This window comes from Sus scrofa, chromosome 9, assembly GCF_000003025.6.
Source record: "Sus scrofa isolate TJ Tabasco breed Duroc chromosome 9, Sscrofa11.1, whole genome shotgun sequence".
Taxonomy (NCBI): domain Eukaryota; kingdom Metazoa; phylum Chordata; class Mammalia; order Artiodactyla; family Suidae; genus Sus; species Sus scrofa.
The window spans coordinates 41,411,833-41,556,011 of record NC_010451.4 but is presented as its reverse complement, the minus strand read 5'-3'; the positions used below and the strand labels follow the sequence as shown (position 1 = coordinate 41,556,011).

General features: G+C 41.1%; 2 protein-coding genes and 1 long non-coding RNA gene across 24 annotated transcripts in view; 1 reads left to right on the top strand and 2 right to left on the bottom strand.

Annotated features, from left to right (window-relative positions):
- Window positions 1–43,545, bottom strand: part of HTR3B (5-hydroxytryptamine receptor 3B) — a 44,446-nt gene extending 901 nt beyond the window's left edge. The window contains exons 1-10 of the mRNA XM_021062866.1: window positions 43,344–43,545; window positions 38,428–38,588; window positions 17,990–18,034; window positions 17,588–17,697; window positions 16,990–17,159; window positions 16,131–16,288; window positions 4,005–4,215; window positions 3,689–3,871; window positions 2,455–2,728; window positions 1–447 (exon numbers count right to left, since the gene is read on the bottom strand). The exon at window positions 1–447 is cut by the window's left edge and continues 901 nt beyond it. Of these exons, the coding sequence (XP_020918525.1) occupies window positions 2,493–2,728; window positions 3,689–3,871; window positions 4,005–4,215; window positions 16,131–16,288; window positions 16,990–17,159; window positions 17,588–17,697; window positions 17,990–18,034; window positions 38,428–38,588; window positions 43,344–43,383 (1,314 nt within the window). The 5' untranslated portion in view covers window positions 43,384–43,545 and the 3' untranslated portion in view covers window positions 1–447; window positions 2,455–2,492. The remainder of the gene's footprint in view (window positions 448–2,454; window positions 2,729–3,688; window positions 3,872–4,004; window positions 4,216–16,130; window positions 16,289–16,989; window positions 17,160–17,587; window positions 17,698–17,989; window positions 18,035–38,427; window positions 38,589–43,343) is intronic.
- LOC102166826 lies at window positions 68,673–74,871 on the bottom strand. The gene is made up of 3 exons (XR_002335634.1): window positions 74,324–74,871; window positions 73,292–73,485; window positions 68,673–69,460 (listed from the first exon to the last, which is right to left on the bottom strand). It is a non-coding gene; the product is annotated as an uncharacterized LOC102166826 (long non-coding RNA).
- On the top strand, window positions 74,968–138,452 carry USP28 (ubiquitin specific peptidase 28). Of its 22 annotated transcripts, XM_021062844.1 has the most exons (28): window positions 75,147–75,248; window positions 75,836–75,912; window positions 91,436–91,513; window positions 93,000–93,132; window positions 101,153–101,258; window positions 102,192–102,351; window positions 108,296–108,382; window positions 109,097–109,234; window positions 110,209–110,282; window positions 111,170–111,249; window positions 112,634–112,782; window positions 116,245–116,372; window positions 119,361–119,456; window positions 120,175–120,249; window positions 121,172–121,351; window positions 123,459–123,679; window positions 124,913–124,983; window positions 126,323–126,551; window positions 128,648–128,842; window positions 129,700–129,839; window positions 130,000–130,185; window positions 131,203–131,298; window positions 131,966–132,144; window positions 132,246–132,324; window positions 133,579–133,658; window positions 134,133–134,256; window positions 135,872–136,067; window positions 137,207–138,452. In XM_021062844.1, the coding sequence occupies exons 3-28, from the start codon at window positions 91,445–91,447 to the stop codon at window positions 137,380–137,382; spliced, it is 3,447 nt and encodes a 1,148-aa protein (XP_020918503.1). In that variant the 5' UTR covers window positions 75,147–75,248; window positions 75,836–75,912; window positions 91,436–91,444; the 3' UTR covers window positions 137,383–138,452. The 22 variants fall into 22 exon arrangements, with proteins under 22 accessions (XP_020918501.1, XP_020918507.1, XP_020918500.1 ...); XM_021062842.1 differs by lacking the exon at window positions 75,836–75,912 and having other exon boundaries at window positions 74,968–75,248; window positions 111,173–111,249; XM_021062848.1 differs by lacking the exon at window positions 75,836–75,912 and having other exon boundaries at window positions 74,968–75,248; window positions 130,000–130,113.

The window sequence follows — 144,179 nt, the reverse complement described above, 5'->3', positions numbered from 1 at the left end:
GGGAAACACACTAGAAATGTGTCCCCCACCAGCGGTGAGCTAGAATGAGCTTCTCTGCAATAGTTAAGATAGAATCACCACGAGGAAACTCTGTACGGACCAGGGCAGAGATGTGGATGAACTAGGATTTCTGTCCTAAGCGTGTGTGATCTATTTGACAGGTGCTGCACGCATGCAAATGGGCACATGGACACATGGACACACACAGCCACAAAACACTCAAAGGGGTAGGAGATAGTGTTATGTCTGAAGTGAGAGGAGAGGGGGCAGAGTCCCAGGGTGACCAGGTGGAAAAGGTGCTGGAAGAAGGCTGCTTTGAGCAGAGTCCTCAGACAGTGACACACAGATGGGTGACAGAGTAGGGTGACTACAACCAGAGGCTTTGATGGAAGGAAAACTGTTCCTGAGGAGGATGGCAGGCAGGCTGGCTTGGATAGATTGAAGACTCTGCAATTAGAAACAAGGAAAAAATGAAAAAAGTCAACTGTAAGAGGAGGGGAAGTTTGTGGAAGGCTTAATTCTCATTTTAGAATTAAAGTTATGAGGCCACAGGATCTGCCATAAGTGAGGATACTCAGGACAGAATTGGCTACTGAGAAGTATGAACCAGAAGCTGATAATTACCCAAGTGCAAAGTGATCAGGGCTCTTCTGTCTGGACGAGTGGCTGTGGCAGAGATGGGAAGCCAAGGGGCCATCAGGACTCTGATGGATAATTTTATGTGTCAGCTTGGCTGGGCCACGTCCCCAGACATTTACTCAAACATTATTCTTGATGTTTCTGTGGAAGTATTTCTTAGATGAGATGAACGTCTCAATCAGTCACCTTTGAGCAAGACAGACTATCCTCCAGAAGGGGGTTGGGCTTCATCCAATCATCTGAAGGCCTTAGTGAAAAAAGACCAACTTTCCCAAAGAAGAGAAATTTCTGCAGCAGACCACCTTTGGACTTGAATTGCAATTCTTTCCCGGGCCTCTAGCCTGACAGAATATCCTACAGATTGTGGATCTGCCAAAAGCCGCCACAGTCACGTGAGTGTTATGGGCTGAATAATGCCCTCCCCACTCCCCACTACCAATTCATATGTTGAAGTAAAAAAAAGAAAAGAAAAGAAAAGAAAAAAAAGAATATTAAAAAAAGGGAGTTCTCATTGAGGCTCCACAGGTTAAGAAAGTGCCATAGTATCCATGAGGATGTAGGTTCAATCCCTGGCCTCCCTCAAAGGATTAAAGCTCTGCAAGGTGTGGTGTAGGTTGCAGGTGCAGCTTGGATCTGGTGTTGCTGTGGCTGTGGCTACGGTGTAGGCCAGCAGTTGCAGCTCCCATCTGACCCCTAGCCGGGGAACTTCCGTATACTATGGGTGTGACCATAAAAATAAAACAAACAACCAAAAAAAAGAACCTATGTTGAAGTCCTAACCACCAGCACCTCACAATGGGACTGTATTTAGAAAGAGAGGCTTTAAAGTAGTAGTTAGGGTTACATGAGTTCACTGGGGTGGGCCTTCATCCGCTCTGCCTTGTGTCCTTCTAAGAAGAGGAATTTCAGACACACATGCACACACACAGAAGAAAGATCATGTGAGGACATACGGAGAAGGCAGCCACCCACAAGCCAAGGAGAGAGGCTTCAGAAGAAACCAACTCTGCCAACACCTTGATCTTGGACTTCCAACCTCCAGCACTGGGAGGTAATCTCTGTTTAAGCCGCCTCGTCTGTGGTATTTTGTTATGGCAGCCTGAGCAGACGGATACAAGGATAGCAGATTATAAATTCCTGGAACCCAAGGGCCATGCGTTACGCCTATGCTGCAGCTCAGGGCCTCACACATGATGTGTGTTTATGTGACAGACTGGGCCTAGAAGCCTTAACATCAGGGTCCCCTCCAATAGTGATGCACTGCTGATAAGGCACAGAGAGAGACAGACTCATCTGGGATACTGGGAATAAGGGCTTCAAGAAACAGATAGGATGGGATTTCTGTGTTCCGGGTAGAGCAAGGGTCCACCAGATTGAAGTCAAATGAAGAATGACGACTTCTGTATTCTCTGCTGTGCTTAACATAATGACTAGGACTTAAGCGCCACTCAATAAAAGTTTTGTTGAATGACTAAGTGATCAAGACAGATGCAGATATCTTAAACACCTTTCAAAAAACCGTTTAAACATTCCTGTATGCTTGTACGTGCCTAGAAATTTTATGAAAGAGATGGCTAAAGGTGGTGACTTCTGGGGCAGGGACAGGGTAAGAAGGCAGGCTTACTTTCACTGCATAGTTAGTAAGATTTCTGCATTTTCATGGGAACGATTTACCCCTGGGCGTTTCAGTAACTCACTAGATGATGTGCGTCCCTGGGCTGAATGAACAGAGGCAACAGGGGCTGGAGAGCTTTTTAACCCACCGCTCCATGCCCCCAGTATCCCCACAAACATTCTTCAGCTTTCCCTGAGTACCGTGGAGCACACGGACGGCGACCAGCAAACACGGGTCTTCACAGGTGACTCCATGACGCCCAGAGGGAGCACAGGGTGACAGTGTAGAGTCCCAGCACAACGAGATAGCTTTGGAAGAGCAGTCGGTCAAAGCGTCCCAGGAGGGCCAGCCATCCAGCCTCCTGTTGGTGTTCCTGGTCTTGGGTCTGGAGGTAGCTGCTGATGGATTGAAGCTGGGACCACACTTCCTTCAGGGCCCCAGACTGGGCCTGGTGCTCTTGACAGACAGGGGGCTCTGCAGGAGAGGAAGACACTCTAGGTGAATCAGGGGCTGCTGAGGCTCCCATGCCTTTCTTATGCCTTCTAGGAAGGTTGGGGGCAAAATGAGGAGTGGGTTGGGTTAGGATTGAGAACTTTGCCTGCCTGCTGAGGGGAGGCAAGGGTACTGAAGGAACCCCCAGAGAACATGGCAAGTAGGGTGTTGTGTAAGCAGTGTGTTATGCAAGTAGGGTGTTGTGTGAGTAGGGTGTCTAGGTTACATCTATCCTGGAGATTTTCTGAGCTAGAAGCCAGCTCACATTGATTTAAGAGCTTTAGCTGCTGGAATGGTTCTTTTTTTAAAAAGTTAAAATATAATCGACATATAACATTATATTAGTTTCAAGTGTACAACATAATGATTCAATATTTGTATAGATTGTGAAAAGATCACAACAAGCCTCGGTAACAACCATTACCACACACAGCTGGAAATTTTTGTTCTTGTGGTGAGAACTTTTAAAATATACTCTCTTGGAAACTTTTAAGGATACAATAAAAATCTGGAATGCTTCATGAGTTTTGTCCATCATCCTTGCATGGGGGCCGTGATAACCTCTGTATCGTCCCAGTTTTCGTATAAGTGCGGCCAAGGGAGCACGGGCATGGTTGGGACACTTTTTCGCATCAAGCAACTAAAACCCAAGTATATAGAAACGTGTGTGTGTGTGTGCGCGCGCGTGCACACTCTACTATTCTGGAGTCAATGGCTCCAACTGGAAAATAAAACAAGGTAAGGGGGCACAGGGCCTGATCGCTAGGCTAAAACGAGGCTTTCTGGAAAGCCCGCAGAAGATATAATGTAAAATGCAGGGCAGAGGCTTAGGAAGTCCATTTTTTCACACGGCCGACTCACAGCCTGCCACTCCACCCATAAGACCTAGGGCTGAGGGTGATAAAGCAAGACAGGGCAGGGACCTCAAGGCTTCTCACAAACCTGTGACCCCAGCACGCTGGGCCCTGGGATCCATTCCTGGCCCATCAGCATCAGCGTCCCCTCGAAAACACAAGAGGGTCTGCTCCTGCTGGCTGCACCGCTCATCGTGGAGGAACTTGACTGACAGGATGGACTTGGATAAGCTGAGAACCAAGAAGGCCATGCAGACTGTGAAGAAGACCTCTGAGGGCAGAGCCAGAGGAGGCGGAGTTAGGAGAAGTCTCTGGGCCCCCACCTTCCCCCAAAGAAAGGCAGCATCCAATCTTGGGCAGAGGTGAGGTAAGACTGGTGCCTGGGGGGCCCCGGGGCTGCTTACCTATCAGAGGGGTGCTCACTGTGCTCCTTGGCACCTCATCAGACATGTTGACCCTGAAGACGGTGTAGCCCACCAGCACGCTGGACTTGAACACAATCCTGGCGCGGCAGGTAGGCGGGAGGTAGAAACTCCCCAGGTCCACAAGCATTAGGAAGATGCTGGGAATCAACAGGCTCACAACATAGGCCAGTGGGCGCCTGCGAATCACCACCTGGATGCGGACAAGGAATCTGTTGAAAAGAGGGTCTTGACCAAACCCCCAGCCAAGAACACTTTCTGCAGTCCTGACATTTTTACATAATATGAAAAGCCTATGCAATTTATAAATGGGAGATTACTCTATGATTTAGAAAATATAGGAAAAAATCCTTAGAGTTCCCTGGTGGCCTAGCGGTTAAAGGATCTGGCATTGTCACTGCTGTGGCTCTGGTCATTGCTGTGGCATGGATTCAATCCCTGGCCCAGAAATTTCCACATGCCATGGGCGTGGCCAAAAATCCTTTAAGCTTTTGCATAGAATAATATTAATATTATTAATACTTAGAAGAAGCTGGAGTTCCTGTCGTGGCTCAGTGGTTAACGAATCTGACTAGGAAACATGAGGTTGCAGGTTCGATCCCTGGCCTCGCTCAGTGGGTTAAGGATCCAGCATTGCTGTGAGCTGTGGTGTAGGTTGCAGACGCGGCTCAGATCCTGCGTTGCTGTGGTGGTGTAGGACAGTGGCTATAGCTCTGATTAGATACCTAGCCTGGGAACCTCCACATGCCGTGGGAGTGGCCCAAGAAATGGCAAAAAGAAAAAACAAAAAAGAAGAAGAAGAAACTACCATTTATTTAGCACTTGCTGTATGCCAGGCACTGGGCTATTGCATATGCTTTGTCTTATTTAATCCTCACAACTACTCTGACAGCTGGGTATTATCTCCATTTTACAAAGCTAGAAACTCAGGTTCCTAAAGATGTAATTATGGTCCAAATTCACATAGCAGGTGAATGAGAAACTGTTTTAGAACCAGGTCTTACACCAAAACCTTTCTTCTTAAACCACTTAGTACGTAACATATTGTTTGGTTTTGGGTTTAGTCTCTCTTCTTACTTGGCATGCAAACACCTCAGCTCCTGTGTGTCTGCCAGAGTCTGGGCAAGAACAAAGAGCATAATAAAGTTGGGAAAATTGAGGAGGGCTTGAAAAGGTGTGAGCAGGACATAAAGAACCCCCAAGGAGGAGGGCAGTGCCCAGGGGATCGAGACTGGGTGAGCTGTTCCTACGCTTAGGCTTGCAGGGGCCAAAGGCAGGGATATTATTGGAATCTGAGGGGAAAGAAAGCTGGGTGGGCTTGTAGTTCCTCTCAGGAGCACAGCCACCCTGGCAGAGACTCCACACGGAGAGAAATGCAGAGATAAACATCCCATGCTCTCTCCCCGTCCCTCCAATCTCTTGCCACTGCTCCCCCTGCCTGCCACTGGCCCTGTCACTGGGGATTTCACTTTTGTGGGCCCCAGCCTGGGAGCAAAAGTAGATGTGAGTGGGGGCAACAGAAGATATTCTGCAGGGCCTGCAGCATGGCTGGGTAGAGAGCTGCTGAGCAGGTTCTATAGCTAGGAATTTGTCTTATAAAATTACCATGATGGCTGTTGCCTTTTTTGGGGGCTGGGGGTGGCAAACCTGCAGCTTAAGGAAGTTCCCAGGCTAGGGATGGAATCAGAGTTCCAGCTGCCAGCCTATACCCAGCCATAGCAACGTGGGATCCTTAACCCACTGAGCGAGGCCAGGGATTGAACCTGCATCCTCATGGATGCTAGTCAGGTTCATTTCCGCTGAGCCACAACGGGAATTCCCTGGTCCCATTTTTTTAGACCTCGCTGCTCTGGGATGGTGATGGCAAGTGTCTGTAATTAACACAAAATCTATTTTCATCCTTCCTGGAGAGTAATCAGGATACAACAGGGCTGCTTCTCCCTCTGATGGACACTTTGAGGGTGAGAACAGCATTCTTTTGCCCACAGCATGCAGAATTTCCCAGACCAGGGACTGAACATACACCACAGCAATGACAATGCTGGATCCTTAACTGCTGGGCCACAAGGGAGCTCCAGAGGATAGCATTTTTTAAAATCCCTCATGGGGCTAAAAATAATATCTTAGAGTGGATATTGGATAAATATTTACTAAACAAATGCATGTTCTTGGCCCTCTGCTGTTAGATTTGGAAAAAAATAATGTCTGAAAGTTCCCATTTCTCTGACTCACCAAACAACTTAGAAATCAAAGGGATGTTGTTTATTTAATCCTGTGAGTTTGTTAGCAGGTAATAATAGCAACCTCAATTAACAGACTTTTCTTTTTTTCTTTTTTTTTTGGCCACACTCAAGGCATGTGGAAGTTCCCAGGCCTGGGATTGAACCTGTGCCATAGCGGCAGCCCAAGCCACTGCCATGACACCAGATCCTTAACCCTGCTGTGCCACAGGGAACTGCAATAATTTGAAAAAAAAAAAAAAAAAAAAAAAAAAAAACAACTCATCCCCTGAAGTGAGCTGAGTAAGTGGCAGAGCTGGGGTGTGCCCCCTCGTCTTCTGCTTCCAAGCCCTGTGCTCTTTCCCATGTGGCATGCTCATGGTCTGATCAGACCTCTGAGCTGAGTGCAAGTTCCTCTCCCTCACCTCTGTCTCTCTCTCTCTGGAAGAGAATCACATAGAAATGAGGCAAGGCAGAGGCCAGGGCTGGAGCAGCAGGAAGCAGAAGAAAGGCCTAGCTGGGTGAGACCAGATGTCACCTTGCTGGTAATAGTGGGGTGGGGTGGGGGTGGGCTCCCCAGCTTTTGGGTCTGGAAGTAGATCCCAGCTCCGTGGAGATCAGCAGACTACAGTCATTCAGCAGACTGCAGTCTGGCTGTTGTCTTTCACGTTAAACATAACTGGCTACAAATATCTAAACCAGTGTAATACACACTGCTTTGCAATCATGTGGTTAAAATACATTTTTACCAAAGTGCAGTCAACAAGAAAAGCCCTGAGTTGTCATCAACTGGCACTTCTCTACTCCCTTTGTCGTGCTGTGATAGCCATGGCTGTGGGCAGGTGGGGCAGGGAGAAGGGGTCAAGGGGTCTGAGGCCACCGGGCCCTGCGTTGCGGCCCCACCAGGGCTGTTGGTGTTCTGGCCATACGCGGAGGTGAGGGCGACCAAGCCTGCTGTCTTTGGAAGGGAGATGCGCAAAAGACCTACAGAGACCTAAGGGTGAATGTTACATAAAGGAGATGGAAAGTATAAGAACACCACCCTCAAGAAAAGTATAAGGAGGTATGATAGCTAAGCAGAAAGAGCTTAGACTTACAGCCCCTCAATTCTCTATGCTGTTTGAAGTGATCCTGGGCAATAATGGACTTCTTCATGCCTTGATTTCCAACCCACCCTTTTTTTGGCTGCACCCGGAGGCATGCAGAAATTCCCCGGGCCAGGGATCGAATCTGCACCACAGCTGTAACCAGAACCACAGCAGTGCAATACCTGATCCTTAACCTGCTGAGCCACCAGGGAACTCTGATTATTCCCTTTTTTCAAAAGCAGTTTACTTTTGCCTTGCCAAGCATCTTGGGTACAATTGAGATTAGCTGTCGTACTCTTTAAATAAAGTTCCCATGTAAATGGCACATGCTGAGATGATTCCTCTCTTTACCCAGAGGCTGATGCAGAGACTGAATGGAAATCTGGGTCAGAACCAAAGATAAGCAGGGTGGCACATTAGGGTCCCTGGTTTCCAAGGAAGTGCGGTTTCACCAAACCACATGTTCCCCAAGGTGCCAGGGGAGAGGTATAGCAGGGGCTAAGAGGTTGACAGACGGGCTGGCTTCATGCAGTAACAAGGAGCCTTGCACTTAGAAGGGCACCATGCTGCAGGAGACCTAAATAGACATTTCTCCAAAGAAGAAACACAGATGGCCTATAGGCACATGAAAAAACGCTCGACATGGCTAATTATTAGAGAAATGCAAATCAGAACTACAATGAGAAAACAAACTTATGGTTACCAGAGGGGAAGAGTTGGGGGAGGGATGAGCTGGGGGTTTGGGATTGGCATACGCACACTATTGTTCATGGAATGAATAGTCAATGGGTACCTGCTGTAGAGCACTGAGAAATCTACTCAATATTCTGTGATGACCTACATGGGAATGGATACATGTATATGTATAACTGAATCACTTCGCCGTGCAGCAGAAATTAACACAACATTGTAAATCAACTATACTTCAATAACATTTTTTAAAAACTACAGTGAGGTACCACCTCACACTGGTCAGAATGGCATCATTAAAAAGTTTACAAATGCTGGAGTTCCCGTCGTGGCTCAGTGGTTAACGAATCCGACTAGGAACCATGAGGTTGAAGGTTCGATCCCTGGCCTTGCTCAGTGGGTTAAGGATCCGGTGTTGCCGTGAGCTGTGGTGTAGGTTGCAGATGCGGCTCGGATCCCAAGTTGCTGTGGCTCTGGCGTAGGCCGGTGGCTACGGCTCCAATTCGACCCCTAGCCTGGGAACCTCCATATACCGTGGGAGCAACCCAAGAAATGGCAAAAAGACAAAAAAAAAAAAAAAAAAAAAAAAAAAAAAGTTTACAAATGCTGGAGTTCCAGTTGGGGCTCAGCAGTAAAGAACTCAACTAGATCTATGAGGACACGGGTTCAATCCCTGGCCTTACTCACTGGGTTAAGGGATCCAGCATTACTATGACCTGTGGTGTAAATCGCAGATGCGGCTTGGATCCAGCGTGGCTGTGGCTATGGTGTAGGTCAGCAGCTATAGCTCCGATTCAGCCCCCAGCCTGGGAACTTCTATATGCTGCAGGTGTGGTTCTAACAAGACAAAAAAAAAAAAAAAAAAAAAAAGTCTACAAATGCTGGAGTGCTGGAGAGGCTGTGGAGATAAGGTAATCTTCCTACACTGCTGGTAGGAATGTAAGCTGGTGCAGCCACTATGAAGGAGAGTGTGGAGGTTCCGCAGAAAGCTAAAAACAGAACTACCATGTGATCCATCAATGCCGCTCCTGGACATACATCCAGACAAAACTATAGTTCAAAAAGATACATGCACCCCTATGTTCATTGCAGCACTATTCACAATAGCCAAGACATGGAAACAAACTAAATGACCATCAACAGAGAAATGGATTAAGAAGATGTGGTACATATATACAGTGGAATTCTACTCAACCATAAAAAAGAACCAAATAATGCCATTCACAGCAACATGACTCCAACTAGAGATTCTCATACTAAGTGAAATAAGTCAGAAATAGAAAGACAAATACCATATGCTATCACTTGTCTGTCAATCAGTGGGTTAAGCATCCAGCATTGCTGTGAGCTATGGTGTAGGTCACAGATACAGCTAGGATCCCATGATGCAGTGGCACAGGCTGGCAGCTACACCTCCAATTTGACCCCTAGCCTGGGAATCTCCATATGCTGCAGGTGCATCCCTAAAAGACAATAAAAATTAAAAATAAAAAAATAAAAGACTACATATATGTATAACTGAATCACTCTGTTGTACAGCAGAAATTATCACAATATTATAAATTAACTATAATTCTAAATAAATAAATTTAAAAAGAAGGGGCCCATGCTTGGTTTGGTACCATTTTGAAATTCTTAACAATCTTTAAGCAAGGGGCCCTGCACTTTCACTTTGCACTAGGCCCCACAAATTATGTAGCCAATCCTGCTGCAAGGATATTCCTCTCTGGATATCAACAGTAGCTGAAAGTAGAGAAGAAACAGGTAGGTACAAGAGCAGACAATTAGCTCGGGTTGTAACATGAGGTAGAAACTCCCTGTCCAGGTTTGGCTTGTAAAATTGTGAAGCTAGACAGCCCCTCCCAAACCACCTCAGCACCAGGAACTATATCCCATCTCTTGGAATAGAACATGATGGAAGGTGGTATGAAAAAAAGTATATATATATATATATGTATATATATATTGGTGTATATATATATATATCTGACTGGGTTGCTATGCTGTGCATCAGAAATTGACACAACACTGTAAATTAACTATACTCTAATACAAAAAAAAACCCCAAAACCCACCTCATCCATTTCTTTGCCTTTTAGCAAGGATGTTCCAATTCTTAAGACAGACCAAAGAGTACCTACAGTTTTGCTTTTCTTCAAGAAGAAACAACCCACTTTTTTCTTTAAGTTGATTTGGAGGCAACATTACCTACATTCCAGACAAATTTTCTCTACAAGCCCAGTGCAGCCTAAAAACCCCTAATTTTATCCTGTGGTTTTCAGAAACATTTTGTTTTATGATTTCACTTGATCCTTAAAGCTCTTTATTCCCATGTTTAAGAAACATTAATTGAGCATGAACAGTGTGTCAGACACTATCCTAACTACTAGAGTTAGAACTGGTGACAGGACAGAACCCTATTCTTGCCCTCTGACCCCCCCCCCATGTCTTATGGGATTAGGAACCAGATTCTGATGGGTACATATTTCACAGGACTGCAGATAGAAGTCTGCCCTAGAATGGACCATACTCAGGGTCTATACTTGATTTGATGAGGAGGTTTGAGATTTTCTGAGTTTATGTTTAGGTGACATTTGATCTTAGAATCGCTCCTGGAATGGGTTAAGAACTTTGAGGATGTTGGGATAGGATGACTCTATTTTGCACTTGGGACAAATATGAATTTGAGGGAGTCAGAGGGTGGCAGATTGCACTGGATTGAATAATGCCCCCCCCAATTCATGTCCTTCCAGAAGCTCCCAATGTGACCTTGTCTGGAAATGGGGTCGTTGCAGATAAAATCAGTTAAGATGAGGTCTTACTGGAATAAGATGGGTCCTTAAATTAATACGGCTGATGTCCTTATAAGAAAGAGAAAAGAGGATAATGTCACATGAAGATGGAGGCAGGTATTAGAGTGACACATCTCCAAGCCGAAGAAAGCCAAAGATCACCTGCAACCACCGAAAGCTAAGACAGAGGTGGGAACAGATTCTCCCTCAGCGTGTTTGGCCCAACCTCCCAACACCTCCATTTCAGATGTCTGACCTCCAGAACTATAAAAGGATAAATTTCCAGTGTTTTCAAGGAGTATTTTGTGACGGCAACCCTAAGAAACTAATGCAGGTGACCTGTCCCGTAACTCACAGTGGAAAGATGACAGAGAATGGACTGGAATAGACTGCTTATCTTTAGCCGTGTGTCATCATTATGCAGGATCAGACATGGTTTCTGGAGTTAAGTCTAGGCTCCACTGGTCACTTGGTAAGCTTGGTTAAGAAACTTAGCTTCTCTGCACCTCAATTCAACCACTTGCAAAAATGTGGCTACTTGGAGTCCCCGTTTAATGGAGACGTGAGGATCATGTGTACACACTTTTAAAATGTGGTGCTGTGGCGTAAATGCTGGGTTTGGTGGTTACTGTTATCCTGTCTCCCTGGGCAGATTTTGAGGCCCATGTAGGAACCAAGAGTCTTGTGTTATTCACACTTGTATCCTTAGTGCTTATCATTGAACCTGGCACTTGATAAAAGCTCAAAAGATGTTCGTTGGGTTGCATTAGTCTGTGCATTATGCTTGTTTTTGTTCCAAATGATGGGGGAGTGGAGTGAGCCCAAATGGGGGGCTCTCCCATTAAGGTCAGTTTTCTGAGGGCTACCTCTCTGCAGGTTGTGTCAGAGGCAGCAACCCCTCTACACCCGAGGAACAGTTAAGTCACCAGCTCCGTGAGACGCTCTTCTCTGCAGAACTGCCCCTACCTAAAGCCCATCATTTCTAATGGACTAAAGGAGCTGGTGCCTTTAAATTCCACAGAAAAGGAAGAAAAAGCACTTTAGTTTCAGCCCGTGTTCTCCATTAGACACCCTTCAGGTGTTAGCAATATTATGCCACAATTTCATTATCCATTAAAGCCAGGTAATAATAAGTACACAAAGGTATTTGGAGCCTATTGATGTTAATGAAAGAGATCAATCTAATTCAGAATGTGTGTGTGGAGAGCTCCTTGGAGATGGAATAGGCCCCAAGGTTAGCCTCTAATTGCCTCCTTGATGGTAGACCCCACCAGTACTCAATTTTGCATGACCGTCTTTATGACATAGTTGGAATTTTGACGCCCAGACTCACGCTTCATACAGAAGCCCATTTTCCTCCTCTCCGAAGCCCCTCCCAACATTCCCAATTCAGAAAGAATGGGAAAGTTGCTCTCATTTACATAAGATCCTTGCACAAGAGTGAGAATTTCTTAGATCTAGATCATGGGTCAGGGTGATTAGCAGAAAGTCTGTGATTCCAGGGTTGCTTGAGTGACCCTAGAAGGGTCTTTGGGGATCTAGGGTCTCTGTGTCTCTGTCTCTATCTCTGGAGTGACGTGGAGGAGCTTAGAGGGATCTTCTATCAAGTTTATGAGCTGCATTCAATAGCTATCTCAACAAAATTAATCTACCCTTGATCTAGGAAAGAAAACTACATCTGAAAAGGAGGATTCATGAGGCCCCTTTTTTTCTCAAATGCCCCTCTGTGTTCTTCTAGGAGTCTCCTGTGGGCCCCCAGCTCCTACCAGAATGAGCATTTACTTAGTGAGAGTACATCTGTGGTTGGGCTCGCTTTCGTTCCCACCAACTGTCTACCTTTTCTATCCAATGCGAGTTCTCAAGTTTTACTTCTACCTCCTTTCACTTCTACCCTTATTCTTTAAAAAGATAAAAAGAAACAAAACACTGCCATATAGACACAGAAAGCTCACCCCACTGTTTCTGGGGACCAGCATCTCCAAAGATGTCTTAGAGGAAACCTCCCCTCCCACGGCTGTTGGACCAGGTGCCAGGCTGCATACGGACATGCCTGCAGGCAGAAGTGTCTGTGCCCTGGGCCCCCTGTGGCCTGCAGCCTGACTCCAGAGTATCAGCAGCGCCCTCTGATAAACAATATGCATCCCCAAGCCGGCAGATGTGATTGCACATTAGCTGGAAGGAAGTGGCCACTCGGACGGACCATTTGATTCGGTATCAGTGGAAGTGCGCATATCAGGCCCAGAGTGATGATATATTTAGAATAAATCTTTGCTCCTCCTGCCTGCCCCACCTGTCCCCAGCTCCCTGCTGGCAGCCTGGACTGGGACTCAGAGGCTGATTAGATTAAGTGGGAGCTGGTCCTTTGCTGTCAGGACCCTGGCAGCATGGAACTGGGCTCTGAATTTTACATCATTGGCTAAAGATCGTTCAACAGGGTGATTTGATGGCTAAATTGAAAGTAGGATGACTGGTGCAGAGTAAGAAAACATTAGCCAACCGTGCTGCACATGTGGGGAATGGGAGGTAGGGAGGCTGGGAGAGGTCAATGGGGACAAAGAACTGAACTGGAGAGTCACTGGATCTACTGTGTCTTCCAGGGAGTTCCCTGGTGGTCTAGCGATTAGGACTCAGTGCTTTTACAGGTGCAATCTCTGGTCTGGAAACTGAGATCCCATATCAAGCTGCCGCATGCCATGGCCAAAACCAAAAACCCTTTTGTATTCTGAAGTTGCAGAACTGCTCCTGAGTCTGGCTCCCTGTCCTATGAGACAGGATCTGTGAATCTGGATTCTCTCCCCATTCCATTTTGGAGGGCCAGGGTGGAAGGCAGCCCTGCTAAATAGGCCACCTTTAACCCCCAGGGCAAAGGAACTGGGGGAAAAGCTCCAAGAGCAAGAAATCATATCGATGCCCCCTCCAGCCTACCTCGATGTCAACACGGAACGGAGGAGAAGCAGGGCAGTGAAGACGGCAAAGCAACAGGACCGTCGTTCCCAGGGTCCAGGGAAGCCTCTCCTTCCTTTGACCATCTTTCATGCCTCCGTTCATCATATTTAAAATGGAGCTAGGACATAGAAAACCCTTTGCCGCTATTGAGAAGACAATATTTAGGCTAGAGGGTGACATGTAAGTACAAATAATGGCTGCTCTCTGGAGAGCGTGAGTGTGTGGGGGTGGGGGCTCGCGTGCTCTCCTATTTACCTGCCCATCTCTCGTCTTTGTTTGTCTCCTCTGTGCAGCGCAGGTAATGGTGTGTGCAGCTCTCCGGAGTGCTTGGTGGGTGACTGTGTTCCACCTTGCACGTGCTCCTCCCTCACATTCCCTTTAATGCTCTCCATTATTCGGGCTGCATTAATAATGTTTGCGAGCTGATATCTTTAAAATTAATGAGGTGTTTACTCTTAGCCAAGATACTCGTTGAAATTAAAAAAGCTTTCTTTTTCTCCTCTCCCTTTGCCTCTATAAAAAAAAAAAAAGTGGACAAACAAGCCACAATGCAAACTTGGCTAAAAACTGAGCAGAACAGGCAAAAACCCAAGCCCTAAACACAAGGAAGGCATGAGTTGAGATTAGCTGGTTCCCAGTGTTTTACATGAGTCAGGTTCAAATCACAGCTGTTTCTAAGAGGTCTTGGTTTAACAAGCACTTTGCTAGAAAGTGCCTCCTTACCTTTTGACCAAAGGAGGGTTTCTGCCCTAGATAATTGCTTATTTCACCACCACCACTGCCTTTAGCATATAGTTATCCATTGTAACCACAGCACCTTAGTCTAGTCTGAATATTCCTTCTCGCTCTCTTTCTCTCTCTGTTTTTGTTGTTGTTGTTGTTGCACCCATGGCCTGCAGAAGTTCCTGGGTCAGGGATCGAACTCGTGCCACAGCAGCAACCTGAGCCACAGCAGTGACAATATTGGATCCTTAACCTGCTGTGTCACCAGAGAACTCCTGAATTTTCTTTCTTATTCAAAAGGTTTGTTTCCAGGAGAATCTGTGTGCAGTCCTGACCTGTCTGTAGTCTCTATTTTTCAATCCAATGACCTGGTGTGAAGGACCCTCCCAGCCTCCGACTACCACCGCCACCAGCTGGCTTTGTGCTGAAAAGCAGATGCTGAATACTAACAATGAGTCCACTAGCTGCAGGAGCTTTTGGCCAACCACATGTCAGGACCGGCTGCCAGGAGGGAAGGGAGAAAGGTACCCCTGAACTACAAAGCAGCAGGCTTTGCTGTCTTGCTCCTCCCTGCCCCCTAGGCACCTGCTGGACAAATTTCCCAAGAACCATGAAGTCAAGTGCATTCCTGGTGGCACATCTCATCAAGTCCTTTTAGAGCAATTGTTTTCTCTGATCTGGAAACCAATGCAGGTCTCTGCAGACCCTGCAGGGATTTGTTAGCTAATCCCTCAAAATACTCAAGTGAATAATAAAACAATTTTGTGCATTTGCATCTGGAATTAATTAATAATTTACTCAATTGCAAACAAGGCATTAAAGTGACACTCGTGTGTGAATTTCCTTTTTTTTTTTCCTTCTCAATAACAATTAAAAGTGAGGATGTTAGGAGTTCCCACTGTGGTGCAGTGGGTTAAGAATCCAGGTGCAGTGGCTCAGGTCACTGCAGAGGCTTGGGTTTGATGCCCAGCCCAGTGCAGAGGGTTAAAGGATCTGGCATTGCTGCAGCTGCAGCATAGATCAGAGCTGCAGCTACATTTGAATCCCTGGTCCAGGTACTTCCATATGCCATGGATGAAGCCATAAAATTAAACAAAAAAAAAGAGTTCTCACTGTGGCTCAGCCAGTTAAGAACCCGACATAGTGTCCATAAGGATGAGAATTCAATCCCTGGCCTCACTCAGTGTGTTAAGGATCCAGCATTGCCATAAGCAGGTTGAAGATGCAGCTTGGATGCCGAGTTGCAGTGGCTGTGGTGGAAGCCGACAGCTGCAGCTCCGATTCGAACCCTAGCCTGGGAACTTCCATATGCCTCAGGTAGGGCCATAAAATAAAAAAAAAAATAGTGAGGATATTATATATATTGAAAGACTTGAGGATTCCTGCTGCAGTGGCTGGTTCAAGTCTGTGTCTGAAAACCACTCTCTATATTCACATATGGAATAGCTACAGCAGGAGTTTGGGATCTGGGACTGGACCCCCAGTCTCTGAAATGCCAAAATGCAAGTAGATGTCCAGAGTCATCCGAATCAGCTGTTCTTGGGCAATAACGAATGAGAAGATGCAAGACAGCAGAGACTTCTCAATCTAATAGAGAAGGCCGAAGACGGCAGAGATGCGGACAGAGGGACAGGAATGGGGAGGACCTACATTAAACTGAATCTGTGCAAAATCTCCAGCGCTGCTCTGCAGGATGTTGTATGTTGAGGACACAGAAAGAAGTTCCCACTCACTGTCATTCAAAAATGCCTTTTGGTTATGCATAATGTCTTCTCTGCTCCTCAGGAAGGCCAGGTCTACATCTTCCACTGAAAACAACAGAAACAGTTGACACTTCCCCACAGAGAGAGGCACTGATGTCAACCCACTTTTCCAACACCCAACTCAAATCCTTCCTTTTTACTCCTGCCCCAACATGTACAGTCTTACTGAGATGTGGTTCAATATACCACTTTTAATTAGGCATAGGGATGTGGGATAAAAACTTTCTGGTTATGAAAAAAAGTAACTATGAGTTTAAGGTTTGTATTCCATTATCTGTAGAAGGATGGAGCTGGTGCTGTAACTTCTATAACATTTTTTTTCTTTTCTTTTTTATCTTTTTCTTTGTTTTTTTTTTCCCCCTTTTGCTTTTCTGTTCCTTTTTCAGCCTCCCCCTCAACACACGGAAGTTCACAGGCCAGGGATGGAATCCAAGCCAGAGCTGTGACTTACACCACAGCTGCAGCAACGCTGCATCCTTAACCCACAGAATCCCCCTACAACCGTCTTCATGGCAGTGGAGGCCTAATGTATACCCATACTAACAGCAGCAAAGGGCACAACACAGTACTTAGTCTGAATTACAGCAGGAGCCAAATAATTGCAAGAAGGGATTTAAATGTACAAAAAGTTAATTATATGTGAGAATAAAATATGCTGAAGGACAGCATAATACAATTTCACCTAGGTGTGCTCAGTCAGCACAAGTGTATTTGCCCACTAGCAGACTACGCCTCTCATGGTTTACCTGTGTGCAGAATGCTACTGAAGGTTAGGCTGCAATTCTGGATGTCAAATGGAAAAGCGTATGTCTCTAAACTGCATGCAGAGACCATCTGGATGGGCTTAGAGTGCTTAATGGTCCCAGATGAGTTCACATAAACATAAGGAAGGTCGGGGGATCTTTCAATGTCCACACTATATGAAACACAAGAGAACTTGTTGACACAAAGAAGGCTTTAGTCCTTTCAATACAAAACCAGAACTGATTACGAGATGGTAGTGCCACCCAAGACTAACCTAGAAGTGCAAAGACAGAATCACATTTTCCATGAGCTCTTCACCCTGGCAAAGACAGGTTCAGCAATGACAGCCCCGTATGTCAACTTACTTGCTGCTGCTAAAACACAGACATAACCCATGCGCAACATCAAGCATTAGCGATCAAAACCTGTATCTTAAATGATGTTGACTCAGGGTACCTCTAACCTGAATATTCCCACCAATATGTTCCTCTTCAAGTTGAGAAACAAAAAAAAATAGTGACAATGATTGAAAGGAAGCAGAAACTGTCCTGAATATTCTAAGCATCTAAACCCCACGGAAATACATCCCAGCACACTTACAACTCATTAATGATGATGTCAGGGGCCCAGACGGCACTTAGAGGTAGGGAGATCTCTCGAATCTCATCAAACATGCTGGAATTCCAAGATAAAAACTCATCATTCCAAACCTGTAGCCAAACAGGAAACATCACAAATGGGCAACGTCAGCCTCCACAAAGAACAGAAGCAGGATTTGGGTAAATAACTCAAATGATCAGCCTGTTGGTACTATCTATCAGAGCGGAGGTTTTTCCAACCAACTCCCGAAGATGGTTGCTCCAACCATGTATCTCATACAGATTCTAATAAATCAGGTCTGCTGCAGATATAAGGAACAATAAACACAAAGATAATAATTATATCTTGCAACAGATTGAGTTCAGGAGTCCAGCATGCACGGAAGCAAACTTAAACACTTACCTCACAGTACCATACACTTGTCTTTACTTTTTGATTCTGGGCATCCTACGAAACAAAAAGAAAATCCACACCAAATCTTAGTGTGTCAGTAAATCAAAGCCTAATTCAACAGCATGACAATCCAGAGGAGGAAAATCAAATCCAACTAAATAATGCTGGTTTTCTTTTTTCTTTTTTTCTTTTGTCTTTTGGCTTTTTAGGGCTGCACCCGCGGTATATGGAGGTCCCCAGGCTAGGGGTTGAATCAGAGCTACAGCTGCCGGCCTATGCCAGAGCCACAACAATGCCAGATTCGAGCCATCTCTGCAACCTACACCACAGCTCATGGCAATGCCAGATCCTTAACCCACTGAGAGAGGCCAGGGATCAAACCCGCAACCTCATGGTTCCTAGTGGGATTCGTTTCTATTGCGCCACAATGGGAACTCCTGGTTTTCTTTTTTTAATTAATTTATTTTTTTGTTCATTAGGGCCACGCCCATGGCATATGGAAGTTCCCAGGCTATGCCACAGCCACAGCAACCCCAGATCTGAGTGGAGTTTGGGACCTACACGACGGCTCACGGCAACTCTGGATCTTTAACTCACTGAGCAAGGCCAGGGATCAAACCTGAATCCTCATGGATATTAGTTTGGTTTGTTACTGCTGAGCCACAATGAGAACTCCAAAATAATGCTCATTTTAAAAACATTACCTCAATGCTGTAAGAACTGACTATTCTCAGTTCTTATTTACTACGCACACCTGTCACTACGAGCTTTACTATTATTATCTATGACAAAATGACACTTTAACTGCACTTGACATCTTAAATGATTTTGCTAATCTCTTTCCTACCTTAATTAGTTACTCTGCCATTAATCAGACTAAAAGATGATATACAGTCATAGCCAATTCTGGACTAAAAAGATGAGACCAAGCTTTAATTTGTAATCAAGATGTTATTCAGAATCTTTCAATGCGCATTATCTCAACTGCCATTGGCAGCCATTCCTACTGTTACCTTATGTTTGGATTTCTCTCCTTATAGAACAGACAGAAAAAGCTTAATCTGAATGACGTATATTTTTAGTAACAGAAATAGATGTGATTTCCCATGGCTGCAATGAGTCAGTGATAAAAAAAAAATCCTACAAACAAACAAACAAACAAACCCTCTTTATTAATTTTTTATATTGAATCCAGTAAAAAAAAAAATTTTTTTTCTAAAGTTACTACGTTCTTAGGGATTAAAAGGAAAGGAATAGCTCACACCACATACAAACATTAACTCAAAACGGATCATAAAACTAAATATAAGAGCTAAAACTATAAAGCTCTTAGAAGAGAACATGAGTAAATCTTCATGACTTTGAATTAGGCAATAATGTCTTAGATAGGAAACCACAAACACAAGCAACAAAAGAAAAAATAAAAAGGACTTCATCAAAATTTAAAACTTTTGTGTTTTAAAGAACACCATCAGGAAGTCAAACAACTACCCACAGTATGGGAGAAAATATCTGCAAATCACACATCAAGTAAGGGGCTTGTATCTGGAATATAAAAAGAACTCCTACAAATCAACCATTAAAAGATAAATGGCCCAACTTAAAAATAAGGACCAGGAGTTCCTGTCGTGGCGCAGTGGTTAACGAATCCGACTAGGAACCATGAGGTTGTGGGTTCGGTCCCTGCCCTTGCTCAGGGGGTTGACAATCCGGCGTTGCCGTGAGCTGTGGTGTGGGTCACAGACGTGGCTCGGATCCCGCGTTGCTGTGGCTCTGGTGTAGGCCGGAGGCTACAGCTCCGATTGGACCCCTAGCCTGGGAACCTCCATATGCCGCAGGAGCGGCCCAAGAAATAGCAAAAAGACAAAAAAAAAAAAAAAGTACCAAAGGACACAATCAACAGAGTGAGAAGGCAATTCACGGAATGGGAGAAAGTATTTGTAGATTATGTATCTGATATCTAATATATGGGTTAATATCTCAAATATTAGAGAACTTCTACAACTCAAAACAAAACAAAAATCCCTATTAAAAATAGACAAGAGATTTGAATAGACATTTGTCCAAAGCAGATATACAAATGGCCAATAAACCCATGAAAATATGCTCGACACCACTGCTATGGGCCAAATTGTGTTCTTCCAAAATTCATATGTGACTGTATTGGAGATAGGACTTATAGAAGATAATTAAGGTGCAACGATGGGGGCCCTCATCTAATAGGAGTGGTGGCCTTAGAAAAGGAGGAAGAAAGAATGATCTTTCTTTCTCCTCCACATGAAGATATAGTGAGAAAGTAGCCATCTGAATGCTGGGAAGAGAGCTCCTACCAAGAACCAAACTGGCTGGAACTTTGATCTTGAATTTCCCAGCCTCCAGAACTGCGAGAAATAAATTTCTGTTGTTTAAGCTACCCAGTCTATGGTATTTGTTAAGGCAGTTAGAGCTGGATGACACAACCTCTAATCATTAGGGAAATACAAATCAAACCCACAATGAAGTATCATTTCACTCTCATTAGGATGGCTACAGTTTTTTTAAAAAGCAGAAAATAAGTGTCAATGAGGAAAATTGGAATTGGAATTCTTGTGCACTATTTGTAAGAAGATACAATGGCTATGGAAAACAGTGCAGCTACTCCTAAAAACTTAAAAATAGAATTACTATATGGTCCAGCAATTCCACTCCTCAGCATTTACCCAAAAGAATGAAAAGCAGGGGCTTGGACAGATATTTGTACATCTATGTTCATAGTAGCATTATTCACAATAGCCAAGTGACCATCAATGGATGAATGGATGAACAAAATGTGATATATACATAGAGTGCAATATTATTCAGCCTTTAAAAGGAAGAAAATTCTGGAGTTCCCGTCGTGGCTCAGTGGTTAACGAATCCAACTAAGAACCATGAGGGTGTGGGTTTGATCCCTGGCCTTGGTCAGTGGGTTGGGGATCTGGCGTTGCCGTGAGCTGTGGTGTAGGCCGGTGGCTACAGCTCCGATTCAACCCCTAGTCTGGGAACCTCCATGTGCCGAGGGAGCGGCCCAAGAAATGGCAAAAAGACAAAAAAAGGAAAATAAAATAAAATAAATAAATAAAAGGAAGATAATTCTGACACATGCTACACCATGAATGAGCCTAGAAGACACCATGCTAAGTCACAAATAAGCCAGTCATAAAAGGACAAATACGATTTGATTCCACCATATACAGTCTGGGTACCTAGACAAGTCAAATTCATTGAGACAGAAAGTAGAATGATGGTTGTCAGCTGGGAATAGGAAATGTGTTTAATGGGTACAGTTTCAGTTTTGGAAGATGAAGAGTTCTGGAGATGGGCAGTGGTGATGACTGCACAACAATAAGCATATACTTAATGCTACTGAACTGAAAACTTAAAAAGGTTAAGATGGCAGTTGTTATATTATGTGCATTTTACCACAAGAAGAAATGGTAATTTTAAAATGAGCAAAGGACTTGAATAGATATTTCTCCAAAGGAGATATACAAATGTGACCAATTAGCACTTGAAAAGATGCTCAACATCATTTGTTACTAGGGAAATGCAAATTAGAGCCACAATGAGATAGCACTTCACTCCATTAGGACAGATAAAATTAAAAAGACAGAAAATAGCAAGTGTTGAGAGGGATGCAGAAAAACTAGAGCCCTCATACATTGTTAGGAGGATTATAAAATGGTGCAGCCACTTTGCAAAACAGCATGGTAGTTCCTTAAAATTTTATTTTATTTTTTATTTTTTTTGTCTTTTTGTCTTTTGTTGTTGTTGTTGTTGTTGTTGCTATTTCTTGGGCCGCTCCCGAGGCATATGGAGGTTCCCAGGCTAGGGGTTGAATTGGAGCTGTAGCCACCAGCCTATACCAGAGCCACAGCAACGCAGGATCCGAGCCGCGTCTTCGACCTACACCACAGCTCACGGCAACGCCGGATCCTTAACCCACTGAGCAAGGCCAGGGACCGAACCCGCAACCTCATGGTTCCTAGTCGGATTCGTTAACCACTGCGCCACGACGGGAACTCCCCTTAAAATTTTAAATATAAAGTTACCTATATGACCTAGCAATTCCACTTCTAAGTGAATAATCAAGAGACTTGACAAAAAAAAATTAAAAAAAAAAAAAAAAAAAAAAAAAAGGAGTTCCCGTCGAGGCGCAGTGGTTAACGAATCCGACTAGGAACCATGAGGTTGCGGGTTCGGTCCCTGCCCTTGCTCAGTGGGTTAACGATCCGGCGTTGCCGTGAGCTGTGGTGTAGGTTGCAGACGCGGCTCGGATTCTGCGTTGCTGTGGCTCTGGCGTAGGCCGGTGGCTACGGCTCCGATTCGACCCCTAGCCTGGGAACCTCCATATGCCGCAGGAGCGGCCCAAGAAATAGCAACAACAACAACAACAAAAAGACAAAAGACAAAAAAAAATTAAAAAAAAAAAAAAAAAAAAAGAGACTTGAAAACCTAAGTCCACACACACACATACACACACACACACACACACACACACAGACACACACACACACACACACACACACACACATAAACCCTGTACAGAAAACAAACAAACAAACCTGTACAGGAATGTTCCTAGCGGCCCTACTGATGATGTCAAAAGCAGAAATAACCCAAAATCTATCCACTGATGAATCAATAAAATGCGGCATTATATAACCATTCAATAGAATATTTTTTAGCACACAACAGTAATGAAATAAGATATATGCTACAACATGGAACCTTGAAAACATTATGCTAAATGGAAGAATTCAGTCACAAAAGGCCATTTATTGTATGATACTGTTTATATGAAATGTCTAGAGTAGACAAATTTATAGAGATCAAAAGTGTTTGCCTAGGATTGGTGGGGGTGAGATGCAGGAGGTGACTGCTAACGGTATGAGCGCTCTTTCTGAAGTGCGGAAATGTTCTGAAATTAGATAGCAATGTTGGTTGCGCAACTCTGTGAATACACTAAAGCCACTGAGCATATCCTTTTTAAAAACAAATTTTATGGCCACACCTGCGGCCAGGGATTCTTAACCTACTGTGCCATAGCTGTTAACTCCTGAAGTGTATTTTAAATGGATGAATTTTGTGGTTAGTTATATCTCAATAAAGCTGCCATTTAAAAAAATGTATTAATAATGAGGAATTCCTGTTGTGGCTCAGTGGGTTAAGGACACGAAATTGTCTCCATGAGGATGCAAGTTTGATCCATGGCCTTGCTCAGTGGGTTAGGGATCTGGTGTTGCCACAAGCTGCTCCACAGGTTGCAGATGCGGCTTCCTCAGCTGCAGCTCTGATTCGACCCCGGACCAGGAACTTCCATATGCAGCATGTGTGGCCATAAAAAGAGAAAAAAAAAAGACGAAAAAGGTATTAATAAAGGAAAAGGAAACCATTTTCGAAGACATTTCCAGGGAATTTATAAGAAGTGTGATACAAATACTGATAAAACCATTCCTTTCCATGTATAATCCATCATTAAAAAATTACATTATTTGAACAGAATAGGAGGCAAGGAAAATCCAAGACAAAAACATGTTAAATAAAATGGGTAGGAATTCCCTGGTGGCTCAGCAGGTTAATGTTCTGGCATTGTCACCGCTGTGGCTGAGGTTTGATACTTGGCCCAGGAGTTTCCGCATGCAATGGCATAGCCAAAATAAATAAATTTAAATAAAATGTGTAAAACATTTCACCTGCTGATTTTGGTTCAAACCTAAGGGGTCATTTAAATAACCTTTGTATTTCTATAGTATTTAGTATAATACCAATTTCAGTAAAATAACAGAGTTGGGTAATTACGCCATGGATGCAAATAGCAGCTCCATTTTCCTCCCCATAACAAGGTATATTAAATTAATTATCCAGTCAATTTTCCAAACATATCAAAAATATATAATTTTTGTGCACAGGGTCAAGACGATCACTCTCTTCAATCCAGGCTGGGGGTGGGGGTGGGTAGGGAGGCGCCATTGATCATTACTCCTTGTGAGGGGTGCACCTGGAATGCAGCACTCAGACTGTATAGGCGTACTCAGGGTGGCATCATTTGAAAGAGAAACAACAAACTTTTTAAAGTCCCCCCCCCACTTTGCAATCAAGAAAGCAAGTTCTACTGGATAAAGAACTCTAGGTACCTGGAGAAAGAAGGGACTCTGCACAGATACAGTGACCCTGCTTTAGAGGTTCAACAAAAGCTAGTCTGAGTGAACTTGCTTTAGAGATTTTTTTTTCTTTTTTTTTTTTTTGTCTTTTTGCCATTTCCTGGGCCACTCCCATGGCATATAGAGGTTCCCAGGCTAGGGGTCTAATCGGAGCTGTAGCCACCAGCCTACGCCAGAGCCACAGCAACGTGGGATCTGAGCCGCGTCTGCAACCTACACCACAGCTCACGGCAACGCCGGATCCTTAACCCACTGAGCAAGGGCAGGGACCGAACCCACAACCTCATGGTTCCTATCAGATTCGTTAACCACTGCACCACAACAGGAACCCCTCAACAGATTTTTAAGAACTTCAAATCGATCCTTGGGAAAGGCAGGTTTTAAAGTCCCTTAGTCTCCTCGAGCGATTGGTTCCAGAATTCCCTTGGATACCAAAATCCATAGATTCTCAAGTCTCTTATATACAAAATGGAGAAGTATTTGCATATAACCTGTACATATCCTCCCATATACTTTAAATCATCTCTAGATTACTCATAATACCCAAAACAATGCAAATGTAAACAGTTGTTGGTGCATGCTGGGGGGAGGGGGCAGGGAATGGTTGGGGGTTTATAGATGCAAACTGTTACATTTAGAATGGAAAACAATAAAGTCCTACTGTGTAGCACAGAAGGCTATACCTAATCTAGAATGATCATGATGGAGAATAATATTTTAAAAAAATAAAGAACGTATATGTTAAAAAAAAAAGTTGGTGCACGACAAATTCAAGTTTTGCTTTTTGGAACTTTCTGGAATTTTTAAAAAAATATATATTTTTGATGCACAGTTGGTTCAATCTGCAAATGCGGAGGCCAAGGAAATGGAGGACTGACTGTACAAAGCGAAAACACTGAATTCACAAGTATTTGCCCAAGGAACAGCTTGGAGGAGATACAGAGGGGACTCCCAGCCAAGATCGTTCTGCAGGACTCATAGCAGTTAAAAAAAGACCTCTACTGGAGTTCCCTGGTGGTTCAGCAGGTTAAGGATCTGGCATTTTCGCTGCTGTGGCTCAGGTTTGATGCCTGGCCTCGGAACCTTTGCATGCCACAGGCATGGCCAAAACAAAACAAGACAAAAACCACCACTACTGAGAGCTCAGGGTCACGTGACACCATTTTCTTCCAAGTTTACTGGCTGAGAGAGCATGAAATAGATCATGTCTCACCCACAAAAGCAGGAAAAGCTCAGTTCTATGCTTAGTTGCCATCAATGAAGGTTCCCAATAATAGGGGGGAAAAAGTCCAAAATGCAGTTTCTATCACAGGGAAATAGAACTTTTAATTGCTCTTTCACAACAAACATACTTTTATATATATGAATTGTCCCAACCTTTCTTTGTCACTGTCACACCAAGTTGTGAATGTATCATGTGGCTGGGAAGGAAAGTCTGTCTGTCTTAGTGTTTCATTGTCACCGTCATTTTACCTGGTTGGTTCCTTTTCACTGCCGTGTTGATGCCTTAGCTTGTTTTTCTCTTCCTGCCCAGTCCTTTGTCATGTTACATGTAACAATAATGTTAAGAATTTTTTTCCCTAACATCTTATGGGGGTGTCTGAGAGGATTCGTCATTCAGCCCTAAAGAACACAATGTCAAAAAAGAAGTTTGAGGCTAAAACTGAAATCTTTTTTTGTCAAGAGAAACAAGTTTCTCAATGCCAGCTGGTGAACATAATTGGTTCTCTGGTGGCATTATTCACAGCTTTTCCCTCTGTGTATATCTCTCTCTCTTTTTTCTTTAGATACCTTCCATCTTGCTTGTTAAAAGCAAAGGATATTTTAGAGAATTGGAATTCATTAGTCTTCCTAACAGAGGGAGTCTATTTAGATCTAAATTGGTGGTTAGCAAATATACAGATAATTCCCGCACATTCTTATTTATCTTTCCCAGTTCCAAAGACTATAGAAACAGATGCCTCAACGTCTGGCTGGGAGGCTCTAGTCAATGGACTGGAATACAAAGGTATCTGGGATTCGGAATTGACAAAACTCAATAGAAACAAATTGAAACTCTTCACTGTTGAGTAGATTATCTCTATAATCAGATTTCCCTAAGGTACTCATAATACCCAGAAATTCTAAGGCAGGACTGTAGTCTTTCATGTAAACAAAACAGGAGGCAAAACATTATAATGGAAGCGAGGTGATGAAAGCTGGGCTGAAAGCTCTTCACTCCAAACAAAAGTTGCCAGCAGTTCAGCTGCTGGCAGATGCAACCAACAAATTATCTATTCACATTGGGAGTGTCCTTGTCTGAGCTGAATCTGTGAGTGATTTTATCAAGTCCTTCAAATCAGCCCTTACCTCTAGAAGGAACTTTAGGATTAGCCCACTTGAATGTAATAGAGACATTTGCAAAGCATATTAGACTAAGTCATTTATAAAGATGATCCTAGAATTGTACTCATATATCTTAATTGGTTAGAGAAATATCTACCCATATCTTTGAAATAAGATATACTGTTCTGCATATTGAGGGAAATATGAACATGAGTTAAAATAATCCTTCCTTCAAGTAGCTATTAATAAACTAGGGTATGTGATATTTTAACAGATAATTACATGCATTAAGAAGTATACATACTTCATTGGATTTAAAAGAGGAAGACATTGCTCTCAGTTTGGAGAACTGAGAAGAATTTCTTTTAGGGGCTGAGATTTAAGGACTATGTTATTTTACAGATGGAGAATGAAAAGGAAGACATTCAGTGGAGGAAATAATAGAATGAATAGCAATAGAGGCAAGAGCAAGAAGGAATCCAGGTCCATTGTAGCACTGAGTACATGTAGAAGATAAAGTTAAGACTATAGATGAGAATAAAACTAGAGGGATGGAATATAGGATTTTTCCATATTTCTGAAAGCAAATTTTTCATGTCCAATAAAATGTCTAACACATTCTTATAAAAAATTACTATATTCCACAACAATGAACAAAGGCATATTTTAAAAAAATAACAGTATTCTCCTTACCTACCATAACGAGTATGATTTTTTTTTCTTTTACTGGGGTAGGAGAGAAGAGTTACATTAAAAGTTATATATACATATATATACACACACACACATATATATGTATGACTGGGTCAATTTACTGTACAGTAGAAACTGGCACAACACTGTAAATCAACAATACTTGAATACAAAAATTTTCAATTTGATGTAGTCATTCCAAGGGAAAACATTAATATAAAGACTTTACTCCTTTTCCTTATCTCCAAATAAGCCTCTAATGCAAAGTCTAAGCAATTTTACTTTTTTTTATAGTTGATTTACAATGTTCTGTTCATTTCTGCTGTACAGCAAAGTGACCCAGTCATACATATATACATACATTCTTTTCCTCACATTATCTTCTCTCATGTTCCATCACAAGTGACTAAATATAGTTTCCTGTGCTATACAGCAGGATCTCATTGCTTATCCACTCCAAATGCAATAGTTTGCATCTACTAACCCCAAACTCCCAGTCCATCCCACTCACTCCCCCTTTCCCTTGGTAACCACAAGTCTGTTCTCCATGTCCATGAGTTTGTTTCTTTTCTGTAGTTAGGTTCATTTGTGCCATATATTAGAATCCAGATACAACTGATATCATATGGTATTTGTTTCTCTCTTTCTGACTTACTTCACTTAGTATGAGAATCTCTAGTTGCATCCATGTTGCTACAAACAGCATTATTTTGTTCTTTTTACGGTTGAGTAGTAGTCCATTGTGTATATATACCACATCTTCCTAATCCATTCATCTGTGTGGACATTTAGGTTCTTCCCATGTCTTGGCTATTGTGAATAGTGCTGCAATAACATAGGGGTGCATGTATCTTTTTCAATGAAAGTTTTGTCCAGATATATGCCCAGGAGTGACATTGCTGGGTCACATGGTAGTTCCATATTTAGTTTTCTGCAGTATCTCCATACTGTTTTCCATAGTGGTTTTACCAATTTACCTTCCCACCAACAGTGAAGGAGGATACCCTTTTCTTCACACCCTCTCCAGCGTCTGCTATTTAATTTTACTTTATCTTAATGAATATGAAGTCAGATAGCAGAAGGATGGAGACAGACCCAGAAATCTGTCTTCATCTCTTACTCAAGGTGGATTATATCTCTGCCCTGGAGTTTCATAGAACATGGTTCACGTTGCGTCTTTATTCAAATCATGCTTTTCTTATTGCACAATGTCTAATAAACAATATAGACATAATAACCCACCGACCACTAAATAGCAAGGACTAATATCTCCTAAGTAGGTTAAGATACAGCTCCAGAAAATTGCCTCCAAAATTCTAGCTCAATATTCAAATAGAAAAGAGGAGTTTCCACTGTGGCATAACAGGATCAGTGGCATCTTGAGAGGACTGGAATGCAGGTTCAATCCCCAGCCTGGCACAGTGAGTTAAGGACCTGGTATTGACACAGCTGAGGCTTAGGTTGCAACTACGGCTCGGATCTCATCCCAGGCCAAGAAACTCCATGTGCCGTGGGGCATCCAAAAAAAAAAAGGAAAGAAAGAAAAATAAATAAAATTAGAAAAGAGATTTAAAGGAGTTGTCTAATGGAGCTTTGTGTAAGACTAGGTTTTTCGAAGTGTAAGGGTGGGCACATTCTGGCACTGAATTAAACAATATTTTCTAGGACCTTAGATATAGTACTTTTACTAGTGTGAGTGGGAAAACAAAGCTGAGAAACATGAAATTGTTTGCTAAAAGGGGGATTTTTCTGTGTTCCATTTAAATATATCTGCTTATGATGAAATGAGTAGGGGGTTTATCTAAGCTAGAGGAAAAGTATGCTAAAATATCTTGCATGAGAGAAAAAAACAGCAATTAAACCCTGTTATAACAGAAAAATTATACTTTTAGTTTCAAAGTATTTTTCATCAATTTCAATACTTGATTCTCAAAAAATCAGAGCCTATGATTCGTAATGCAGCACTAAGATATTAACATAGAAAAACACCTCCATTAAAATAAACTAAAGAGAAATTATTAAATTATTTTAACAAAGTACATTAAAATAATAGCATTGTACTGTAGGGCATATTACGTATGTAAATGTAAGGGGAACAGGTAAATGGAATTTTACTATTATAAGATCTGTATATTTTATATGAAGTATAACAACATTAATTCTAAGTACACTGTATTTAAGTTAATGATGGGTATGGAAATTCCTAAAATAATATCCAAAAATAATGCATAGAGGGACTGTACAAAAGCCAATTTGATTTTAGAGGAACTAAAATCAAATATTAAAAAATATTTAATTTCCCAATATAAGGCAGGATAAGAAGAGCAGAAAACAGATGAGATAACTAAAAAACAAATAGCAAAATGGTACTGGTAAAAGGACAAAAGACTTCAGTTAAAATGCATAGATTGACAGGTTAAAGTAGCACTATCCTGAAATACTACTTGGCAACAAAAAGGAGTGAACTATTGATACACATAACAACTTGGATGAACATAAAGGGATTTATACTGAAAGAAAGAGGCCATCCTGAAAGGTAACATAGTATATGGTTCCATTTACATAATATTCTTGAAATAACACAATTATAAAGATGGGGAAGAGATTTATTAGTTGCCAGGGGTTAGGGATTATTAAGAAGAAAGGACTATGGTTATAAAGAAAGAACCAGGGAGCCCTAGTGATGATGATTGCATAGGTGATGTAGTAGTAGTGGTGGTTACACAAAGCAGCACATATGATACAATTACAGAGAAGTGCACATACACACACAAAAATGAGCACATGTAAAACAGAAGAAATCTGTGTATTGCACCAATATTAATTTTCTAGTATTGCTATTTATGCAAGATGTTGACACTGGGGGGCATTGGGCAAAGGGTACACAGAACCTCTCTAGAAATTTATTTGCCGCTTCCCGTAAATTTATAATTATTTCAAAATAAAAAGTTGGAATAAAGAAGCACAAGACCAAACTACAGGTTCTTTCTAAGAAATGACTTTGAATACAATGTCACAGAAGTTGAAAATAAAATAAAATTAAATTAAATTAAAATAAAATAAAACAATAAAATTTAAAAAATTTCTAAAAAGGATGGCAAAATATATACCATGTAAAAAGTAAGCGTGAGGAGTTCCCGTCGTGGCGCAGTGGTTAACGAATCCGACTAGGAACCATGAGGTTGCGGGTTCGATCCCTGCCCTTGCTCAGTGGGTCGGGGTTCTGGCATTGCCGTGAGCTGTGGTGTAGGTTGCAGACGCAGCTCGGATCCCGCGTTGCTGTGGCTCTGGCGTAGGCTGGAGACTACAGCTCCGATCCGACCGCTAGCCTGGGAACCTCCATATGCCACAGGAGCGGTGCAAGAAATGGCAAAAAGACAAAAAGACAAAAAAAAAAAAAAAAAAAAAAAGAAAGCGTGAGGAATTTCTGTCATGGCTCAGTGGTTAATGAATCTAACTAGCATCCGTTACGACGCAGGTTCGAATCCCTGGCCTTGCTCAGCAGGTTAAGGATCTGGCATTGCCATGAGCTGTGGTATAGGTCGCAGATGCGGTTGGATCCTGTATTGCTGTGGTTGTGGCGTGGACCGGCAGCTATAGCTCTGATTCAACCCTTAGTCTGGGAACATTCACATGCCACTGGTGCAGCCCTGAAAAGCAAAAAAAAAAAACCCAAACAAACAAACAAACAAAAAAAAAAAAAAAAAAGAAAAAACAAAATTTCAAGGAAAAGAATAGTACCAGAGATAAAGAAGAGTATTTCGTAATGGCAAAGGGTTCTGCTTATCAGGAAAACATACAATCTTTACTGTGTATGCATCTAATAACAGCAGAAAAATAGCCAAACCACAGCTATAGTTGGGGATTTTAATATATCTCTCTCTGAAATTATTAGAACAACTGCAAAAGATTTAGGTCACAGAAGATTTAAACACATTTATTGAATTGATATTTATATAACAGTGCACCCTTCTATTCAACATTGTACAAGTTTGAGCCAGTGAAATAGGCAATAAAAGGAAAGAAAAGACACAAAAAATCTAAGTCTACAAAAAAGACCCCCAAATTAATAAGAGATAGCAGGGTCACAGGATTCAAGGCCAATATGTATAAATCAGTTGTATTTTTGTATGATAGCAACAAACATAAACCCAAACCTAGAACACCATTTATAATAGCATAAAAATGTGAAATACCTAGGGATAAATTTAACCAGATACAGGTAAAACAGCAAAAATACTGAACATTATGAGAAGGAATTAGTGAACTAGACAAATGGAGAGATACACTGTAATCAGGGATTGGAAGCTTACTGTTAAGACCTTGATTCTCAAATTGTTCTATAGATTTAAAGCAACCTCAACAAAAAAATTTGGCAGTTTTTAAAATAGAACTTGATGAATTGATTCTTAAACTTATATGGAAATGCAAAGTACCTAGAAGAGTCAAAACAATTTAATTTAATTAATTTATTTATTTATTTATTTATTGCTTTCTTTTAGGGCCATACTCATGGCATATGGAAGTTCCCAGGCTAGGGGTCAAGTCAGAGCTGTCCAGATCCAAGCCAAGTCTGCAACCTACACCACAGCTCACAACAACGCTGGATCCTTAATCCACTGAGTGAGGCCAGGGATCAAACCAGCGTTCTCATGAATGCTAGTCATATTAGTTTCCAGAGCCACGGAACTCCCCAAAACAATTTTAAAACAAAAGAATAAGGTCGTAAGACTCATATTATCTGATTTCAAGACTTCTATAATGCACAGTAACTGACACCGTGTATTGGTATAAGGAGAAATATATTCATTAGTTGGACATAATAGAATCTAGAAATAGATCAAAACTATACAAAGAATGCTTGCAACCCAATAAGATAATAACAAACCCTATGTTTTAGGAAGTAGAAGATTTGAGCAACTATTTTATTTAAAAAGATGTAGTTGGCAAATAAGCACAAGGAAAGATGTTCAATATCATTAGTCTTCAGGGAAATAAAAGTTTAAAACCACATTGAGATACCACCACAAATTTACTAGAATGGTTAAAATTGAAAGAGATTGACTATCAAGTGCTGGTGATCTCATATATTGCACTTTGTGGAATGTAAAATGATACAGCTACTTTGGAAAACAGTTTATCAGCTTCCTATAAAGTTAAATATAGATTTATAAAACTCAGCAATCCCACACTTAAGTATTTATTCAATAGAAGTGAAAACATATGAAGATTTCTGCAGTGAATTTATTCATAGTTGCCCCAATTTGGAAATAACCCACATCACATGTGTAACAACTGGTAAACAGATGAACAAACTGCAGTACATCTGTACAGTGGAATACTAATACTGATACATGCAACAACATAACACAGATGGATCTCAATGGCATTATTCTAAGTGAAGGAAGCCAAAAACAAACAGTTAAAAAAACAAAAAGTGGGAAAAAAAAAAAAGCCAGAGTTCCCATGTGGCTCAGAGGGTTAAGTATCTGGTGTTGTCACTGAAGAGGCTTGGGTTGTGCTATGGCATGGATTTAATCCCTCACCTGGGAACTTCTGCCAAAAATCCCCAAAACGAAGAGTACAATATAATATGATTCCATTTATATGGCATTTAGAAAAGCAAAACTATAGGGAGAAAAATAAAACTTGTGGTTAGCAGAGACTGGGGCTATGGGGAAGGGTTATATATAATTTATATTTTGAATTTTAAAATGCATCAAAATTTCATAAGATGCAGTTAAATTAGTGCTCAGCGGGAAGTTGATAACTTTAGATGCTTGCATTGGAAAAGAAAAGAGGTTTGAAATCAATGATACAACTTTCCACTTTAAGAAACTAGATAAAGGACAAATCAAATGCACAGTAAGTAGGAGAAAGAAACTAAAGATAAGAGCAGATATCAGTGAAACAGAAAACAATAAAAAAATACAAAGCCAATATTTGGTTCCATAAAGAAATAAATTGATAAACAACGGGCAATATTGGTCAAAGGAAAGCAAGAGAAAACACAAATTACTAATATGAGAAATGAAAGAGGCAGTATCACTGGAGAGCCTTTGGACATTAAAATAATTAAAAGGGACTATTATGAACAAATATATTTGATACTTTAGTGAAACAGACAAATTCCATGAAAAATGCAAAGTACCAAACTAACACAGGAAGAAATAGAAAATTTGAACATTCCTATACATGTTAATGAAATTGAATTTATATTTAAACACCTTTCCAAACAATTTATATTTAAATACCTTTAAATTTTTTTTTTTTTTTCGTCTTTTCAGGGCCACATATGGAGGTTCCCAGGCTAGGGGTCTAATCGGAGCTGTAGCCTCTGGGCTACACCACAGCCACAGAAACTCGGGATCCGAGCCGTGTCTTCGACCTAGACCACAACTCATAGCAATGCCGGCTCCTTAACCCACTGAGCAAGGCCAGGGATGGAACCTGCAACCTCATGGTTCCTAGTCAGATTTGTTTCTGCTGTGCCACAACAGGAACTCCTATTTAAATACCTTTAAAGAAAACTCCAGTCCCAAATAGTTTTACTGGTGAATTCTATCAAACATTAGGGAAGGAAATTATCCATATTACACAGCTCTTTTAGAAAATAGAAGAGGGAACATTGTTCAACTAGTTTTATAAAGCCACCATAGCCCTGATACCAAAATAAGACAAATACATTACAAGAAATGAAACTATAGGAGTTCCTGTCGTGGCGCAGTGGTTAACGAATCCAACTAGGAACAATGGGGTTGCGGGTTCGGTCCCTGGCCTTGCTCAGTGGGTTGACGATCCAGCGTTGCCATCAGCTGTGGTGTAGGTTGCAGATGCGGCTCGGATCCTGAGTCGCTGTGGCTCTGGTGTGGGCCGGAGGCTACAGCTCCGATTGGACCCCTAGCCTGGGAACCTCCATATGCCGCAGGAGCGGCCCTAGAAAAGGCAAAAAGACAAAAAAAAAGAAAAGAAATGAAACTATAGCCCAATACTCCTCATTAGCACAGATGCAATCTATAGTAAGTAGGGATTCAAATACAGAAATATATAAAAAGGATATCAAGATCAAGTGGGGTTTATTCTAGCAATGCAGGGTAGGTTTAGCATTTGAAAATCAATAAAAAATTATTTACCATATTTACTGCATAAAACAGACAAATCATATGATCATTCAAATTGACTGAGGAAAAATATCTGATATAATTCAATATCATTCATGATTTTAAAAATATCTATCAGCATACAAGAAGAGGGGATTTTCTTCAACCTGATAAAGATTATCTATGAAAAATCTATTGCTAGCATCATACTTAATGGTGAAGGAATTTTCCCTGAGAATGGGAACATATGAGGATGTCTGCTCTCACCACGTCCATTAACATTGTAGTAGAGATCTTAGGCAATGCAATAAGACAAGATAAGAAAAATAAAGGGCACATAGATTAGAAAGGAAGAAGTAAAACTATTAGCAGATGACATGACTGTATATGTAGAAAATAATCTACAAAAAAATACTAGAATTAGTAAGTGAATTTTGCAAGGCCACAGGACACAAAGTCAACATATAAAATCCTATTTCTTTATAATGACAATGAATAAACAGAACATTTTAAATATTAAGTAATATTTACAGCAGCATCAAAAATAATTTGGGATAAGTTTAATAGGAATATATATAAAATCTCTACATTGAACATTATAAAACACTGCTGAAGACCCAAATAAGTGAAAAGATACACAATATTCAAATATTGGAAAGTTCAATATTGTTAAAATGCCAATTCTCCCCTAAATTTCTCTGTGGATCCCACTTTCTAAACAAACTGCCAGCAGGTTTTCTTAAAAAAATGAAAATTGAGGAGTTCCCATTGTGGTGCAGCAGAAACGAACCCGACTAGTATCCTACAGTTTGATCCCTGGCATCACTCAGGGATCCAGTATTGCCGAGAGCTGTGGTGTAGGTCAAAAACATGGCTCAGAATCCACGTTTCTGCTGTGAGCCACACGAGATCCTGCTGAGTAGCATCGAGAACTATGTCTAGATACTTATATTGCAACAGAACAAAGGGTGGGGAAAAAAATGTATACATGTAAGAGTAACTTGGTCCCCATGCTATACAGCGGGGAAAAAAAAAAAAAAGATTGCACTATCAGTATCAGTTACTATTGTGTACTAACATAATAAATATCGACTTATCAAATAAAAAAAAAAAAAAGAATCCACGTTTCTGTGGCTGTGCTGTAGGCCGGCAGCTGTAGCTCTGACTTGACCCCTAGCCTGGGAACCTCCATATGCTGTGTGTGGCCCTACAAAGCAAAAAAAGAAAGAAAAAGAAAATTGACAAGCTCATTATATAATTTATGTAGAAGAGGTCCTAAAAAGCCAAGCTATATATTTTTTATTTAATGATTTTTATTTTTTCTATTATAGCTGGTTTACATTAAACTATCTTTAAAATGAAGCATAAAGTTCAAGGATTTACACTATTTGATTTCAAGAAAAATAGTCTGACACTTATCAGTTCACTTAATTTTCAACTAAGATACCAAAACAATTCAAAGGGGAAGGAAAAGTCTTTTCAAAAAATAGTGCAGAAATGGAGTTCCCATTGTGGCTCAAGGGTTAACGAACTTGACTAGCATTCATGAGGACGCAGGTTTGATTCCTGGCCTCGCTCAGTGGGTTAAGGATCTGGCGTTGCTGTGGCTGTGGTGTAGGCCAGCGGCTACAGCTCTGATTCGACCCCTAGCCTGGGAACCTCCATATGCCACCAGTGCAGTCCTAAAAGACAAAAAAAAAAAAAAAAAAAAATTATGGAACAAATCCTTTCTAAATGCAAAAACAAACCAACAAACAAAAAAACCCCACAAAACAACAGCAAAACTCTTGACCTATAACTCACACCATTACAAAAATTAATTCTCAATAAATCATAGTACTAAATCTAAGGAGCTAAACTGTAACTCTTCTGAAAGAAAATACAAGAAAATGCTTTGGAGTTCCCGTCGTGGTGCAGTGGTTAACGAATCCGACTAGGAACCATGAGGTTGCGGGTTCGGTCCCTGCCCTTGCTCAGTGGGTTAAGGATCCAGCGTTGCCGTGAGCTGTGGTGTAGGTTGCAGACACAGCTAGGATCCCTCGTTGCTGTGGCTCTGGTGTAGGCCAGTGGCTACAGCTCCGACTGGACCCCTAGCCTGGGAACTCCATATGCCATGAGAGCAGCCCAAGAAAATGGCAAAAAGACAAAAAAAAAAAAGAGAGAGAGAGAGAGAGAGAGACACATGTTAGTGAGGATGTGGAAACACTGGAACACTTGTACACTGCCAGTGGGAACACAAAATGGTGCATTTGCTATGCAGGAACATAGATAGTATGGAGGTTCCTCAAAAAAAAAAAAAAAATGCTTTGGTGAACCTAGAGTGGTAAAGATTTCTTAGAGGGTAGTAGGAAAACACTAAACATAAATAAAGAATTGTTTTTTAAAAATGGACTTCATTAAAATTTAAAACTTCTGTTCATCATAAGACCCGTTAGGAAAATGAGTAGGCAAGCCACAGACTGAGACCAAACATTCGCAATACATAGGTGACAAAGGATTTGTGACCAGAATATGTAAGCAGTTCCTATAAATCTATAATAAAAGGCAACCAACACAATAAAAAAATAGGAAAAGACTTAAACAGATTCTCCACAAAGGAAGATAATAAGTGGGCAATAAGTACATAAAAAAGAGCCCCTAATTCTTAGCCATAGGAAATATAAAGAAAAACCACAATGAAATACCCCTACACTCTTAGCAGAATGGCTAAAATAAAAAGATGATAACACCTAATACTGGTGAAGATGTGGGTAAATGGGAACTCTCATAGGTGATGGGTGAGAGTGTATAATCACTTTGTAAATCAGTCTGGCAGTTTCTAATTTAATGTTCATCTATCCTATAAGAAGTAGCAGTTATTTCACGTCCAGGTTTTACCTAAGAGAAATAAAAACATGTGTACACTAAAAGACTTCTACAGAAATTTCATAGCAGCTTTATTCATAATATCCTAACACTGGAAACAACCCAAATGCTTATCAACAGAAGAATGGATAAACACATCATGGTACAGACATAACCAAATACTACTTTTCAGTAAAAAAGAAAAACTACTGATAGGCATAACAACACGAACGAACCTCAAAAACTTTATGCTGAGTAAAAAATTCAGACCCAATAGAGCACACACAACAAATTTTCATTCATATGAAGTTCTAGAACAGGCAAAAATAATCTATGATGAAGGGAATCAAACAGGGGTTATCTCTGTGGATGGAGGGGATGGTGGCTGACTGGAAAGGAAATGGGGGGATCTCTCTGGGGTGATGGAAAGGTGAGATGGATTGACAGGGTTATGAATTATATGGGTGCATACAATCATCAAAACTCATTGGACTGTACCTTAAGATCTGTGCATTTCAATATCTGCCTATTATACCTCAATTAGAAAACAATTTTGAGAAGCAAATTGAAAAACAATTGGGGTCACTTTAACAAAATAAGCTCGGTAAAGTCTGCTTTTAAAAGAAATCAAAGTCAATCTGGTATCTATTGATATTGAAGACTTTGAAATTTAAGAAAAAGTAGAAAAAAGAAGCAGAGATAATTATATGGGCCAGCATCTACTAAGGGCTTAGTAGAGTCTTCTGCTAGCTGCTTTACATGCATTTTCTCATTGAATTCCCACAACAATGCTTTTTTCAGACATAGTAGGAAAGACGTGCTTTAATAAACAAATCTTCCTATCATCTTTAGCAAATACCTGAGGTATAAAGTTTCTTTAAAGCCCAGGATGCCAAGGCACATTTTTCTCATTTTAAGTGGCAATAAGTGGCAGATGTTTCATAAACCTACTATTATCACTGAGAAATGTGAACCGTAGAAAATAACACCTATTACCACTTTTGGTTTCAACAATAACTCATAAAATGTGTATTGTCATCTATGACCACAATTCTTAAAACATTTTCTTCTGTGAAATTCATATATTTAGATTATCTAACCCTCACAATGTAAACCGGGGACTAGAAAGCATGATTTGCCTAGCAAATATTTACCCCAGATTCACTGCTAAGATGAGCCTAGAACAACTTCTCTATCAGCACAATGAGGGTCTCAAGACTTCTAGACCCCTGCGTAAATAGCAGGTAGTTTTACAAAAGAAAATGAGAAGACTAAGAGTTACTAAAGGATGATCTGTCCTTACCACATCCAACACAGCGTGGACAAACACATCCAGGTATACAGTGGTGGCCTGCGTCCAGTTGTGAACTGGCCTCACTTCCTTGTGATATTTTTGTAACAGCTGCTTGGTGAGCTGATGTAGAGTAGAACTCCTGGGACGAGGGTAATCTATGGCCAGGATTCCTGGAAAAGAAAACTGTTATCATGAGGATAAAAGGAAGAGAAACGTAGCATCCTTAGGAGACTTCAGACTGCTCAGGACTTGGTGGCTACTAGCAGAATATAGTTTTCAGTGCACCCTGATCTGCTTAAGTTCATAGCCAGTTGGTAGGCTTTTCGGCAGACACTTATTTAAAGTAAGCTGGGAGGAGTTCCCACTGTGGCACAGGGGTTAAAGGATCCAGCATAGGTTGCAGCTATGGCTTGGATTCAATCCCTGGCCTGGGAACTTCCATATGCCATGGGTGTGGCCACAAAAAATAAATAAAATAAAGTAAGCTGGGTGTTCCCTGGTGGCATATCAGGTTAAGGATCCAGAGCTATCACTGCTATGGCTTGGGTCCCTGCTGTTGCGCAGGTTCAGTCCCTGGCCTGGGAGCTTCCTCATGCCCAGGCGAGACCAAAAAGAAAAAAATAATAATAAAGTATAAACTGCTAACATAGAACATAAACATGGTTACTGAACAGGAAAGGGAGGAGGAGGGATAAATTAGGAGTTTGGGATTAACGGATACACACTATTATACATAAAATAGATAAACAACAAGGACCTAACTGTATAGCACAGGGAACTATATTCAATATCTTGTAATAATCTATAATGGAAAAGAATTTGAAAAAGAATATATATGTATAACTGAATCATTTTTGTGTATACCTAAAACACTGTAAATAAACCATACTTCAATTAAAACTGTTTTTTAAAAATAAAGTAAGCTGATGGCCCAAGTGCCCAATGGAGAAATCCCATTGTAAAGAAAAATAAATCAACCCCATCTCAGAGGAAGCAAACTGCACCTACATTTCTATTTTTGCAGCAATCTTACATTTGGAGACAACATCCTTTCTTTATTCCTGTATCACCCCCTCCTGGTACATAGGAGGAAACTTCCAATGTACTTAGCCAAAACTTAACTTTATCTTTGAATTTTTCTTTCGATTTTCCATTTGTAATCCAAAATTACCTAGGAAAACTGGAGCAGAAACATGGTCAAAACTGTGAACCCAAATATCTGTGTGGATTTCTAAATAATGGGATTCCAGTTCATATTTTCTCCTCTAAAATATATCCATTTTGTCCCTCTGTCCGTCTTAAAATGCACTTGTCAGAATTTGTCCCTCTGTCCGTCTTAAAATGCACTTGTCAGAAAATGAGATCTTATTTGGGCAAAATTCTCTGTGGTTCCAGGGAACCATTTCCTACAATTCAGGAATCTTGATTGGTGTTGAGGCTGGGGGAGGCCAGGGGAAAGGAAGCAAGAGAAATGAGCACCAGCAATTGGAAGTGACAAATCTGTGAGGGCTTTCTCGGAATTGCAAAAAGATATTTTGTTCACCAGCTTCGCCGGCCCCTGGGGAATTCAAAGCTTCGCTAAGTCATTGGACTGAAGAAAATTGCACACCTCCTACCACATGGCGTGAGTGAAATCTAACTGGAGCGTCCTGCACGGGAATTCACCTCAGCTCTCAGCGGTTTTGATGGTTATTTTGATGAGCTGCTGACAGTACGAGGGATCCAGCAGGTAACTGTAAATGAGATATCTTCTCCCCATGCGACAATCCTGTTGATACCCATTTCTTTATGAATGATGCTGTGTCACTTGCCGCCATAGGCAGCAATTTCTATGATTTATCAATGTCAGTGTGACCAAAATGCTAACGACGGTGCTGGAGGTGCAATTCCAGACTCATTGTGGGCAGTGGAATATTCACTCATTACCATCCGAGCTGGGAATCTAATGACCCTTTCACCTCCCTAACTATTCAGTCCACAAAACGCTGGAAGTGGCAGCCGCTATTCAGGCGTGCAGGACTAAGGTGGGGGCCTTGCTCACATCAGGCCTCATCTTCAGTTTTTTGTGAACTGTGATTGTCAAAAAAGGTGCTGCGAATCTCTCTCCTGAGGTTGTTTCTTGCTGGCAAACCCCAGAGGAGAGAAATCTGGAGCCCAAAGTAAAGCGGGTGACCTTGGCTTTGGGCAGCTTCATGTTTACGTTGCTTGGACGCTCCCAATCCAAGCCCCAGTCGGGGAAACACTGAAATGTGCGTGTTTCAACACAGGAAACGACCTGAGTCAGAGTTAAGGTATAATTCTGAGACATGAGTGTGTGCTCCCTGCACCCTCTGCTGCCACAAACTCAAACTCCCCTCTGATTCCTTTGCTAGGAAACAACCCATAGGTCCCCTGTGGATGAACACCTATTTTCTAGAGTGTGTCAAAGTCTTTGGGTAAAAAGAGAATGTTCTGGAAGCTGGAAATAGGAACAAAAGAGAAACAGGCAGTGATGGGAGAAAAATAGGGAGCACATGGAAGTGTGCTTAAATCAACTACGGGGGAAAGAGTTCTTTGTGTAAAATGGGAAGAAATAATAAATTACATTTCTACTATGAATGCAAATTTGCCTGAGGAGAAAGATCAATTACAGAAGAGAGATTAAGGATTTAAGTGACCATTAATTAACGGTAAATTATGCCCCTTGAAAGCTAATGTGACATTCACACAAGCACTAAATGACTCACAGTTCAGTAATGTTTCAACAGACACTGATGGAAGCTATCAACAGACCCAGGAAAGATTCCTCACCAGTACTGCCTCCTTGAATGCTAATAATCAGCTTCGAATAATTCACTTGTAAGATTTCTGGAAAGTGAAATGTTTTAGGAACTGAGCTGTGAAGCACTTTTAGGTGAAGAGAGATTTTTAGAAGATAAGAATACAGTAGAACAATTCCTTTCTTTTCCTTGTTTCCATGAAATACACACACCTACCTATCTTAAAGTGTTCTGGGCACTTTGATGAGAAGAACTATTTTTGCTTTCGTGAGCATATCATCTTTAGGATTATAACAGAGTTATACATTTATCTGAGAGGTTACAAGGAAAGAGAGACTTAGGTTGTGGTACTGTTGAATATCTAATCCTGATTAAATAATGTGCTGTATGCTAGGTGCTGGGCCAAGAGCCCTTTACATGAACTATCTCATTTAACTTCTGCAGGAGCTTGATGAGAGAAGCACTCTACAGCCCTCTGTGGAGCCACTTACAGGTGTGGGACTATAGGCTTGGTGAGGTTAGTACTGCGGAAGATCACACAGCTTGCAAGAGAAGAGCCTGGAATTGAAACAAGACTGATCTGGACCCAAAGGCCAAGATTTTACAGTGACTGTTTCTGAGAATATTAGCCCATTGTTATTTTCTGTGTCTGTATATTTTCAGGTTGATGATATCTTACATTTTCCTTGCACATTACAATTTCATAGTGTCATCTTATTTGGTCTTCATGTATATACAAAACAGTTAACTTCCAGGGAAACAGAATCTCTAAGAGGTTAATTGACTTGCCCAGGGTCACAAGGCTGATGAGTCATGTGGGAAGAACTAAATGGTTTTAATCCAGGCCTCCTACCCCAGCAAACTGCCTCCTGGGTGCTTCTGTGAATTAGTGGTGGGTTAAGAGCTCCTAAATTTACAAATTATCTTTGTATGAACCCAGTAAAAATTCCAAAGCATGAATTTTTCTGCAACAAATGTTCTCATTATGATTTATGGTCAAGCACTGATTATGAGACACTATTAAAACACTTTCTCTGCCACACTTAGAACAAAAATCAAGCGTAATACAAAACATTAGAAAGAGAAATCATTAAGAAGGATTTCTTCTGTTTTCTAACCTTCATTTTTCTATTTTATCTTACTTAGTTTAATGTTCACAATTATTTTCTGCTAAGAAACCCATTTGGCATTTAATGAAATTTCCTCTGTTTTCATTTTTATAATTAAGATATGCTTTTATCCTTTAAATTCAACATTCAGGATTTTTATACTTTAATGATAAGTGGCTATTTTTCTTCTCTACCCAATAAAAAAATCATTTCCAGCTGCTTGGCTACCAAATTCCTTCCTCATCTCAATGATTGACTCATTTCACTTCCAGTTATATTTTAAAACATGGAAATTCAGATACAAGTTCTAGGAGAATCCTCCAGAAAATGTAATGTTGGGAAACACCAGCATAAATATAAATTTTTGACTGTACCCTAACTCAAATGGTTTAATTCAGTAAAGTTAATACTGGCACCATGGAAGTTTAGTTCCAGACATTTGGGAAAAAAATACATTTGGGAAAAAAATGAATATATATATATATGTATATATTAGTTTCAAAGTATTTTAAAAGGGAATTGTACACTCAAAACTATAGAGCTCATCTTTAGAGAAACACTTGTCACCCCTACAGACTTTGTATGGCAGGATGTAAAGTCTCCAATACCAAAGTGACATCCAGGTATCTGTAGCCATGATGGATCCAAGAAGTCTCTCTCTGGGCTACTACGAAAAGCCAAGACTATTCTGGATAATAAAAATACACTATTCAGACATAAAACTAAATCTGAAAAAGAATGCCCCAAATTCTCAATGTCAATTTTGGCAAAGAGAGCTTGATTTCTAAAGAAGCAGAGATTTATTCACAATTGTAACATTTCAGAGCGGACTATCAAGCTATGTCTAAGGCCCCACCGTGTGGGCCTATATGTATGTGCATCTATAATTACAGGAGCAAAGTCATAACCAATTGTTGGTCTTCATGTAGCTTCACAGGACTGGCATTTTACATATGGTGAATAAACACAAGCTCTTGGGAGGTGTTATACAGCACAATGTAGAAAAACTGTATCTCTAGCTGTATTCAATGCCTAGGAAAAACATGAAAGGACTCACCTGAGGCGGCTGCCAAGACAAAGGGCCACAGAGGAGACATGGCACTTGCCAGTGTTCCCCGGGAACGTCCGGAAGACGAGAAACACAACTTGCCTCCTGGAGGAAATGCCACTCAGTTTCTCCTCAAAGAAATCCTTTCCACTCCATTCTTGCCTGCCAGTTTCTGCTGTCCTTGCTGGTGCTATTTTGTAAGCACTAAATGGGACCAAAGGCTATACCAGCACCACACAAATGTTTTGGACTTGATGCCATTGCAATACCCCTTAACTTCCCCATTTGGTCTGCCCCAGCATCAGATCATGGCCAACATTTCAATTTCCCTGACAGGAGAGAGCTAAGTGAATAATGTAATCTTAGAGGAGCCCCTAAGGAGGGGAAATTCCACACTAATATGATTTCCTTTACAGCCTTTACCTTAGGCAATGCTCTTGCTGACATTCAGGACACTAATTTCATTAATAATTGAGATCCAAATAGCTGTTCTAAATCAGACTTGTGCAGTAACATCTTCAGCATTTGACAATGATTATTGGGCTCTTGAATTACACAAAGCTAATGGAAACCTGGTATTGTTAAATGAGCAGCAACTGCTTAGAGTAGGAAGAGTGCTTTTTGTTTTTCCTAAGCCTCTTTCATTAAAAGAAACATTGATTTTTGATAAATAGAAATACTTCTTAAATTCTCACTGCCCACAGTTCAGAAAGTAACTACATAAGAGAGGATAGTCTAGGCTTATTGAAGATGAAAATTACTGAAGTTTAACATCGTTCAATAAAAATATTTTTTCATTTTTTGATTAAGCCCCATTCACTCTTCATTATTAAGGAAAAAGATGCATCATTCTACATAACTCTACCTTCCATTGGTAGACACCTAGATGCTCTAGAAACAGAAATTAAATTTCATACCACTTCTAGCATCTGCCAGCTTTTTATTATAAATCAAATGTAGAGGCACAGGTTTGAGAGACGTTTTCACAGAACAAATTGATGGGGGGGACCTGCTCTCCTAATTATTTGGGTCCCTTTGTTTAGAATCTATGAAGCTCTCTTTTTAATTTTCATCTATCCATAAAAGCCTGAATGGTGTCCCACTATTGGTGAAAGGAGTTACCAGTATGGAAAGGGAGAAAACTAGGATGACCCCTGTGGTGTTGAGTTGGTTTAGGAAGTATCATTGTGAACTCTTGGTTTTCAATACATGTAGCTAAATAAATACAAATATAAATGTGTGTGTACATGTGTTCATACGTGCATATATTCCTAGCTCTGTCCACTACAGGGCCTGGGAGCAGGGACGCGCCAACAGCAATGAGTACACCTAACACCCAGATCTTGGTCTCTAAATAGCATACCTACCTATAAGGAAAAAATGGAGAAATGTGTGATGCCTCAGGGCTGCAAAGTAGAAGAAGAGCCTAGATCTCCTTCTTGTATCATAAAGTAGTGCCAAAAGAATGGTGGGGGTGGGATAAAAGGACACAGCTTAAAGGGACTCCCATTGACCAAATCTGTGAGCATCAAAATCAATAATGATGACAAAGAATTATAATCCAGGAAACAGAATAATAATCCACGAGTCCATCCTGATTAAAATAAAGAGATGAATAGGAAGAAGAGAAAGCTTTTTCCCTTAGAGTGCCAACTAATAAATGTAGAATAAATAATGGAATCTTTAGAGTGAGAAATTAATTCACTCAAGAAACATCAATGGGGGATAAAAATGAGTTGGCGAAAGTCTGATGAGGATCAGTATATTTACACAAAATATTAATTACAAAGTTAAAAATCTTTCAGTGGAGAAGTCTGGCAGACAAACCTTAATCAAATGATGAAAATTAGCATCACCAGCCATGGGAGTTGTACATCACGAGATAGGAATTGAGAAGATATGGAAGCCCTCCATAAATTCATAACTTGACTCTATCCAGGTTGAAACCTCATATTGTGGGACATTCTACAAAAAAGCAGGCATATAATTTTTTAAAGTGTCAGGCTATGAAAGTTAAAGAAAGACTGAAAAACTGTATCAAACAAAAGGACATTAAAGAGACCAGACAACTCAATGTAATGTATGATTCTACGGTGGATCCTTTTGTTACCAAAGAACATTTGGATACCATGTAGTATCACCTATATAGGGATCTAAAATATGGCACAAATAAACCCATCTACAGAACAGAAACAGACTCAAAGACATAGAGAAGAGACCTGTGGTTGCCAACAGGGAGGGGGAGGGAGTGGGATGGATGGGGAATTTGGGGTTAGTAGATACAAACTATTACATGCAGAATGGATAAGCAATAAAGTCCTGCTCTAAAGCACAGGGAACTATACTCCATTACCTGGGATACAACATGTTGGAACATAGTATGAGAAAAAGAATGTATATCTACATATATATATATATATGAATGAATATATATATTCATTTTACTGTACAGCAGAAATTGGCACAACACTGTAAATCAACTATACTTTAGTAAAATAAATAAATAAATAAATAAATAAAAGAACATTTGAGGGAGAAGTGGTGAACTCAATGGGGTCTGCAGAAGACACCAGAGTAACAGAGCGATGTTGATTTCTGATTTTGATTGTATGGAGATTATGTAAAACAACGCCCTCTTTATAAGAATAACACCACCTACACAAAGATGAACCGTCATCACATTGGCAACAAACTCTCAAAAGGCTGGTGGGTGGTGGAGAGATCTTTCTTCCAATTTTGCCGCATTTTCAAATATTCAGAAGAAAAAGGAAGAAATGAAACATAACCTGGCAGAGGACATCTGATACAAAGTCATGGAAAGTTGGACAAACACCCTTTAAAGAGGGTGGCCAAAAAAGTGAGGCTTCATCAAGAGGTAAGACCACCAAGGATTGATCCAGCCATCAAAGTCCCATCCCTGCCTCTCTGCACTGCAAACTGTTCCGTCTACCTGTGAGATGAATTAGGACAGGGGAAAGGCAAGCTGCAGGGAGCAGAGCCCCTTTTTACAGGCAGGGAACACAGAAGCTTGCCTTTATGCAAAGGTTTAATTGAGACGATAATTGACATTATCTTCTTGCCACACATTTTAGTAAGCCCTGGCTCTAAGTCTGAGCTCCTGGGACATGCGGCCCACCCTTTCATCTCACTTTCTCACGTGCCCATCTGTTACTGGAAGGCCATTGCTAATGGTGTGGAATACAGGTACATTACGACCTTCCCTGGCTAATTTAACAGCAGTCTGGTGATCCTGCCCATTGCGGCACTTTATTGGCAGATGAATTCCGCCAAGATAGGAAAGGTTTGTGTGACTGACTTGTCTTCAAAGTGGTTTACATACAGATGCTTCCTGATTTTTCCAAGATCGCCCTGCTCTACACCACCAACTGGCTCAGAGCTTTCTTTTCCTGACCTTACTGTCCTGTCTGGTTTGTTTACTTTGTGCCTTCACATTTGGTATTCCTTGTTCAACCTTTAATTCTCCATGAAATACTGACTTCTCACTCCTTAAATTCAGCACTTTTTACACACATTGATTCTTATAATCCATTATCAAAGATTTTACCTCCCTTAGACATCTCTTTAGGAAAGATGAGTGCAGGGTGAACCCCATTCAGGTCCTTCAAACACATCAAGTATTAAAGTAAAAAAAAATCAGAATGGTCAGTGGATAACCATTCATGCTTATTAAATATTATCTGGGTAAAATAAAGACTTATTGGACTCTCACTGGTGGCTCAGTGGGTTAAAGATCTGGCATTGTCACTGCTGCGATGTGGGTTCAACTCCTGGCCCAGGAAACTCCACATGCTACAGGCATGGCCAAAGGAACAAAAAGAGAAAGACCTATTAATCTAAGATTTGAATCCCATTCTCTGGCAGCAGTTCAGGCTAAATCTACCATTAAGAGAAGACATAGACGGTGTCCCATTGTGGCTCAGTGGGTTAAGAAACCACCTAGTATCCATGAGGATGAAGGTTCAATTCCTGGCCTCACTCAGTGGGTTAAGAATATGGCATTGCCATGAGCTGTGATGTAGGTCACAGAGACAGCTTGGATCTGGTGTTGCTGTGGCTGTTGTGTAGGCCAGCAGCTGTAGCTCTGATTCAACCCCTAGTCTGGGAACTTCCATATGCCACAGGTGTGGCCCTAAAAAGCAAAAAAAAAAAAAAAGAGAGAGAAAGAGAAATATATTTATTTCAGAAGTCCACTCTCCACATCCCCATGGGCCCTTGCACTTTGCTTTCCCACTATTTCCAAGTAAGATATGACACCTCTTAGACGGGTCTTTTGGAAGAAGTAGGGGGAGAGAGAGAGGGTTTATTATGCAAACATAATAAGGAAGTGTTTATTATGCAAACAGCAACTGAGTTATGTGTCCTTTAAGACTACTAAATAGTTTTTAATTACTGCAATATCAGTAAATCCCATAAATATGCAAATGCAATTAGTTCACAAAATAGGCCTTAAATATCTTTATTCCTCTCCAACAAAGTTCTTTGAAGTTAAATCGCTAACTCTCTTTGTTCACTCCCTTGGCAGTCGTGCTAAAATTGACAGGGATTTTGACAGATGTACATATTCAAGGGGAACCGAATTCTCTGAGCACATCTGGGCAGGCTGGAGGAGAAAAGCAAAAATGGACACTCTAGCCAAACTCAAATATTTAATGAGTAGAGGCCCACATGAAATTTCTTTTTCTCCATAGCATTGTAAATGCTGAAATTAATATCAAGGTAACCACTTGGGTACCACTTCAAGTCCAAAGCTACCTTCAACATTTGATTTTTTCCTGGCAAAGTTTCATTTTTTAAAAATGATGCACATTTTCTCATCCCTTAAAATTAACAAAGACACAAAGAAATAGTGTCCCACATGACTCTGGCCTTTGGTAGCTATGTGACATGCTTTTCCGTGAGAATACAGGAGTTAAGGTTCCAGACTTTGGAGTCAGACACACCTCATTTTGCCTCCCAGCTCCATCACTAGCCAGATGCTCATGGCCTTGGTCAAACTGCTTTCTGTTTCTAGGCTTTAGTTTTCTCACCTATAAAAAGGGTATAATAGGCTTTGTTTAGTCTTCTATGAAAGCACAACAAATTATCACACACTTAGCAGCATAAAACAAAGCTTATTTTTGACCTCAGAGTTCTGTAAGTCAGAAGCCCAGGCACAACAAGAATCAATTCTTTGCTCAGAGTCTCACAAAGCAGAAACTATGGTTGGGTGCTGAAGCCGGCTCTTAATGCATCAGGAGGGCCAACTGTGCACATCCCTTCCCAGCTCTGTGTTCAGTGACATCAGGTTGGTACCTTGAAATCAGCAAGGGATGATGGGAGTATTTTCCACAAGGGAATCAGCAAACATTATAAATCAAGGCCCCTCCCACCAACTGGTTACTAAACGCCCACAGACATAATGCCCGCTCCCGTTAATTTTCCAGGGCTTCATAGATACCTCCATTATAGCACTTATTCAAGTGTATTATGACTATTTGTTTACCCTCCTATCTCTTCCAGAATTCTGTGAATTCTTTGAAGGCAGAGCACTTCGTATCTTTCTATCTCCAGCAAAGACTTGGCACCTAGTGAGTGCTCATTTAATGTTTGAGAAAGATGGACTGAGGAGAGGGAGGAAGGAATTAATGAATAGGCAGAAAAAATTTTGGTTTATGAAAGAAATATGACATCAAGAAGGACCTAGCTTTTTCACAGCCACATCCAACATGCTACCCTTTCATCACCCATCTCACAAAGGATAGGTGAGAATGATGAGTTGGATTCAGAGCAAGATTACTTCTATTTGGTTTGTTCCTGAACCAGCTGGCAAACCACGCAAAGGATAAACATAGGAAACAGAAGCATGAAGTTCATGCCTTTCTTTGATTTCCTCAGATGGTATCTAAAATTCAGGGGTCTTGTGGTCACCAGGAGTGAGGGGTCCCCCGAAAGCCAGAGGAATATAAAGCTGTGGGCATGCTGTTTCTGTGTATGCCCCAATGACATTAGTCCTAGGAAACTACTGGTCCTACTCAGAACACTGTGCTGTGTAGGTGTCCTGCCCAGGTCATGAGCTTTGAAGTTTTGTTGTGCCAGCTCTGGGGAATCTCCCATGGCCCGAGGCTCATTGCAGAACCCAGAGTTTTTCCATTTAGGTTCATTTGGAAGTCTTACTGAGGAGAGGCCTGGATATGGTCAGTCATAGCAGCCAGTTAGATATTTTGGACTGGATCTAAATTTCTGGATATTTCTATCTTTGCTGTGGACTCAAGACGGGCGAGAGCTTTGATCTTTTAGAGCTTGCTTTGTTCGTTCATTCACTCTGTGGAGAACTGTGGTAGACACTGGGGATATAAAGATAAGAAAGTTGGCTGGACCGCAATCCCACTCTTGGGCATCTATCCAGACAAAACTCTACTTAAAAGAGACACATGCACCCGCATGTTCATTGCAGCCCTATTCACAATAGCCAGGACATGGAAACAACCCAAATGTCCATCGACAGATGATTGGATTCGGAAGATGTGGTATATATACACAATGGAATACTACTCAGCCATAAAAAAGAATGACATAATGCCATTTGCAGCAACATGGATGGAACTAGAGAATCTCATCCTGAGTGAAATAAGCCAGAAAGACAAAGACAAATACCATATGATATCACTTATAACTGGAATCTAATATCCAGCACAAATGAACATCTCCTCAGAAAAGAAAATCATGGACTTGGAGAAGAGACTTGTGGTTGCCTGATGGGAGGGGGAGGGAGTGGGAGGGATCAGGAGCTTGGGCTTATCAGACACAACTTAGAATAGATTTACAAGGAGATCCTGCTGAATAGCATTGAGAACTATGTCTAGATACTCATGTTGCAATAGAACAAAGGGTGGGGGAAAAAATGTAATTGTAATGCATACATGTAAGGATAACCTGACCCCCTTGCTATACAGTGGGAAAAAAAATATTTAAAAAAAATAATAAATAAATAAATAAAAGAAAGTTGGCTGGAGTTCCTGTTGTAGCTCCATGGGTTAAGAACTCAACATAGTGTCCATGAGGATGTGGGTTTGATCCCTAGCCTTACTCAGTGAATTAAGGATCTGGTGTAGCCACACATTGCAGTGTAGGTCGCAGATTCAGCTCAGATTTGGCATTGCTGTGACTGTGGTCTAGGCCAGGAGCTGCAGCTCAAAAACAAGCCCTAGCCAGGGAACTTCCATATGCCTCAAGAGCGGCAAAAAAAAAAAAAAAAAAAAAAAAGATAAGGAAGTTCAGGGAGGAGTTCCCATTGTGGCATAGTGGAAACGAATCTAAGAACCATGAGGTTGAGGGTTCGACTCCTGGCTCTGCTCAGTGGGTTGAGGATCTGGTGTCTTGAGCTGTGGTGTATGCTGGCAGCTGTGGTTCCGATTCGACCCCTAGCCTGGGAACATCCATATGCTGAAGCTGCAGCACTAGAAAAGACCAAAAAAAAAAAAAAAAAAAAAAAAAAACCAAACAAACAAACACCTAGAATATAACATAAATGCCAGCAGATGAGTAAACTGGGGGAGATGGTGAGGAAAAAAAGGAAGCTCAGACTTGAGGTGAGATGAGAGGCTTTTCACAAATGGCATTGGTGCTGGGTAAAGACAGTCAGCTAGGTGAGGAGACAGCTAGGAGAGCAGAGGGAATAGCCCGTGAAAAGGCTGGATGGTGAGATAACATGGTAATTTCTAGGGGGCTGCAAGTCTCACTTTGTAAAATGGGAGGGGGGGCAGATAGTTCCAGATTCACATGAGTCTAGTAGATTAACAAGTTCATGTTACATACAAAGTGTTGAGGGAAGAATAAAATAGGAAAGTGAAATATTGTATAAATCTGTATAACTGCTGTTATTATAAAGCTGTCTCCAAATGGCCCGTAGCAATTATTCTAAAATGCACAACAGCTGTATTTGTCCCCTTTCTGCCATTGCTGAAATTTACACTGTCATTGCTCTAGGAGGAAGGCTTGGCACTAATAATAGGCTGGTTGACTGTGGCTGGAGTGTGACAGACCTCTAGTTAGAGCCCTTAAAGACCGTAAGCAGAGGAGTGGGAAAATGGAAAGCTTGGCGGAAACCTAAGTAAATGTAGTCAGAGCACCGCCTTGTGGCAGCTGTCATACCTACAGCCCCATAAAACTCCAGGCTGTTTTATATTTTATTCCATTTTGCCATTTTTACATGACTTGAAAGTCACGACTCACCTCTATTCATGTCATTACTCTTGTTTCTTTGCTCTGAATATTTTTCTTTAGAGTCCCCAACATTGACTCATGCCAACCTATTTCCATTTCTGCATACAACTGTCAACCAGTTCCTCCTGGCTTACTTACTGTTGTTTCTCCAAATTCTGTTCCTCAGGTTCCCCAGCAGCTCAATGACTTCTCAAGGGGTAATTTCCCTACTGTGTTCCTAAGAGCAGGAATAAATAAAGCCTTGATGCTCTAAGTTATAAACAGTATTATTGTGAAAGCCATATAGAATTTTCATATTAGACAAAAAGGATTAAATTCCTTAAATTTGAATGTCTTAAGACTAGGTTTTCCTGAAGGATACCTGAAATAAGGATGTGTGAACAAGTCTGAATTATGGAAGTACTTACAGCAGAAATAGCTAAGGAAAAACAATGGTTTTGGCCTGATACTTCAGGGAAACAGACAGTGAAAGCTACACTGAGTTTGTTCCTCTAAGGGAGCCTGGCTGGCATACTCGCACCTGTCAGTCACTGGCTTTGGGCCTAGGGAGAAGGGGTGACAGGAAGTGAACTCCCAGGCATTTCCTGCTCGTTTCCTGGGGAAAAAAAGAGCTTTTAGTAGCCCAAGGGAAGTTCAACAAAGGTTCTAGGTATGGGCCTTTGGAAGTAAAAGCATAGGGAAGACAAAGAGAGAGAGCACATAAACAGTAAAAATGGATCTGCGAAGACCTGGGAAGATCACTGAAAGTTTCCACTGTAGGGTCAGTGAAGATTCATGGGAGGCACTCAGTTTCTTATTTCTCTAGACGACTGTTACATTCCAAAGAATCTGATGATTAACTTTTTCAGAGCTTAATCATACGGAAATATAAAAAGCTCTCTTCAAATTAATATTACCCCTCCTGAAGAAAGCTCTTCTCTCCCCAAAATAGTCAATGATAATGATGATTTTAACATACACTTTAGCAGAGGCACATGATTCCTAACTTGATCACATCTTCTAAGAATAAGAGATGAAATCATAAAATCTGAAGTCTAAATTATAATGAGGTGAAATCTGAAGTAGTTTTCAGAGTTCCCGTCGGGGTGCAGCAGAAACGAATCCGACTAGGAACCATGAGGTTGTAGGTTCGATCCCCGGCCTCACTCAGTGGGTTAAGGATCCGGCGTTGCCATGAGCTGTGGCGTAGGTCGCAGAAGTGGCTTGGACCCTGCGTTGCTGTGGCTGTGGCATAGGCCAGCGGCTACAGCTCCATTTAGACCTCCATATGCTGCAGGTGCAGCCCTAAAAAGACAAAACACAAAAACAAAAATAAATAAGTTAATTGAATAAAGTAGTTTTCAACCCTGGCAGTGCATTAAGATCATTAGAGTGTTTAAAAGCTTTTTTTAAATTCCCTGGGCCCCATCTCCACAGATTCTGATGTTATGGCAAAAGGGAAGAAACGGGCACTGGTTTTGAAATTCCACAGGTGACTCTGATGTGCAATCAGGTCTGAAAACCACAAGTTTAAATCAAGACAAACAGATTCCCTTGTCGATAGATGGAATGAATTTTCCGTCATTCAATTATTATCAAATTCTACTTTGATACTTATAAAAAGAAACTGTTGGGATGTGTGCCCTGCCTACATTTCCCTTCTCTGAGAATTGCCTGCTTCTCCAATGCCATGGCCATGTGTATACTCTTATCCCATCCACTCTGACCAAAGCCAGTAGGACAAGGGGTACAGCTGACTCTTTCCCAGAACTTGGGCATAAGTCCCTAGCCCGTTGGCTTGTGCTGCTGGGGCTGGGAAAACGCCATGAACCCAGGGCTGGATGATGTCAATTTCCACCATTTCTGCAGAGAAGCAAAGAACGCTGGACGACAGAGGGTGAGAAGAAAACAGACCTGTATAGAGATCAAGGATGAGAAAACATGTGGAGCAGCCGAGAGGAATGACTTTCCTTTTTTTTTTTTTTTTTTTTTTGTCTTTTTTGTCTTTTTGCTATTTCTTGGGCCACTCCCGCGGCATATGGAGGTTCCCAGGCTAGGGGTTGAATCGGAGCTGTAGCCACCGGCCTACGCCAGAGCCACAGCAACGCGGGATCCGAGCCACGTCTGTGACCCACACCACAGCTCACGGCAACACCTGATCGTTAACCCACTGAGGAAGGGCAGGGACCGAACCTGCAACCTCATGGTTCCTAGTCGGATTCGTTAACCACTGCGCCACGACAGGAACTCCAAGGAATGACTTTCATTCCTAATGACTCTTCAAGAACTGGTTTTGGTGCTGATGTAGCCCAGCTACACTCCCAAGAGGTTGCCCTGAGGCCTCCAAAAAAGCCTTCCCTGTCCCTTTTTACTTAGAGCTGCTCTGTGGTGTTTTTGGTTTGTTGTTGTTGTTGTTGTTTTTCCATGCAAGTAAGAAGCCTGTGTTAAGACAATGGTAGCCTGGCTCAATTTTGCGCCCCCGAATCTCTTTGTTAGGTAAACATGTGAGTTGATAGTGCAGAGGCACTCCTGAGCCTGTGTAGAATCAGTCTTCACCACCATATCTGCCTGCCTCACTAAACTGAAGACCCCTTAAGGGAGAGAGGCTTTAATCATTCAGGCAGCACAGGAAAACCGCATAGCAGATGGATGTTCAACACATGACGGCTGAACCCAACCCTGAGGCTTGTCAGATAGAATACGTATGTATTAGTCTGCTAGGGCTGTCATAATGAAATGCCACAGAATGGATGGCCTAAACAACAGAAATTTATTTCCTCACAGTTCTGGAGGTCAGAAGTCCAAGATCAAGGTATCAGAGGGTTGGTTTCTTCTGAGGCCTCTCCCCTTGACTTGCAGGCAGCCGCCTTCTCACTGTGTCCTCACATGCTTGCCTCTTCGTCTGTGCATTTCTGTGTCCTGATCGTCCCTTCTTAGGAGAAGTCCAGGTGTGCTGGACTAAGGGCCACTCTGATGACCCCATTTTAACTTCATTACCTCTTTAAAGGCCCTGACTCCACATATTCTCCAAATAGTAACATTCTAAGGTACTGGGAGTTAAGGCTTCCACACATAAATTTGGAAGGGACCAAGGATTAGGTTCAGCCCATAGCAATATATATTCATTCATTTATTTATTCAACTCACTTTTATTGATTATAATGATCCTTCAAGCTAAAGACTCTGGGGTGTTCCATCAGTGCTAAATATGCTAACTCCTTCATATTCTTAGTTTGTAATGCTCAAAGAATCTTAAGAGATTGAATTAATTCCAAATTACATGATTAGCCCTCCGAGGAAATCTAAGGCTAAGAAATTCAGAAATATAAGTAAATTCCCAGCATACAATCTTCTAATTAAAACGAGTATGGATACAGGTTTTTAAATTTTTAATTCAGATTTATTTTTTTATTCAGATTTTATTTATTCATTTATTTTGTGTGCTTGCCTACACCACAGCCACAGCAAGGCCAGATTCGAGCTGAATCTGCAATCTATACTGCAGCTCACAATAACACCAGATCCTTAACCCACTGAGCAAGGCCAGGGATCGAATGCACATCCTCATGGACACTAGTCAGGTTTGTTTTCTGTTGAGCCACAAAGGAAACTCCCTTCCTCGTCCATTTATATGCTGGTGGACACTTGGATTGCTTCCACACCTTAGCTATTGTAAATAATGTTATTGGGAAGCATATATCTTTTCAAATTAATGTTTTCTTTTTTTTTTGGATACATACCCAGGAGTGAAATTGCTGGACATTACGGTAGATCTGTTTTTAGTTTTTTGAGGAAGTAGGTGGTCTTTTCATTTCAGTGATGGTATCCTTTCCTGTGCAAAAGTTTTAAGTGTAACTAAGGCCCATTTGCTGAGTAGAGTGCCCTGGGTTGTAGGTTTTTTTTTTTCCCCCTTACAGCACTCTAAATATATCATGCCGCTCCCTTCTGGCCTGCAAGTTTCTGAAAAAAAAAAAAAAAAAAAAATGAGCTGGTAGCCATATAGTGGTTCCCTTGTATGTGGCTCTTTGTTTTCTCTTGCTGAATTTAAAATGTCCTATTATTGGCTTTTGCCCTTTTGATTATGATATGTCTTGGTGTCATTCTGTTTCCATTCATCTTGTCTGGGACTTTCTGTGCTTTCTGTACTGGAAATCTGTTTCCTTCTTCAGCTTCAGGAAGTTTTCAGCAATAATTTCATCAAAAACATTTTCTTCTACTTCTGGGACCCCTTTAATGCAAATGCTAATACACTTGATGTTGTCCCACAAGTCCCTTAAGTGTCTTCATTTTTAAAATTTATCTTTTTGTTGTTCTGATTGGGTGATTTCCATTATTCTATCTTCCAGATGGATTATATATTCTTCTATATCACCTAGCTTGCTGTTAACTCCTTCTGGAGTATTTTTCATTTCAGTTATTGTATTCTTCAGCTGTTACTTTTTATATTTTCTAGTTCCTTGTTAGGGTTCTGTGTTCATATACTCACTTCCAGAGTTCAGTTAGCATTCTTATTACTATTGCTTTGAATTCTTTATCTGGTAAATTATTTATCCCTGTTTCATTAGGGTGAGGGGGATCTTCTTTTAGTTGAAACATAAAGAACCCTTATGTAGTTTGCTTGTGCACAGTAGCTTTGGTGGAAGAGCTGAATCTGAAGCAAGCATGGGCCACATCTTCCTCCAGAGTATGCTGACAAGTAGCATTTGGTGGGAGGTAAGGCTGAAGATGGAGGGGCTAGGGCCACAGGCAGGTATAAGGCAGGGCTTCTTCTCTGCTTAATAGTAGTCACCTTATCAGGGGTGGGAGTGGAGTCCAAGGGGCTGCAGTGGAAGCCCTGAAGGTTGAGTCTGAGCCAGCTCTGTTCCCTTTAAGTATGTACGCTCTTCTTGGCAATAGCACCCCCATCCTAGTGGCACCAGAGCAAGAAGAATTGGAGAGGGAGCGTGTGTGGACTGGGGTGCATGATGGGTGGTCCCAGCAAGCTGGTCAGAGCCCAGGCAGTTTTCAATCTGTTGCCTCCATACTGTTCCTGGCAATAAACAAGTGTGTGCATGCGCTCCTAACAGAGGCTTGGTTTCTTCCAGCCCACTACTAAGTTCCATTAGTTTTCAAACAAGCTAAGGGGACTCATTTTCCTGGTATTGGACTCCAGGGCTGGGTTGCCTGATATGTGGCTTGAATTTCTTACTCCCCAGGAAGGATCACCAAGCCCATGATACCCCCCTCCTCTTCTGTGTCCCCTGCTAGGAGTGTAATTCCTGACTCAATTGCTTCTCCCTCCCAATTTGACTACTGGTGGATCTTTTTTTACAGCCTTGTTATAGAACTTTTCTGCCAGTCTCCACGTTGTTTTCAGCAAGAGACGCTCCCCACATAGATGTATTTTTTATATTTTTATGTGGGGGGTAAGCTCAGTATCCTCTTACTTCCCCATCTTAATCTCTCTCCTTTAGTATTCTGGATTTTGATCATTCTAATTAGCTGTGTACTTCATTGTTGTTTTAATTTGCATTTCCCTGATGACATATGATGTGGAGCAGCTTTTCACATGCTTATTTGCCATCTGTATACTTCTTTGATGAGGTTTCTGTTAAGGCCTTTGGCCCTTATTTAGTCCTGTCATTTTCTCATTGTTGAGTTTTAATAGTTTTTGCATATTTTGGATTAGAGTCCATTATCTAATGTGTCTTTTGCAAATATTTTTTCCATGTCTGTGGCTTATCTTTTAATTCTCTGTTTAAAATTTTTTAATTTATTTTTTCTTCTCATTCTGTTCACAACTGTCTTTCATACAGCAGTTTTTAATTTCAATGAGGTTCAGTTTATCAATTATTTCTTTCATGGATTATGACTTGGGTGTTATATCTAAAAAGTACCCAAGATCATCTGGTTTTTTTCTTATGGTATTGTACAGGAATTTTATAGTTTTACTTTTAGGTCGGCAACAGATTTTTAGTATATTTTCGTGAAGAGAGTAAGGTATGTGTTAGGATTAGGATTCTTTTTTTTTTTTTTTAAGTGGATGTTAAGTTGTTACAGCACTGATTTTTAAAAGAGTACTTTTGCTCCTTTGTCAAAAATCAGTTGACTATACTTATGTGGGTCTATTTCGGCACTCTCTCTTTTATTCCATTGATCTGTTTTTTTTTTTTTTTTTTTTTTGCCAATACTACACTGTCATCATTACTATAGCTCTACATTAAGTCTTAAAGTTGGTTAGTGTCACTCCTCCAACTTTGTTCTTTTTCAACATTATATTAGCTATTTTGGGTCTTTTACCTCTCTGTATAAACTTTACTTATTTTTTTTAGGGATGCACCCACGGCATATGGAGGTTCCCAGGCTAGGGGTTGAATCGGAGCTATAGCCTCTGGCCTGCACCAGCACAGCCACAGCAACTCAGGATCCGAGCCACATCTGCAACCTATACCACAGCTCATGGCAACACCAGATCCTTAACCCACTGAGCAAAAGCCAAGGATTGAACCTATGTCCTCATGGATACTAGTCAGATTCATTTCCAATGAGCCATGATGGAAACTCCCTAAACTTTATAATCAATTTTTTGATATTCACAAAATAACTTGCTGGGATTTTGATTGGGATTTCACTGAATCTTTAGATCAAGTTGGGGAGAACTGACATCTTGACAATATTGAATCTTCCTATCTATGAAACTGGAATACTGCTACATTTATTTAGATCTTCTTTGATTTCATTCACCAGTTTTGTAATTTTCCCTCATGTAAATCTAGTACATATTTTGTTAAATTTATACACAAGTATTTAATTTTGAGGGAGGGTACTAATATAAATGATATTTTTATAATTTCAAATTCTACTTGCTCATTGCTGACATATAGAAGTGACTGACTTCTGCATATTAATCATGTGTCTTGAAAACTTGGTATAATTACATATTAGTTTCAGGATGGTTTTTGGCAATTATTTTGGATTTTCTATGTAGATTTGTTTCTTCCTTCTCAATATATGCAGCTTTTATTTCCTTCTCTTGTCTTACTGCATTAGCTAGATCTTTCAATATGATGCTGAAGGAATGGTAAAGAATATCCTGGCCTTCTATCTGACCTTAGTGGGAAAATTTAGAGTGTCTCACAATTTGGTATGATGTTAACTCTAAGTTTTGGTAGATTTTTTTTTTTTCTTTTTAGGGCCGCACCCCCAGCATATGGAAGTTCCCAGGCTAGGGGTTGAATTGGAGCTACAGCTGCCAGCCTACGCCACAGCCACAGCAATGAGGGCTCCAAGCCTCGTCTGCCACCTACACCACAGCTCATGGCAACACTGGATCCTTAACCCACTGAGCAAGGCCAGGGATGGAACCCGCATCCTCATGGATCTTAGTCGGTTTCATTAACTGCTGAGCCATGAACGGAACTCCCTTGGTAGATATTCTTTATCAAGTTGAGGAAGTTTTCCTCTATTCTTAGTTTACTGATAGTTTTAAATCATAAATGAATGCAGATTTTGTCAACTGCCCTTTCTGCATCTATTGATATGATCACGTGATTTTTGGAAACAACTTTTAAAAAGGCTTTTACTCTAGCTCACTTTTTAATTATTTTCTTCTTTTTTTGTGCCTTGTTGTTACTCTTCAATAGAGATAATAATTTACATATAGCAAAATACATAGATCTTAGACAGGATAATGCATTTTGGAAAATGTATACATTTTATAACCAACGTCCCAATCAAGACATAGTACATTTTCAAAAATTTCCCTCATGCCCTTTGCCTGTCCTACCTAACACTCTTTGCTTTTAGAATTTCATACAATTAGAATTATACACAGTATTTGCTCTTTTGCACCAAGCTTCTTTCTCACAAGTAAATGCTTCTGGAATTCGAATATGTTGTTGTGCATAACAATAATTCTTTGATTTTTATGAGCATCACACAATTTGTTTATCCAACCTCCTGTTGATGAACATCTCAGTCATTTCCAGTTTGGGACTGTTACGAATAAAGATACTATGGACATTCAAAATTCCTGTTGTGGCTCAATGAGTTAAGAACCCAACTAATATCCATGAAGATGTGGGAACTTCCATGTGCCGCAGGTATGGCCCTAAAAAAAACAAACAAACAAAGAACTTGACTAGCACTATGAGGATGTTGGTTGGATCCCTGGCCTCAATCACTGGGTTAAGCAACCAGCGTTGCTGCAAGCTGCAGCGTATGTTGCAGATGTGGCTTGGATCTGGCATTGCTGTGACTGTGGTGTAGGTTGGCAGCTGCAGCTCTGATTTGATCCCTGGCTCAGGAACTTCCATATGCTGCAGGTACAGCCCTAAAAATAAGATACTATGGACATTCTTACACAAGTCTTTTTATGGATGCACACTTTTCATTTCTCCTGGGTAAAAACCTGGGAATGGATTGCTGGGTATTAGGATAGGTGTATGCTTAACATTTAAGAAATCTTCATTTCTCCAAAGCATTTTTTTCATTCTTTTTTTATTACTCAAATGAATTTATCACATCTGTAGTTGTATAATGATCATAACAATCTAATTCCACAGGATTTCCATCCCACAGCCCAGGCACATCCCCCCACCCCCCAAACTGTCTCCTCTGGAGACCATAAATTTTTCAATGTCTGTGAGTCAGCATCTGTTCTGCAGAGAAGTCCAGTCTGTCCTTTTTTCAGATTCCATATGTCAGTGAAAACATTTGATGTTGGTGTCTCATTGTATGGCTGACTTCACTTAGCATGATAGTTTCTAGGTCCATCCATGTTGCAAAAAATGCTGGTATTTCGTTCTTTTTAATGGCTGAGTAATATTCCATTGTGTATATGTACCACATCTTCTGGATCCACTCCTCTGTTGATGGACATTTAGGTTGTTTCCATGTCTTGGCTATTTTAAATAGTGTTGCAATGTACATTGGAGTACATGTGTCTTTGCGAGTCGTGGTTTTCTCTGGATAGATGCCCAGGAGTGGGATTGCTGGATCAATCTTCAAAGCATTTTTTACCACTTCATACTCCCACCAATATCTTATGGGAGTTTGAGTTCCTTCATCTCCTTCCTAACACTTTTTAAAGTCTTTAAAATTTTAGTCATTCTAGTGGGTGTGAAGTAACATCACACTGCAGTGTCTTGAGTTGTTGTTGTTGGTTTTTTTTTTTCCCTGCATCCATAGTATGTGGAAGTTTCCAGGCCAGATCAAACCTGCACCAAAGCAGTGACCCAAGCCATAGCAGTGACAACACTGGATCCCTAACATGCTAGGCCCTCAGGGAACTCCATTACATTGTAGATTTTTGCTGTTTTTTTGGGGGGAAGGTTGGTTTTTTTGGCTTTTTAGGGCCGCACCTGCATCATATGGAGGTTCTCAGGCTAGGGGTTGAATGGGAGCTAAAGCTGCTGGCCTACACCACAGCCACAGCAACACCAGATCCTTAACCCACTGAGTGAGGCAAGGGATCAAACCCTTAACCTGGAGTTCCCGTCGTGGCACAGTGGTTAACGAATCCGACTAGGAACCATGAGGTTGCGGGTTCGGTCCCTGCCCTTGCTCAGTGGGTTAACGATCCGGCGTTGCCGTGAGCTGTGGTGTGGGTCACAGACGTGGCTCGGATCCCGCGTTGCTGTGGCTCTGGCGTAGGCCAGTGGCTACAGCTCCGATTCGACCCCTAGCCTGGGAACCTCCATATGCTGCGGGAGCGACCCAAGAAATAGCTAAAAAAAAGACAAAAAAAAAAAAAAAACAAAAAACCCTTAACCTCATGGTTCCTAGTCAGATTCATTTCCACTGCACCATGACCGGAACTACTACATTGTAGTTTTAATTTCCACTTCTCTGATGACTAATGATGAATTGGACATTCACACATCTTACTTTGTAAAGTATCTGTTTGAGTTTTCTTCCCATTTTTAAATTGAGCTGTCTTTTTCTTAATGATTTGTAGGCACTCTTTATACATCAGGCAATAAATAATTTTGTAAGATATATGCACTGTAAATATGTTCTCCTGGTATCTGTCTTACACCTTTTCATTTTCTTAACAGTCTTTGGAGGAGCAGAAATTTTTCATTTTGATGAAGTCAATTTATAAATTTCTTCTTTTGTGTTTAATGTACTTTATGTTCTGTCAACCAAATATTTGCCTATATCTTGGTAGAAAAGATATTATGTTGTCTTATCTCTACAAACACTACAATTTTAGTTGCATAGTTAGATCTTTGACCCATATGGAATTAGTTGTTATATATAATATAAGACTGAAGTCAAGGTTCATTTTTTAAATACAAATATCCATGGTTTATTATCACCATTTATTGAAAAGACTTTTCTTTCCCCAGTGAATTGCATCAGGAACTTTTCTGAAAATCAGTTGACTCTGAATTTGTTTTTGGACTCTCTCATTCTGTCATAAGATTTCTCAATTTCAGCACTATTGCATCTTGAGCCAAATAATTCTTTGCTGTGGGGAATTTTTTCCTGTGCATTAGGACATTTAGCAGTGTCTCTGGCCTCTATTCATAAGATGTCTGTAGTACCTTCCTAACTGTGACAACCAAAAATGTCTCCACACATTGCCAAATGTTTCCTGGAGGGCTGAGGGGTCAGGGGCAGCCACTGGCATATCCGTTTACCAACACCACATGACTTAAAATTATACAGTATAAAGCCTCCAAATTCTTTTTTTTCAAGACTATAGTTATTAGTTATTTTAGGTCCTCCACATTTTTAAACAGGTATACCTCAGAGATATTGTGGGTTTGGTTCCAGACAACTGCAACAAAGTGATTATAACAATAAAGCAAGTCACATAATTTTTTTGGTTTCCCAGGGCATATGAAAGTTATGCTTATACTATTGTCTATTAAGTGTGCAGTAGCATTAAATATAAAAAAGCAATGTATACAACTTAATTAAAAAAATTTTTTTTTTCTTTTTCAGCCACACGGGAAACATATGGAACTTCCCAGGTCAGGGGTTGAAGCTGAGCCATAGCTGTGGCAATGACATATTCTTAACCCACTGTGACAGGCTAGGGATTGAATCCATGCCACCACAAAGATAATGCTTGATCATTAACCCACTGCACCATGGCAGGAACTCCTAAAATTCTTTGTTTTGGCTGCCCCACAGCGCATGGAGCTCCTGGGCCAGGAATCAGATCTGAGCCACAGCTGTGAACTAAGCTGCAGCTGCAGCAATGCCAGATCCTCAACCCACTGGGCCCAGGATCAAACCAGCATCCCAGAGCTCCCAAGACACTGCCAATCCTGTTGGGGCACAGTGGGAGCTCCTCTTAAAACTCTTAATTGCAACAATTTGCTAACCATCATGTGAACCTTTAGTGAGTTGTAATATTTTTGCAATAGTGACATTAAAGATTATGATCGGAGATCACATAACAAAGATAATAATCATGAAAAAGTTTGCGATATCGTGAGAATTACCAAAATGTGACACAGAGACATGAAGTGATCAAATGCTATTGGAAAGATGGTGCTAGTTGACCTGCTGGATACAAGGTTGCCAACAAACTCAATTTGTATAATAATGCAGTATCTGCAAAGCACATTTAAACAAAGTACATTAAAATGAAGTATGCCTGTATAAATTTTAGAACATGTATAAATTTTAGAATCTGCTTATCAATTTCTACAAAAAAACCTGTTGAGATTTTGATGAAATTACGTTGAATCAGTAGATCAATTTGGAAAGAATTAACAATATAACAATTACTGAATTTTCCCATCTGTCTTAGCTCAGGCTCTTTTTATTATTAATAAAAATATCATGGACTTGGTGTATTAAATAGTAGAAATTTATTTCTCATAATTCTGGAGGCTGGAAAGGCCAAGACCAAAGTGATTGATTCCTGGTGCTCACTTCCTAAATGCAGAGGGCCACCCTCGCTGCCTTTATATGGCTCTTATAGGGCTGCCATAACAAAATACTAGACTGGGTGACTTAAACCACTGAAATTCACGTTCACATATTTCTATAATATGAAAGTCCAAGATCAAGGTATAGGCAAAGTGTGTTTCTCATGAGATCTCTCTCCTTGGCTTCCTTCTTACTCTGTCTTCATAGGACTTTTTCTCTGTACACATATATCACTGATGTTGCTTCCTTTTCGTCTGAGGATACCAGTCCTATAGGATTAGGGCCCCACCCTTATGACCTCACTTAACCTTAATTATCTCCTTCAATGCCTATCTTCAAATATAGTCATAGCAGGGATCAGGGCTTCAATGTGTAAGTTTTGGCAGAACACAATTCAGTCAATAATGTAGGTGGTTATCAATTTTCTAAAGTATGTTTCAATGAGCCACATTTTGTCTTTGTTATTTTCTTTCTTTTTGACTGTTTATTATTTCATTGTCTTATCCTCTTACCTTTATCATTTCCTTCCTTACACTTACTTTGAGTATACTTTGCTCTTCTTTGTTTATCTTCTTACAGTGGAACATTAGGCCATTGATTTAAGACCTTTCTTCTTTTCTTTTTCTTTCTTTTCTTTTCTTTCTTTTTTTTTTTTTTTTTTTTTGCTTTTTAGGCCATACCTGTGGCATATAGAAGTTCTCAGGCTAAGGGTCCCATAGGAGCTGCAGCTGCCAGCCTATACCACAGCCACAGCAATGCCAGGTCTGTGACCTACACCACAGCTCACGGCAACGCTGGATCCTTAAACCCACTGAGCAAGGCCAGGGATCGAACCTGCATCCTCATGAATGCTAGTCAGATTGGTTTCCACGGAGCCATGACGAGAACTCCCACAGTCTACTTTTAGAGATAGGACTGCACCTTCCTATGAAATGTAGTAATCTTGCAATCATTTAGTTCAATTTACTAGCTCCTGCTATTGTCATATGCATTCCATCTAAATGTATTATGTACTCCATAAGAACATGTTACAGTTTTTCCTTTACACAAAAATATGTAACTTGCTTCTTACTGTGGGAACTATATCTAGTCTCTTGAGATAGAAAATGATGGAAGATAATATAACACAAAGAGTGTGTATGTATGAGATTGGGTCACTTTATAGAAACTGGCACAACATCATAAATGAACTACACTTTAAAAAATACAAAAAAAAGAAAAATATGTAGCCTGCTAAAAATCCAATTCAATTCTTTTTTTTTTTTTTTTTTTTTTTTGGCTTCACTCATGGCATGTGGAAGTCCCTTGGCCAGAATTAAACCTGTGTTGCAACTGCAACCTGTGCCACAGCTGCAGCAATGTCAGATCCTTAACCCTCTGTAACACAAGGGAACATCTTCAATTACTTATTTATTTTAAATATTGAATATTTTAAGTTCTAAATTATTCATTTGGTTCTTGCTTGTATTTTCTAGCTACCTGTTGAGGTTTCCTATTTTTCATTTATTATACATACGCTTTCCTTCACTTCATCAAGTGTAGTTATCATAGGTGCTTTAATGTTTTTGTCTGATAAGCCAGCATCTTGATCAGGCCGACTGACTGTCTTTTCTGTTCAGAATGGGTCACATTTTCCTGGTTCCTCATATATTGAATAATCTTTGATTGTATCCTGCACATTATGTTATTTTGTTAAGATTGAATTCTGTCATATCTAAAGGGAAGACAAGATGTGTGCATGTGCGTGTGTATATGTTGATGTTTTGGTTTCAGCAATGAATTAATTTGTTATCCTCAAACTGCAAACTCTTTCTTCTAAGGCTGGTAACAGCTGAAAGCTCAGCTGATTTCTTTTGACGTTTTTGAGGTGCTTTGTGTCTATGGTATAGTCAGCCAAAGCCTTGGGCAGAATCTACACAAGAACCAGGGATCCTCTTTACCTCTGTCCTTTTCACAATTCCCTTTCTCACTTTTGGATGCCTGTATTTAAATATTCCAAGCTCTAGTTTATGGTTCATTCAGTACAGAAACTTGATTGGTTTTCTATTAGTGCTTTAACCACCCTGTCTCATACTGCAACTATGGCCTGTTGTCTGAGTAAACTGAAAAAAATGGGGCACATGACAGACCTTTCTTTCATGTTTTGATTTCTTTTTAAAACCTATGTTCAAGGACGGAAATCCCATAAATAAACCCATGCACCTATGCTCAACTAATCTGTGACAAAAGAGGCAAGAATATACAATGGAGAAGAGAAAATATTTTCAATAAGTGATGCTGGGAAAACTGGACAGGTACATGTAAAAGAATAAATTTAGAACACTCTCTAACACCATGCACAAAAATAAATTCAAAATGGACTACAGACCTAAATACAAGACCAGATACAGTAAAAGTCTTAAAGGAAAATATAGGCAGAACACTCTCTGACATAAACCACAGCAATCTTTTCAGAGCCACCGCATAGAGTAACAAAAATAAAAACAAACAAATGAGACCTAATTAAATTTAAAGTTTTTGCAAAGCAGAGGAAACCATAAACAAACTTAAGAGAACCCAGAGAATGGGAAAATAATATTTGCAAATGAGGTGACAAGGGATTAATCTCCAGCTCATGCAGCTCAGTATCAAAAAAACAACCCAATCAAAAAATGGGCAGAAGATCTAAATAGATATTCCTCCAAAGAAGAAATACAGATGGGGAGTTCCTGTTCTGGTACAGCGGAAACAAATCCGACTAGGAACCACGTGGTTGCCAGTTCGATCCTTGGCCTCCCTCAGTGGGTTGAGGATCTGGCGTTGCTGTGAGCTGTGGTATAGGTAGCAGACAAGGCATGGATCTGGTATTGCTGTGGCTCTGGTGTAGGCCAGCTGCTACAGCTCCGACCCCTAGCCTGGGATCATCCATATGCCATGGGTGTGATGCTAAAAATACAAAAGACCAAAAAAAAAAAAAAAAAAAAAAGAAAGAAAGAAAGAAGAGAGAGAGAGAGAGAAAGAAAGAAAGAAAGAAAAGAAATACAGATGGCTAAAAAACACATGAAAAGATGCTCAACATCCCTAATTACTAGAGAAATGCAAATCAAAACTACTATGAGGTACTACCTTACACAAGCCAGAATGGCCATCATCAAAAAGTCTACAAACAGGAGTTCCGTCAAGGCTCAGTGGTTAACAAACCCAACTAGTATCCATGAGGATGCATGTTCAATCCCTGGCCTTGCTCACTGGGTTAAGGACCTGGCATTGCCGTGAGCTGTGGCGTAGGTCGCAGACGTGGTTCAGATCCCAAGTTGCTGTGGCTGTGGCGTATGCTGGCAGCTGTAGCTCCAATTCAACCCCTAGACTGGGAACCTCCACATGCAGTGTGTATAGCCCTAAAAAAGACAAAAGACAAAAAAAAAAGAATGTTTGTGTGGCAAAATTGCTTCATTTTCCTTAGTGTATTTCACTGGTGGGTTTATTAGTGATTATCTGTCCATTTCATGGTCTGCAGAAAAAAAAAAGAAAGTCTACAAACAATAAATGCTGAAGGGGGTCGGGATGCAGAGAAAAGGGAAGCCTCTTACATTGTTGGTGGGAATGTAAATTGGTATTATCACTCTGGAAAAAAGTACAGAGATTCCTCAAAAAGCTGAAAATAAAACTATTATCCGATCCAACAACCCCATTCCTGGGATCTATCTGGAGAAAACCATAATTTGAAAATATACATGTACCCCAATGTCCACTGCAGCACTATTTGCAATAGCCAAGACATGGAAGCAATCTAAATGTCCATCTACAGAGGAATGGATAAAGAAGACGTGGTACATATTTACAATGACATATTACTCGGCCACACAAAAAAAATGAAATAATGGCATTTGCATCAACACCGATGGACTTAGAGATAATCATACTAAGTGAAGTAAGCCAGACAAAGACAAACATATGATACTACCTATAGGCAGAATCTAAAGAAAGGATACAAGTTAACTCATTTGCAGAACAGAAACAGAGTCAGACTTTGAAAACAAATTTAAGGTTACCAGAGGGGACAGGCTGAGGGGAGGGGATGGACTGGGGATTTGGGTTTGGCATATGCACACTGTGGTATAGGGAATGACTGGGCAAGGGGACCTGCTATAGAGCACAGGGAACTCTATCCAATATTCTGTGATAATGTACATGGGAAAAGAATCTGAAACAGAGAGAATATATACATATATCTATATCTGAATCACTTTGTTGTATAGCAGAAATTATCACAACATTGTAAATCAACTATACCTCAATAAAACTTTAAAAAATAAAATAAAACCCCAGTTCAATTTTCAAACCCTTCAAGTAGTTGTTTTTATTCATCTGTTGGAGAGTCGATTTGTTGAGATTTTACTCCTCCATATAAAAAATTTTACTCTTGTTTGATTCACTTTTTAACTTTATTTTAAACATAAAAGGAACAGACTCACAGACAAGGAGAACAGACTTGTGGTTGCCAAGCCGGAGGGGAGAAGGTGGGATGGACTGGGAGTTTGGGGTTAATAGATGCAAACTATTACATTTAGAATGAACCAGCAATGAGGTCCTGCTACATATATTGTGTGTATAGCACAAGGAAATATATCCAATCACTTGTGATAGAACATGATGGAAGATAATATGAAAAAAAAGAATGTTTATGTATATTTGACTGGGCCACTTTCCTGTACAGAAGAAATGAACAGAACATTGTAAATGAACTATAATTTTTAAATATTTTTAAAAAGTTTTCAAATTCTTTTGTAAGAAAAATAAAACTATTTTCAGTCTGTCATGTGTAAAAGAGAAAATTAGCTCCAGTAGTTTAGGTTTTTGTTTGTTTGTTTATTTTTTGCATTTTAGGGCTGTACTTACAGCCTATGGAAGTTCCAAGGCTAGGGGTTGAATCAGAGCTGCAGCTGCGGGTCTACGCCACAGCCACAGCAATGCTAGGTTTGAGCCACATCTGTGACCTACACCACAGCTCATGGCAACACCGGATCCTTAACCCACTGAGCAGGGCCAGGGATCAAACCCACATCCTCATGGATATTAGTCGGGTTCGTTTTTGCTGAGCCACAACAGGAACTCCTTTTTTATTTTTTTAAGGCTACACCTGCAGCATATAGAAGTTCTTGGGTTAGGGGTCAAATTAGAACTGCACCTGCACAGCCACAGCGACACTGGATCTGAGCCACATCTGTGACCTATGCCAAGGCTTATGACAATGCCGGATGTTTAATCCACTGAGGCCAGGGATCAAACCCACATCCTCACAGACACTATGTTGGGTTCTTAACCCACTAAGCCACAGCGGGAACATCTGGTAGCTTAGTTTAAGATAAAGATGAGATCTTACATCACTGAATGGTTCAGATTTTTTGTTGTTATTAAAGGAAATAAAAATGTCACATTTGTTAAACAAACATTTGCCTCGAGAAATCTCTCTCAAATAATCTCCAGAATCTGTTCTGAATGTGCAAACTTATTTGGTAATGTTCACAGACTGATGGAACGGGGTTTTTTTTACTCCCCTATCCAGCTTGAGCAATGCATATTTAGCATTTGTAAAAATCAAAACTTATTTAAATGTCACTTCATAATGTCACAATATTTTCATGTTCTTCAGATAAGCTCATAACCAGATCAGACACAAGCCATAGTGTTGATTTGCTCTCAGCCATTCACTTGGTCTTGCCAATGAAATAATGAGATGTAGCATAAAATAAGTTACTAGAATCACCGCTCATCTTTTCCTAAAGCTGACCAACAAAAGTTGAGAATCCTCTACCTCAAATAACATGACCAAGAATTTAAAGTCGAGATACTTTCCTAAAGCTTTTTACTCCTTGGTATTAGAGCTCCTTGATTTGCAGAGATCAACTCTCTAAACCTGCTGGTCCAAAGAAAGCAATACTTACCTGTACTCTTTAAGGCAACTGACACACACTCCTATAGGGATGCACTTCCTCACAAAAGTGGCTGAAGATTCCACACAGTCTATTCAGCACCTTGTTCCTTTGGTTTTGAGTTGCTTGCACTGGATCACTCTGGAGAAGCATAAGAGACAATAAATACAATAAACAATTGTTTCAGAGCTTCCGAGTTCTCACCTTTGCCTCCTCAAGTCTGAAATTCTAAATTCTCCTCCCCAGTAAGGCCAGAGAGCTCCATTCAACTTTTGCCCTTAGTTTTTACCCCTTGGGCAGAAATCATCAATTATTCTCCCCCACCCCCAACTCCATGTTGTCTCCTTCTCTTCAGGGATGGCCTTGAGGCAACTAGGCCTTAAATGCCAATAGAAGTTGGCTCACAAAAGTGAAAAATCTACAGTCCCCTAAGGGCATGGGACTCAAGGCAGGGAGTTGGCTCACTCCCGGGGTACCCTCTGTTTCCTGGCTGCGCTCTTTAGAAACAAAACCAATTCTTTTGAATGATGCATGCTTATCAGGCTTGGCTAGGTACTTGCATTTTAGCTATATCTGAAATACTCTGGGAAATACTATGGTAAGATTCTCTAGGACCATTGCCTAAGTTCCATAAGCAGGGTGAACATGTAATTTGTATCCAAACATGGAAGTCTGAGAAAGGTGAAGTTATTAATAATCATGCTGGGAAAATATGGGTAAACCAGAATTGCACCAGGTAAACTGGTATCTGTGGTTACCCCAACTATAACTGGTCTTCTGACTAAGACTCCTATTGTCTTTCAGCCTTCTTTGTCTTTCTCAACTCAAATAGCACCTCCTTAGAGAAGTCTCCAGAGGCTGTTTCTTCTCTAATTGTTCATCTTTCTCAGCAAGGGTCCCTGTAAACCAGAGTCTTCTTATCTTTCACCTCAGGCTACAGACAGCCAGGCTACTTAGCATAGAATTCTGTCTTTATTAGTAGAAAGACTGGGCAAATTAACCTTTCTGTGGTGGTTTCCTCATTTGTGAAGCAGGTATTAATAACAGTACTTGTGAGTTCGTACACACAAAGCACTCAGAACACCACCTAGTCTGTAAGTGCTCAGTAAAGCTGGCTATCACTTTCTGTAAAAATGTTTTTTTTTCCTTCCAGAGTCAAGTATCAGATTGCTAAAAAATTTGCCTTTCTAAAGGCAAAATTGTATGAGTCACTTTTGTCTCATCTATTCTTTCAAATTTTGATATCTTGAGAAGAAAAATTTTTTACTTCAGTGGTGTCCTGAGTGAAAAAATTAAGTCGCCCGGAGTCCCCATTATGTCCCAGTCCTTGCTGCTTTATACTAGTTTCTATTAGCTTTTCCTGGGTGTCTTTCTGGTTTTTACCACTGGCTTCGGCAGTGACCCCCCAATTTTGACACATGTGGACAAAGAATGTCCCACCTCTCATTTCAGTAAACAGAAGATGATGTGGCCACTGGAGCTACATGATGGTGCACCCTGAGGGGAATTCAGAAGAGAGAAAAACAGGATACTCATCCTAGATAGTTAAGATGAATAGCAAAAGAATGATTTCAATAAGCCTGGACTCTTGAATCTTTTCATGCATAGAAAAGCACTAAAATCATCAAATTGGGACCTTTGTTTTTTGGGAGTTGTTTTTTTGTTTTTGTTTTGTTTTGTTGTCTTTTTATGGCTGCATCCACAGCATATGGAGGTTCCCAAGCTAAGGGTCGAATCAGAGCTGTAGCCGCTGGCCTACGCCACAGCCACAGCAACATCAGATCTGAGCTGCATGTTCGACCTACACCTCAGCTCATGGCTCACAGATCCTTAACCCACTGAGTGAGGCCAGGGATCGAACCTGCATCTTTATGGATGCTAGTCAGATTCACTTTCACTGCACCACAACGGGAACTCCATAACTTGTAATTTTAGTAGTTGATGTCAAATTGTTTTCCAAAGTGGTTGTGCTAATGTACACTACAAAACAATGTAAAAGTGTTCTTCCACTGCACCACATTCATAAATGGATTGTGCTTTTGTCTCTGATTTAAGAAAGTTTCCCTATGCTTTAAGGATAGAGATTCCCCAATGAAGTGCTTCAAAAGTTTTAAATTTTGTTTTTTTACATTTAAGCCGTTAATTACATTTGCTTATAATGTAAGAGTCCAAAATTACTTTGTTATATGGATAACTTCGTGAGGACCATTTATTAAAAGTTTATCTTATACCCACTGGGTCACAATGCTGTCAAAAATCAAGTTTGCAAAAATCAGCTTATTTCTAATTATCTATTATTATTATTATTTTGCTTTTTAGGGCCACACCCACAGCAATATGGAGGTTCCCAGGCTAGGGGTCCAGTCGGAGCTACAGCCGCCAGCCTACCCCACAGCCACAGCAACATCAGATCCGAGCCTCATCTGCGACCTACACCACAGCTCATCGCAACACCGGATCCATAACCCACGGAATAAGGCCAGGGATCCCACACCTCATTCAACCCTACTCGGATTCGTTTCCGCAGCGCCACGACGGGAACTCCTAATTATTTATTATTACCTTTTATCTGGAGGCTAAAGTTATTTTCACTTTCTTAGAAGAAAATTGGATCCCAAGAATTTAAGGGATGAATTCAGAATTCATGAAAGCAGATTTTAGAAGCATTTTTTTTTTTAAGTATTTCTCTGTATTTTCTAGAGACACGAAAGAAGGGAACCTGAGGTTACTATTTTGAATACCAAGGCCAAATGTTTCTCAAATTAAAATGAACTCATTAACTTTACTGAAAGTTGTTTCAATTTTGCACAACTACATTTGCCTACAGTACACATTTCAGAAATGTTGGAAACCCATTTATTTTGAACTAGCAAAAAGAGAGCCTTTTCTGAGACATTTTTTAACAGCTGTATTTAAACTTATACATGATCTAACCCTGTAATCCAGGGGTTAAAACAGAAATATACATACTCCTTCCTCCATAGTAAGAGAGGCCATTTTCCTAACTGCTGAGAAGCTGGCTCTTAAGGACATTCCTGACTAGACCATTCCTGGAAAGGAATCCATAACTCAAAGAACAGTCACACTTGTCAATCAGGCTCAGCCATCAGCTTTCAAATGCAGTTGCTCTGAAGCCAGTAGTAAAAACTATTCAGAGTGAAGCAGAGAAGAAACATAAGTATACATTTCTTTCTTTTCCCCTTTCTCTAACATTTTCCCTTCATTCCCATTTATCCCACACAAAGCTCCACACCAGTGTTCAATGACATTGAAGAGGAGTCGTTGTATGATTATGAACTACTTTGGATTTGAGGGTAAAACAGAACAGAAACATAAACTCATTGCCTCATAAAATAATTTAGCATTGAGACAAAAAGTTTTCCAGGAAAGGAAAAATTTTTTCCAATTATTTTAAAAGGTTTTTCATTTTGTTGCTTTTTTTTTTTTTTTTTTTTTTTTTTTTTTTTTTTTTTTTTGCTGCACCCATGGCATGTGGCCAGGGACTGAGCCTGGGCCATAGCAGTGACTCAAGCCACAACAGTGACAACACTGGATCCTTAACCTGCTGAGCCACCAAGGCACTCTATTTTTCCAATTTTTCCTTCGGGCAAATACTCTGGAAACTACTCCCTTTTTAAACAACTGGATGAACAAGGTCCTACGGTATAGCAGAGGGAACTATTTTTAATATCCTGTGGTGAACAGTAATGGAAAAGAACATGAAAAAGAATGTACATATGTATAACTCAGTCACTTTGCTGTACAACAGAAAGTAACACATTGTAAATCAACTATATTTCAATAAAACTTAAAAAACACAATTATTTGCTATGGCTTTATTTCTTTTTTTCCCTGAATATTCTTGGAATGATTATCAATTAATAATGCAATTATTCTGGAGCCCAAAGGCTGGGTTTGAGGAGGAATGAGAAGGGGTTTTCTGCAGTGCCAGCACATGTCCATGATACTTACTTTTGATATTTGATCACCACGAAGATTGCCAAATGATGGTCAAGCAATGATGTGGAGTGTTCGTTAAATACTGATTGGACAGGGTGTCTGTAGCTGATGACTGTGTCCAGGACCAGGTGGTAGTTAAACCCAAATGGGCCAGGAGGATTGATCAGGTCTACCGCCCTCAGATCAAACTGATTAGATCTAGGGCCCTGTTTAGAACCATATAACAGAAAGACACTTTATCAAAACTCTGGGGGCAATATTGCTCAAATGGCTATACACAACTCTTTCAGGAATATGGATAGAGAAACTCTCTGGTGGTCTTTTAAGGAACTTGTCATGAAAGAGTTACAATTTTCCACCTCATTTATACCAGTAAATAAGAAATTTCCTAAAATGAATGAGCAAAGGCAAACAATCACTACAGAGACATGATAAAGACAGACAGAAATAGAGCTTTCTAACAATTTAGAGGTATACAATGCTACAAATCAACTGGACTGAGAAATCAACTTGTTTTGCAATGACCGCCAAGTTGAGACCAGGAACACAGGTTGATTACTCACGAGGAAAAAAAAAAAGGTAAAGCCACAAGCATAAAAAGCTCTACACCCATCAGACAAACACACAGTCTGCTGAAAGTAGAATATTATGATCATGCCACCAGTTTATCTGCCAGGGAAAGGGGACCCCCCCTGAACTTTCAGGTGAAGGAAGTAGCAGCAGTCACGGTCCAGGCTCCTGAGTGTCATCAGGTCTCCCACAGGGGCTGCTGCACTTGCTCTGTACCTGTTCCCTTATGTCTCAAGCTGTGGTCAATGCAGACTAAAAAGGCCTGCAGGTGAAACATCACAATCACATGGCCAACAATGCCAGGAGCACAGGAAAGGACAGCATCCACATAAAATTCACACTGAAGGTGCTGCCCAAGGGCTAGACCAGGGCAGTGATATAAGCAGTTCCCCCTAAACGAGGCCCTTCCACACCCAGCCTCCATGTAGGTTTGGAACAGCTAAAAGTGTGCCAAGAGGATTGTCGTTGTGATACCTGTGAAATATGGTCTCGTAGTTACGATTTCCACCAAACTGCTGAAAATACAACTCGTACTATTAATGCTTAATATGCCATAAGCATCTGGCTCAAACTTAACAAAATACTGTAAAATTTTAGGCTGAATGCCATAAACAGCTAAAATGGGACAATGGTAATTTCTGCTCCCCAGGCCAGCGTTAAAGCAGCATTCTGAGCATCAGTGAATAGATTCCGATCTGTTTGGTTAGCTTTAGACGTCAGACCACTCTATTCAGACTATCGCTTTCTTTTTTTCAGGAACGATAAATCAATTATTCCCGCAGTTGGACTTGGAAATGGCTCCACTGCTGCGAGGGAAACCCCAGACAGGGTCTCAAGATGGGGAATAGCTTTAACTCGTCTGTGGGGAGTCTTGAGCAGATGGTGACTCCTCGAAATAAGTTCTCAGGGACGAAGGAGGTAACGGGGATTTCGGAGGGGTCCGCGCTCCGCAAGGCCACTTCCTGGGAGCCAACCGCCCGGAACACAACCACTCCGCCGCCGACGCTGACCGTTAGGCGCGGGCGGGGCCGGGGTCACGTGGCCTGCGCCGGGTCAGAGCCCGGCGTACGCGGGAGCACGCAGAGCGGCTCGGCCCTCGGCCGCGCGCCTGGCGTGCGCGCTCAGGCCGGGGGCGGAGCGTGTGGGCTGAGCCTCAGGCGCGCGGCGGGCCGGAGGCGGGGCCGGAGCGGGGTGGAGGGCGGGGGCGGGGCCTCCTCCTCCACCTCCGCCACCTCCGCCTCCGCCTCCTCCTCCTCCTCCTCCCGCGAGGCTCGGCTGGGGGTGGCTGTGGCGGCGGCGGCGGCGGCGGGAGGCTAGTGACCCGCGGAGGGGCGCCCCGGCCATGACTGCGGAGCTGCAGCAGGACGACGCGGCCGGAGCAGCGGACCGCCACGGCTCGGTGGGCTTCGCGGCGGCGGCGGGCAGGAGCCGGGGGGCGGGCTCTGGGTCCCGCGGGGTGGGGGGTTCGGGGTCCGGGCCGGAGCGGCGCGGGGCGCTGACGGGCCTGCGGGGTTCGGGCGCGGGGCCGGGCAGGAGGGGGCTGCGGAGGGCGCCCGGGCCCGGCGCGAGCGAGGGCGGCGCGCCGTGCGGGTGAAGACTGGGACTCGGGAGGAGGCTGAAGTCTCTGCAAGGCAGAGATCGAGGACTCTCTTCGGGTCCGGGGGCGGGCTGAAGTTCAAGGGAGATTAGCTGTTTTGAAAAATCAAATACAAAAGGCTGGACGTGGGCTGTCTTCATCAGGGATCTCTAAAGGGAGCTCTCCCGGCCCCCGGCAGGGGTGAGAAACTTCCTAAAGGGGCAGCTTTGGTGGTTTTTGTTTTTGTTTTCTAATCTGTTTTGGGGCAATGCTGTTTTAAAAGTGTCTAAAGCAGTTAGATAACCGAAGTTATCTAACTTAAAGGCAGGATTTATCAACACCTTGTGAAAGATCGGGGGTCGTAGTTACCGCTTTCTGTCTTCCACACCCCCCCTCCTTTTTTTAAGCAGAGAGCAACCTCCCCAATTGCTGCATTCATCACTCTAGATTTTTAAGGAAGGGGGAGGAGCACCGCGATGATTAGAAGGTATGCTGATAATGCTTCCCTATTCCTATTAATCTAAGAAGATTGAAATCAATACAGGGATTTCTGGGCTAAGATGGTGAGAGTGAAAGAACACTGGTTTGAGAGAAAATCAAAAGGCTAATGTCTGTGCGAAAAAAACTCGGGAAGTGGGCAACTTGAGAATGTCTTCTAATGTTACTTTGGAATCTTATAATACTGCCCGGACCCCCCTCAAGTGCTGAGCTTTTTCAAGACAGAATGGGAAACCTGTACCACGTATTCAAATGCAAGTTTGGAAATGAGGAATTTCATGAAATATTTACAGTACAAAGCTGTCAGATACCTCCACGTGAGAAACCTTTTATGCCTTTTTTTTTTTTTTCCCTTTCCTTTTCAGGCACTCAGAGGACCAATAGTGTGTAAAGTGACCGCACTTCCTTTTTTTAAACTCCTGTAGTAAAAGATACCTCCAGGTTCTGGGCTCCAAAATGGAAGTAGGCAGGTGGCATTTCATGGGTTGATTTCTAATAGAAATATTGTTAGGTGTTTACAAATGCCAGTTGGAGTCTGCGTCAGGATTTTCTCTGGTGTCGGAGATCAGTTGCATTTGTTTTTAGGACGGTGACTTAAAAACGGATGGGAAAATCTTAGTTTTGAGACAGTCATGTTGATTTAGAGAAGAGACTATTTTAAGGGAGAGCAGCAAGTCATATTTAAATTTGTTGGTTGAGACCATGTGCCTGTTGGTCAGCAGCAATTACATTTCATTTACCTCTGCCAGAGTTTGAGAGGTGACCATGGTCTTAGCTCTCTGTTTAAGGGTTTAGATGTGAGGTGTTTGATGAACTTTTGTATATAAGTCATAGCTATTTTTGGAAAGCTTGGAACTCTAGTGGCTGTGCCTGGCCGGGGGACCCTGATTCCTGGCAACCTGCGGAGTGAGAACATTTACTGTTCTTCTCGGTGATTCGCCCCCTACAGACGGATGATAAGCTTTGGAATGCTCTATCATGTTTGCCCTTTTTGTTTTTGCTAGTGTGAAATGCTTGAAGTTAGCAGGCTAGCTGAAGGAATCCTATATGGGGAAAGAACCTTTCATATCTCAGAGGAAAGATTTTAATAACATCTTCCTCATCTTCCTAGGTTTCAGGTTGGAATGGACTCTATTTTGAATTTCCTCAAGCATTCAGCATTGCCCTTAAAGGATCTTCCATTGTTCTAATTGCCAGGAGCCCTCCTCTCCTCTCCTGAGCCTGTGAAGCTATTTAAAACCTAGAATGCTTCCCCTCCCTTACTGGTCAGTTGTGCATGGGACAGGCAGAACTCACTACAGCTGCCCAAGAATTTTAGTGAGAGGAAAACATAGAACTCTTGAAATATGTTCTGGAGTCTCAAGGAAGGCACTATTTTAATCAAGTCTTGACTTAGAGGAAAAGAGCAGCAATGTTTACTGTTATTGTAGGATAAACAACTCAAAGTCAGGTTGGCTCTTATAAACCCATCATCCTTGGAAGCAGTACTGGGGCTCATCATACACTCTGCTATGAAAACCTGTCTGTTTTCGGTGAAAATTTAATGCTTCCTTTGATTTATTGGATTTTCATTCTCTTACCTTATCTCATTAATTGTGATTTTTGGAACATCACTAAGTCAGTGCTTGGTTGGCTTTCACTCTCATGCCTCCAGCTACAAACAGTTCCTCCTCACACAGTGAGTATAGTATTTATAAAACACATTGACAAGGTAATGCCTCGCCAGGCAAGATCTTTCCACATGTTTTGTTTCAGCAAAGAAATTCAAAGAAGCAGACAAGTGCAATGTATTTTTCAAGGAAAATAATGATACTGATAATAGAAGTAGAAAACATTAATTGAGCACATACTGTATGCCAGACTCTGTGCTCAGAACATAACATGTGTTATCTCAGTTCCCACGACAACTTCGGGAAGTTTTCTTATTTCTTGTTAAATAATTTGCCCAAAGTTAACCAGCTAGTAAATAGTAGAGCCAGGGTTGCACCCAGACACTCTGACTCTCAAGAGCACAAGATATTTCTGATCCTGCTTTATACTCAGTGAACTCATTGTCTTGGGTCAGAACCTTTACTCTCTAGAACGTTCCTCCTGATGTTTTAAGCTTTCAGTCCTCCCTGTGCTTTTTCTAAGTAGCTAACTTTCCTTTCTACTTGACTGAGCTTGCTGATACCTAAAGAGCTGTCTGTCTCATGTTTGGGTTTTTTTTCCCTTCTTCAGCATCTCTTTTCTCTCAATGCAAGAGGTAGCCTTCCCTTCTCCCTTCACTTCTTAGAGATGAAGCAAAATCCGTGGTGTCTAGAGACCTGTTTGATTGTGACTACAGCCCAGGGTGGGAGAATGCTCCTGTCAACTAATGGGTACAAGCCAGGAGTGCTGCTAAACCTCTTACAGTGTACAGATAGCTCCCCCACCCCCCAAACAAAAAGTTGTCTGGCCCAAAATGTCAATAATTTTGAGCTTAAGAACCCCTGTTTTAGATGATGCCTCTCCTCACTCTCCTGAGTTTTCTTAGATCTTTATCCTGTCCTAAGCCCCGGCACCTGCAGTATGGACCAGCCGCATCCACATTACCTAGGAGTTTGTTGGAAATGTAGTAACATGGGTGTGCTGGAGCCAGCTTGTGTTTGTACCTGTACTGCCTCTCCAGCTGATTGTTTCTTCCTAACTGCGTTCAGTGACCTCTTGTTGGTAGCTTGAAATTGCCACGGTTGGAGTATTTCTAAGAAGGAAATGAGCAAGCCCTACAAACCACTCTTTGGGCCTCCACCTTAGAGCTGTTGAATCAGAACCTGCCTTATGACAAGATCCATGGGTGGTAAATGTTGAGAAGCTCTTTGCCTCTCCACACAATTCTCATTCTCCATCCAGCTACGCCCACTTGTCCTCAATCCTCAAATGAAATAGCAACACCAAGAGTTCCCCTCGTGACTCAGCAGTAATGAACCTGACTAGTATCCATGAGGATGCGGGTTCAAACCCTGGCCTTGCTCAGTGAGTTAAGGATCCAGCGTTGCCACGAGCTGTGGTATAGGTTGCAGACATGGCTCAGATCCCCTGTTGCTGTGGCTGTGGTATAGGCCAGCGGCTGTAGCTCTGATCTGACCCCTAGCCTGGGAACTTCCATATGCTGTGGGTGCGGCCCTCCAAAGTCAAAAAAAAGAAAAAGAAAAAGAAATAGCAACAATAGCAAAATCCTCTTCTGCTCTGTCCAGCTGTTGCCTTGTCCACCTCCTTTTCAGTTTGTTTACATTTTGAACAGAGTTCTAAATCCACCTGTCTCTTTTCTAAAACAGTTTTCCAGTGCAATATAATTCCAACTCATTGTAGAAAATTTGAAAAATATACATCCAGGCAGTATTAACTCTTGGCTGATGGGAGGCCAAGAGCTGGGGTGAGTTGGTTCCCAGATTCTACCACGGAGCTTGAGGTGCAGTGACAGCTTGTGCAAAAGCCCAGTTAAAAGATGACATGGGGATCAGGTTAGGCTCTAGCAAGAAGAGGGCTGATGGCTCAGGGGCCTACAGAAAGGCTGACCAGGCAGCAGTAGGTTAGATAGTAGGGCAGGGAGTGGTTTTATATGATCAGCATCTCCCAAGCCACCCAGTGAGAGCCTTGCCAGCAGTAGGCTTCTCAGTATTTGTTACTGGCGAATAATGCATCTCTTGGAGGTGACCAGTGACTAACCACCTTCTGGTCAGATCAGTGAGCTTTTGGTACTCATTCTCTCATTCTTTTTACATCCTCCCGTAGTTATTAAGTACCCTCTCGAAGGTCCCATTTTCTTTTTTTTCTCAGCTATGTCCAAAGCATGAGGAAATTCCTGGGCTAGAGATCTGAACCCAATCCACAGCAGTGACAAGGCCAGATCCTTAACCACTAGGCCACCAGGGATCCCCATTTTCATGTTTTTATTTATGATGAGTCCTCATTGCCACTTTAGGTTGATTTTTTTTTTAATCACTTGATCTTATTGCTCCTTATTATCAATTGTTCTGCTTTTTTTCAGAGAATTTCCAGTGTGTTTTTAAGCATTTGCTGTAGTCTCATCAAAGACAGAAGGACCATAGTAAGCCCTCATCTCTGAATTGATATCATTTTACAACTTTCTTAGGAATATTAGGCCTGGCAAAGCTGTTTGGTCCACATTTGAATTGTTTCCACCTTTTGGCTTTTTGAATAGTCTTGCTGTGAACATTCCTGTACAAATATTTGAGTACCTGTTCTGATTCTTTTGGGTATATACCTAAAAGTAGAATTGCTGGGTCACAGAGTAATTCTGTTTAACGTTTTAGGGAACTACCAAACTTTTCCACAGCAGCTATACCATTTTACATTCCTACCGGCAACGAGGCTGGGTTCCAGTTTCTCCAGGTCCTTCCCAAACACTTATTTCCCATTTTTGTTTATAATAGTCATTGTTGTCCATGAAGTGGTATCTCCTTTAGTTTTCATTTGCATTTTCCTAATGCCTGCTGTTGTTAAGCATCTTTTCTTATGCTTATTGGCCATTTGTGTGTCTTCTTGGGAGAAATGTCCTTTCAAGTCCTTTGCTCATTTTTGAATTAGGTTTGTTTATCTTTGGTTATTTGAATTGTAAGAATCTTAATATAATCTGGATACTAGACCCTTATCATATTTATGATTTGAAAATATTTTCTCCCATGGAGTAACTTGTCATTTCACTTTCTTGATAGTGTCCTTTGATAAGCAAACATTTTAATTTTGATTAAATCCCACTTACCTTATTTTTCTTCTGTTGCTTGTACTTTTGGTATCGTATAAAAAGAATCCATTGCCAAATTCAAGATCATGAAGATTTACCTCTGATTTTCTCCTAAGAGTGTTATGGTTGTAGCTCTTGTATTTAGGTCGTTGGTCCATTTTGAGTTAGTTTTTGAATATTGTGTGAAGTTGGGGGTCAAACTTCATTCTTTTGCAAATGGATACCTAGTTGTCCTAGCACCATTTTTTTTTTGGTGTGTGTAAATTTAATGTTATAATATGGTTGCTGTTGTAGTGCTATTTGGCACATTACATACTTAGAGTGCAATATTATTATCTGTGTTAAATAAACTGTACATTAAGTCTCTCTGGCTATTTTTATTACAAGTTTGTGCTCTTAAAACCATCAATCTTACCCCTGCACCATCCCAGTACCATTTTTTTTTTTTTTTTTTTTTTTGTCTTTTTGCTATTTCTTGGGCCGCTCCCACGGCATATGGAGATTCCCAGGCTAGGGGTCCAATCGGAGCTGTAGCCACTAGCCTACACCAGAGCCACAGCAACGCAGGATCCGAGCTGCGTCTGCAACCTATACCACAGCTCACGGCAACGCCGGATCGTTAACCCACTGATCAACGGCAGGGACCGAACCCACAACCTCATGGTTCCTGGTCGGATTCGTTAACCACTGCGCCACGACGGGAACTCCCGAGTACCATTTTTTGAAGAGACTTTTTTCCCCATCAAATGGTCTTGTCATCTTTGTCAAAAATCAGTTGACCATAGATGTATGAGATTTTTCTGGACTCATTTAATTCACTCGTCTATATGCCTATCTTTAGGCTGGTATTACACTGTCATGATTACTGTAGTTTTGTAATAAGTTTTGAAATTTAAAGTGGGAGTCCTCTAACTTTTTTCTTTTTCAATTATCATTTTGGCTATTCAGGGTCCACTGAAATTCCATATGAACTTGAGGATCCGTTTTTCCATTTCTGCAAAAAAAGAAAAAAAAAAGCCATTGGAATTGTGATAGGAATTGCATTGAATTTGTAGATCACTTTGGGTAGTATTGACATTTTTGGATATTAAGTCTTTGTGATGGTTAATTTTATGTGTCAGCTTGACTAGGCCACATGGTGCTACGACTTTTAGTCAAACATTATTCTGAGTATGTCTGTGAGGGTGCTTCTGGATGAGATTAACATTTGAATTGGTAGACTAAGTAAAGCTGATTGCCCTCCCTAATGTCTATGGGCCTCATCCCACTCTTTGAAAACCTCAACAGAACAAAAGGCTGAATAAACTTCACCTACCTGACTGCTGAGCTGGGTGCAGGTCTTCTGCCCTAAGACTGAAACTTAGATCATCAGCTCTCCTGGTTCTCAGGCTTTCCAACTCAAACTGGAATGATACCATTAGCTGGGTCTCCAGCTTGCCAGCTGCAGATCTTGGGACTTCCAGCTTCCATAATCCCAAGAGCCAATTCCTAATAATAAATTTCTTAATTCTCACACAGAGGAAACTAGGAATACAAGGTTTCTTTGCATGCACAAATGCACTTGCACACCCTATTGGTTCTGTTTCTCTGGAGAGCCCTGAATAATACAGTCTTCCAATCCATGAACTTGGATGTTTTTCCTTTTATTAAGGTTTCCTGGAGTTCCCATCATGGCTCAGTGGTTAATGAATTTGACTAGGAACCATGAGGTTTTGGGTTCAATCCCTTGCCTCGCTTAGTGGGTTAAGGATCCGGTGTTGCCGTGAGCTGTGGTGTAGGCCAGCGGCTACAGCTCTGATTAGACCCCTGGCCTGGGAACCTCCATATGCTGCAGGAGCGGCCCTAGAAATGACAAAAAGCCAAAAAAAATTTTTTCCTTTTCAGATTGTTCATTTCTGCTGTATGGAAACACAACTAATTTTTGCCTATTGATCTCGTACTCTGCAAATTTACTGGATTTATTATCAGCTCTAGTAACTTTTTGTGGATTCCTTAGGATTTTATGTATCATGTCATCTGTGAATAGAAATAGTATTACTTTTTCCTTTCCCATATGGATGCCCTTTATTTATTTTTCTTGCCTAATTGCTCTAGCTAAAACTTCTAGTATAATGTTGAAGAGCATTCATGAAAATGGCCATTTTTGTAGTATTCCTGATTTTAGGGGGAACTCTTTTAGTCTTTTACTATTGGGTATGACCTTGATTGTGAGTTTTTAAATTAAAGGCCCTTTATCATGTTGAGAAAATGCCCTTCTGTTCTTAATTCCCTGATTGTTTTTATCAGAGGGTGTTGGATTTTGTCAAGTACTTTTTCTACATCAAGATGATTGTGTTTTTTTCCCTTTCCTTCAGTTAGTATGCTGTATTATATTAGTTGAGTTTTTTGGTGGTGGTGATGTTTTTGTTTGTTTTTTCTGTTTTTTTTTTTTTTTTTTACTGGTTTCCTTTTGTGTCTTTGGCAATCGCATTCTCTTAAGCATCCATGTTCAAGTATTTGACTAAGCTTCATCTCTTCATTCTTTGAGATATGCAGTCTACCTTTTCATTTCTCCTACTAGCTTTCTACTTCTCATCACATTTGGTTTATTTAGAAGCCCTGTAACTCATGGTTAAGCTTTCTTTCCCTAGTCTCATCCCACATTGAACTAGTTGTTAACATATGCTAGACTAATCCCCTTAAAGTACCTTTTTAGTCCTATTTCCTGCTGAGGAAGCTGTAATGATTTTCCATGGTTCATCAGATCAAGTCTAAACTCATCCTAGCATTTAGAACCCTTCATAATCCAATCCCACATCACCTCTCTGGTCCCTGTTATTTAACAAACATGAAAACTAAGAGCTTCCATTATGGCACAGTGGGTTAAGAATCAGACTGAGGTGGCTTGGGTTACTGCAGAGGTGCAGGTTTGATCCCTGGCCTGGCACAGTGGGTTAAGGATACAGTGTTGCTGCAGCTGTAGAGTCAGTCGCTGACCGGAGAACTTCCATATGCCATAGGTGCGGTCAAAAAAAGCTGCCAAAAACCGAAAACCGTACCCTAAGGTCCCCCTAATAATAATTTAGAATTTCCTGTTAGATTTCTAAAATTATAATAAGCATGTAAGCTTGATTTCTTATATCTTTTACCATGTTTTCTTAGTTTCTCAATAAACCCCAGCAGTATGTTACTAAATGGCATTTTCTTTAATTTTTGAAGATACTTTTTTCTTTCTTTTTTTTTTTTTCTTTTTATGGCTATACCTGTGGCATATGGAAGTTCCGGGCTAGAGATTGAATCAGCTGCAGCTGCAGGCTTGCACCACAGCTCCAGCAGTCACAACACAGATCCAAGCCACATCTGTGACCTACACCACAGCTTGTGGCAACACTGGATCCTTAACCCACTGAGCAAGGCCAGGGATTGAACCTTCATCCTCATGGACACTGAATTGGATTCTTAACCCTCTGAGACAGCATGGGAACTCCTGAAGATGCATTTCATAAGGCCTTATTGTAACAGCTTGCTGGTCTCGTTTCTTGTGTTTGGTTGGGGCTCATATGTATTTAAAGAAATGAAAGAATATTGTTTTAATGTATTCCTGTTTTTAAAATTTGGGGGGAATTTTAATTGAAGTGTAGTTGACTAATGGTGTTGTGTTTTAGGTGTACAGCAGTGATTCAGTTGTATAGAGAGAGAGTATGTATATATATTTTTAGATTCTTTTCCCATATAGGTATTTACAGAATATTGAGTGTAGTTCCCTGTGCTATACAATAGGTCCTTGTTGGTTATCTATTTTATACATGGTAGTGTGTATATATTAACCCCAGATTCCTAATTAATCCCTCCTCCCTGCATTTCCCCTTTCTGACTATAAGTTTCTATGTGTATGAGTCTCTGTAAATAAGTTTATTTGTATGTCTTAAATGTGTTCTAATTTTAATTTATTTTTAGTTAAAATACAGTCAATTTACAATGTTGTGCCAATTTCTGCTATACAATGAAGTGACCCAGTCATACACACACACATGCACATACATATGTATATATACACACACATTATTTTAAATGTATTCTTTTTTTTTTTTTTTTTTTGTCCTTTCTAGGGCCACTCCCGCAGCATATGGAGGTTCCCAGACTAGGGGTCAAATTGGAGCTGAAGCCATCGGCCTACACCAGAGCCACAGCAACATGGGATCCAACCCTCGTCTGAAACCCACACCACAGCTCATGGCAAAACGCCAGATCCTTAATCCACTGAGCAAGGCCAGGGATTGAACCCACAACCTCATGGTATGTAGTCAGATTTGTTAACCACTGAGCCACTATGGAAACTCCCTAAATGTATTCTAAAGCAAGAGAAAAACCGGGTGTGGGACATGATGTGTAGTATGAAAGAATATATTTGTGTGCATAGACCATTTCTGGGAAGATATGTCAGAAGCTATTAATAGTGGTTGCCCCTGGGAAATAGGACTGGGTGGAAGACCAGGTTTTCCCTTTCATTTGATATGCTTTTGTACTGTTAGAATTTCCTACTCTGTGAATGTGAAAAAGAGAGATGAAAACTTTCTTTTTTTGTCTTTTCTAGGGCTGCACCCACGGCATATAGAGCTTCCCAGGCTAGGGGTCTAATTGGAGCTGTAGCCGCCGGCCTACACCACAGCCACAGCAACTCAGGATCCCAGCTGCGTCTGCGACCTACACCACCGTTCATGGCAACACCGGATCCTTAACCCACTGAGCGAGGCCAGGGATTGAACCCGCAATCTCATGGTTCCTAGTTGGATTTGTTAACCACTGAGCCACGATGGGAACTCCAGAGATGAAAACTTTTGAGTAAATAATTATTAGTTCCTTTTTTCTTGTTTTAATTTTTAGTTTAAAGCCCTCTCTGATATTTAGAATTGGCTAAATTTTAAAAGCTTCTAATGCCTTTAAAAACTTTAAGCCAGTTGATGGACTGAAATAGTGATTTTCATCTTGTAGCTAATTTTGCACCATTAAAATAAATTAATAAGTAGCCTGTTTCAGAGGATTTAGTTTTATCCACAAAAAAGCTATTTGTCATTTGTAGAGTCATAAGGTGCTTTAGATTTCTGCTTTATGAGTAAATTGGACCAACACGGAGATGTCACTGGGAAGAAAAACTGAAAACATACCAGCGCTTTCGTCCCTCGTTTTGTGGAGGTTGGAAAGGTTAGCAGCAGTCAGAGTCTGTGTTCAGATCCTGTTTTATAGACTGCATTTCTGAAGTTGCTGCTGTATGTTCTCTTTGACTCCTATTCCTTTGCTTTCCTTGGTACTTAAGTTTGATTTTAAACTTAGAAAACGAAATCTTTAACTCTGGGGGGCATTTTATCAAGTACACCTTGGTAGTTCTTTGGTGTAAAGTAACCTTTATCAATTACTTAGTTTTAAATTTAGAAATGTCTTCGTAAAAATAGATGATTGAGATCAGGAAACATGTCCATCAGAATGTTGAAAATAGCACCCCCGTTTGAAGGGATGGAGTAATCTAGAAAGCACCTCGTCACCAAGCTGAACTGGGTATTTTGAAGATGGTGAGATTAGTAATCTCGCTAATTTGCTTCATGTGATCAAAGAGAGTTTTAGTTGCAGTAGGATTAGGCCAGTTGTTTATTACAAAAACTTGATAGCTTAATATTTTTATTATGAGTAATCCTGTTTATTGTTTATTATGAGGTGAGTTATTGTCTTTGCTTTACGAAGACCTCAGTTCTGACAAGAGCGCTGGGTTGTGCCCAAAGCACTAAGTAGCTGAGGCCAGAAAGCTTGAGTTCCTTCTTCCTAGAGATTTGTGTGTGTCTTTTTCACTGCCTCTGGGCAAGAAAAGAGTGCTTTTTGTTTTGTCAAAATAAAGTGTCTTTAGCTAAGGAAATACAGGCGTGTTGGCTCTTGCCAGTTATTTGACTTCATTATGACTGGAGCACAGGCTTTGTCTTGTCTCATGTTGGGTGTGTACTTTATATCATAGTTAGGGTGAAGTTAATATTTAAATCAGCTTCCTGTCAAGTTCCAAGAGAAACTGTGAGTGAGTAGTACAGTAGGTAGGATCCTAATGAATTTACCTCATCTCATTGTGAAGTTTACATGTAATATACAGTACCGATTAGGATTTGGGTTATGGGTACTACTGAGAATTTAGGTTTAGCTAAATAGAAGACAGAGTCTAGTCATTGCAGTTGTTTCTGTGTGTCAGTAACATAACTTAAGCCGTATGAAATTTGTTATTCAGACTTTTAAAAGTTATCTTTGATTAATCTTTTAATTCAAGACATTTGATGACAAAATAGGTTTTGTAAACCTTAATTTTCTAATGTGCACAATAAAGATAATGAATCTTAACTTTTAGGGTCATTATAGGGATTATATGTACGTACATATGTACTACGTACATGAGGTAACACCGAAGATTCCTGGCAGAAAGTCATTCAATACGTGTTAGTTATTATTAAAAAGCACTGTTCTGTGGATAATTCAAATTAGATGGTAAGCTTTGTGATTCTTTTTTTTTTTTTGTCTTTTGTCTTTTGTCCTTTTAGGGCCACCCCCGCGGTGTGTGGAGGTTCCCAGGCTAGGGGTCTAATCAGAACTACAGCTGCCGGCCTATACCACAGCCACAGCAACACCGGATCCAAGCTACACATGTGACCTACACCACAGCTCTTGGCAACACCGGATCCTCAACCCACTGAGCAAGGCCAGGGATCGAACCCGCAACCTCGTGATTCCTAGTCGGATTTGTTAACCACTGAGCCATGACGGGAACTCCAAGCTTTGTGATTCTTGACTCTGTGGAGGCAAGAATTTTCATGCTTAAAATAGAGAAATACCAGCTAAAGTCAGGAAGTCCCATTCCTTCACAGGCTCAACTTGGGAGGTTAGAAAGGGGAGGGAAGGGTGTGGGATTGGAGTTCTTGAAGGAGGTAAGGTAAATATGAACATTATTTTTGGAGCTGTATAGAATGATTTTTTTTTTCCCCTCCAATAGCGTTTATTTTTTTTGTGTTTTTTTTTTTTTTTTTTTTTTTTTTTCCCCCACTGTACAGCAAGGGGGTCAGGTTATCCTTACATGTATACATTACAATTACATTTTTTCCCCCACCCTTTGTTCTGTTGCAACATGAGTATCTAGACATAGTTCTCAATGCTATTCAGCAGGATCTCCTTGTAAATCTATTCTAAGTTGTGTCTGATAAGCCCAAGCTCCCGATCCCTCCCACTCCCTCCCCCTCCCATCAGGCAGCCACAAGTCTCTTCTCCAAGTCCATGATTTTCTTTTCTGAGGAGATGTTCATTTGTGCTGGATATTAGATTCCAGTTATAAGTGAGATCATATGGTATTTGTCTTTGTCTTTCTGGCTCATTTCACTCAGGATGAGATTCTCTAGTTCCATCCATGTTGCTGCAAATGGCATTATGTCATTCTTTTTTATGGCTGAGTAGTATTCCATTGTGTATATATACCACATCTTCCGAATCCAATCATCTGTCGATGGACATTTGAGTTGTTTCCATGTCCTGGCTATTGTGAATAGTGCTGCAATGAACATGCGGGTGCACGTGTCTCTTTTAAGTAGAGTTTTGTCCGGATAGATGCCCAAGAGTGGGATTGCGGGGTCATATGGAAGTTCTAGGTATAGATTTCTAAGGTATCTCCAAACCGTTCTCCATAGTGGCTGTACCAGTTTACATTCCCACCAGCAGTGCAGGAGGGTTCCCTTTTCTCCACAGCCCCTCCAGCACTTGTTATTTGTGGATTTATTAATGATGGCCATTCTGACGGGTGTGAGGTGGTATCTCATGGTAGTTTTGATTTGCATTTCTCTTATAATCAGCGATGTTGAGCATTTTTTCATGTGTTTGTTGGCCATCCTCCAATAGCTTTTAAAAGAGAGAAACTAAGAGTTTATTTTCCTTTTCTGAGTATATTGTCTATATGCGTCAATGTCCACTGCTCCCTGTTACAAAGGGGAGGCAAGGGAATGAGACTTTCATCCACAGCCAAATGTGATGGTTAGTAAATTATTTATTATTTGAATACTGTATTTTGTTGATTAGCATTATTTGGCATTCTGAGATCTCTGAAATTGAGATACTCCTTACATGTAATGTAGTTATCAGGATCTACACACGTATGGGCTCAGCATAGCTGTTCCTACCATCGCGGCAGTCAAGTTACATGCAATGTTGGTACCACACAGTTAGTTTACTTGCTATTTAAAGCGGCTTTAAAAAGATCATTCTGTGATTCAACGTTGAAATGAAAAAGACTATGAAAAAAAGCATAGAAACAGAACAGGGTACACATCGATTTTCTTTTAAGTAAAATATTTGTCATTGGAGGAATGATGGCAATTTCAAATTTCCTTGTAAAGCTACAACCAAGTGCACACTGGGACCTCAGCAAGGTAGATACAATAGGTGTTTTAAGCTTTCTTGGTTATTGTTGCTGAGAAATAAGCAAAAGAATTGCCTATTGCATGCCAGGCAGTGCACCTGGAAGTGGGGAGAATTACTGTACTTCTCAACATAAATGAGACTTTTTAGAGCTACAGGAAGCTGATGTGACCAGTTCGTGTGTCTCCAGGGACTGTCATGAAGGCATTGTGTCATAGTTTAGGTGGCAGCAGTTTTTCTTTTTGGTGGAACATAAAATAATGCTGCCTTTTTATAACAGATGGCACCTTAGATTTAGTCTAGTATAGTGTTTACCTCTCTACTTCCCAATGATAGTTTATAACTGATTGTACTACTGAGTAATCAAAACTGTGATTTAGGCAGCTAAAATAAAAATACGAAACTTGTTAAGATGCAGCGATCATAAGAACAAAATGTTTGCATTGTTTTGCATTAAATAGGTCTTCTTGCCTGTCTTGTCTTCTCAGATACAGCATGGCCTAGAGGTTAGAGTGCAGTCTGGAGGCAGGCAGCCTGGGGTCAAATCCCAGCTCCACCCCTTACTAGCAATAACTTTGTGTAAGTTACTTAACCTCTCTATGCCTCAGTTTTCTGTCAAATGGCATATGTCTCTCTCCCAGGTTTGTTATGAGAGTTAAATGAGTTCATACATATAGAGTATTTGGAACAGCACCTCACTAAAAATAAGCAGTGCGTGTGGACTTTAACTGGGATTATCTTCTGTGACTCCTGTGTCTGTTGGTACACAGAGTATCTCGAGGGGAAGACATGATCCCATATCTATCCCATTGTCACCTTTTTTGGTGCCAGTTCAGGGCTAATATGCCACCCATTTCCCCTTCCCAATTATTCCACCCTTTTGGGGGTACTCTGTTTTGGATTTTTTTTTTAGAAGATTGGGTATGATTGAGATACGTAGATTCACACACTTTTACATAATACAATCAAAGTAGAATTTGAAGAAAAACTTTTTCATACTTTATATTTTTCTGCAAATCATATGCTGTGCTTTCAGTGTTTTCCAGGGTTAAATCTGGACTCTCTTTAATCTGAGACTCACTCTCCCAGTGCCCAGGCAGTGACTGCCGTTGACAGCTTACAGCCTCCGGGACTGCTGGGATCAGCAGGGTAGGGTTCCATTTCTAGCCTATGACGATGGCCTATGACAAGAACAGAAAGGCCGTTGATGCTTTTCCGAGGACTGCACAGGGGTGTTTCAGTTCGTTATTTCTAGCGGTGTGATAGTGTGTGTTGCATTGGGCCCTCAGCTGTTGAAGAAGGCAGATACTGTTACAGTGGACAGTGAGTGCAGGCTGCCTCTTGGAGACATGGTACTAACTGAAAGATAGTGAATGGCCAAGCATCAGGTATTGAATCGGGCTTTCATTCTAGGATAACCTTAGGGATAGAATAAATTAGATTTCTTCTCATCGAATTAAATTTCAGCTATTCCATTTTCAATATTCACCTGAAAGATCACATGGTCTTTACTTGGGTCAGCCAGTTGTTTAAATTGAGCTTACTTGTGAGTAGGCATTTTGTGTTAACTCTTGTCTTTGTGCAAAATAGGGTAACATGCTCAATGAAGACTTTAAGGCTGATTGGGATGGAAATGCTGTAAAATTGGCTTGTGATAATCATTGTACAACTCTAAACGTAATGAAATTCATTGAGTTAAAAAATAAGACTTTAAGGCTGAAAAGTTTTATAAACTGTTCTTGTAGCTGGAAGTTAATAAGAAAGGTTTTTCCATGATTCAGATTAATGAAGAAAAAACATAATTTACTCCCTCTGGGTTTTTATTTATAACTCAGAAAATTCTAGCTTTATCTATACTTCTTTTTAAGCAGTGAAAAGTTTCAGATATGACATTGGTGGTATCATTTGTTAATTACATGATTGGGGACTTATTGTCGGTGAAAAATGACACACACAAATGGCATGTGCAGTGAAGCTTAAAATAGCACATCGTCACATCCATGCAAATTCCCTGGACTCCTTATAATGACCTACTTACGTACTGCTGACAGAGAAAAACCTGAAGCACTGTAAGTGTCTGTGAAGGCTAGAATATTACATTTAAATCTTTTATGTATCTGTAGTTTTATTATTGACTTGTATTTCTTCCACAAGTGCCAAAAGCATTTTTCGTGATTAAGCTTTTAAAAGAACAATAAATTGGGCATTTCAAAATATGTCTGACAGTCAGTACTTTGTTGCTTGAAGCTTGTTGCTTTTTTAAAGTAAAAAATAGAAGTCTCAAATCTGTTTACCCAAAATGTTTGCCTATTCTTTAAATGTATCCAGGTTTACTTTCTGATTGACACGCGTCTGTGGTTTCTTTGTTTCTCAATTATAGAGCTGCCAAATGCTGTTAAACCAACTGAGAGAAATTACAGGCATTCAGGACCCTTCTTTTCTCCATGAAGCTCTAAAGGTTAGTTTCAAGGCCTCTGCCAGTCCACAGGTTTTAAAACAGTTGTTCACATCACAGTTATGTCGGTTCAAGCTATTTCTATGCTGAAATGAAAATGCTTACGTATAGAGACAGAAGTTCTGCAGATCAGATGACCCAGGGTCTTCAATGTGTAAGTTATAAAAGCAGGAAAAAGATTGGGAAGGGAGAGACTCACAGGGTGGGGACCCTACAGGGTGAGAGAGAGTGAAGACACGTACTAACTGATTACACTGTATGGACCTTTTATGGATCCCCATTCAAACAAACTAAGAAACATTCAAGTCAGAGAAATTTAAACTGGTTATTTGTTATGAGGATAGAATTGTGGCTTTTTGTGTGTATGTGTGTCTTTTTAGGGCCACACTTGTGGCATATGGAACTTCCCAAGCTAGGGGTCAAATCGGAGCTGTAGCTGCTGGCCTACACCACACCTCACAGCAACGCCAGATCCTTAACCCACTGAGTGAGGCCAGGGATTGAACCTGTATCCTCATGGATACTAGTCAGATTCATTTCTGCTGAGCCATGATGGGAACTCCCTTTAAAAAAAAAAAAAAGATGCATTCTGAAATGTTGACTGATGAATTGATAAGATGCTTAGGATTTGCTTCAAAATATCTGGGAGAAGGGAGGCAGAAGAGATAAAATCAGTTTGACCATGGCTTGGTAATTATCAAAGCTGAGTGAAGGGCACATGGGTTTCAATTATACATTCCCTCTCCTGTTGTGTATGTTGGAATTTTTGCCTAAGAAAATGTTTAAAAAGAAACAGGAGTTCTCATTGTAGCTCAGCAGTAATGAACTTGACTAGTATCCATGAGGACACAGGTTTGATCCCTGGCCTTGCTCAGAGGGTTAAGGATCTGATGTTGCCATGAGCTGTGGTGTAGGTCACAGACACTGCTCAAATCTGGTGTTGCTGTGGCTGTGGCATAGGCCATTGGCTGCAGCTCCCATTCATCCCCTAGCCTGGGAACTTCCCTATGCCATGGGTGTGCCCTTAAAAAGACAAAAAAAAAGAAACAGAAGTATGGTCACCGTTACAGAATATGAGAACTGTTTGGCACCTTTTTTGTAGGGGCAGACTTCATTTAGAAGCTCTGTGTTAATTGCCAGCCCCCCTTTTTGATCCATCATGTCCTAGCTATTCTGAAATCAGGAGGCAGACCCAAAGCAATGGAGACTAATCTCTGGCAAGATGTCATTCTTGTTTGCATGTTGTGAGAAATCAGAACATGGCAACTCCCTGTAACTAGGAGTTCGATAGCAACACTTTAAGCATCATAGACTCGCTGTCCTCCCCTGTACCCTATTTCCTGCTTTATAACCTAGAATTAGGCCTAGACTTACTCACTATGTCACCAGGGTAGTACGGAGTATAACCTAAAACTAACTTGCTGCTTATTTTAAATACTATGATGCTTTACTTTTGAAATTTCTGCGTTTTTTCTCCTATCCCCTTTAGGCCAGTAATGGTGACATCACCCAGGCAGTCAGCCTTCTCACTGATGAAAGAGTTAAAGAGCCCAGCCAAGACACTGTTGCGACAGAGCCATCTGAAGTCGAGGGCAGTGCTGCCAACAAAGAGGTGTTAGCAAGTAGGTATATCCCGTCTTGGTCCTGCTCTGAACTAGCAGAAAATGAGGGATGAGTTTATGTGAGTGTCCTATCAATCACATCAACCCTTTGGAAATAATGGTAATAATGGCTTATTATTGGGCCATTACTCTGTGCCAGGCGCAATTCTCACCCTTAAATGGTTCCATTCATTCATCACTTGTTTAATGAGCCCCTCTTATGTGCCAAGCACTCTTTTAGGCACTGGAGATGAACAAAAGAGAGGAGAATCTCTGCCTTGTAAGAGATAAGGCCATCAAGGGAACAGGAGGCAGGTCACTTGGAGCCTTCATAACTGCTTGGCTATTACTCTGACTTAGAGGACTAGCCATTGGAGAGTTTCGTGCAGAGGAATGATGTAAACTGCTTTCCATTCTCTAAAGATCATTCTGACCTCTCTGTTGAGAACAGCCGTGTGCGAGGGAGTAGCAAGCATGGGGAGGCTCTTGCAGATGAAGGCGGTGTGGACCAGATGTCCTGGTGAAAGGATGACAAGTGCTGCCTGTATCGGATTTGCATATAAGGAGATAGGGGTTCTGAAAGAAAGAGAGGGTTCAAGATGACGCCAGGTGTTTTCTCCTTCGCAGCTGAAAGGATGGAGGTGTGCTTAACTGACATGGGACTACTTGCAGATGGAGCAAATTTGGGGTGGAAAATGAAGAGGTTGGTTTTGGCAATGTTAAGTTTGAGATGCCTGTTAGACATCCAGGTAACGTGTCAAAATCCAGTAGAAATCCTAGTGCCCATTAACGAACCCGACTAGGAACCATGAGGTTGCGGGTTCAGTCCCTGCCCTTGCTCAGTGGGTTAACGATCCGGCGTTGCCTGAACTGTGGTGTAGGTTGCAGACGCGGCTTGGATCCAGCGTTGCTGTGGCTCTGGCGTAGGCCGGTGGCTGCAGCTTCGATTAGACCCCTAGCCTGGGAACCTCCATATGCCGAGGGAGTGGCCCAAGAAATAGCAAAAAAAAAAAAAAAAAAAAAAGACAAAAAAAAAAAAAAATCCTAGTGCCCAGCTCAGAGAAGAGAGCTGGGCTGGATAAACTTCGGATGTATAAATGGCATGTAAAGTTATGAGAGGGGGTAAACCAGCTATAATGAAAAAAAAAAGATAGAAATCATTATATAAAAAAAAATTTATGAGAAGGGGTGAAGTCTCCCAGGGATTGGGTCTAGAAAAGAGAAAAGGTTCAGTGACTTGCAGTGGGTACTTCCACTGTTGAGATGTTGGAGCTGTGAAGCGTGTATGGGAAAGAGTGTAGCTGCGGGGGAGCAGGAGGTGGACCTAACTGTATCTCTACCTTATGCAAGTAAGAAGTGGGAAGAAAACCAGGAGAGTGGTACTCTGGAGGCCAGAGAGCCTTCTGGGAGGGCGGAAATATCAGCTGGGTCAGGTGGGGTAATGGATGATCTAGCTGTTTGCAGTTCTGAGCTATTCTGAATAATGCTGCTGTGAATATTCTTGTGTATGTCTTTTGGTGCACATAGTGACTTTTTTCATTTTTCATTTTGAGGCACATTCGTGTTGGTTATACCTATAGGAATTTCTTTTCACTCGTGTAGAATTTTTTGGGTCTGGGTTACAACAGAGTTTACATATTTGTTGATTGACTTTGGGCTTTGAATTTTTTTTCTAATATAAACAAGGCTGCTATGACCTGTTTTGATTCATGTTTCTTGTGCACCTATGCAGGAGTTTCTTTAGTGTCTATATCTAGCAACGTAATTGATAAATATTAAGGTATGTTCATTTAGTGACATTTTCCAATATGATTTTTTACCTACTTATACTCCCACTAATAGGATTTGAGAGTAACTATTGTTCTCAAATTTGTTAGATTATAAACTTGTTGCCTGTGGGCTACACACACGGCATATAAGTTACCAGGCTAGGGGTCGAACTAGAGCTGCAGCTGCTGGCCTCTGCCAGATCTGCGACTTAACACCACAGCTCACAGCAACGCCAGATCCTTAACCCACTGAGCGAGGCCAGGAATCACACCCACATCCTCATGGATACTAGTTGTGTTTGTAACCTGCTGAGCCGCAAAGGGAGCTCCTGAGTTGCCTGTCTTTTTGATATGAAAAATTCTAATTAAAAATCTCTAATTTTTTTTTAATTAAATAATGAGATTGAGGATCTTTTCCCTTTTGGCCATTCATGTTTCTTCATGTGAAATTTCTTTTCGTGTCTTCTGCTGGTTTTTCCTTTTGCCTCTTTCATATTGATTCTTGATATTATCTTATTGATATAATATTAACCCATTTTTCTGGATTTGCGTGTTAACAGATATCTTCTTGATGATAACTTGTGTTTTTAACACTGTGGCGATGAACTGATAAATGGTTTTCATTTATTAACCTGCTGTTGTTTGTGCTTTTTGTTTAAGAACTCCTATACCCAGAAGTCAGAGGAGAGTCTATTAAATTTTCTTCTAAAATTATCGTGTTTTGACTTTCACATTTAAATCTTTTTTTATTTTTTATTTTATTTTATTTTATTTTTTTGTCTTTTGGGCAGCACCCACAGCTTATGGAGGTTCCTAGGGGAAGGGTGCAATCCGAGCTGTAGCCACTGGCCTATGCCACAGCCACAGCCACCTCAAATCTGAGCTGGGTCTGTGACCCACACCACAGCTCATGGCAATGTCAGATCCTTAACCCACTGAGCGAGGCCAGGGATCAAACCTGTGCCCTATGGATGCTAGTCAGATTCGTTTCCACTGAGTCACAATGGGAACTCCTCAAATTTAAATCTTTAATTCATCTAAAGTGGATTTTTTTGGTAAGGCATAAAGTAGAGATACAGTTAGATCCACCTTCCTCCCCATAGCCACGCAGATGGCCTGCTGTACTTAACACTGATCTGCAGTATTAGCTCTGTGTTATATTAGATCTGTATGTTTTCCATTCTGTTTCATTGAGTGTCTGTTTTTAAATCTTTTTTTTTTTTTTTTTGTCTTTTTGCTATTTCTTTGGGCCGCTCCCACGGCATATAGAGGTTCCCAGGCTAGGGGTCAAATTGGAGCTGTAGCCACTGGCCTACGCCAGAGCCACAGCAACGCTGGATCCGAGCCGCGTCTGCAACCTACACCACAGCTCACGGCAATGCCGGATCGTTAATCCACTGAGCAAGGGCAGGGACTGAACCTGCAACCTCATGGTTCCTAGTCGGATTCGTTAACCACTGTGCCATGACGGGAACTCCTGTTTTTAAATCTTTGGGGTATATAGCTAGGAGTGGAATTGCTGGGTTATATAATAATTCTGTTTAACTTTTAAAAATCTAAAAGAGGACTCTTTCATAACTGCAACAATATATCACACTTAAAAATTAATAACATTTCTTAATCTCATCAAATGCCACTGTAGAAATTTCCCTGATTGACTCATTATTAACAGTATGTTTGCAGTTGGTTTGTGAGAGTAATGATCCACATAAAAATAAAACATTAAAATATATTTGAAATGTCTTTTAAGATCCCTTTTACCTATAAATTTCCCCTCTTTTTTTTTTTGGAATTTGACGTTCGGAAAAATAAGTCCTTTGTTCTGTCATGTTTTGCACATTGTGGGATTTGGTGATTGCATTCCTGTGGTATCCTTTAATGGATTTTCTGTCCCCTGTCTTTCTTATTAAGTTAGATGCTTATCTGGCATGACAGTGTCATAGATAGTGTGTATTTCTTTTATTTTATTGTATCAAGAAGCAAATAATGTCTGGTTGCCTTCTTTTTTGTGTTTTTAAAATTGTTCGTGTGTTCTGATATTGTCAGCTTGATTCTTTTATCATAAAATTCCCCACCTAGTGTCTAGATTTTATATTTTATTGGAGATTTCAAAATGGTAGTATTTTATCTATCATTATTTTATGATTTATTAGTTGGAATTCTTTTTTAAAATTTGTGGTAAAAATACATAACAAAATTTACATTTTAACCATTTTTAAGTATTAGGTATACTTATATTAATGTGTAAAATATCTCCAGAACTTCTTCATCCTGTAAATCTGAACTCTTATTCCCATTAAACAACCCCTATCCTCTTCCCCCAACCCCGGTAACCACCTTCTACTTCATGTTCCTATGAATTCGACTACTTTAGATGCCTCATATAAGTGGACTCATACAGTATTTATCTTTTTGTGACTGGTTTGTTTCAGTTGGCATCATGTCCTCAGTGTTCATCCATGCTCTGGCATGTGACAGGTTTTCCTTGTTTTTTTTTCTTCCCCAGTTTTTTTTTTAATTGTGGTAAAATACACATAAAAGCTACTAATGGAGTTCCCACTGTGGCACCGCGGGTTAATGACCCAACTCATCTCCATGGCCTTGCTGGTTCAGTCTCTGGTCTGCCTCAGTGGGTTAAAGATCTGGCGTTGCTGGAGCATAGGCCGCACATGCGGCTCGGGTTCAGTCCCTGGCCTGGGAACTTCCATATGCCATGGGTGCAGCCGAAAAAGGGGGAAAAGTTACTGTCATTACCATCTTGAAGGGTACAGCTCAGTGGTATCACGTACATCGGTATCACGGTGTAACTGTCTCAAGCATCCATTGTGCAAAACTGAAACTCTGTACCCATTAAACAACAGCTCCCCATTTCTCCCTTCCCCAGCTCCTAGCAACCACCATTCTACTTTCTGTTTTCTATGATTTTGACTTAAGCTCTCTATGATTTTACTTAACCTTATATAAGTGGAAATCATATAATATTTATCGTTTTGTGACTGGCTTGTTTCGCTTAGCATAATGTCTTCAAAGTTCATTCAGATCGTAGCATGTCAGAATTTCTTTCCTATTTAAAGCTGAATAATACTCCGTTGTATGTATGTTCCAAATTTTGTTTATCCACTATCCGTCAGTGAATATTTGGGTTGTTTCAACCTCTTGACTCTTGTGAATAGTGCTGCTCTGAACGTGAATGTACAGATGTCTCTTTGAGACCTTGCTTTTCTTTTTGGGATATCTACCCAGAATTGAGATTGCTAGATCATTTGGTAGTTCTTTTTTAATTTTTTGAGGAACCTCCCTACTATTTTCCATAGCCTTTGTGCCATTTTATCATCTCACCAACTGTGCAAAAGGGTTCCAATCTCTGCATATCCTCACCCTCACCAATACTTGTTATTTTTTGGTGTGTGTGGTTGGTTTGGTTTTTATTTTTTTGGATAGCCATTCTAAGGGATATGAAGTGATACCTCATTATGGTATTGATTTGCATTTTCTCTGATGATTAGTGACTTTGAGCGTGTTTTCATATGCGTGTACGTCATCTCTGGAGAAACATCTATTCAAGTCTTTAGCTTATTTTTTGTTGTTGAGTTGTAGGATTTCTTCATATATTTTGGATATTGACCCTTTATCAGATATATAATTGGCAAATATTTTCTACTAATCGGTGGATTTCACTCTTTTGATTGTGTCCTTTCATGCTTTTAAATTTTTAGGTTTGATTTAGTCCCATTTGATTTTGGTTTTTGTCTGTCTATGGTTTTGGTGTCCCATGCAAGAAATTATTACCAGGTCCAATGTCATGAAGCTTTCTTGTGAACTTTTTGAAGAACTGCCAAACTCCATTCTTCTAACTTCCATAGCAGCTGCACCATTGTACGTTCCTACCAACAATACACAAGGTTCTCACTTCTCTACTTCTTCGCTAACACTTGTTATTTAGCCATTCAAATGGGTGTGAAATGTTCATCTCATCGTAGTTGTTTGTTGTTGATGTTTGACTGCAGCCTCAGCATGCAGAAGTTCCAGGCCAGAGATTGAACCTGCTCCACAGCAGCAACCCAAGCCACAGCAATGACCACACTGCATCCTTAACTCGTTGCACCACCAGGGAGCTCCTCTTTGCGAATTTAAAAAGTTGGGCTCTTTGTTTTTTTATAAGTCAGTTTCAGGAATTCTTTATATATTCTGTATATAGGTCCCTGAGCAGATACATGATTTGCAAAAATTTTCTCTCATTCTATGGATTGTCTTTTCACTATCTGGATGGTATCCTTTGAAGCCCAAAGTTTTAATGATGTCAAATACATTTTCTTTGACTGCTTGTACTTTGAATGTTGTTTCTAAGCAACCATTGCCTAATCCAAGGTCACCGATTTACACCTATTTTCTTCTACGTAGAGTTTTCATAGTTTTAGCTCTTCTCCTGAGGGCTTGATCCACTTTGAGTTCCATTTTGTGAATGATGTGAAGGAGAGGTTAAAAGCCATTCTTTTACATGAGGATATCCATTTGTCCCGCACCATGTTGAAAAGGTATTCTTTCCCTATTGAATTATCTTGGTACCTGTATTGAAAACCAGTTGACTAACTGTGAAAACCTGTATTCCTAGACTGTCAATTCTATTCCATCGAGTCTGTTCCATCCATCCATACATTTGTTCCTATACTGGTCACACACAGTCTGGATTATTAGTTTTGTGTTCTTTGTAGTTTTTTTCCTTTATAAATTAAACTTTCATTGCTCATATGTAGAGATTCATTTAACTTTTGTACATTGATCCTTTATCGTACCACCTCTTATTAGTTATAACTATTTTCTGTAGATTATTTTAGGTTTTCATTGTAGGTGATCATTATCTGTAAATTATGATAGCTTTGTTTCTTACCTTGCAATATTTATTATTTATTTATTTATTTATTTTGTCTTTTTGCCTTTTCTAGGGCCGCTCCTGTGGCATATGGAGGTTCCCAGGCTAGGGGTGTAATCGGAGCTGTAGCTGCCAGCCTACGCCAGAGCCACAGCAACAGGGGATCCGAGCCACGTGCTCAACCTACACCACAGCTCATGGCAATGCCAGATCCTTAACCCACTGAGCAAGGCCAGGGATTGAACCTGCAACCTCATGGTTCCTAGTCGGATTCATTAACCACTGAACCACAACGGGAACTCTGTGTTATTTTTTTTTTTTTTTTAATTTTTTATCGTACTGGCTGGGACTTCAGAACCATGGTGATACAGCCCTTATAACAGACATTTTAGTCTTAATCTTAGTTTTAAAAGAAGTGTGTTTAACATTTCATGATTAAGTATGAAGTTTGCTGTGGGCTTTCATGAATATTCTTTCTCAACCTAAAAATATTCTTTTCCTATTTGTCTTGGAGTTTTTATTCCTTAATAGAGATTAAATGTTATCAAATACTTTTTCCATATCTATCGAGATGATCATTTTTCCCTTTAACTGTTAAGATAGTGGATTTTACTCCTCTACTTTCATTCTTTTTGTTGTTGTTGTGTTCGTGGCATGTAGAAGCTCCCAGGCTAGGGATCAAACCCATGGCACAGCAGCAATCCCAGCCACTGCAGTGACAATGCCAGATCCTTAACCGGCTGCACCGTAGGAAAACTACTGGTGTGTTTTTTTTCCTAATACTAACTCAGTTTTTCATTTGTACAATGCACTCAACTTGGTCTTAATGTATAATCTTTTTTGGTGTGTTAGCAGGATTCTCTTTGCTATTATTTTGTTTAAGCTTTTTGCATCTGTGATCATGCATGGTTTTGTCATTTTTCCATTCTCTTACTGTTCTTAATTGGTTTGAGATATAGCAACGTACCATGCTGACCTCATAAAATGGGTTGAGGAGTATATTCTCTCTTCTCTAGAATGGTTTAAGTAGGAATGAAAATATCCATTCTTTTAATATTCAATTTTTGCTGATATTTTACAATGGTAAGTAAAGAGATTGTTTAACCTATGGGATTTATTTTTTGACTCTGAAGTAAGACTGCAAAAGGGGTATTTGATTCATTGTATTTTGGCAGGTTGTTATTACTGTACTTATTAGATAATCTGAAGGTGGCAATGTAGCTATAAGTTACTTTTTTGACTCTAGCATAGAGTAATAAAGTTGATGTTACACTTTGACATGAGTCCTTGTAGTGAGAGCTGGGGAGTGTATCTTAATTTTGTGAATGTTTTTCCTTTTTTTCCTACAATAAGGGCAGTGTTTCCTGCCTATAGACTAATTAAATTTCTATTTATCTTACAGAAGTTATAGACCTTACTCATGATAACAAAGATGATCTTCAGGCTGCCATTGCTTTGAGTCTTTTGGAGTCCCCCAAAATTCAAACTGATGGAAGAGATCTTAACAGGTTATTGATTTAATTTATAATCTTTGCTGTGCACATTAATGTGTAGGTCAGAGGCAGTATCTCTGTGAATGCTGCTGAAGAATAGTTCTGCCAGACTTCTTTCATTGCACCTAAATGCAATTTCTTTTAGGAGAAAATTTGAATTGGCATTAGCTTCCTTACTCCTTGGTTCACTTTTCAAGAAGCTAAATAGGATAAAGTCTTATTGTAGCTTCTGGTCTTTTAGTAGAAGCCTGCATGGTTTTGTAGTTCACAATTGCTAGGGGTGGGCAAAATCCACTTAGTGCAAGTCTCGGATAAATATGTATTCTCTTTATAAACTTTGAGCCTTTGTAAACTTTATAAAAACCTTTATATTGTTGGCAATTTGAAAATGATAGTTATTACTAAGCTACCCTGTCTCAGAAGTGATTAGGAGATATGTTTTTTGAATTTGTGCTAATTTGCTGATTGATATTGTTCACAAATATCCAGTTCCGGTGGTGGCCTATCAGGTTCTGGACATGTTTATCCCCTCATCCTGTTGAGTTGTTTCTTCCAGGGAAACATAGGGCCATGGTTTGTCTGCTAAGCAATTTGGAGGTCTTATCTTTAGTAGAGTGTCTCTTGCCTCTTTCAGTGGCAAGTCTGAGATATGTCACTATTGTTGAAATCTAAAACTCTTAATATGGAAGCCAGAAATACTCGCGTCTCAACTCAGTTCCATTAAGAATCATATTAGTAATCATTTCTGTTATGGAAGGATTAACCACTCTATATTGAAACCTGACCTTTTATTTATGTTATTACTTTGTAGTTATTATATAGCCAGTGACTAGCCAGCAGTAATCTATCTGGCATTTTGAATTACCTATGAAAGGTTACCTACATACTCCATATAGTATATTGTTTAACTTTTGTCTTTTTCATGTGTGATATGTTGGCACAATATAGGATGCCCGAGGCAACTTCTGCAGAAACTAAACGCTCAAAGAGAAAACGCTGTGAAGTCTGGGGAGAAAATCCCAATCCCAATGACTGGAGGCGAGTGGATGGCTGGCCAGTTGGGCTGAAAAATGTTGGCAATACGTGTTGGTTTAGTGCTGTTATTCAGGTATGATATTTTTAAAGAGATAACTGTGTCCTCTGGAAACAATTTTGTAATTTATTAAACAGAAATGTTAGAAACATAGCTTTAAAAAAAAATGGAAACAGATAAATAAAACTGGAAAGTTTTTCCTGTGGCTTTATTGTGTTTTGGTTGCTTTCTTGGGTTTTGGACATAGGTGTTCTGGTGTCTAGATTGGACAGTACTGAAAACAAAATCTGTGGTTGTAAAGAAGCTGAGGAGGTGTTTGGGGTCAGCATGTAGTGCGTATGCCATGGGACAGCAGAGCAAGCGTGAATAAGGAGAAATCGGTTGCTGGGAGGCTCCCAGAAACCACCAGGCAGGAAGGAAATGATGGCGGCCTGGAATAGAGGCGCGGTGTAAGCCGCGGAAGGAGAGGAGTGGAAGCATTCTAGAGGCTCTTAGGAGGTCAGGGCTATAGGATTTGGTAAGTGACTGGGTAGGGATGTATGCAGGACGGGACTGAGAAGGACTCCAAGCTTGAGGTTCCAGACCAGTGGCATTTGACAGGGAGGAGGGATAATGTGCGTGTGTGTTAGAAATAGGTTTCAGTTCAGTTTTATCCATGCTGATGTGAGGGTCCACAGGGAGGGACCGTGTCGGCGGTTATCTGTGTGAATCTGTCTTTGAGCAAAAAGATTTGAGCTACAGATACAATTCCTGGAATCAGTAGCTTATAGATGGCAATAAAGCCAGGCTTTCCTGTGAATTCCCCCAGGAGAGTGTTGCCTCTTACACTGAACACGGCCACAGTGCAGCGCTTGACCCTGCCCTGCGAGCTTGTCACCAACCCAGCTGCTCAGCCAAAAAGTGGAATCCTCTGTTTCCACACATAAAATTCACAGGTTCACTCAGCTTACTCTGTGCCTGGCACTGTTTTGGCACAGGAGAAACAGCAGCAGATAAAACAAGGCCCTTAATCCCATGGAGTGTGCTTTGGAAAGAGGGGGACAGACAGGTGGTGGTACGTGCTATGAAGACGAATGAATGAGGACAACAGAGGGAAGAGGTGCTGTTTGTATAGGGAGCTTAGGTGTGGCCTTTCTGCTAAGGTGGGCATCTGGTCAGAGGCCTGAATTGGGCAAGGGAATGAGCTGTGTCATTCCATGAAGAACATTTCATATAGTTACATAAGGAACACTGCAGACAGAGGGAACAGCAGGTACAAAGACTCCAGTGCAGGAGCTTACAAAGTTGAGGAAGAGAAAGAAGGCTAGGACTGAGTGAGGCAAGAGGGGGAGCAGACGGCCATGAGGGCAGAGGTAGTGGAGGTGTGGGGAGAGCTTGGCCATGGGGGCAGAGGTAGTAGAGGTAGGGGGAGAGCTTGGGGTCATGAGACGGATTTAGGAAGTACGTGAGGAGGGGAGGTACTGGAAGATTTGGAGCAGACAAGTGCTGTGATCCTGCTTCCATTTCAGGATCGCTGGCCTCCGTGTGGAGAATACGTGTAGGAAGGTCATGTGGAATGAGGGACAACAGTCAGTTCTTTGCTTTCGAGAGAGATGGAGACCCCTCCCTGGATTCACTTTCCTCCTGAGAGGGATGGTGGAAAGGGCTAGCAGGTGGAGGCCCTGGCCGAGTGGGGGTTCTGGGAGAGCATGGGGGGGACCTAGAGCGGGTAGGGAGGGCTTGGCCTTCAACAGCAGAGGGGCAAGAGAGTCTCGGGAGAGGACAAGGAAGAAACGACGGCTACAAATTCAAGTTGAAGTAGTTCCTCATAGCCATTTTTTCCTCCGAAATAAGCAGCCATTTTCTGAGACAGAATGGAAAAGTGACAGAGATGGATTTTCAAAGGAGCAAAAGTTTAAAATGGTCATTGTAAACAGCAGGAAACCAGTTGGCAGCAGAATACTATAGTAGAGTTTCTAAAAATGTGAAGGTCAGTGCCTTCTTAGTGCAGTAGGCAGTGCATTAATCTCATAAAAATGTGAAGGTTGTGGTGCAGCGGAAACGAATCCAACTAGGAACCATGAGGTTGTGGGTTCGATCCCTGGCCCTGCTCAATGGGTTAAGGACCCGGCATTGTCATGAGCTGTGGTGTAGGTCGCAGACACAGCTCAGATCCTGTGTTGCTGTGGCTGTGGTGTAGGCTGGCAGCTGTAGCTCCGATTGGACCCCTAGCCTGGGAACCTCCATTTGCCACAGATGTGGCCCTAAAAAGCAAAAAAAAAAAAAAAAAAAAGTGAAGGTCTCCTTGAGGGTGTTGACCTTAAATGTAGGGTGGCATTGCTGTGTCTTGTTTTATCAGGGATTTTTCTTTTAGCAGTGCTTGGAAATGCTTAGGTGTAAAATTAAATTCATTTAAGTTGGAGGATTTTCTGGGTATGACGAAAGGACAGAAGGGCTGTTTGAGAATTTAATGAAGGCTGGTTAGAGACCATGGACTCAGAGCTGGCAAGAGGGAGAAATGAAGACAGGAAGGCGCCAATGGCTGGGAAGACAGGAAGGAGGTCCGTTTGCTTGGGTTTCTGATGTTGTCAAAGCACAGGTGTCCTGTGGTTAATGGAACAAAGAAGCCAAAGGACAGACAGCTTAATGATTCATAAGGGGGTTTTTCTGAGTTGTGACCTGAGAATTGGCAGCTGTTCAGGTATTGGCCCATCCTGGGTGTGGGTGTAGAGATGAGGTTGAGGAACAGGTCACGAGAGGTAAGGTGCTCAGGAAGCCAGGCGGTCCCTGGACTGAAGGAACGTACCTGCGTTCCCTCAGCCAAAATGAATTGGATGCCTGCTGTATACTTAGCATTGTTCTAAGCCCTTGACATCTAGGAGCAGACCAAACCAGGACAGAGCTTCGCCCTTAGGGATTTAGATTCTTGTGAGGCAAGACAGACAAAGCATAATGAATAGGAAATAATAAATCGTTGAAACAAGAATCAGTAAGTTGTTGAAAAACTAACCAGTTAACTAAATCAGTCAGTTTATATAGTATGTTAAATGGTGGTCAGTGTGATAGAGGAAAGCGGGATAAGGGAGAGTGGACTGGCCGCAGGAGGGCGGGAGCAGGTTCCAGCATAAACTGAGATTTGGGCTCGGGAGGGGGTGAGATTGGAGCACACGCCCAATACGCCGCAGGTGAGCGGGGAGCCAGGCAGCTGTGCGGGGAGAACGTTCCACGTAGAGGACAGCACAGAGCCCCAGCCCCAAGGTGGGAGTGAGCTTGGCATGTTCACTGGACATCAGAGTCCTGAGTGGCTGGAATGCTGGGAGCAGAGGCGAGGGTCCCTCGCATGAGGTCAGAGAGGTAACTGGGCTTGTTCTGAGTGAAGTGGGGAGTCACTGAGGGTTCTGAGCAGAGGAGTAACGGACTGACCCGAATTCTAAAAGGCTCTTTCTGGCTACTGTGAGGAGAGCAGAATGGAGAGTACTGGAAGCTGCTGCAGTTGTCCCTGAGGGGAGGTGGTGGCTGGGACCAGGCTGCTAGCCATCAGTGGAATCTTGATTTATTCTGAAAACAGAGCTAACAGGATGTCCCATGGACTGGATGTTGACCGAAGTCACCTAGTGAGGGTGGCAGGACTTGGGATAGTCAGTAGAGCTCTCTTGAGAGTCTTCAGTGAATCAGGACTGTATTTGGGTCATATTAGAACGACAGTTAGAAGGGCCTGAGCAGAGAGTGAACTGGCACAGGGGATGTTCTGGAGGCAGAAGACCCTGTGCTCTGATCCAGGTGAGCAGTGATGGGGGAGTTTGATCAGAGCGGGTCGTGGGACAGATGGAGAGGAGGTAGTTACAAATAAGATATCACCCCCAGAGGCAGAGTTCCAGGGGCTTCTCACTTACTGGATGTGAGTGGTTAAGAAAGGGAAAGGAGTCGAAGATGATTCTGAAGTTGTAGATGTTGATGCCTGGAGGAGGAGGAGGAGGAGGTACCTCGTGACACAGAGACTACGGGAATACAAGCAGATGTCAGAGGATCAATTGGATATTGGATTGGGGAAATGTGGGTAATATTAGCTCATGCTCTGGTCGTTTTTAAGAGTAACAGCATCTTTGGGGGAAGCCAGATTTTGGCGAAGGTGAGGAAGCGGAGTGAAGGGACTTGAAAGCGTAAAGGCATTTTTCTTTCTCAGGGTGGAACGGAAGTCCTGGAAAATGTTAGGGGGTAGTCAGCAGGGTAGGGATGAAACCTGGAGGAAGAAAGATGTGCTTGGTAGAGAGGGCAGATAGGGAGAGAGGAGAGCGGGCTGTGTTTGGAGCTGAGCATCCCAGCCCTGGCTCCAGACAGAACTTTGATATCACAGCCCAACCTGACTTTAGTTCCCAGTCCAGGTGTGCACTCCTCCTGTTGGCTGAATCCCAGTAGGGCTTGTGATGGAGTGAGGGAGGTCAGAGGCCTATTGGCTACCCAGGATGCTGCTTCAAGAGTTCTAATCTGGGGAGTTCCATTGTTGCTTGGTGGGTTAAGGATCTGGTGTTGCTGCAAGCTGTGGTGTAGGCCTGCAGCTGCAACTCTGATGCTACCCCTAGCCTGGGAACTTACATTTGCTGTGGGTACGGCCATAAAAAGGAAAACAAACAAAAAAGAGTTCCAGTTTGTGGGCTGGAGGGTTTTTTATTTGAGGGGTGTGTTGGGGTGAGGAGTTACATTCATACAAGAAATTTTTTTTTTTTTTTTTGGCCATCCGTGGCATATGGAGTTCCCTGGCCAGGGATTAGATCCGAGCCTCAGTTGCTACCTAAGCCACAGCTGTGACAATGCCAGATCCTTAACCCACTGTGCTGGGTGAGGATCAAACCTGCATCTCAGTGCTCCAGAGACGTCACTGATCCCATCGCACCACAGCGGGAACTGCACAAGAGATTTTTTTTTAGAAAACTTTAACTTTCAAAAGATAATCATAGTTGGAAAATGTATGATTTATAAGCAAAAAAAGGAATTCTTCCCCAATTCTGCCCACTAGATATCTGGTGTAAAAAATTTCTTAAAGTAGGAGTTCCCATCGTGGCGCAGTAGGGACGAATCTGACTAGGAAACATGAGGTTGTGGGTTCAATTCCTGGCCTTGTTCAGTGGGTTAAGGATCCAGTGTTGCCGTGAGCTGTAGTGTAGACTGGCAGCTGTAGCTCCAGTTGAACCCCTAGCCTGGGAACCTCCATATGCCGCAAGTGTGACCCTAGAAAGCCCCCCCCCCAAAAAAACCTTAAAATATAATTCTTTTTTTTTTTTTTTGGTCTTTTTAGGGCCGTACCCATGACATATGGAGGTTCCCAGGCTAGGGGTCTAATCAGAGCTACAGCTGCCAGCCTACACCACAGCCACAGCAACATCAGATCCTTAACCCACTGAGCGAGGCCAGCCTTATGGTTCCTAGTCTGATAAGTTTCCGATGTGCCCCGATGGAAACTCCTAAAATACAATTCTTATGACAAAGAACGGTGAATAGTAAACACCGATCTGCTCACACCCAACTTCAGAAAGAAATGATTCCGATCCCTGTACTATTAGGTTCCCCTTCCCCACAGATGCAGCCACACGTGTATCTATCTCTGAGCAGTCTGCCATGTTTTATATATAACTAAACTTCATGTAAACAATATCACACTCTTTATTCTTCTGCGCCTTTTCCTCACGAAGAATATGTATCCATGTTGATGGATGTAGCTCTTCATGATGCGTTTTCACTACTGTGTAGTAGTCCACTTTATGAAAACATTTTTTTACAGTATTTTAATGACTATATGAACATCTGTTATACAGATGTACTATAGTTTATTTAATCTTTTCTTGTTGTTAGCCTTTCAGTTGTTTCCAGTTTTTCCCTTAAAAGGGCTAACATTCTTTAGGCTAAATTTTTATATGTAGCCATTATTATTTCTTTAGACAGAATTACTAAGTTGACAGTTAAACATACTTTTAAGGTAATTTTTTTTTTTTTTTGCTGCAGTTATTTTGACAGAAACGCTGTTAATTCATATCTTTTTTTTCAGTCTCTCTTTCAGTTGCCTGAATTCCGCAGACTCGTCCTCGGCTATAGTCGACCACAGAACGCACTTGAAAACTGTCCAAGTCACGCGGTAAATTGGTGCTGAGGAATCTTCCCTGTTGTTCAGTCCCTGGTATCCCAACGGCCTTTACATTTTGGTTAAAGCTGGTCCCTGTGATGCTCTTTGGCTTGTGCAACATTGATTTTCCTTTTCAAATGGCTCGTTTTCTTTCTTTGTGACAAGAAATAAGGGTTTCCAAAAATGTAAAGTTAAGCAGGAATAAAATCAGATAAACAGTTCCAAGAAAGTGGTGAGTCACCCTGACAGCCTCAGCTTTTCTGCCTCTGGGAGGAGAACGGGGAGAGTCAGGAGGCCTGCTTGGTCTGCACCTCCTTCCAGCTCCTTGCGCCCCTCGCACTAGCGTTGCAGCGTGGATGACCCGATGCCGCAGGCCTGCTGGGCCTTCTTCGAAGAGACTTCCATCCATTCTTGCTGGAGGATGTGGTCTCCTGCCAAGATCTCTAGCTCTTCCCAGGATTTGACCTTCACAGGAGGGAGGCCAGTGGCTCTAGAAAATCATCACTTTGCCTCTTTCTGTAGTGTTCTCTGTTTCTCCATAGATGTTCTTGAGTTTAGGGCAGTCCCTTCACAGACCTTCCCCAAAACAAAGTTTGAGACCTGACTCCAATCTGGATCTCTGTAAACAGAAATCAGGGAGGGATCACTGACAGCTTTTCTCTTTATGCGTTCCCACTTTCCAAGCACGAGGTTGTAAGAGTGCACACATCGCTCTCTTTCCTGCAGGAAAAGAGAAATATCGTGTTTATGCAGGAGCTTCAGTACTTGTTTGCTCTGATGATAGGATCAAATCGCAAGTTCGTAGACCCCTCAGCAGCCCTGGACCTCTTAAAGGGAGCGTTCCGATCACCTGAGGAACAGCAGGTACAGGAAGTCTTAATCCTCGTTTTGCCTCAACTTTGGAGTTTGAGATGATGCCTTGTTAATAGTACTGTGATGGTGCTTTGTTCTAATTGTGTCATATGCTGTGAACACGATTAAACAGGACTCTGGGTGCCTCCTTTTGCCCTTTAGAGTGAGTGCTGAAGGCAGAAACAGGTGGTAAAAAGAACATGTGTGTCTGTGTCTGTGTCTCTCATGTGCGGGGAGGGGGGTTGCTGGCGGTTCTAAAGGAAGGAAGAAAAAAATGGTAGAAAGAATATAATTTTCCAGGGACTGTCGAAGTAGAAGGGAGGAGATTGGAAAATAACCTCAGTGAATCATGGCAAAGGGTCATGGAGAAAAGGAGAGTCCATCCTTCGTCTGCACCTTTGTCTTGGGATGGCCCAGATAGAAATTCTATTTTAAAACTAGCTAAACCTGAGTTCAGTGACTTTTCTGAACAATCTTTCTCTTCTAGACTCTAGTTTGTTGCTTTTTCCAACCTCCGATTAAAATCAAAGCTGTCACTCTTAGAGAAACTTCTTCCTCATAGAATTCCTTTTTTTCTCCATTTGTCTAGAGGTCCTCCAGTTCTACAGAATTCTCAGAACATTTTATGAAAGTTTGCTTTCTCCTTTCAGATCTCATATTGTTCTAGAGGAGTACAGTCTGGTCTTTGGATCTTTTTTTAAAGGTCTCCCTGGAAGATTTTATTTGTTAGTTCATTACAAATAGATGTGGCCGGAAGGGGTAGCTTTCCAGTTTCCTCCTAGGCAGAGGTGGCCTAAGGCCTTCTGCATTATCTGCAGTAGCCGGCTTCCAGTGCTCCTTGGATCTTCATGATATTTGGCCCTGACAAAGAAATCCTTTCATAGTAATAGATAGAATCTTAATCATTGGTGGGGTAAGGGCAGATTTTCATTTCCCTAAGTATAGTGTTGGGTCTAACTCTTACATGATTTGTGCCTCTCTTGTAGCAAGATGTGAGTGAATTCACACACAAGCTCCTGGATTGGCTAGAGGACGCATTCCAGCTAGCCGTTAATGTTAAGTGAGTGTTGAGGATTTGCTCGTACCTCCTTCTGGTTCAGTGAGAATTATGATAGGGGGGATATAATTCTTCTTATGTAGTAATTACCAATTTTTACCAAACCCCATGGGGTAACTACGCATATTTGTCTTATTTATACCCCTCTAAGGCTATAGATAACCATATGAGCCTACAACTTTTAAGTAAAGGGGCCATAACTATTAAGTTGGTTAAAGTCATAACCTGTGCTGTAAAAGGTGCTAAAAAATGAAATCAGTCCTTGATGTGAAAATGGTGGTATAATATGGATATATTGGATTTAATTATTTTGGTCACTTACAGAAATGAAATTCAGGGCAAAGAATATAAATATCCCTTGCCGAATACAGAGCCAGAGAGATTAGTTTCCTAAAATTTTTTTTGAACTCTAGATAGAAGTGCACATACAGCTGTGCAAATAGTACCTTATACGATTAATAATAAATTAAGATGGGCTTATAGAAATAAACTTTTCATTTCATTTGTCTTGTGTAAAACTGCATAAGAGGGTTCATTCTTACTTTTATACGACTTCTATACTTTGTATATTTCTGTCACTCGATATGAACGTATATATTGACTGTATAGACCTATACGTATTTGCATGTGTGACTCCCCTATTAGACTTTCAGCTCTGTAAGGCCAGGGATCATGCCTTTTGTCTTGATCTCTCCAGAATTTAGCACAGTTCCAGGCATACACTTGTTTAATGAGTATTTGAGCTGATCCAATCTGTTATTTATTTTAGACCATATCTGGCCCTTTGGAGATTGATGAAAATGTATTATTTTTGCTTTTGAATGGTGGTTGGGTTTAGTGTATTGTTTATCTGATCCAAATGATACAGAATTGTTTCCTTGTCTTAAAAGTAGCAATCCCAGGAACAAATCTGAAAATCCAATGGTGCAGCTATTCTATGGTACCTTCCTCACTGAAGGGGTTCGTGAAGGTACGTTCTCTGCTCTACATGTTAATTCTAGACCTGTGACCACATCTGTGTTACTGCGAAAAGGCTTGAGTGTCAGACAAATGTAGGTCCAAATACTGGTTCTGCCTCTTAGTATTGTGTGTGATCATGGACAAACAACGTGAGGTCATGGATCCTCAGTTTCTTCCTCTGTAAAATGGGCACGGTGTTTGTCTTTGAACTGTGTGATATTTGCCCAGCTCAAATCTAGTATTATTGTCAGCCAGATACTGATGTTAACAGTTTTCTCCATGTCATGTCTTCCAGCATGGTTTCTAACCTCAAGGTGTCATTGAGTGAGACTGCCAAAAATGTTGTTACTATAGGCGCCTCTCTAAGCTGCATGTTGGACACATGGCCAGTCGTGTCCATCTAACCCCTGTTTTTCCACCCCTCTGATAGCCTTCCTAAAACGATCTGATGCCATTGTCACTGCAAATAAACAGCATTTCTTAATATCAGATAACTAGTCAAGTGTTCACCTATCCAATTTGTTTAATAATATTATAGGTATATAAGTAGATAATTTTATGTGTGTAAAAATAAATACACTTCCCCATATATATTTTTTGACAGTTTTAATCAGGACCCAAATGTGGTTCATTTGTGATTGGTTAATATATCTTTTAAGTTCTTTTCGGAATCTGCAGACTATCTATTCCTTCATTCTTTCATCTTTGAAATGTAGTTTTTAAGAAATTAGGTTGTTTGTTCTCTTATATTCTCTATAGTCTAAAATTTTGCTGCTTCCATAACTGATAGAGTTTAACATGTTCTTTCTCTTTTTGTAAATTGGTAATTGGATCTAGTTTGACCAGATTCAGATAAGGCTTTTTTCTTTTTTCTTTCTTTTTAGGACCACACCCATGGCATATGGAGGTTCCCAGCCTAGGGGTCAAATTGGAGCTCCAGCTGCCAGCCTACGCCACAGCTATAGCAACTCCAGGTCCGAGCTGCCTCTGTGACCTATACCACAGCTTGCGGCAACGCCAAATCCTTAACCCACTGAGAGAGCCCAGGGGTCGAACCCGCATCCTCGCAGACACTATATTGAGTTCTTAACCCCGAGCCACAATGGGAACTTCCAGATAAGGCTTTTTAATTAGTCAAGACTAATTTACAGGTTGTCAGACAGTTTTTGATCAGGAGGCATACAATGTCTGATAGTCTTTTCTTTTTGTGATGTTAGCAGTTGTTAATGATCTGTGCCTGGATCCACTGGTTCATTAGAGGAGCCATAAAGGCTAAGTATACTTCAACCAGTTCTCAGCAAGTTGCTGAATTAACTTGTCTCTGTGATTCCAGGAAAAAGCTTAGGATAGCAGTGTGATGTCTTTTTAAAAAAGCAATCTGTTGCTTTGTCTAGGAAAGCCATTTTGTAACAACGAGACCTTCGGCCAGTACCCCCTTCAGGTAAATGGTTATCGCAACTTAGACGAATGTTTGGAAGGGGCCATGGTGGAGGGTGACCTTGAGACACTTCCTTCCGATCATTCAGTGAAGTATGGACAAGAGGTGAGCTGGATATTCTTGTTTGCTTTGCCAGTGATACAGCCAGCTAAGTAGGCTGGACTGAGTTTTAGGGCAAACTGTTTTCACATCATGTGTTAAATAACTTTACACTTAACAGAACTTGGACTAGTCTGAAGTTTCTCATGAGTTGATAAGAGTAGTGAGTCTTAGTGTTTAATAAATTCTTGTATGAATTTGAGTTCAACCTATAAAGGTCCTGCTTCTGATGTTTTAAGTATGATCAAGTTTCTCTCTTTTTGCTGAAGCCTACCTATACTTGATTAGTGAGAACCCCCTGCCTCCATATTTTTGGGAAGTAAAAATATAGTGATTAACTCCTATGGTATGTCATTTAGAATATTTTCCCTAGGATAGTATTTACTGTTGCTTTAATTTTTTTTATTTTTTAATTTATTTTATTTTTTGTCATTTTGGGGCTGCACCCACAGCACATGGAGGTTCCCAGGCTAGGGGTCCAGTCAGAGCTACAGCTCCCGACCTGCACCACACCCATAGCAATGCAGGACCTGAGCCGTGTCTGTGACCTACCCCACAGCTCACGGCAACACCAGATCCTTAACCCACTGAACAGGGCCAGGGATCGAACCCCTGTCCTCATGTATACTAGTCAGGTTTGTTAACCGCTGATCCACGATGGGCACTCCTAAATTTTTTAAAATTTAAGATTCATTTATTTATTTTTGTGGGTTACAAAGAGGGAAGTTACAGGGAGAGAAAAGTAATTAACATCTTAAAGTTATATTAAGAATTATTGAGTTAATCCATTAGCAGCAACATGGATGCAACTAGAGATTCTCATACTAAGTGAAGTAAGTCACAAAGAGAAAGACAAATACCATATGATACCACTTATATGTGGAATCTAAAATATGGCACAAATGAACCTTATCTACAGAACAGAAACACACTCATAGACATAGAGAACAGACTTGTGGTTGCCAAGGGGAAAGTGGGAGGGAGTGGGATGGACAGGGAGTTTGGGGTTGGTAGATGCAAACTGTTACATTTAGAATGGCTAAGCACTGAGGTCCTGCTGTACAGCACAGGGAACTATATCCAGTCTCTTGGGATAGACCATGATGGAAGATAATATAAGAAAAAGGATATATATATGTATGACTGAGTCACTTTGCTATACAGTGGAAATTGGCACAATATTAATAATCAACTAGACTTTAATTTTAAAAAATTTGTGAGTTACATTGTAGCACAATTGCCAGCACCACACAGCGTGGATTGTTCTCCTTTCATCATTTGTGTGTGTGTGTGTGTGTGTGTGTAATTCTTTTTCTTCTTCTTTTTTTTAATGGCCACACCTGTGGCATATGGAAGTTTATGGGCTAGGAATTGAACTCCTTGAGCTGCAGCCATGGCAACACCGGATACTTTAACCCACTGTGCCAGGCTGGGGATCGAACCTGTGTCTCCACAGCAACCTGAACCATTGCAGTTGGATTTTTAACCCACTATGCCATAGTGGGAACTCCTTTATCATATGTATTTTGAAACAGAATTGTGCCTTAAATGAGTCCAACTCAGTAATTACTTTATGAGGAAGAAAATCTTTCTGGAATTAAATAGGGAACCTAACATGAGCCTTGTCAAAATGCATTAGGCGTAGAGCAGTGTTGGAACTGGGAGGGAGCTTTTCAAGGAAAGTATTAATTCCTGGTTGGGGGGCAGCATAACGTCTCTACCATCTGTGCAGAGCTGATGATGCTCTTAGAAAACAGAAGGAATGTTCGTTAGACCTTTGGAGACCTTTATTCATGAATGGGACCTCTCTGTTAAAGAGAGAGAGAGAAGAAAATAATGCCTTTTTGGATTTATCCCCGAGGTGGTCAGGCAGGCCATCTGGATTCACCTCATGCCGACAAGGGTGCATAGAAGGAATGCAGCTATGCGCGCCTTTGGTAAAGGGAACATTATTATAAAGCTGTTCATAAGACCTCTGGTGTACAGGTGAATTGAACAAAAGTGCCTTTCCTTATCTGTGATCAGTAACCATTGAGATCTTTTTTTTATAACTCAGTGCTTTCTTTTCTTAAAACTCTAGGTAATATTATAGGTTGATTTGACTAAGTTTTTTAATGAGATCTGTAAATTCTTGAAATTCAGGGATTTTCTCAAACTTGAGAACTCATTATGAGGCTATTTCAAGTTTCTCTTTCAGAAATAAAGGGGATTTAAATTTTGGTTGATAGACTGTAAATAAATAGTATAAGAAATATATACTATTTAGTCTTTTTAGTCAGTTTCTAATTATTTGGTTAGGTTAGGCTAGCCATTTTCTTCAGGATTTAAATTTCTTGAATACTGATGATCTGATGAATAGTGTATAGGTTCTTTGGTTCTTTTTTCTTTTTTTCCATTTTTTAAAAAAATTTTTTTTTTTTTTTTTTTTTTTTTTTTTTTGTCTTTTTGCTATTTCTTTGGGCCGCTCCCACGGCATATGGAGGTTCCCAGGCTAGGAGTCGAATCGGAGCTGTAGCCACCGGCCTACGCCAGAGCCACAGCAACGCGGGATCCGAGCCGCGTCTGCAACCTACACCACAGCTCACGGCAACACCGGATCGTTAACCCACTGAGCAAGGGCAGGGACCGAACCCGCAACCTCATGGTTCCTAGTCGGATTCGTTAACCACTGCGCCACGACGGGAACTCCAAAAAAAATTTTTATGGCTGCACTTGCAGCATATGGAAGTTCCTAGACCAGGGGCTGAATCCAAGTTGTAGCTGCAACCTATGCCACAGCTGTGGCAACACTGGATCCTTTAACCCACTGTATTGGGCTGGAGATCAAACCTGCACCTCCGCAGTAACCCAAGCCACTGTAGTCTTTTTTTTTTTTTTTTTTGTCTTTTTGTCTTTTTTTAGGGCTGCAGCTGAGGCATTTGGAAATTCCCAGGCTAGGTGTCAAATCGAAGCTCTATCTGCCAGCCGACATCAGAGACACGTCTGCAATCTTCACCACAGCTTATGGCAACGATGCATCCTTAACCCACTGATCGAGGCCGGGGTTTGAACCTGCAATCTCATGGTTCCTAGTCAGATTTGTTTCTGCTGAGCCATGACAGGAACTCCTGTAGTCAGATTTTTAACCCACTACGCATGGCAGGAACTTCGTGTGTAGATTCTTCGTGCAGTTTACATATTTAAGGGTCATTATTTCTGAGGATGATACATGAGTTAAAATGTTATTCATTGGCTCGTAAATTTGGAGTCTTGAGGGCTGTTTAACCATATTCTCTAAGGAGGCATGATTCTAAGTGGTCATTGTACTATTGGGGATTTAAAAAAACAAAACAAAACTCTAATGTGAGTTTGATTTAAATGTAAATTCTATACCAAAAGAAAAAAGTCTCATGGGGGGATAGTTTAGGTCTGGCTATTGCTATTTCCAAAAACTAACTTTTCTCTCCCGCATTTTTACCCCTGACACAGCGTTGGTTTACAAAGCTACCTCCAGTGTTGACTTTTGAACTCTCAAGATTTGAGTTTAATCAGTCCCTTGGTCAGCCAGAGAAAATTCACAATAAGCTGGAATTTCCTCAGATCATTTATATGGACAGGTGAGTACTGTGTTGATTGTCTTCTTGATGTGCTGCAGCAGTAGGAGTGACTAAATATATTGTACATAGAACTCACCTGGAGGTCTTGATGATACGCAGATTTGGATGCAGTAGATCTAGGTTGGGGCCTAAGATTTGCAACTCTAAGAAGCTCTTAGGATGGATGATGCTATTGATGTTTCTGATCTCTGGACAACAATTGGAGTAGCTAGGCCTTAGGTGAAAGCTCTCTTGCCTCCAGTGATAAACAGTATCTGGAGTAGCTGCGCTGTATTTCTTTTTCATCTAAATATTATTTGTATTTTTGTGGGGGAAAAATCCTAGACAAACTTGTAGAATTTGATCTCTTTAAAGTCTGTTTTATTAACATGTAGTTTACATATAAAGAAATGTTACCATTTCTAGGTGTACAGCCAATGGGTTTTGACCACTGTATTCAGCTAATGTAGACACCATCACGGTCAAGAGGTAGAACGTTTCCATCCCTCAGAAGGTCCCCTCCTGCCCCTTTGCAGTCAGGCCCTTTCCCTGACCCTCAGACAATACTTACTTGTTTTTAGCCCCGTAGTTTTGTCATTTCTTGAGGTCATAATTAGGGACATGAATATTCAGCGTGAACCCTGTTGTGGCTGTTTTCTTTCACTTAGAATAATGTTTTTGAAATTCATCCACGTTACATGTATCAGTGATTTCCTGCTTAATATTATTGAGTAGTAATACATTGTAGGGATGCCCCACAATATTTTTTCCATTAACTAGTGATGGATATTTCAGATGTATTCCGTTTTAGGCAGTTATGAATAAAGCTACTATGAGTTTCACATAAAAGTATTGGTGTGGTTTTCAGTACTTCTGGGTAAAATACCCGGGAGTAAGATTACTGGGTATCATATGAAAAGTATATTTTTACTTTATAAGCTGTTTCCAAACTGTTTCCTAAAGTGGCTGTACAATTTTGCATTCCTATTAGCAGTCTATAAGTGCTGCATTTGCTCCCAATCCTCACCAATACTTGGAATTAGTCTTTTAAATTTTAGCCATTCTAGGTGTGGTTTTTTTGTTTGTTTGCCTTGTTTTCGGTCTTTTTTAGGGCTTTTTAGGGCCACAAGTGCAGCATATGGAGGTTCCCAGGCTAGGGGTCCAATCAGAGCTGAAGCTGCAGGCCTACATCACAGCTCATTGCAACACGAGATCCTTAACCCACTGAGCAAGGCCAAGGATCGAACCCACATCCTCATGGATACCAGTCAGGTTGGTTAACCAGTGAGCCACGACGAAGACTCCAGAATATCTTAGTTGTCTTTTGATTTGTGTTTCCCTGATGATAACTAATGATGTTGAGCGTCCTTTCATGTGCATCACTAATGGTCATCTGTGTATTTTCTTAGGTGAAGTATCTGTTTATATCTTTTGTCTGCTTTTTAATTTGGTTGATTGTGTTCATACTGAGTTGTAAGAGTGCTTTATATATTATAGATACAAATCCAGGTATTTTCTATCTCTTCTTACCTTTTCCATTTTCTTAGAAGAGCAGGATTTTTTAGTTTCATTGGAGTCAGTTGCCCTTTATAGTTAGGGCTTTTTTATGTTCTAAGAAACCTGCCAACCCAAGGTCACAAAAGTTTTCTTTTCTTTTTTTTTTCTTCTAGAAATTTTACAATTTTAACTCATATTTGTGTCTATGACCCATTTTTGAGTTTATTTTTGTATATAGTATGAGGAAAGGTTTTTTTTTTTTTTTTTTTTTTTTGCCACATGGGGTAAGGAGGCATGTGCATGTCTGGTTAATTCCAGTACCATTTGTTGAAGAGACTCTCTTTCCCCCATTGAATTATCTTGGTACTTTTTTCAAACATGAGTTGAACTTATATTTGTGAGTCTTTTTCTAGAGATTTTATTATATTATGTAATCTTATGCCAGGGCACATTGTCTTGATCACTGTGATTTTATTATAAATTTTGACATCACATGGTATAAACCTCCCACTTTGTTCTTCTTTTTCCTAAGTTGTTTTGGCTATTCTGGTTCATTTCTGTCTAAATACTAGAATCAGCTTATAAAACTCCTAGTAACTATTGGGATTTTTTTTTTTTTTTTTTTTTTTTTTGGTTGCGCTCACATCATATGGAAGTTCTTGGACCAGGGACTGAGTCCAAGCCACAGCTACAACCTGTGCCACAATTGTGGCAGCACCAGATCCTTAACCCACTCTGCCCACTGTGCCAGGCTGGGAATGAAACTCGGGATCGAGCCATAGCAGTCAGATTCTTAACCCACCACACCAGAATGGGAACTCCCAGGTTATTGGGAATTTGATTGGGATTGTGTTGAACTTGCAGATCAATTTGGAGAAATTGAAACAATTTTTAGTCCTTCAAACCACGAACATGGTATAGGTCCATTTATTTAAGTCTTCATTTCTTTCAACAGTGATTTATATTTTTTTGTGTGATGTTCTTGCACATATCTGATTGTTTATCCCTAAATAATTATTGCTTTGATGCTATTATATGCTTTTTTCAAACTCTACTTTTCATTTGTTATTACGGGTATACAAAAATGCAGTGGATTCTCCCCCCTTTTTTAAATTTATATCCTTTGACCTTAGTAAATTCACTTATTAGTTCTGATGCATTTTTGTAGATTCCTTGAGATTTCCTGTAGATCATTGTGTTATCTGCAACTAAGGACACTTCTACTTCTTCCTTTACTATCTGTATAACTTTTCTTTCCTTCCCCCCTCCTTTTTGCACTGGCTATGTCTGTAGTAAAACATTGAGTAGATGAGGCAAGAGTGAGCATTCTTGGATTGTTCCTGATCTTAGGAGGAAATTGTTCAGTCTTTCACCATTAAATATGTTAGCTCTGTGTTTTCATAAATGTCTTTTGGCTAATTAAGGCAGTTAACTTGAATCTCAAGTTTGCTGCAATTTTATGTCATTCATATTTTTAAATATAAACTGCATGTGGGATAATCATTTGCTTAGGTACATGTACAGGAGCAAAGAGCTTATTCGAAGTAAGAGGGAGTGTATTCGAAAGTTGAAAGAAGAAATAAAAGTTCTGCAGCAAAAACTGGAAAGGTGAGTCATAGATACCTTTGTACTTAGAAATGTGGAAGATAGAGTGGGATGTTAAAATTGGATAATTTGCTTATATCTAAAAATTAATTCAGAGTTTAAGTATTAACCAGTATGTTTTATAAAATAGCTAAGAAAAGTTTATTTCTAAGTGTGAAGCAGTCTTTAAGATGAGCTAATAGTATCCATGGGCTGTAGTCATCACACAGTTAGTTCCTGGTAGTGTCCTGAAGAGCTCTGATTTCACAGCCCTTTCTCTTTCTACTCCCCTTGCCATCTTTTTTACAAACACAGGAGAGGTAACTCACAAAACTCTAATCCTCTTGTCTTGGGAAGGCAGTTTTTGAGGTGCTTGGGAAAGGTAAAAGGGTAGTGTTCTCCCTAAAGCGGTACTGACTCAAATTGAGGGCTTATATTTCTGACATGCTACGTCCTTTCTCCCGTGGAAGAACCTTTCCCTTTTGTTCATCTGTTTTGTGTGGGCTGTTTGTGTGGAATCACCCTGTGACTTCCTAGGGAGTCACTTAGGAAGGAAATCCCATGCAATGTCATTGGCTTTTTCCCCCTTTATCTGCATAGCAGTTTTGCTGCTGCCACCACCTGACCTCCATCCACATCATTGCCAGGTCAGGGAGCAGAGGCAGAACTTTGCTTGGCAGCCCAGGGAAGACCCTGCACCTGTGGGCGCCCCTCCCCAACTCCATCCCTCTCACTTAGGAAGACCTTCTCCAAGAGGTGTTGTGACCCATCATCTGGTTGTCTTAATATCGACTTCAGCTGAAGACCGATGCCTCAGGTACTGTCCTGGAAGTGATTTACAGGACTTTATACCTGCGGCAGTATTTCACTTTTAAGGTTTGAGTGATACTTCATAAGGCTGGAAATTTTTAATTGTTTTTATACAATCAGATATACCTGATGTATGAAAGCTCAAGAAAAGCCAGTAACTGACAAGGATCTAAGGAATAGCAGAGTTCTTCAGAGTTTCTCCAGCCTTATGTATTGAACATCCTTTCCAGTGAAAGCTAACTCCCTCTGGCAGGCGCATCCACAGGAGAAATCATTGTTTCTCCTCCAAATTAGAGAAGATGAAGTGTCTTCGCTGCTTACCCTCTAACATGTGGTTGCTTTTGAGTCATCGTGTTATAAGAAGACAGTTTTCCTTCTTCCTAGTTCTATGTCCGTGTCCTTCACTTTATTCAGAGAAGAAACTTATGAAATGACTCTATCCTTTTGTAAAGGGAATCCCAGAATTATAGCATTTACCTGTGCCAATGAGTCAACTTAATGGCTATACCGTTTAGACTCTGTCTCCTGCTGTGAACCAGAAAGGATTCACCCCTGACTCAAGGTGATTTTTTCCTTCTTAGGGCCGCCCCTGCAGCATATGAAAGTTCCCGGACTAGGGTTTGAATCAGAGCTGCAGCCGCCGGCCTGCACCACAGCCACAGCCACACAGGATCCAAGCCATGTCTGAGACCTACACCACAGCTCGAGGCAGTGCCAGATCCTTAACCCACTGAGCGAGGCCAGGGATCGCTCTTGAGTCTTGACGGATACTAGTCAAGTTCATTACTGCTGAGCCAGGACAGGAACTCCCGTATAGTCTTTAGGGAATAAGCCTTTTCATTGACACTCCATACAACAGATCTTTTGTCAGTGAGCCTGAAAACATAAGACAGACTTGGCAGTAGAGTTCTGTTGTCTCTGCCTCCTAGGTATGTCAAGTACGGCTCGGGCCCGGCTCGGTTCCCTCTCCCGGATATGCTGAAGTACGTGATTGAATTTGCTAGTACAAAACCTGCCTCAGAAAGCACTTTGTCTCAAAGTGACGCATGCATGACATCACCAGTGTCTTCAGTGCACTGCGCAGCTTCTGACCTGACATCCGAGGAAAGGTAACAAAAACAAGTTTTTAAAATGGTATAGGTTGGGGTTTGGGGTTGAATTTGAACTGTGTGCCCTCTTTCCCCCTGATTAGCACTCACCATGCTAATCAAAGGCCGTGAGCTCTTAGTCTGAAATGGAAGGATTCTGCCAGCTGTCACATGGGTAAACTGTAATTCCCCCTGGTGCACACGCCCATGGGATAGCTGGGATTATTTCAGAGGTGTCTTGAACTGCTCCGCCTTGCTTGGAGCTTACTGTGAACTAGCCGCTGCTAAAGGCCTTCCTCAGAGGAAACCTCAGTCCCCGATCCTGCAAAACATCTCATTCTCCAGTCTACAGAGTATGCCCAACTAAGAAAACTTCACAGACAGGGAGACTTATTCCCAAAGAGAAAATTAGAATATGAAAAAGCCCTGGCTAGAAATTGAGGAGGACAGCCGAGAGGGGCTTACCTAGCAAAGAAACAGGGAGGCCCCGGTCACATGAGCCCTTGATTCCTCCAGCTCCGCTGCATGTGGCAGCCTTGGTAGCCTGGAGGAACCATTGGGGTCAGCTCGGACCAAGTTTGATGTATATGTCCTGGCTAATAGAACCATTAGAATGTATTTTAAAAACGGCTAGACTTCTATGTTTAAAACAAAAATTAATCATCCCTCCGACCCCCGCCACACACATATATTAATAGTCATTCATTATGTATGTAGAAGTGAACACACCAAATGGTAAGCGTGATTATGAGGCATGAGGCAGGGGGAGGGTGGGTTCTTTTTCTTTTATACTCTACCTATGTGTTTGGATTTTAGTAGAATGTTTTCATGTCCTTTATAAAATATAAATGGTTTAAATTTCTTAAAAGTGGTTGAGCAGCCTATTTAATTCCATAAAATAGTACTGCCTGATACTATATTTTAAAGTTAGTCTGAAAAAAAGGGGGGATCCGGCATTGCTTTGGCTGGCAGCTAGAGCTACTATGGGGACCCCTAGCCTGGGAACCTCCATATGCTGCCAGTATGGCCCTAAAATGCAAAAAAAAAAAAAAAAAAAAAGAAAGAAAGAAAAAAATATTATTCTGTGTGTGTGTGTCTAATCTTAATTTTGAGATTGAGATATCTGCTCTTTTGCTTATATTGGGCTGATTTTTCCATAGGTACAGGTCCTCAGGGAAAAGAGGTTTTCTCCATTGTTTTGTGTATGAGAGAAGGATGGGTGGGAGACGTAGGGAGTGAAGGTTTCTTTTAAGTCAAAGCTAAAGGAAGTTTATGTTCTTCAGTTTTGGTGTGAAACAAAAACTTTAGTACAGTTAGAAGCTTACTTTATATTCCTGCTGGTTTGTCTTTGTGCAGTTTGTTTGGCAGTAGTTAAATCAGTATATAAATTAATTTCTATTTTACATACTTTATTCTCAGTTTACAGCAACGATGCAAGGAAGTTGATGTCTACATTTTCTAGTTCAGGTGTTGGGATACTTACTCAAGGCTGCCAGCTTTTCCTTGGGCATTTAACTGGTAGAGCTGGGCTTGTCTGCCTTTTAAGTCCTTCACCCTGTATGCTCCCAGGGTGCCACCTACTTGGTATTCCTCTGAGTTGGATGTTCAGCTGGCACTTTTTCTTTTGTATGTTTTGTTCCCGGGTCCATCTATCCATCTCACTTCAGTCAGTTGCATCTTGGTAACTATAGTTGATTCCTTGATTCTTCCATTCCCGATCTGGTCTTTTCCATGTTCCTTCTCATCCTATTTTCATGAAAAGGAATGATAACATAACAAGTAGTTGGAGAACAGGAGCTATAGACTCTTAAAACCCAGGCAGATCTCCACTTAAATCTCTCTCTGTCCGTCATTTACTAGCTGGGTGAACTTGGCTAAGTGGCTTAATTTCTCTCCAGCTTGGGTTTGCAACTGATAAAATAGGGATAGTTATTGTACCTGCCTCAAAGCAAGTTGCTGAATGGGATGATGCATACAAAGGAAAGGCTTAGCTCAGTACCTTTATGAGTAAACACTAAATTGTAGCTTTACTTTGCCATATAGCAGCTTGCTGTACAAAAGCACATTCATTTAGGCTAAGGCATATTTTGAAAGTTATCGTGTGAGCCTGTTTTCTGTCTTCCTTCAGTACAAGTAAAGAGGGCACGTCTCAGGATGCTGAGAGTACCTTTTCTTCTTCTGAAGATTCTGCACACAAGTCTAAGCCAGTGAATCAGCCCCTTCCACCTTCCCGGTCTTCCATGGAAATGCCTGCACATCCAGCTCCTCGAACGGTCACAGATGAGGAGATAAACTTTGTTAAGACCTGCCTTCAGAGGTGGAGGAGTGAAATTGAACAAGATATACAAGGTCGGCTGTTTTAATACTTTTCAAACAGTTACTCTTTACCTTTTCTATTTGTTTGAGAACATGGAAGCTAGGCATCTTGGGTACAGTTCCTGCAGTTGCCATGGATATACTGTTGAATTTTGGTTGGGGGATTGTGACCTCTTTGGTACTTTTTGTTCCTTATACGATTGGTTCACATAATTCCATTTCACAACCATGAAAAGATCCCTCCTAGATCCCCTCCTCAGAATTCCTGGGAATTCCTGGAAGCTTGGAAGCTCATGACAGTTCCCTTTGGCTGAGAATTTTCTGAATCTGCTGAATTTCTTTTCTTGGAATTTATCTGAACTCTGGTTTGAGTTGACCCAAACTTAGAATTTAGCTTTCCTGAATCTCTACTTTTGAAGTATTTTCTACATGAAGTATGCTGTATTGAAGGTTAATGAGGCAAAGAATGTTTGAGTAATGCACAACATCAAATCAAAGTATTCAGCATTCTGTTCCTAAAATCCGTTGGTCTCATTGCCTCGGGACTCAGACTTTTCCTCCTCCTCTTCTTTCTTTTTTTTTTTTAATTCTGGGAGTGACACATAAACAAATAATAAAAACCTAGATTCCTCCCAAGTTCTTTTTTTTTTTTTTTTTTGTCTTTTTGTGACTTCTAGGGCTGCTCTCGTGGCATATGGAGGTTCCCAGGCTAGGGGTCTAATCGAAGCTGTAGCCACTGGCCTACACCAGAGCCTCAGCCACGCCGGACCCAAGCCGAGTCTGCAACCTACACCACAGCTCACGGCAATGCCGGATCCTTAACCCACTGAGCGTGGCCAGGGATCAAACCCGCAACCTCATGGTTCCTAGTCAGATTCGCTAACCACTGAGCCACGACGGGAGCTCCTCCCAAGTTCTTATTCACAGAAATCAACCTTTTGCTTAGCTTTCTCCTTTCATGTCCTGTCTCTGGGACAGAGATTTTTACACCCAACTGACCCATTAAGGTGTTTTTCTGGAGGCTATTTCCTGTCTAAGATATTTTGGTGCCAATTATAAGAGATAATTTTTTAAGTCTTAATGTACTTCTGTGAAACTCAGTCTTTGTATAAAGCACTAGCTGCTTCAGAACTGCATTGTCCTTCATGGTTCATAGAGGAAAGTTGACAATGTCAGAAGCCCAGGGATAAACAGGACTCTGCAGCGCCGAAGCAGCCTGGGTGACGTGGAATGAAATCACTTTAACGGAGTTTTCTTTTTTAACAGATCTAAAGAATTGTATTGCAAGCACTACGCAGACTATTGAGCAGATGTACTGTGATCCTCTCCTCCGCCAGGTAGAGTGAAAATTGATGGATGGGAAGGTAGTCAAGGCATATTCCAGTGGCGCTTGTGTAGACACCAGAAGATCATTTGCTAGTTTTCTTGGAAACTGAATGGGAACTTCCCTGAGCTATAAAAATAAATTTAGGAAAGAAATAGGTATTATTCCGTATTTGAAGCTTAAAAAAAAGCAGTATGTCTTCTGTCACCAACAGAACCTAAAACATATTTTGTCTTTGATTTTGCCACGTGGTATTTTTTCATACCATAGGAAAGTTTGTTAAACATTAATAAAAATTTATCGTTAAGATGGTAACTGAAAGAGTTCAGGGGGAAACCTGACTAGGAATGGTTCCCCGTCCTTTCCAAAGTAATGATCCTTGGTGGAGCCTTCATTTAGCAGCGTTCTTTCGTGCTTTGTTTCTCTAGGAACTCCGAAAGGGAGGCAGGCAGGCGGGAGTTCCCGCTGTCCACCTATGGTTTTGTTTAGAGTAGAATTCTGGGCAGAGAGGGGGAAAGAGGCTCCCATTAGGGGCCTGCCCTCCGCTGGCTTCTGTGTGAATGGCCCTGTTCCTAGGGCTGCGTGGAGGCACGGTTGTTGCCTGGCAGGAAGGCAGTGTGTAAATCTTGGGTTTTCCCCATTTGCTCTTCTGTATTATTCCGGTGAAAGCATGTCAGGGTACTGATTAAATGTAAGTTTAATTTGATTTGATGGCTAACTTTCCTTTTCTTTCATCAGTGCTCATTTGGCACTTAAGCTCTGTTTTCTCCATATTGGGGGGAAAAATGTTTGTTTTCACATGTTGAAACAAACAAGTATGTAGTTAAAAGGGCCTTTATCCCGGATAAGTAGATAATTTCTCACAAGAAGAAATAGAGGGACCGTGTGACTGACTCATAATGAAATATGCTACCTTAAATTTTGGTGCCACATAAAATAGGCGTAGAACAGGAGAGCTGCTAAACTTGTAGGTCCCAAGTGTGGTAAACTTATTCTCTATATGAGTCGTCAGTGGTGATTTTGTTTTTAGATAAACTGAGTTTGTAATGGGGGGGGGGAATGACACAAATCGGTCTCATTACCTAAACTTTAGAGTTGAAAGAGGCCTCAAAGGGGTCATCTAGTTCAGCTCTGGTTTTAAAGATTCAGTAAATGAGTCATACTTGGAAGATTCTAGGACTATGTTTTTGTTAGCTCTTGATGTTTTGATATGAACCCCATATCAAACACTGCATAAACAGGAGGTTTTTTTTATGTCTGGTGGGTGGGGATAATTTTGAATTTTAGTAACCTAAGCCCTTGTCAGATTTTTTTCACTTAACCTCACTCAGGAAACGCTTTCTGACCTGCAGGTGCCTTACCGCTTGCATGCGGTTCTTGTTCATGAGGGACAAGCAAACGCAGGACACTACTGGGCGTACATCTATAATCAGCCCCGGCAGGTCTGGCTCAAGTACAACGACATCTCCGTTACTGAGTCTTCCTGGGAAGAACTCGAAAGAGACTCCTATGGGGGCCTGAGAAACGTCAGTGCTTACTGTCTGATGTACATTAATGACAAGCTGCCGCACTGCCATGCAGGTAAAGATATCTAAGCAGAAGCCAGGGATGGGGAAAAGTCAGGACTCCTCAGGGCAGGGAACAGTTTTGCAGTTTATATATAAAAACTAGGATTTATTAGAAAATATTTTTTTCAAAACATACAAACAGCGTAAAAGAGAACAAAAAGGAAAAATAAATTACTTTTCCCATTGCCATCCTTGAGCTAGCAAGGATCCATTCTTAGGTTTCTTGTGTCATCTTCAAGAAGTATGCTGTGCCGATGCTCAGTTTTATTTATTGTTATCTCTCAGCCACCCTGTTTTTTTCCCCAAATGGAATATTTTTCCATTCTATTATGCATTTTGTTCATTAATTGTTTTTCAGAGAGATCTCTATATTCTTATAAATAAAAGCAACTTTTAAACAACTGCATAATAATTCCACTGCATAGAATATGTATGTAATTTCTTAAACCAATCGCCTATTGATAGACTTTTATATTGCCTCTAGTTTGTTTTTTTATTTTTTTCTTTTTGTGGCCATACCTGAGGCATATGGAAATTCCCAGGCCTAGGGATCAAATCGGAGCTGCCTCTGTAGGCCTAGCTGCAGCCACAGCAACACCAGATCCAAGCCAAATCTGAGACCTACACCACAGCTTGCCACAATGCCAGATCATTAACCCACTGCGTGAGGCCAGGGATCAAACCTGTATCTTCATGGATACTAGTCAGATTCTTAACCCTCTGAGTCACAATGGGAACTTAAATTTTTTCCTTTTTTAGTGACATTCTTATACACATAATTTTGCACCCTTTGGAGAATAGCTAGATTTTATAAATAGATTTACCTGAACAATTTCATACTTCTCATAATACTACTACTAATGCCAAGAGCAGTCATAATCATTATTTCTCTAGGTACTTTACTCCTTGCAGCATGCTTTCAAACTTGATTTCTCTAATAACTTATACCTCTAAAAGGAGGGTAAACAGGGTGAGAATTCTTATCACCCACATTTTCCAGCCGAGCTTCATTAATTGTCCAAAGTCATACAGCCAGTAAATAAATGGTAGACCCAAGATGCAAGTCCAGTCCTCATTCCACAGTCTGTGCTATTTTCCATTTATATTACTCTTTCTTCCTTTCACTTCTGAGATCGTAGAAGATCAAACTTCCCTGTGTCCCATAGGTAAGAAAACACATAAGCCATTTTGTCCAGGCAGCAAATTATCTTTCTGATTTGCTAGTGTGGTTGTGGGGATATCGGGGATAGAGAGAAGGATCACTTCGTGGTAACTGGTCGTCATACTTGCACGTTTGCAGTGTGAAAGCAGGAACAGCTGCTCGTGGGAGTTACTGTACACATGATGGTGCTGGCTGTTGCATATGGGAGCCTTGTTATTACACATGCGGCTCGTTTTTATATTACAGAAACAGAGAAAGTAGAAACTGTCATTTGCTTAGTGAAAAGACTACTTCATAGCAACTAGTAAGTGGATGTGCTATTCTGCTGTAGGTTTTTATGTGGGTTTTTTTGGTCACAAGGTTAGAAGGGAGATTTAGTATTCTTGCCATTTTTCGTCATAGCCTTTTGAACCAGGTATTGTTGACCATCTAACCTTTGTACCAAACTGCTTTCTATGATAGCACCTGATTGTGAGACCCTCAAGGTGGTGTAAATGTCTTGGAATTTGTCTCTGTCTTGAGATGGATTTTCTTACCAATAATAGAGGCAGTGACTATAATGATAAAGTTGTTTACCCTTGAAATTTCCAGTGGACTTAATGTGATTTTCTGAATTTCCAAGAAATGTTTGGTTTGTTCTAGCTACTTTGTCAGTGATTGGCCTCTACTCCAAATCCTTACTCGTTATCATTCGTTCATTCATGTAACAGATGTTCAGTGCGCCTACCTACTAATGAGCCAGGCACTGTCACTGGGGCGCTGTGACTGTGGGCCTGATATTGTCAGTACTTCTGAAACACTTTGTATATCTGTATGTATTATTTATTAGGAGTAAGAAGAAAGACAAAGTGCCCTATTTTCCTTTCTTCTAGAAAGGACCTTTTGATCCCTTAAGACCTTTTGCTCAGTGGGACTCCGTTTTAACTCTGTCCTTTGTTCTTCCTCAGAATCAGCCCCAAATGAATTGGATCAGATGTCAGGAGAGGTGGAAGCCCTCTCTGTTGAACTTAAGCATTACATTCAGGAAGATAACTGGAGGTTTGAGCAAGAAATCGAGGAGTGGGAAGAAGAGCAGTCTTGCAAAATCCCTCAAATGGACTCTTCCACCAGCTCAGCATCACAGGAGTTCTCTCCATCGCAAGGTATCCAAGCAGGGCTGGTTTATGCCAATGACCTGGACTCTTGTGCTCTACCCTTGTAGCCAGCCCTGTGCACTTGTGCTGAGTGGGTCGGGCCACGGTCTGCACAGGAGAGTTCAGATATAGTTTGTGTTGCACAACCTGACAGCCTAGCTTGAGGCTCTAGAATGTCCTTTCTGCTGAGCAGAAGTGATCAAAAAGACTGGCCACTTGTACTTTCACTGTTATACGTTTTGCTTATTTCCCAAGTTGCAGAAGAAACTGAAAGATTAGTGGGTAAATTCTATGCAAACTATGCTCCCGAGGTGATCTTCTCAACAGATCGTTGTTTGTAGGAAGGCTTCTTGGCATAAAGAACTACAACGATGTTTAAAATGTTGGGAGCCCATTTTAAACTTTACAGAATCATTGGTGACTTCTTGCTGAAGTAGACATTTCTTTGAGTCACAAGTTTCTAGGGGAAATTGCATTGATTTTTTTAAAAAAGATTTGTTAGAAAGTTTGCACATTAAACTTTGTATCCATCCTGCTTGCCTTTTTTTTTTTTTTTTGGTCTTTTTAGGGCTGCACCTGCGGCATATGGATATTCCCAGACTAGGGGTTGAATCAGAGTTGTAGCCCCTGACCTACACCACAGCCGCAGCAACTCCAAATCTGAGCCATGTCTGCAACCTACACCACAGCTCATGGCAACGCCGGATTCTTAACCCACTGAGGGAGGCCAGAGATCAAACCTGCGTCCTCATGGATACTAGCCACGAATAGCTGAGCCACGATGGGAACTCCCTGCTTGCCTTTGTGGAGTGTTCTAGAGCTTGCTTCTCATCAGATGCTAATTCCTTTGTGCTGTTCTTGGTCAGAGTCTTCAGTAGCCTCTTCCCATGGGGTTCGCTGCCTGTCCTCGGAGCACGCCGTGATCGTGAAGGAACAGACTGCCCAGGCTATAGCAAACACGGCCCGCGCCTACGAGAAGAGTGGGGTAGAAGCAGCATTGAGTGAGGTGAGAGTGGCTTAGAAGCCCAAGTTCACAAGGGGTGGGCTGTTGGCAATGATCACCAGTTTTCTCACATTCCTTTTACTCTGTGTCTGTTGTGTTTAACCAATCCCTCTCTATTTCTTCTGTTTTTTTCTTACTCTCTCTCTCCGTTCTGCTGCCACAGCTTAAGGAAGCTGAACCCAAGACGCCCCTGCCCCCGGAAACACACCCCGCAGAGCAGTCAGAGCAGCCCCCACAGGCTCATGACGCAGAGTCTGCTGCCCAGCCCAATTCTGAGGTCTCTGAAGTCGAGATTCCCAGTGTGGGAAGGATTCTGGTTAGATCTGATGCAGATGGATATGATGAGGAGGTACAGAGATGAGTGCAGGGTTGAGCTGTCTGTCGTCAGTCTTACCTTGCCTTCTCATGAGACCAAGTACGGTTGTGTAGGGCGTTTGGCAGTAGTTCATATTTTCTCACCAACACAAATGATGGGCAGGAGGGCCTGTCTTGGTTACTGCTGTGCACTGCTGCCAGTGTCTGTCTACCCTGACCTGTCATGTGAGAGCCACCGCAGAGGCCACGGGGCTCAGAAAGGTAGAATTGAACGCCTCGTTTGGTATTATGAACAAAAAATTGCCTTTTAAGTTAGAAGTTTCTGTCTTTGCTAATATTAGTCCACTGTGTTTCCTCCAAATATAACAGTTTCCGTTGTCTAGTGAGCAAAACGAATGTGAACCGAGGTTGCTTTTAGTTCTATAACTTTAGGAAGAAGCTGTAAAACATACGTCTTTGTTCACTGGCTGCCTCCTTTATAATCATCACTGCACACTAACAGTCGTGAATCTTGTCCTCAGATTTCTGTTTTTTTCTAGTGGGATATTTTTTAGTAGTTGTAAAATTTTTTCCAAAAAAAAAAAAAAGATTTTTTTGTTTTACGGTCCTATTTGTGTATCCCCCCTAGCTTCCAGGTTGTTTAAAGTGTGCTGTGCATCCTAGTAAAACTCCAAAATTTTTAGGATATACACCCAGACCACAGAACTAAATTGGAGTTCTCACCTCAAACACTTCCCCTTTGAGTTATAATTTAACTTGTTTCATTAGCCGTGCCCGTATTGTAGATGTTTTTAGACATGCATTTTTCTTCATCTGCTGAATTAGAATATAGAGAAATAACTAGTTTGGGGCTGGGTCTTGACCTTGCGTGGAGGGGCCGGGGCTGTGGGGGTGACTAGGACTAAGTGTGTGAGCCTTGACCTGCGGTTGCTGGCCAAGGGGCACACTGCCATGCTTCCCCACAGCTGTCTCTTCGCCTTTCTTTCATGCAGTCTTCCTCTGAACCTTTCTTCTCTCCTTTTTCTCTGTGTTTTGTGCCCTCTTGTGGTAGGTGATGCTGAGCCCTGCCATGCAAGGGGTCATCCTGGCCATAGCTAAAGCCCGTCAGACCTTTGACCGAGACGGGTCTGAAGCAGGGCTTATTAAGGTATCTCTGTCTTTTAAAATTCTAATCCTTATGCCGCAGGTATCCTAACAGTAGGGCAATAATTTTATTTGATAGTCCAAAATGGGATGAAAAATGGTTTTCATTGAAGTAAAATGCAAACCTCCCTTTTCTGCCCAGCTAACGATCCAGCCATCGCACAGCACGAATGGCACCTTCTTTGCTGGCCCCAGCGCAGCCTTGGTGTTCCCGCGCACCTGCTAGAGGCTCGCCCGCATGCGTGGGAAGAGGTCTCTTAGTACGGCTGTGACCGAGACATGCCTTTGTGATATGAGGGCTGTAACATAGGAAAGTAGACCAAGCTTTTTAAGGCACTTGAAGAAATTCCATCATGTGGAATTTTAAATTTCAGGTCTTTAGTACGCAAGGATATGCCTGAAACAATTAAAACTAAATATTTGGGGTTTTTCCCAGAACTTTATGGGAAAAATGAATTTCTTGTGAGGACAGTGTTTTTGGTGCCAGAGGAGTTTTCATCCCTTGTGAAATGCAAACAGCTTACCAGTTCCTTAGTTGCCTCTGTAATACCTCAGCAAGAACTTCTTAGAAGTCTTAGAGTTGGGAAAACCCCTGGAGCCCTGAAGTATCAGTGTCTGCCTGCCGAACCCACTGTGCACCCCTTTGTAACTACCAGTTCTGTCTTGGCTAGGCATTCCATGAAGAGTACTCCAGGCTCTATCAGCTTGCCAAGGAGACCCCCACCTCTCACAGTGACCCCCGACTTCAGCACGTGCTTGTCTACTTCTTCCAAAATGAAGCACCCAAGAGGGTAGTAGAGCGGACCCTGCTGGAACAGTTTGCAGATAAAAATCTTAGCTACGATGAAAGGTGAGAGGGGACCCTCAGGTGAACCAACCCTCCTCCTGGGTCTGGCCTGACTAAGTCCTCTGGAGGGGGAGCCCTCATGGTGTTCTGAGCTTTGTCCACAGGTCCATCAGCATTATGAAGGTGGCTCAAGCGAAACTGAAGGAGATTGGTCCAGATGACATGAATATGGAGGAGTACAAGGTGAGTCTTCTCCACGTCTACAGAGCAAACGCATTCATTTCTAAGGCAAAACAAACAGACTGACTCCACCACCCCGCCGTCCCCCCAGAGAAGCTGGGTAAGAATGAATAAATGATTTGTTCTAAACCTTAGAATAGCCAGGTTCTTTATTCTGTGGTTCTGTTAGACTGAGTCAGTACTTCATTTCCCTTAAATATCTACTTTAGTCTTGTCCTAGGCAATAAAATTCTTGAATTCATGGTTTTGGTTTGTTTTAAATAGTAGAGTTTTCTGTTTCTATATTGGAAATTAAATTTATATGCGTTAAAATGCATATAAGACGACAGTTTTTCTTTCTTTTTCTTTTTGTGGCCGCGCCTGTGGCATATGGAAGTTCCCAGGCTAGGGGTCAAATTGGAGCCGCAGCCGCCAGCCTACACCACAGCCACAGCAATGTGGGATCAGAGCCACATCTGTGACCTACACCACAGCTCACAGCAGTGCTGGATCCTTAACTCACTGAGTGAGGCCAGGGATGGAACCCACATCCTCATGATTACTATTCAGGTTCATTACCATTGAGCCACAATGGGAACTCCTTTTTTTTTTTTTCTCTCTCTCTCTCTTAGATTTCCAAAAAAAGCATTGTGTTGTAGCCAAGACAGTGTTTTGTGCCACCTAAGGTGTGCCTGCCACTCCCACTGAACTTGTGTGTTGTTCTCTGTGGATGGAATGGTCTTGTCCCTCCATCTTCCTTACGTCTGGATAGGTCCTCAGAACTTGAGGTCATTCGTTTAAACCAGAGCCGAACCTGGAGTTCTCTTGTGGTGCAGCAGGTTAAGGATCCTGTGTTGTCAGTGCAGCAGCTCAGGTTGCTGCTGTGGCGTGCATTTAACCCCTGGCCCAGGAACTGCCATATGCTGTAGGCATGGCCAAAAAAACCAAACCAAACCAAAACAAACAAACAAAAAAAACAGAGCTGAATGACTTTGGCATGGGTGTTGGACATTAAGATACTAAATTCTAAGCCTCACATGAAATGAATATTTCTGTTCCTCAGCTGAAGGAACTAGACATGGAAAATTAAGGTCAGCAATAGACTTCTGTCCTGAATGTTGAGTACTTTATTGTCTAAGCAAGCTTTTTTGTCTCTTATTTTTCTGTGCCTGGCTCTGTGTGTTCAATAAACATTTGTATTGAGTTTGCAATGTCCTGGGATGGAAAGCGTGGAAGTAGTTGTAGTCATAATCACGAATGGCTGTCATTCCTTTCCAGAAGTGGCATGAAGATTATAGTTTGTTTCGAAAAGTGTCTGTGTATCTCCTGACCGGCCTGGAACTCTATCAGAAAGGAAAGTAAGTTGGCTTTTATGTCACTAAGATTATTGGTCAGGACACTGTTATTCATTGACGCCCACCCCGGAATTCTCAGGACCACAGCCACACCACCTCGCTTCTCACATGCGCCCTGCACCTCCCCTTTCCCAGCGTTGCATTTCAGCTTTGCTTTGAACATCACAGGTGGTTTTTCATCCCTTACCTAATGATGAATTAGTTGAGAGAGATAATGGCCAGTTTTTAAAGTTGGGAAGAATAGAAGTCCAGGGAAGTTCTATGGGCTGCCTTGGGTTTCTTAGTCAGTTTGCAGAAGACCTGAGACTGGCTGTGGTCTCTGGCCCTCAGGCTTGTCCCACTGCACCACGCCGCCTCCATCCTTAAGATCTTCCCATAGCTGCAGCCAGTTGCATTCTTATACAAGGAAGGAGTGGGGACTAAGCCCTGGGTCTGGGGAAGAAGCCCTGAGCTGGCTATTTTCTACCACTTTCTAAGGTACCAGGAGGCGCTTTCCTACCTGGTGTACGCCTACCAGAGCAATGCTGCTCTGCTGCTGAAGGGGCCTCGCCGCGGCGTGAAGGAGTCCGTGATCGCTTTATACCGAAGAAAATGCCTTCTGGTTTGTACTGTTTGTAAAGCCTTTTGGTTTTTGTTGTCCTTTGTTTACCTTTGCCCCTTGAAGCCATAAAGAAATATAACTGAAGAAAGAAAAAAATCTCCACAGGGTTTTAGATTTTTTCAAACTCTCAAGAGTGGTTTTATATCAGAACCGTTAAGTTACTTCAGTGGATACCGTGCTTCCTCCACCCCCGATGGAAGTGAGGATGAGGGGCACGTACCCCTTTTTGGTGCCCTTCGGGCATACCTGCTTACAGCTTTTATCACCGAGTGTCTCTGCTTAATCCTCCTCTTTTTCTTTTTTTTGATTTTTAGGGCCGAACCCACAGCATATGGAGGTTCCCATATACCGAATGGCTAGGGGTCTAGCTACAGCTGCCAGCCTACGCCACAGCCACAGCAGTGTAGGATCTGAGCCACGTCTGTGACCTACACAACTCATGGCAACGCCGGATCCTTAACCCACTGAGTGAGGCCAGGGATCGAACCTGAAACCTCATGGTTACTAGTCAGATTCATTTCCACTGTGCCACAGCGGGAACTCCTCACTCCTCTTCTTATTCAGCGCCTGGTATGTAGAAAGCTTGTAATAAATGTCTGTTTTTTCTATGTTCCCTGCTAAGCTAGCAGATGAGAGTTTTAGTGACTTCTAAAGAGACTCGCTTTTTAAAAATGGTGTGGACCATAAAGATTGGTCCTGTCATCCTATTAATACCGATGTCATACCCCCTGGAGATCTAGGCTGGCCACTCGGCAAGGCAGATGCAGATCCCTAGGCCTCCCCAGGGGTTTCTGCAGGTGCTTTTTCTTCAGCAAAATGCAGAGAAGCCTGCCCTGGACCCACGTGCTTACTTGGCCTCCCGGACGCCTGGGAGGACTGCCCTTTTCCGGAGGAATCAGGCCAGCATTTCTGCCACTGCCTCTTGTTCATACCAAACGGAGAAGATTAAGTCATGACGTATACTTATCTCAAAGTCTTCATTTTCTAATTTATACTTGGATTCCTGTATCAGTTATACATGTGGCAGAGCATTTTGAAGCTGAAAAGAGGGCCTTATAGATTTGATGGATCTAAATTTTATTAGAGACATGCTTTTATTTTTTTAAATCACCAAATATAGATGACATTTTGAATGTCCTGCTCAGTTTCCACAGGGAGGCAGAAGTAGGGATTCAGATTCTTTGTGTCTCTGGTGTGTGTCAGGATCACCTAAGGAACTTTCCCATGGTGGTGCCCTGGCCTCTCCCCAGACACAGGGAAACCAGAGTGTCCAGGGAGGGGCCTGGGCACCAGCTTGTCTTCTGCAGGTGATTCTGATGTTCACTGAAGGATGAGAACCCTTGAATAGGTCTCTTGATAGAAGCAGTTAAATATGATCTTGAATAAGTTAAGGCTACTGGGTCAGACACTTTGCTGCACTAGGATCACTTTGGGACCCAGTGCACAGGTCACCTGAATACCAATTAAATCAGCATGTCTAGGGCGGGGCATCAGTAGTTTTAAAGATCCCCAGGCAACTCCAGTGTACAGTGATTTGGAAACTACTTGTGTAGACTCTTCTAAAATAGTTATCTATCCTTTTCAGACTTTTTTTTTCACTCTTTTTTATCTGTAGGAGCTAAATGCCAAAGCGGCTTCTCTCTTTGAAACAAATGATGAACACTCTGTAACAGAGGGTATTAATGTGATGAATGAATTGATCATTCCCTGCATTCACCTTATCATTAATAATGACATCTCCAAGGATGACCTGGATGCCATTGAGATCATGAGAAACCATTGGTGCTCTTACCTTGGGCAAGATATTGCAGGTGCGTTGTTGTTACCACTCCTGGTGATTCTAAGGCCATTGAGGATTCTAGAAAATACAGTGGACTCACTCTATAGTACCAGTGTTCCAACCTTTCTAAGGGATTGGAATCCCCTAGCGTATGCGTGAGTTTAAAGTAGATCTGTTCTATCGAAACAAGGAATGGGGGCCGAGACCCCTCTCCCTCTTAGTCTCCCCTTACCTCCTCTGTGGCTGCTAAATCACCTCCATGGCCAGCCAGCCCAGTTTGAAAAGAAATCACTGTTCTCTGGGGATGTCAGACATCTGTTACTTTTTCATCCGCCAGAATCTGAACTTTAATTGTATAGCTTCAAAATAAAAATCTATTTACATGGCCTGATTACCTGTTGGTGCCGTAACTAAATTTTCCTGTGACTTGAAGTTGTAAAGCATAAATGTTATCGTGAACTATGATGCCTTCAAGTTAACAAATTAGTAAATGGAACATCTGTGCATGTCCAAAGCATTTTGGAGAAGGAGCCTAAAACCAGGCATTTTTAGCTGAGTTTGGTAGACTTAGAAAGTTAGTGCATCTCCTAATATAAATCTTCTTTGTTAGTTTCTCGCCAGTGTAGATATTCTACTGACTTGTTAAAGTGCTCAAATTTATAATATTTATTGGAAAGTTCTCTAAGAATTAGTAGCTGTGAATTCCCTTTGAATGTCTTCAGTTTTTATTTGGACCATATGTGATATATAGCTTTACTTAATGTCATGTATGCACATCAGTATATTTTAATTATTTGAAGGTAAAGAACAGTCTTCCGCCTATAGCAGTATTATATTTATAGTATTATATTTATGATACTTTCTCAAATTTTAAAAGGATGACTGATTGGAAGAAGTGTCGATAATGAAGTGAATATATAGTGTTATTCTGCCACATGTCAGATGGCTTAAAGCGGTGATCTAAAACTTTGGTATATTTGGCCAGTAGGTCTTTGCTCCTTGTTTGGCTTGAAGGAATCATCATTTGTTGTTGGCTCTTCAGAACGATGCTTTGACCTTTGAGGCTGGGTGACGGCTGTATGAAAGAGCTTCTCATATCATTGCAGACTTACTAGTTTTTACTCAGAGATTTATTTAGCTGTATAGTAACCATTGATTTTCCCTCTACAGAAAATCTGCAACTGTGCTTGGGGGAGTTTCTACCCAGGCTTCTAGATCCTTCTGCAGAAATCATTGTCTTGAAGGAGCCTCCAACTATTCGACCCAATTCTCCCTATGACCTTTGCAGCCGATTTGCAGCTGTCATGGAGTCAATTCAAGGAGTGTCAACTGTGACAGTGAAATAAGCCCCCATGTGTTCAAGGCCCATCCTGGCCTTTGGCTGACTGCCTGTTGCACAGAAGTCTGTTGTCACAGTGTTTACCTTGGGCAAGGAATTAGGTAGAAAAGTAAGATTCAGATCCAGACCCCAACCATGCCGTGTGTGTAAAGAAGGATTGAAAATAAAAATGCACTTTTTAGGTACAGAATCATAAAAGCAATTTCACTTAAAAAAGGCAGGAGGCAGTGTATCAAGGTATTGATTTATGCCAGAAGACCTGAGATGCCTCTTGTACCTATGAGACTGCTCGGGCTTTTCTAAGCCTTTCCCACTTTTAAAATGATCCTTCAGGCATAATATTTTTGACAGCAGAATAGAAGGGTGAGTCATCAGAACGTGAACCAGATGAACAGCTACTAGTTATTTTATCAAATATAGATGGCGTTAAAAAGTTCTTAACTGCAAGAGGCCAGACGTATAAACCTTGCCTGGCTCTTGACAGGAGATGACAGTGGGCTGATGAGCCCCTGCCATTTCACTTGTGGGTGGAGCATGAGGTCATGTGGCAGTGTGATGCCCAAAAGGCAAAAGAAAACTGCCTCTCCTTTCTTTCTTCTCTCTCCTTCATTTTATATTTTTAAACAAACCGGAAAACCTCACACTCGGTCCTAAGTGAAAGAAAGGAAAGCGTTAAGGATTTTAGATGGGAGTAGCAGCATTGCGAAACTTGACTAAAGAGATCATAGTTGTTAACCATTTAGGTAAATTTTTCTAGTGTCTGAAAATTGTCAGAAACACACAGCTAAGGCTGCTGCTGGCCCAGAAGAACATTTTGATACCCCTCCCCTTTTTTGCTTTAAAAAATAAGGGATGTGGGTTTGTGTAAAAAAAAAAAAAAGAAAAAAAAAGGAAAAAAAACCTATATATATGTATATGTAGAGAGAGAAATATCCCCTGTTGACAATTTTTAAAGGCTCTAGATTGGGTATTGTGTTTTAACCAAATTTTAAGATTAATGAGGGAATTGTGGGCAGGAAGAACACTTGATACAACTATGCAGATTTTATAAATGTGCAATAAAAGTATTTGTTTTACCTTTGGTGTACAGTATGGTCTTTATTTAACATATTTTTTCTGAAAATGAATGAACTCAGTAAGCATTTGTCAGGTTTCAGGTTTTCTTTGAAAGGAAAAGGCAGATTAAAAGAGTCGCTTCCTGAGCAGCACCTAGTGGTGGCTGATCTCTTTTCATCTGTTTGCTAGTTGAATGGCAGGTAAATGTATCCACTTTTAATTTGTCTAATTTAGAAGGCAAAAAGAAAAATTATTAAAACGTAATTTCTTATCTTTTGATGAAGGTAATGGTTAGGCTATTTTTTTTTTTTTTTTTTTTTTTTACACATAGTCAGATGTGTTTTTGTGTTTCCAAGCACACTTGCAAAGATTTGTTTTGTGGGAAACGGATCCATTTTCTTACATATTGATTACCTGTTACTGTTTAAAATTCTGAATAGCACCATGTGCCGTTTTCTTTTTCTTTCTTTTTTCAGAAAAAAAAATATTTTATTAAAGAGCAAACTGTTCACTCACTCACTGGTTGGGAGAAGTTTCCCTCATTGTGAAAACAGTGACAGGTCATGTGTATACAGGCACAATCTCCTTAACACGCTCTGTTATCCCTGTCACGACTGAGTACTAGGCACAGTTGTGTAACATCCTTGGCATGATGGAGACTATGTTGCCCAAGGTCATAGGCGTCCCAAATAGCAGAACCAGGGCACTAACACTTGGTCTTGTAAAATCCTTTGCTTTGCATCTTTCCACTTTAGTTATTCTCCACTCAGGTTTTGACGATCTACAGTTGGCGAGGAAAGGAACAGCTAGACACTGTAGTGTGCAGTTTTGACTAGTTGGTAGATTTGGATCCACTCCACTCATCAAGGAGAATGTGGGGGCTGCCTTAGGTACAGTGTGGCTTCTTGCAACGTCCACAGCCTGCCTCAGGCTAAGAATGGTTTTACAAGTTTAAAGGGTTGTGAGAAAGAAGGGTGAAGAGGTGGAGTGGGAAGAGGAACCAAAGCAACCCTTGCCTGAGATGATTCAAGAGTTTGGGAGAGTAATTGACCTCAGCATAAATTCCCTGGAGACAAGGTTTAGCCTTTTCCTGGTTAACTGGAATTGCAGTCCTTTTCTGTTGGGTTTCTTATCTCTTTTAAGAACTGTGGAGCATATAAATTCATTGTTACCCCACCCACTTTTAGAAAGAGGTGTCTATCAGCAGCTGAATGGATAAAGAAGATGTATATGTGTGTGTGTATACAGCCATAAGAAAAGAATGAAATAACGCCATTCTCAGCAATATGGGTGGAATCAGAGAACCTATCTAAGAAACAGACTCACAGACATAGAGAACAGACTGTGAGTGCCAAGGGAGTTGGGGTTAGCAGATGCAAATTATTACATGTAGAATGGATAAACAATAAGGTCTTACTGTATAGCACAGGAAACTAATCCTGAGATAAACCATAATGGAAAATAATATAAAGGAAATGTGTATGTATTACTGAATTACTTTGCTGTGCAGCAGAAATTGACACTGTAAATCAACTACACAATAAAAAGGTGGGTACATAACAACGGAAGGATTTAAATAATGAAGGAACAAGAGAAGGATTTAAATAATGAAGGAACAAGAGAAGGATTGAATGAAGGGCTAGGATATAATCGAGATAGAAAGGGGAATTAACTGTAGCTGTCATTTATTCATTTCCCTTGCTCAGTTAACTGTATTCATTGAGTGAATATATCTTACAGGGAGTTCCCATTGTGGCTCATTGGGTTAAGAACCCGAGGTTGCAAGTTCAATCCCTGGCCTCACTCAGCTGTGAGCTGTGGTGTAGGTTGCAGATGAGGCTCAGATCCTGTGTTTCTGTGGCTGTGGTGTGGGCCACCAGCTGCAGTTCCGATTCAACCTCCAGCATGGGAATTTCCATATCCCGCAGGTGCAGCCCTAAAAAGAAAAAAAGAATGTCTTACAGTTTATTCTGCTATCTGTCATTTGAGTGTCCAGTTTTTGCGTACTACATAATGCTACCAGAAATATTTATGTACATGTCTTTTGATGTACACAAGAATGCATTTCTGTTGGTATGGAATTATAGATGAAATTACTGGATCATTAGAATATATGGGTCATAGGAATAGAGATATCTTTATCAGGTACTGCCAAACAGTTTTCCAAAGCAGTCATACTGATTTAAACTCCCACCAGCAGTTTATGAATTCCAATTGTCCCATATCCTTGTCTAGATTTGATTTTGTCAGCCATTCTGGTAGATGTGTGATAGTATCATTTTAATGTGTACTTCCTGAATCAACTGAAGAAAAATGCACAAACTAAAAGTTGCAAGTTATATTTTATTTGAGAAACTTACTGAGGATTATGGCCCTGGAGACAACTCTCAGTCCTAAGGAACGGTGCCAAAGAGGTAAGGGAGGAATCACGATACATAGGAGTTTTTGCTGGGGAAAAACAACAACAACAACAACAACAAAACAAACAAACAACAACAACAGCAACAACAACAAAAACATGTAGTAGAACATCAAAAGATTACCACTAATCACACAAAAAAACAGACATTACCAGGTAATGATTTTAGTGTTTTTCTACGAAGGGGAGGAGTCTCACGGAAATTATTCCCTAGATATGGATCTTAATTATCTAGTACCAGTGTCCTGTTTTTCTCTGTCCTGAATTCCCCTCAGGGTGCACCTTCAGGGGTGGCTGCAGTGGCTGATGGCTTGGTGGGGGCAACATTCTTTTATCCACACCTGTGTCCTAAAGATTTCCTAATATACGTATTGTGAAATAACAATTTAAATCTTTTGGCCATTATTTTCCCTTGCTGTTATTGATTTATAGGAATTTTTAAAAGATATATTCCTGTTATGGAACCTTTTGGGTTATAAGCATTGCCTATATCTTCTCCCACTCTGGCTTTTCACTCTTGAGATCTTCAGCTGAAAACAAGTTTTTAATGTTAAGGTAGTCCAATTTATCAGTCTTTTTTTCCTTCAGGCATAGTTGCTACCATGCCCTATTGAGGAAATTATTATCAAGGTCATGAAGATATTCTGTGTTATTCCAAAAGTTTCACTGTTTTACTTTACACATTTAGTGGACCAATCCGCACCATTTATTGAAAACATTTTGCATTTCCCGGTGCTATGCTTTTGTCATAAAATGTCTATGTGGGGTGGTGGTGGGGGATCTGTTTCTGGGCTCTTTTGTCTTTTCCTTTGGCCTGTTTGTCTTCTTGTGCCAATATTACACCATCCTAATTAATGTAGCTTTATAGTTTTGATTTCTGGTTCAATAAATTGTCCAGTTTTGAATGTCTTCAAGATTGTCTTGGCTAGTCTTTTTTTATTATCTTTCCTTTTTCTTTTTATGGCCGTACCAGTGGCATATGGAAGTTGCTGGACTAGTGGCTGAATTGGAGCTGCAGCTGCTGGCCTTCACCACAGCCATAGCAACATGTCCTGGCTAGTCTTGATCTTTTATAATTCTATATAAACTTTAAAACCTGTTTATTGGGATTCCCGCTGTGGCAGAACGGGATCATTGGTGTCTCTGCAGTACCAGGACGCAGGTTCGATCCCTGGCCCAGCACATTGGGTTAAAGGATCCTGAATTGCAATGATCCTCAGCCTGGGAACTCCATATGCCATGGGGAGGCTGAAAAACAAAAATAAAAATAAATAAAAGATAAAATCAGTTTGTTAATTTCATACATGCACACACAAATCTTTAGGGATTTTGATTTGGTTGGCAGTGACTACAGATAATTTGAAGAGAACTGACAAAAATTCCCTTTGTATTTGACATGTAGAAAGAAATAGAGGTTTTTATACAAATCCTGTAAGAATAGCTTATTAATTCTAATAGCTTATATTTTTAGGTTCTCTGTATACACGAGGTTATCTGTGAATGACGACTTTTATTTCAACACTTTACCTTTTTTTTTTTTTTTTTTTTTTTTTCTTGCCGGGTCACACTAGGATCTCTGGTACAGTGCTGAGTAGAAGTGGTGATAGTGGCGTCATTGTTCCCCAGTATCAAGAGGAAAAGTTTTCAATATCTCACCATTAAGCATGCTGTTGGCTTTTTATAAATTCCACTTATTTGATAAAGATTCCTTCTATTCCTAGTTTGAGTTTTTAAAAAATTTTGGGAGTTCCCATTGTGGCTAGTGGTTAACGAACCTGACTAGCATCCATGAGGACGCGTGTTCAATCCCTGGACTCACTCATGGGGTTAAGGGTCTGGGGTTGCTGTGGCTGTGGTGTAGGCTGATAGTTACAGCTCCAGTTCAGCCTCTAGCCTGGGAACCTCCATATGCTGCAGGTGTGGCCCTAAAAAGATTTTTTAAAAATTTTTTTGAATGGGTGTTGAAATTTATTAAATGCTTTTTTGATATCTATTAAAATGATTACATGGGTCTTGTCTTTTATTCTGCTCATGTGTAAATTACATTAATATATTACATATTTTGCTTTTTTAGGGCTGCATTCATGACATGTGGACATTCCCAGATTAGGGGTCTAATTGGAGCTACAGTGGCTAGTCTACGCCACAGCCACAGCAACATAGGATCCAAGCTGTCTGTGACATACACCACAGCTCATGGCAACGCTGGATCCTTAACCCACTGAGCAGGGCCAGGGATTGAACCCGTGTCCTCATGGATCCTAGTTGGGTAAGTTACTGCTGAGCCATGATGGGAACTCCCTACAATTATTAATATTAAGCCAACCATGTGTTGCCAGAGTAAAGTGAATTTGATCATGACATTTTTTTATATGCATGTGGAATTTTTTTCATACCATGTTCAGGACTTTTGCATGTATATTCGTGAGAGAGATTGGGCTTTAATTTTTTTTCTTATGATGTTGTTGTCACAGTTTTGGTGTCAAGATTATTGCCTTATTTAATGAGTTGGGATGTTCTCTCATTTGCTATGCTCTGGAAGAGTTCATATAAGACAGGATTATTTCTTTGTTAATGTCAGGAATTCATTGTTGAAGCCATCTGATCCCACAGATGTTGTGTGTGTGTTTTGAAGGAATGCTTTTAATTATAGATTCAGCTTCTTTCATACATACAGGGTTTTCAGATTTGGGTGGTTATTCCTTTTGTTTTTTTTTTGAAAATTATTAGAAATTTGTCAGTTTCATCTAAGATTTAAAATTGACTGGCAGAAACTTTATAACTTCGTGCGCGCGCGCACGCACTTAGTGACTCTGGGATCTTAGCAATGTCTTCCTTCTCATCACTGGTGATATGGACATTCTCTTTTTTTTTTGGTTAGTATTTCCAGCACTTTATTGGTCTTTTAAAGGAACTATGTTTTGTGTCCTGCTTATTTTTCTTTTTCCTTAAGTTTTCCCCCCTACTTTTTAAACTAAGAGCTCTACAGCAGTGATTCCTAACTCTGGCCACCAGTCTACAACCAGTTGTCACTTTTAAAAACACAGCTGCCAAGGCTTCGTCCCTGCAGTAGCTCAGGCCGCTGTGGAGGCATGGGTTCGATCCCCCACCTTGCACAGTGGCTTAAGGATCTGAAATTGCTGTAGCTGTGGCGCAGGTCACAGCTGAGGCTCAGATTCAGTCCCTGGTTTGGGAACTTCCATCTGCCATGGGTGAGGCCATTAAAAAAAAAGTGAAAAATGATCCTAGCTTCTTTCAGTTCCATATCAGTAGCCATTTTCCCAGCTCTGAGTTTTGTATTGTCCTAACCTGGACTGCTAAGACCCATC

Coding starts and splice junctions, on each gene's coding strand:
- USP28 (XM_021062841.1), top strand. CDS start 75,192: ATGACTGCGGAGCTGCAGCAGGACGACGCGGCCGGAGCAGCGGACCGC. Junction 93,133..101,152: donor CAACAAAGAGGTGTTAGCAA/GTAGGTATATCC, acceptor TTTATCTTACAG/AAGTTATAGACCTTACTCAT. Junction 102,352..108,295: donor GGTTTAGTGCTGTTATTCAG/GTATGATATTTT, acceptor CTTTTTTTTCAG/TCTCTCTTTCAGTTGCCTGA.